This window comes from Falco cherrug, chromosome 11, assembly GCF_023634085.1.
Source record: "Falco cherrug isolate bFalChe1 chromosome 11, bFalChe1.pri, whole genome shotgun sequence".
Lineage (NCBI taxonomy): Eukaryota > Metazoa > Chordata > Aves > Falconiformes > Falconidae > Falco > Falco cherrug.
Genome location: NC_073707.1, coordinates 27403758 through 27526662, shown reverse-complemented (window position 1 = coordinate 27526662; position 122905 = coordinate 27403758). Strand labels below are relative to the sequence as shown.

At 40.9% G+C, this 122905-nt stretch overlaps 1 protein-coding gene across 1 annotated transcript; it reads right to left on the bottom strand.

Moving 5' to 3' along the window:
* Positions 1 to 3283: 3283 nt before the first annotated feature.
* On the bottom strand, positions 3284 to 90511 carry SPATA16 (spermatogenesis associated 16). The gene is made up of 11 exons (XM_055723861.1): positions 90497 to 90511; positions 88116 to 88757; positions 73978 to 74123; positions 62370 to 62459; positions 50497 to 50581; positions 36740 to 36884; positions 33093 to 33239; positions 32741 to 32853; positions 25515 to 25679; positions 20932 to 21015; positions 3284 to 7633 (listed from the first exon to the last, which is right to left on the bottom strand). The coding sequence occupies exons 1-11, from the start codon at positions 90509 to 90511 to the stop codon at positions 7472 to 7474; spliced, it is 1794 nt and encodes a 597-aa protein (XP_055579836.1). The 3' UTR covers positions 3284 to 7471.
* Positions 90512 to 122905: the final 32394 nt, after the last annotated feature.

Sequence of the window (122905 nt, the reverse complement as noted above, 5' to 3'; positions counted from 1 at the left end):
GCACCTCAGTTCCTCTGAGGAAGAAGGAAGCAGCTTTTGGCCTGATGCTGGAGAGCCCGGCTTTGCTGCTGAGCTTACCAGGAGAGCCGTAGAGCAGGTAAAGGATGACTTTGTGCATTTCTCTTCTGCCACCTCCTTTTCCATCCAGAGATGAAGGAAAGCACGACAGCCCGGTAAGCATGCTGTTGATTTATTAATGGATTCTTTAAAATGGGATTGACTGCAATATAAATTGTACTAGCGGAGCTTTTGGTGATTTTGTTTTGTGTACAGTTTAAAAAGGTGATGTTTATTTGTTGGTCTTTGGAGCTACTAACTACCTTAACTTCTGTCTTTACCCAAACTGTCAGTAATTCGTTGGCTAGGTTGGGTCATAAGCTCCTACATGTTTGTGATGGCAAAGGTGATGTTTCAGTCATTTCTCCAATGTTTCAGCCTGGAGGGAATGTAAATATAAGCATAAATGATTTTGAAAATATGCCTTTCTTTCTGTGTTTCAATGGCTTGTGCATTAGAGTTGGTATGGCTGACAAATCAGCACTGATTACTAATTAAAAAGCTGAATATATTAAGGAGTTTCACACTTCCATTTCTTCCTCGGATTGAAACCCTAGCTGTATGAGTGAGTGCTAGTGAAGCTCTAATGGATACAGTCTAATTACTTGCCATTTTTGCTTTGACTTAACAGTTCATGAATTACAGTAACTCTGACTGACAGATCATTGCTGATTACTAATTAAATGGCAGAATTTGGTTTTATGCACCTCCAGCTTTTACCCTCACAAAAAGCGACACTCCGTATCTTACCCAAAAAAGCTTTCTCTCTGCTTGTTTGTTGATGTATAAAAGCTGATGGTCTCATCCCTCTGGAATACAAAAGTCCCTACAGCACTTTTCAAGAACAGTAGTGGAGAAATATATTTCAAAAATAGAGTTCTGCTGTATTGCTTATAAAGGAGACTTTTGGAGAGAAACTGTTCAAGGCGGTTGTGCTGCTGTTGGCTGGGGTGGAGTTAATTTTCTTCAGAGCAGCTGGTACGGGGCTGCGTTCTGGATTTGTGCTGGAAACAGCGCTGATAATCCAGGGATGTTTCAGTTCCTGCTGAGCAGCGCTTACACAGCGCCAAGGCTTTCTCAGCTCCTCGCCCTGCCCCACCAGCCAGCCGGCTGGGGGGCACCAGGAGCTGCGAGGGGACGAGGCCGGCACAGCTGCCCCCAGCTGACCCCGGGGGTCTCCCACACCGTATGATGTCACGCTCAGCACGCAAAGCTGGGGGAGGAAGGGGGGGACATCTGGAGCTACAGCCTTTGCCTTCCCAAGTCACCGCTGGGCGTGATGGAGCCCAGCTCCCCTGGGGGTGGCCCTGAACACCTGCCGGCGGTGGGCAGTGGGCACTGAATGCCTGGTTCCGCTCGGCTCCTGTGCGTGGCTTTTGCTTTACCAGTTAAACTGTCTTCACCTCAACCCACCGGTTTTCCCACTTTTACTCTTCCCATTCTGTCGCCCATCCCACTGGAGGGGAGCGAGCGAGCGGCTGTGCGGGGCTGAGCTGCCGGCTGGGGTTAAGCCGCGGCAGCAGCGTAACAGCTCAGCACGTTCATTCCCTTACGGATCAGCCCTCATTTCGTGAGCACAAAGAACAATCAGATTCTTATTCCTTAACCTGCGAGAGGGGACAATTCATCCCCTGCCACAGGTACTCCCTGGGCCACCCAGACATGAGAACAAATGCAGGAACGGATTGGCTTTCTTTTTCTCTCTCTTCGTTTGCCTTTTCTATTCAACATACTCAGAATTTAATCTAGTTCTTGACAGGGTTACTACTCTACTAATGCGTGATATGTTCTAATTTGTGATAGTGATCTGTAGAGATGAACTGTTGAGGCTGGGAGTTCTTCTCGCGGTGATGGCATCCCTCCAGCCCTGAGTGGCGGCGGGTGGAGCTACGGACAGCCAGCCACGGCACAGCTGCTAGCCCTCTTCTCACTAAATGCCCAGAAATACGCACTTCTGTTCTGGACTTTAAATCAGGAATAAGGGCTCGTTAAAATTGCTACAGATCCTTTCAAATCAACAATATCGCAACATGATAAACTTTTGTGTGTGCTGATTTCACTGAAATTGTTACAAAAACACAGCAAAACTTTTTTCCTAAGAATGACTTCCTCTGAAGGGAAATTATGCCTCTCAAATCTCTTTCAGTTTGTGAGCATGCCCCGAAGTGTATGAATATTTCAACACGTAGTTTGTGAAAATCCATCAGAGATAATGGTCAAGATCAAGGGTCAAAAGAAATGGTATGTTACTTGAGATCCCATATATCAAAAAGCACAGTGTAAGAATCCTTGGCATATAGGTGATCTTAATGGTCCCTTCTGGACTTAAAATGTATTACAGAGAGAAACCATGAAATCGTTTTTATAATTTAAAGCTTTATCTTTGTTAGTAATTCTTCCTGTCTGAATATCACTGTTCACCTTAAGCAAAATAGAGATTATATTATTACTGTGAGATAATAAAAAGGACTCTGCATTACTGCGGTCAATACCCATAACAAATGTAAAATTCGGCATTCTCACGGGTAGCGGAAAGGTCCCTTTCTCGTTGCCCCCACTCCTTCCGTCTGAAGTTAAGTGTTTCATATCACTGCTATTAATAGCAACTCGGAGTAACAAATCTGTACAAAGACATGAATATGGCAGTGCCTGAAAAACAAGTCGTCCCATGTCATCGTAACTGAACCACCAGAGTAATGTTTAGAAAATCTTTATGAGCAAAAGAAGCTCATGTGAAGTCTTGAAACTAGGCCTTTTGACTGCAAGGCTTCAGGAAACAACTTCTGGTACTTGCCTATAGAATTCTGTCTTGTTTATGACTTTAAACGAGAAATAAATTGGAAGGCTTTACAAAGATGTATGGAAACCCAGGGAAATGGGGCAGCTGCTGTCGCCAGGCACTTCGGAGACCTACTGTGCCTCATTTTCTACATGTGCCTGGGACACGTGAGATCCGCAGCAGCAGCCTTGGTGAGTACCGAGATAGAGCTGGCGGCAGCTGACAGCCCGCGGGATGCAGAGGAGCCACCACGTCCTCCCTTTGACGAGGAAAAGACTCTGATGACTCAGCCCACGCAGTCAGTGCAGCAAGTGTGACCTTTCTAAAGGCGGCTGCCGTATGGGGCTGTTTCGCCTCTACTTTCTCCAATTTTCCCTTACTCAACAATGACCAGCTTCAAAGAAAAAGTTCACCGCTCTAATTGAATATTCTCCATATTGAGAAGGGTAAAAATAAACATTCTTCTCAGTTTATTCACGCATAAACTAGAATCATCCAAGTGTGACATCTGAAAGGAACTACATGATTATAATCTGAAATGAGAACAAAGTTCATCTTGTGCGATTTCTCTTTTTTTTTTTTTTTTTTTTTTCACTGGAGACCTTGAAAGAGGAAAAAGATTGCAGAATCTTAATACTCATTGAAGCTCAAGAAAGCCAGGGCTCTGCGCTCCTTCATTAACCTTTTTAGTATTCTGCTGGCTAATTGTCTGTCTGTTCCACCTTCTCCTCCCAGGTTAATGGGGTGGCTAACAGGAGAGGACAGGACGGTTGGCCAGTCACACCACAAAGCAAACTGAAAAGGTCAAAGTAATGCGCTGTATTATTCAGGGACTGCGCCTCGCCAGGTATCTTAGATCTTGTGTCTTCTCATGATGAATTGCAACAAGAACAGGAAACAGCCCAACGTGAAATTGGCTTTTGTGACAATGATTGTAGTTCAAATGGAAAAATGTAAAACTGTGGCCTGCTGTTGTTCTGGCTTTGGAGATTAGAGATGTGTGATCACATCTAGCCGCTGAATAAGCAACACGTTGCATTTGTACCACTTCTCAGCTGTGTTGTAAATATAATACAGTGTATGTAGTTTCTTCTAATTTTATCCATGGACTTTATTTTGGAAGTACTGTGTGGTGCCTAAGAGCCCTCCTGTGTCGTTGGTGTCAATAAGCTCACGATTAGTTTCTAGATTACTTAATATAAGACTCAACTTTTTAAGCGGTGGTTTGTTTAGAAGTATTAATGCCAACTCCTAGGAGGCCACCCAGAGTGGATTGTCCCCTGGTGTTTGCCACCTGTGTGGTCAAATGTGAAGGAACACTGGATGTGACCACTCTTTTCTTGTCCTTTAACATAAAGCAGAGGTAGAGGGAGATACTTGCAGAGGGCAGGAGTGTGGCTGAGGTGCTCCAAATTATTTTCTAAGTACTGTCTCTCTCGTTGACCACAGATGGAGGTTAGCGACAGCAGCCTACTGCTCAGTCCCTAGCAGTGGGTGCCGCTACCACGTGCCCTCATGTAGTCCCTACCACTGGATGTCACAAGCGCATCTTGTCTTCTGCCTCTGGCAATGCGTTATTTAATATTTCAGCTCTAGACCCATTCTCCATCACTTTGAATCACAACCTTGTGTTTTTACTGTACCCTTCTGATGGAAGAGACTCCACAAACAGCAAAAGTGAAAAACGTTTTTTTGAGACCAGCCGCTGTCTGGTCTGCCTTCTCTGAGTTGTAACTACATTGTAATCCAGTGGTAAACATACACCCAGCACCTGAAGGAGCTGACTGCTTGTGCTTGTTGTCCCTTCCAGGGCTTAGTACAGAAGTTCTGGCATTTGCAAGGAAGCAAGGATTGAAATAGCCAGCAGAAAAATTATGAGGCAGTCTGAGGGGAGAGGTTATTTATACCTCCCTCCCCCCTTTCTTTAAATTGGTGTAGTGTTCCTTGCTTTTCTTCGAGTGGTTTCGACTGACATCAGTTGCCTGGGGCCAGAGAACCTAGCTGTCAACTGATAAGTCACTTTTTGTGACAAAAAAAATCTGTGATGGAGGGAAACAAACAGCCATCATTCATTTGGAAACTAGTCTTTGAAAGAAAAGCGACCTGAAAGTGGAACTCCTGGGGAGTGGTGTGAGGTGTGCCCTTGTGTACGGGACCGCGATAGCCCCAGCAGCCACGGGCCAGGCTGGTTTTAATGGGCCTTTAACGAAGACCAGGATCAGGAATGAAGGCCAGCTTGTGGTAATATTTCCTGGATGGGAGGAGCCACGGTATATGTCATCACCCTATAGAAACTGCCAGCTAAGAAGCCAGAGGATCATTGTAACACTTTCTGCCATTTCTTCAAAAGGCAAGTTAAACATTATTATGTGGTTTAATTTTTGCGGGTGATCCTAGTGAATCTCATGCTTTAGAAACCATATTGCATGCAGCAAGCATCAGAAATTCACACACACCCGCCCCAGCCCCCCACTTCTTCCCCATTGTCCAGCCAAAACGTGGTATATTCATGGAGTAAAGGCTGACTCTGAGTCCTGAATAAAATACAGTGCAGATTTGGGAATCTGTGCATTGCAGTGGGTATTTGTAGAAAATGGCAATGCCCCTCCCCATGGCAGAGGCTCCTTTCATGTTTGCTTTGGGTTGTTTCGCAGCTGACTTCACCTCCCAACAAGTGCTTTAGGCTGTGGTGTTCTGGAGGCTAAAGGGCGCTGCAGCCTGGGCTTGGCTGAGATGTTTCCGACACCTTACAAATTGATTTGGGCTGTGGCCTCTCTCTCTCTCTCTCTCTAAGTGACGTATTGATCTGCGGCGTAAGACAGGTTTTCCGCCCTACTTGATATCTGAAAAGTGAAATGTCACATCTTGTCTCGGGTCCAGGTCTCTCGCGAAGCTCCGTGACGAGGCTGGTACATCTTTCTCAGTGCGCTTGGATCAACTCACTCATGTCGCGCAGGCAACTGTTTTTCATCAGCAATGTTGCTTTTTTGCTTCCAACAATCACCTGTTTTCAGTGCGCTTTATTCTTTCTCATCATTTTGGGCAAAAAGAACTGATTTTTGCGTTAAATATTGCAGAATTGTAAGCCAGCTTGCATCAAGTTAAGAGTATTTGTTTAAGAGCCTCATGATTTACCAAACTGTGTGTTGTGACTTGATGATCCGTGGGGAGCACTCTTTCTGATTTAGTGTGTGCCTGCTCATCAAAGATGGATGATTGCCACTACGTGTCATAAAACTTCATCTGACAAAACCAACTCCATAGCAAAATAATGCCATCTCCAAAGGGCAATAATTCTTTGTTTCTCTGTCCCACATGTTTAAGGAGCTCAGGCTAGCTCAGATTTTCTCAAAAATATTTCTTTACACTTATTCTGTTAACAATGAACAAAGGACCATCAAAGCTTTTGCTAGTTCTTTCTGAGTTTTCAAAACTCTTTTATGAGAGCCTAGGAGGATGGTTTCTAGCACCTAAAAATCTGTAGGGTTTAGACTCCTTTCTGTGATAAATAGATAACGGGACTTTAGCAGCTAAATACCTTTTGAGGTCCTGGATTTTTAATTGAATCTTAGGACTGGGGGGTTGCATTTTTCCTTTCTTTCTATGTTTTTATTTAAAAATCACCCTTGAAGGAGAAAATGGAATGATCTGAATGCTGTTTTTATAGGGTGAGGTTATTTTCTTACAAAATAAACACAGTCAAGGAAAAGCAATGCCAGCCTTAAAACAGCCCACGCACGTCAGCCAGGGGCACCTGCCAAACGCCAGCTGATAAGGTGATCTCTGTTGAAAAGTAGGTGCGTGGCTTTGCTCACTGATGACAGGGCTTAGGGGATTTGGGATGTGCTTCCTTGAAGACCAAAGTGATGTAAGATGTGCCTACGTGACAGACTGCTGCCATGGGAGTGCCAGATGTATGGCCGGTCCTTAACCAAGAGATTTACACTGGGGAAGGTGGGTGTGGTTATTTTCATCTCTGGAGTGCTTGTGCATATATATATATATATATATATATTTTTTTTTTTTAAACAGCAGTTACCATCTAATGGGGGGTGGGGTGGGGGTGGAAAAATCACCCTTAGGGCACAGACAAGAACGAAGGACTTTCCATTCTTAACCACATTGAACAGCTGAGCTCCTTTCTTTATTTTTTCCTTTTTGTAGTGTCGTTTGTCTTGCACTTGTTGCTGCAGCCGTAAGGTGCAGGATGCCACTTTTCACCTATAGATTGTATCAATATCTGTAGTGTAAGGCGTTAACCTGGGAAGAAAGCGATGTGAGGCTGAATTCTTCTTAGCTGAGGATGGAGGGATCCCTGTTTTCGGTGCCTCTTGGGTGATAATCAAGCCAGCAGGATTTTGTAGAGTTTGGATGCAGAATATTCTCAGAGCACAAAATACAAGTGATTTTTTTTGGCTGGGTGTTACTATTTAGATAAACAAGATGATTATAAATAAGCCTTTCACAGACATTTAGTCAAGCTAGTCAACACCAATGAAGTATGGGTGTGTCTTGGTAAAGGAACCCTATAGTGTGGGGGAGGCTCATGAAGTGGAAACGTGTCTTTTGCTGACCTGTCTATCAAATACCTACAGTGTTAATTTTCTTGTTTGCTGTGCGGCCATGTTTTCAGGGTCAGTAAGGGAAAGTTCTGCATTTCCTCATCCTCCAGTATCCCCAGTATGGGTGCTGTGTAAATTGAGTCCTCTTCATTTTTTCTGCTCTAGCTCTTTTCAGCCTTTTGTTCTCTAAATAATTGTCTTCTAATTGGTATAAGTAGTCTTCAATTAGTCCAATCTGCAGTTATAAAAAAGAAGTGTTAGAAGCATGTCCCTTCCCCTCTATAAAAACTTTAAAAGTTTGTGCACTTAGCTTATTTCAAAAGTAATTGTCATTAGAAAGAAAAATATGTGAAGGCACCTCTCGTACAATTGGCTGGAGTAGTGATACCCGATTTCCTAATTTTTTTTTTTTGGGGGGGTCCTTTTCTATTTGGTTTCAATTACTTTACTGCTGTGGAATAGACACTTTCATTGAAATCTGTACATCTAAACCAGGAATTTATCACAACTCTGTCTTTAAATGGCATTGAAAAACAGCCACTTTAAAAGGAAGGGATGATGAGGAAATTAATCTTGGGCAAGTTTTTCTTGATAAAGAAAGAGAACAGACGCTTCTGGCATTTATATGCCAAAAATCAACACATGGAGACAAATGAGTATTCCACATTGCTGTGGTGAGAACCATTTTTCTATTAAATCAAAATGAAGTTCTGAATAAATATGTTTCCCTATGAATATAATACACTAGAGAATATAGTTAAAAGAATGGGTGACATCAGTGTCACTCCACACCTCCCCCTCCACCCCACCCCCCCCCAAAAAAAAAAAAAAGTAATTATTTTACTGAAGAATGCATTCAGATAGACACATCTTCCTTGCAGGGGTGATTTCAAAACAACCAAAAATGTAGATTAATTGTACTGTGTACAGGTATGCTGTAAATACCAGGCATTCATAATTTCATGGCTATCTCTCCCCACACCTTACTTTTATTCATACCCTTTGTCAGCTTTTGCGATATGCAGCCTTTCTGTAAGGTGAAGATGAGAGCCATCTCCCTTCACACTGAGTTATACTCAAGACCTAGACCCTATATAATGTGAGGATCTAAAGAATCAATCTTCCAATTGCATTTTAAGCTGAATTAAAAAAAAAAAAAAGTCTGAATCTATCATCCTGACACACATTCAGTGGAGTGTGGCTTCTTTAGGCACAACACAGAAGAGCTGACTGTGAATTAATCTGAGCGTGGCTTCCTATTGTATTTATTCATATATTGAGCTGTTACTGAAGTGCTCCTCAGCCCTGAACGTGAAGCCGTGCCGTGTGCTCTGGCCATGGTTGGTGTCGAGGAGGGGTGCGCGTGTGTGACATAGATAGAAAATGAGGCGAGCAGAAAAGTTTATGGACCATATATCTGCCTCCCCGGGGTGCCGAAGGCACAAGGATGCATCTGGGAGAGGACCTCTGCTGCCTCCTCCCCACGATGCTTGCAGGAGTGACATTTTCAGTGGATCAGCTTTGCATAGCACCATGCATGATGCCATGGAAGAGTTCTCAACGGCGCTGGTGAACCTTGATGGACACTTGCTCATGGGCTTATACTCCTCTGTTTCCAAGAGATCCATTGCAACAGGAGCGTGGCGTGGTTGGGGCTCCCTGAAGACAGCCTCACGGGCTGGCTGTGCCGTGATGTGCTCACCGTATAAACATACAGAGGATTAGGGAAAAGAATCACTATGCTAGCCTCATTTTAAAGAAGCTGAATTAAAAGCTTAGGAAATCATTGATCTGGCCAAAACCACATGGGAAGTCTCGGAAAGACTCATCACTTAGTGCCAAGCTCCAGCTCGGGGCCTTAGCCATATTAAAAACAACCAGCAAACCCCCAAGACTCTTCTTCAACAGACCAAACAAAAATGTCTACGACACCTTCTCCCATGGTTAAAAGCTATCTTTTCTGTTTTGGGGGTAGTGCTTGCCTTTGGGTGAGCACAAAGGGTGGTAATAGGAAGGGAACTGGGTCTCGGGTGATGGGTAGGGTGTGGGGTGAGGGCTAAGGGGGCACCAGAAAAACAAGTTTTACAGCAGCTACTTTAGGACCACCCAGCAGTGCCCACGCTGCTGGCGATGCCACCAGACGACCCCTGTCGGATGATGTTCCTACCTCAAACCATGGCTTGGCTGCTGTTGTGTGCTTTTCATATTTATAGAATACCTGTCAGCTCCAGCCCCCCAAATAAGTTCTAATACAGCATATCAGGGGTTGAAATAATAGTTGCTTACATAATTACAATGTTACTGACACAGCTGATGAGCTGATGATGTTATTTGCACAGCAGTGATGGCATTCAAACCCTTGCCGACTCACAATGACACTGTATGCTTTAAGCCCTAGCATGATTTAAATTACCATACGAACACAATGAAAATACAATCTCTTGACAAGATAAAGGAGGCGTGGGGGGGGAATGGCTTAAAAATCCCTTTTTGGTGGCTGCGGTGTTCAGTAGTGCTTATTTATGGCTTTTTAGCTTGCACATTTCATTTTAAGAAGGTAAATTGGAAGCATTATGTTCTGCCTTTTTGCCTTGATTTAGAACCTTCTTGTGCCTGCTCTTCTGCTGTCTGACTGCAGTGAGCCACCTTTGGGGCTCTCGTTGGGAAATGCAGATTTTTAAAATCAATAGCTTTACTTTTTTTTTCTATATTCTTTTTTCTCTCCCCACCCTCTAACTCTTTAAATAAGAATCTGTGTGGTTGGGAGTAGGTAGAAGGACATAGCTCGTAGCCAGCCCAAGCGTGATTAGCCTTAGAGCAACAGCTGTTGTAGGGAAATGGATTTTCGAAAAGGCTTGTGACTTATTCCCGATAGAGCAATAGCCGGCCACAGGCTGCCGCTGGGACCGACCCCCAGGGTTCTGTAGCTGAACTTCGCAGCTACTCTAAGGCTGAAGCAGTGAAGAGCTCTGCGGGACGTGGTTCCTGCAGAGCATTTGCTGCTGGTGGGTGTCCCCAGTGATTCACGTCGGGCTCATTTCGGGCACGATCCCGAAAGCCGCCCAGAGCCCAGCACTGCTGGGCCAGTGCCCCGTGCTGCCTGTGCTTGGGTTGTTCCCCCAGCTCTGACCCCTGCACCGCACAGCATCCCTGCGTGCCGCAGCCTCTGCTTGGGAGCTGGTCAGCAGCAGCGTGTCCCACCCGTGGGGGCCGTGCTCGGCTCTCCATAGCTGAACTTGCTGCTTGACATCCTTGGAGCCAAGTCTCTTAAATACTCTCCTGAAGATACGAAACCCCACTTCTTCCACCTGCCCAGCTGTACAGTGTCTTTACAGTCTTTTTCTCAAATGCCTGCTGACCTGAGAACTTCTGAAACCAAATTGGGCTTCAACCTACATTTAATCCTCTGCTGCTATGATGTCTTACTTTTGGCATATGCTGTGTATTTCCACCCCCCCCCACCCCCCCCACCCCCCAGTTACTCCCAGTAGCACAGTGGCAGCATTTCTACTTTGGATCAATGGGTACAGCCTTGGCCCAGCTAGAGGCTCCTCAGTGCATGATTGCCCATCTATTGAAGTTCCTTCCATTGCTTCCTCATTAGCTTCTGATTTCAGGCTGCTCCTGACCCTATTTCTTTCACTGGATTTTCCTCTCTGTCTTTAGTCTGGCTGTTGTTATCAGCTGGAAGGAAAAAAGGGGAATGAATGAAATGAAGATCAATTGGAGAGAAGGAAGAAATAGAAACAAAAGGTGCCTTTAACAAAATACATGCTTGGTCCACAGCACATCTGCGTGGTACCTGTAGGTGCTTTGGGATCAAGCTAAGCAGAGAAGCGTGGGGATCTGGGGACAGAAGTCTGCAAATGAGCCAGGTACTCAGCAGAGTATTTTGTGCTCTTTATGTTAATACTGAATTTATTTCGCATTGCCCCAAATTCTCCTTTTTACTTCAAATCCTTGCATTGATAATATGCTATGGAAGATATCAGTGGTGGAAATTGTTGATTTGGGGAGGGGCAGAAGAAAAAGCAAGGGAATTAACACCGAGAAAACAACTGGGCTTCTGCAAGAGTACAGATATATAGTGTTGGTGTTTCAGCTGTCTGCCTTTAGTTTTATACCCGTGAATCCACAAAGGTACCTGGGGAATTGAAGCAGTGGGCTAACGCTGGGTCTGCATGCCTAATGCTGAGGGGAAATCAAGTTAGGATAAAGAGATCTCTAGCGGCTGAATGAAAATGTGAAGCAGGACAAGAAAAGCCAGCTTATCTGGCCCACTTGAAGGCAATGATACTATTTTTTCAGCCAGAGGAATGAATGGGAAGGACGAAAGCTGCATGTGTGCCCTCAGACCAAGAAGCTGCTGGCCTCGGCAGTACAGCCTTTGCTGTGTTGCCGAGACACCAGCGCAGAGCTGCAGCAGTGACAGGCTACATCTCAAAAGTATTTCTGTTCTTTTATTCTCGGGGAAAATCAGCTGAATGAGCAAGGTTGTGCCTGCCTTTTCCTCAGTGCCACACATCAATGCATTTTTATACTGACATGGAGTGAGAAGGTGAAAAGCATAACAATTAGTGCACCAGAAGTACCTGGATGGACTGTAAGTGAATTAGTCTGCTTTGAATTCCAGTTCAGAGTTTACTGGGAGAAGAAAATGATCTGTGGTCTGTGCAAATACTGAGGCGACTAGCTCGTTCTTAACTGAAATGGTTTTACATCATTCTCTAAGCTTGGGCAGAATCTGTGAATGCTTATGTCTTTGGGACACTGGGGTAAGTTCATGTCCGCAGTGAAAGCGCAGAGCTCTTTGGGAAAGGCAATGCACCAGCATTAGCTGCTGCGATGAACTGTGGAGGGGCTAATCAGGCGAGGCAATATATGGTTTCCCTTTGGCTTAGGATTTGATTCGGACCTACAGGAGTTTCTGAAAATGACATTGTATAGATCCACACAAAGATAAGGAGAATACAGGCCTTGTTTGGAGCATATAAAAATATTTCTAATCCTGCCCTTTGGTACATGTTGTTCGGTGACGGATAAAGGGGAGAGGCTTGCCACTGTGAGCGTTCAGCCCTGCTCTCTGGATGCCATCCTGATTGATTTGCTCGCGGTGTGGAGGGATAAGTAAGCAGCTCTTGCTGGCTGCAGCTGAATTACAATCATTGAAAGATTTTGGTGTAAGGGACCTCTGGAGGTCACCTAGATCAACCTCTTCAAAGCAGGGCTTTATAGGCAGTTTGCGTCTCCTTTTCTGAAAATCTTACCGCATTTCTGGTAGTGCCCTGTCAGTCACTTCTGAACTTGCCTGGACGCATCTGCTTTTGCCCCGAAATACCACAAGGCAAGTATATACTTTGCCCTTCCTATGCACTCATAGGGATAAGGTTTCCCACATATGCTTCCTAGTTCTGTGATGTGTACCAGCTCTGATGAGGGAACACTGTGATACTATCCATCATTCAGCGTCGTTTAGTCCAAGTCCTGATGCGCCACAGATGTCATGAAACTTGTCAACCTTTGTGGCAAGGGGGCTGTTCCAAGGAACAGATGTCCATGTTTGATGGCTTACTGACTGTCCAAGGGAAGCTTCGTGGCTTGTCCAAAAATGGAGGAGCTTTTAAAAGAGCGGCATGAATTTGAATGCAAAGGCAAAATATCAGCTATTGTACCTGCTAAAGAGTTTAGAATGAAATGAGAAAGAGCCAGGATCCCACAAGGACAAACTCCTGTAGGAAAATAAATCTGTTTACAAAAATATTTAGATGGATAAGCAGCAAGCTGGCTCCATAAACTGTAAAACAGTAAAAGTTTGCCTTGCATGGATGCATCCGTACACGTTATCTATAACACCTAAACATCCAAACTTCCTAAATCCCAATACAAACTGTGGGAGTCACTCTCAAATAAGAAACAGGTACTTTTGAAAATATATGCAGGAGCTATAAATAACACATAATGGCAAAAATGTTCTTCTGGCATACAGAATCTATTTTTATTACTTAGGAGTTATTAGTAATAGAAGGCAAATGAGCTGCCTTCAAACATGAAGTACCTCTAAACGTTTTCCTTTGTCTCCCAGAGCAACTTGCTAAAGCACTCTTTGGAGTGAATATAACCGGAGGAACAGTACTTGAAGGGCCTATGGGAAGTAGGGATGGCTGTACAGGGTGTGGAGGAAAAGCTACTGATATGTTGATAAAAGTTAAATCCCAATCTGTACCTTCCATTAAGGTCAGTTAGGACCTTAAAGGTTGCTCAGTATCTGGAAAAAATAATATCATGATTTCACTGTTTGTGTGTGAAGCGAAGCACGTTGGAGCGGCTACGGTCGCCTTTGGAAGGGAGCGGGTTTGCAGAGCAGCGCGTGATCTGGGCTGCTGCGGGCAGGGGGGTCATTTCCTCATGTTTTGGCGCTGTAACCCAACCGACTGCACAACCCTTGCCTTGGACCTGCTTCTAGAAACGTACATAGCTTCAAATGCTGATGCCAAAGATAAATATGTTGTCCCTCATGCTCCGTTCCTGTATTTTCACATGCCTCATTTGTATGCGCTGCCTTTCTTTAAGGAAAGGAGTCTGACAGACAGCTCTGCTGCACGTTTCCATCGCAAAGGAATGAGTTCAGTTAAACACCAGAAACCAGTGTTTGCCAGTAGGTTCTCAACGCACTGGTGAAGCTCCAGTGCTAAAAGCAGATGGAGGAAAGAATGTTTGTTGCTGAGGAACTGAATAAAATTATTGTTGATGCTGGTAATGAATTACACTTATTAACTACCTTACAACTCAGATGGTCCTTTTGTACTTGACAAGCTCTCCTGAGATCACTGCCCAGTGCGGTATTTACTATGAGCAGTCTTGTTGACTCGTACTGTTTTTCACAGCAGTAACAATGCCGGTAGCAAGCGTTTATAGGGCTGGAGACCTTCTCTGGTAGAGGGCAGCAGGTGAGCAGACTGCTCGTTTATAACTGCCAGCATGATTAGCAAGGGTTGGGGAAATGTTTATCTAAATCCTTACGTGGGGATTGTTAATGCCCAGCACTGCCTGTGATTTAACTGCCAGGCAGCTACAACCAGCTACATTATTCCAGTGTTTAGGACATTTACTGCTCAGTTGCTGGATTTGCTGCTATTTAAAATTATGCCGGTGACTTATCACACCCTATAGCTTGGTGGAACAGACCAAAGCTCATCACAAAACACTCCTTCCCAACAGCATTAGCAGTTGCTGTTGCTGTGATGGCCTAAGCATTATGGGTATAGATGATATCTGTTATTAGACCAGCTGATTCAGCTGGAAAACCCCATGCTTTTATGTACAGAAACTTTCCTTCGGATGTGGAACAGCAAACCTGAAGCTTCCCACATCTCTTCAGACTTGAATAAAGCCTTGTATAACCCAAACCTCGTAGTCAAGGCCTCTGTTTTGATGGTGCAGTGCTGGTCCAGCAGCGATCAGGAGGTATAGCTGTTTGGTGTGTGGTCACTAAATAGCCCGGCTTTATATTAGATACTGGTGTCTGCAGGGTGGGAAATGGGCAGGATGCAATTGCTTCTTCCAGTGTAGCTGAGGGCCATGTAGGCATCTTGCAGGTGCAGCTTTTCTTCTCTTGTATGCAAGGCAAAGAATCAGAGACTCCCAAGGGCAGGAATTTATTTTAGGGACCAGGAGTGTTGATAATGGCTGAAATCCCATTGTCACCTGTCTCTTACTCAGAGCTCTGCAAATGCTGCCACACTTTTATTGCCCCTGCAATGGGGCTGAAGTTATTACTGGGACTCTGGTTGCCTATATTTCTTCTGTGTTGCCTCAGCTTCAATGGGGCAGATCTCATTTTCTGCTCAGGCACCCTCCTAACTTCCTCTGCCTGGTCTGAAAACTCCACTCGGTGCCAGGTTAGAAACCTCTGCCACAGCTGCTGCTTGTTCCTCTCGAGGCTGTTGCTGATTTTGAGTTAATCCTTTCCAGGATATCTTAATGTGTTTTCTGTAATCTTAGCACAAAGTTGATCTTTGGTCAACTCAACAAAAATTTCTGCATTTCTACCTGGTTGCTCTGTTATTAGTTTCCTTCATTCTCAGTCTACTTGAATCAGTAGCACTAATGTTATTTTCCTTTTGCATTTGCACTTTCTGACTTTGTTACACATTAGACTAGCACTCCTGCTCCAGAAAATGTGCTTTTCCCATCCTTTTTTTCCCTTTTCACAATGGGTCCATGCGTTCATGAAACACCTGGCTGTATCACAGCCCCAAAAGAGAACAAACCAGGAACCAGTTTCCTCCTATTAATTCAGGAACAGTCAAGCTTAAGTCAAGAAAATGCACCAAAACGCAACAGCTTCTGAAGCCTGCCTGCTCTCAGAGCAAGCACAGTTCCCGGTGGCTGTGGCATGGGCTTGGACGACTTTACAAGACATTACAAAGTCATATACATCAAATAACTGTCGTAGTGGCCAGTACAATGCTATTCAGCATCACGTCTACTTTCCATCAACGTACTATGAATCTCTCTCCTTGCTCCTCTGGCTGACCGAAAGACTAGCAAGCCTATGGCCCTTTTCCATGGCTTGATTTTCAATTAAGAGATAATGTCAGTGGAAGAGCACAGTTCATCAGATAGTGTTCCCCTGCTGTTGCAGAAGGCAGACATGCAGTAAGCAGAGGTCAACTGCTCAAAATCTATGTGCCTGGCTAAAAGATTATATAATATGTTAGGCTAATTTCACTTCATTTCATATTCACATATATTAGTGCAGCATTTGTTGTATAGTTATCCTTATGTAAGTTACATCTGTTCTTTTATTCACTCATCCATGTTTGTTCTGCTTTCAGATTTATGAAACAGGCATTCCACTGAGCTCAGCAAATGATGGGCATAATAACTTATCTAAATTGCAAAGTATGTGATGCCCTTGAGGTAAACTCAGATGTGAAGGTTTTATGAAGTGTCTCACATGTGGAAGTGTAGGAATGTTTATTTGCCAACTTCTGTCTCTCCTTTGGCTGTTCATATGATGTTAAGAGGATCCTGTGAAAGTGCTACGAAAGCCTAGGGGCTAAACGGAGAAGTAGAACTACGTTATCTTCATAGGGGAAGCAGAGCCATACGGGCACCTGCGCTTATGGCTCTCGTCTCTTTGGACATCAAAAGTTTCCTGGTTGATAGGCTCTAAAGTACTGGTTGAATGAAATGCCTCTCAGTGTAACAATATTGTGAGGCTAATCCCTTTATATTTCTTTATATTTTCTCTTACAAGACCGCCGAGAAGCAAAGGCCCTATAGAGAAAAGCGGGAGCCTTCCTGCCGTGTTATGAACCTGAGGTACTCTAAGCCCTTCTGCCTGTCCACAGCTGCTAGAAAGTCCTGCAATGGACATGCAGAGACCTGGTTCCCTGAGTTACTCAGGGCAAAGCGTTACTGCTAATCCCAGCATTCCGGTTCACATCAGGTGTCGCTTACATTGTATGTAACCCTGTCAGCAAAGCAGCTAGTCAGTAACGGCCGGAGCTGGCTGCTGTGGTAGTGTCCCCAGTTGCTTAAGACCCTCTGGCTGGACCAAGTTTTGTGGGACTGAGCTGCATTACCACCAAGTTAGCTCTCCTCAACCTCTCTTGGAAGTTTCCCGTTCATTGCTGTGGAGCCATGGGCGTCAGAGGTTATTGCTTAAGCCACTGGGCTAAATCAGTCTTGTTAAAATAATAAATTCAAATGTAATTTGAATGAAGAAAAGAATTTACACTTTTAAATCCAGTAAACAAAATTACATTTCTACCCCTGTTCACTGGTGAAGACTTAAGCCTCTTTGAAAGAGAGGGTTTGATGCTCTTTCCCATAGTGTTTCCTATTGACTATTTTCAGAGGGCTTCCCATTGGTAAGGGTGGCTCTAGGGAAGGCCGTTCTTGTGTAATGCCGACAGTGTGATATTTAAGTACCTTTGTAACTCAAACTAGAACACAATTTGGACACAGCCAGTAACTAAAAATAAATTCCAAAGCCCTAGTATGGTGCCTTGAATCCTCTGTAAACCCAGCAGTCTGGCCACCAGCAAGTTCAGTTTGGGAATTTGTGACAACTATAAAAAGAAAGAAGGCGATAATTTTTTTTTTTTTTTCAGAATGCCCATGTTCCTGAAGTAGACTGGGACTCAGTCCCTCCATTAATTGCTTGAAAGGTCTTAGACCCAGGTGTCTATTTCCCCAAACTGCTAATACAAAGCTCAGACTCTTATCCAGGGGACCACAAGGAAAACTAAAATCCTGGAGAAGAGGGATCTGGGGAGACTGACCTGACCCATTTTTCCTGCCTCTGAGGTATTCTTCAGGGATATCTAGTATGTGGGTAAAGCCTTTGTAGGAGGATGTTTCTTAATCTCCCAAGGTAACCTAGGGTCTCCTGGGCCAGCTCTCCACGTGGCTGGAGAGTCCCTAGCTTGGTAATACTGAGAAAGGCGTCTTCTGTGCAGCGATGGTCTCTTTTTCTCTGGCTAATTACAAGGTCATTTCTCACATCTTTGTATTTAAAGCTTCCAAAAATAATTAACCCATTTAATAAATTAGTTCATTTAAAAACATAAATTTGTCAGTGAATGGGATGAGCAGTGCAGCACCCAAAACACTTGAAGGTACACATATATTACTACTTTGTCAGCCCTGTAAATTCAAAATTGTCCAGATTAATTTCAGACTAATTTGATAAACTCTCCATTGTGACAAAAGGAGAAGTATTTGGGTGTCAGGCTTTGTGCCCTTCTATGTCAGATTTCAGCCTGAATGAATTTTTATGGCTGACTCTAGAATATAAAACTCTGAAAACAGTGGTTTGTAACGGCAATTCTGACAGACCCTTTAACCATTTGGAAAATAGGCACTGCTATAATTCTGCTGCATTAGAGAAAAATTTTGAGTGCTTTCATTAGGTGCAACAGCTGTTTCTATTGCAAAAGCCAAACTTCATTGGTGGTAGCGTAGCTGTCGGCTTTCCAGAGCTTTGCATTTATAGCTGATTGTATAAACTCCTTTATGTTCTTTTCCACTTTCCAATGTATGTAAATTAATTCAATAGCAAAAATACAAATAACTACCTTGTAACTATATCTGTGTGAAGGTTCTTTGTAGGCTCCTACAATCAGTGTCATGTGATGAGTGAACTGAGAAATACTGAACTTTTCCAAATGGTTCTAGCATGAGTGACATGTGGTAATCCACACCACATCAATTTTTAATCATCATATTTAATCCTCCTTCCTAGTAATGTGTTGGAGTTCTTTAGCCTAGCGTAACGTTCTTAATTAGAGCTGATTTAAAAAAAAAAACCCCCAACAAAAAATCCAAGAAAAAAACCCAAGCTCCCTGTGTGTTTTCTTGTCTCCTCTACTTAAAGCAAATTTTTTCCTAAGCACATGCTGAATATGCTGAAATGAAAATTTGGAAAAAGGTAAAGTAGAAAAAAAGAGTATTTGATGATGCCTTTCATTTCTTTGTTCTGATAGAATATAGAAAAATACTTTTGTATTATGAAAAAGTGAGTTCTACTTGGAAAAGGATACTTCAAATCAAATAGTTACCCAAGCTGTCAAAGATGAAATGCAAAACTATGTTCTGAATGCAAACAAATTTTGAATCACCAAATTTTAAAATGGCAGAGAGCAGATTTTCATGGATTCACTAAATTATATTCCTGAATATTGAATTATGCACAGATTCATGTGGCATAATATGGGATACCGGCCCATTTTAAAATGTTAGCTCTATTTTCATTGAGATTATACTGAAAGTAAAAGTATAGGGGGAAATATAGAGGAGGTACATACGTATACACATATAAATACAATGAAAGAAAACACTTTGATTTACAGAATTTATAATGAAATATTAACCACTCTCTATTGAAACATGTGGGAATCTTTTTACCACTAACAAACTTTCAATGAGCCTTTAATAAATATTTAGGTACCTGTGTACTTGGTCTTACTTTCAGGTGTGACCCTTTCTCAACACTCTCTCAACTGTGGTTGTTCAAAGTTGTGCAAATCGGGCTGGTTATTCAAACACCTGAAGTTGGGCTGGTTATTAAAAAAATCTGATTTTTGAAATGCTTTGGAAAATGTCTTTGATATTTAAGTCTGTGTTTATTATATATGGCAGGCAATATGTATGTAGCTGTATAGATACATATAATTCATATCATATGTAATGTATGTCTTGCAAAAAATTCTCATACGATCTGTAGGCAGGTGTGAGAGATTTAGAGACTATCCTGGTGCAATGTAAGAGTGGTATGAATATTTATCCTTTGCTTTGCCTCACGAGCATTTGAAAGAGATGAAACCCAGCCTGACTACAGTTTTGGGCATTTAGCTTTTGGTTACTTTCTGAAAACATTCTGTACCTGGAAAACTTTATTAAAAGCCACTGATCTGACAGCTTACTGAGGCAATACACCTACTCAGACTTTCTTTCAGAGGAGATGCCTTCTGAAATTTTAATTCGAATTGCCTGGAAATACAGACTTTGAAAATACCTTGACCCTCCACCCCTGTGAATTCTTTCAGACATCTGTCTTATTTGCTTCTCCTGGTTACACCGACTTGGTGCAGCCAGGGTTTGGGTTTTCAGTATCTTCCCTGAGATCTGTCTATAAACCCAAAATTCCAAAGAGGGACAATTTCATGTCCTGCCAGTGCCGAAATTCAACCCCTCTGTCCTCCAGCCTCCTGCCAAAACCTGGAACATGTGTGTATCTGTCTCGGATCTGACAGAGACCGAAGGTGTAGGGTACAACCAATGCTTTGAACCATTAGTAATGTTTTCCTTTCCTGGTGATGTGTTGCTATCCTTTTTTTTCAGAAGTGGCTGCATGTCAATGGTCTTGAATTCCCAACAGAGATGTGATTTGCTCTGGTTTAAAGACTTTGTAAAAACATAAGACAATTACATCCTAGCTTGACCTGTTATTCATTACATCGGGTCAGGTGCAGCTGTACAGATGTTGTGTACCAACACGAGACACCCCGCATTTCACAAATCCTTTAAGAATTACATTGTCTGGTTACTGTGCAGAGACTCCAGAAAGGCAGTAACATGTCTTTTACCTCTCGCATCACCGAAGCCTCATCTGAGCTCCGCTGGTGGACCTAATTTGTTGGGCTGAATTTTATTCCTGAACCACCCCACCCCCCATTAGCACAGTACCCCATATGACAAAGGTGGAAGAGAAGTATAATTATCAGTATAATTATCAGCCAAAAATAAGCTGTTCAGTTGTTGTTTTGTGGTTGTTTTTTTTTTGTTTGGCATTAGATAACCACATGAGACCATTAACATGGACAAAGTTCAACCATAGGGGCTAAAGGAAATAAGAAACCTGTGTTTGTGGTTAGTGCCTGAGCCCTAACAGAGTTCATAGTATGCAGCCAGGTTTCAAATGGCACCTACTTTCTTTTCTACCTTTTAAGCAGGTATGTCTCAGGTGGACATTTACTCCCCAAGGAACAATATACTCTCCTGCCCTTTGCTGCAGGTTTTTACCTTCTGAATTTTATTCCACACACGTCCTTTATCACTGCTTCTTCCTTCAAGGGTGTCCATGGCATCTGCCATTAGCAACCGCAGCTGTGGCACCAAGATAAAAATTATCAGTGTGGAATTCACACAGAAATAACTTCTCTAAATACACAGATTAAAACCTAATTAAAAAATCATTTGTACGCTGATGATTTTATTACTCATCTTTCACACAATAAGCACTGCCACCTCATCTTTGCTTTAGCCATTACACTGTATTATTGTGGATATAAAATACTTGACAATGGGTAAAAATCCTCTGGAAAATTTGTATTTAAGCCCATACGTTTTAATGCAGTAAATGTTTATACTTAGTAAAGGAAGACTTGGGTTGTAAAGAATAAAGGCTCCATATTTCATTCTTTAGCTGTCTGGGTTATTCTGTGTTGTACATGAATGCTTTTTAGTATTTTCTCCCAAGGCTAATGTATCATAATTTAAAGCAGCATGTAAAACCTCACAAGAGGACAACACTAAAGCTGAGATGCTTTTACTGTAGCTGGAAGTATCTAGCTCATTTCCCTGCTTTTACTATCCTTTTTTCTTTGGCAAACCTTCCCTTCTCCCCATCATTCAGCATAACAGAACATAAAAACAAGGCTGACAATTTCTAGTGTAAACTGTAAAAAGAAGCTGCAGGAAAATACTTGCTAATCAGTCCTTAGTGTTAGAGGGAAGGATAAAATTCAGGTTAGTTGTAGTACTGCCTCACTCCAATACCCTTCCAGGTTAGTCATAGCATCACCTTGCCCTGCACCCTTCCCAAACACTTAAAAATGTTTCAGTTGCTCTTAATTCAGTAAGGGAGAGATGAAGGTTGGATCCAGGGTGTCCTCCCGTGAGCAGCCATTGGCATTAGTGTTTAGGAACAAATTGGGAGAAACTTGTATTTAATACCTGTGATGTTGCTGTGTTCTGTTAGGTCTATTCCAAAATGTTTTTTTTTTTTTTGGTTAACGTGAACCCAAACAATAGTTTTTGGTGCCTCTTTCCAAATTTGTGACTCATAACAAGTAACAGTGCAGTGTAAGCGTAAGCATTCATTAATAATCTCCCCTCTCCGTACCTAGAAGGGCAGCAGTCCGGTGTGAGCATATAAGGTGATGAAACTTGAAACATCAGTGTTTAGGCTCATGTGCGCAGGATATAAAAATGCTGCCCTGAGATTCAAGGAGCAGATCTGGATTTCCTCAGGTTTACCTTTGCATTCAGGTTTTTGAAGTTAAAATTCTTTGTCTGTGTCCCAACACTGGGTAAAGGATGCAGGAAACCTCTTTTGAATCTCTAAATAAATTTGCTATGATTGGTTCCAGCCTGCTTTCTCTGTGCTTGTGCAGCCGTTAAGTTGAATCTTATTGGTTCAAACATTTGATGAAAACTTTTATTATTTTTATCTTTTTTTGGTCATGCATCAGTATTCATGAAAAACAAACCTGCAAATTTCTGCCTCTGACTTTAATGTGAAAAGAGTCAAGAACCTGTCAGAAATTTTCCATCACAATACTTTTATGACAGATAATCTCCTTCTATGAATCCAGAATAGACATGGCCTAGAGATTAAGGGTATTAAGGGCAGAATGGGCAAAGCACAGTTCCTGCGTTAAACCAGGCAGAGGAGGAATCGATCAGGGGAAGGGGAGGGTTTCTCCATTGCTTTTCTTGGAGTGATTGTCTCTGAAGAACTGATTGAACAGCACCCACCGGGGTAGGGACGAGGACGTTGGTCTGTCACCCCTAAGGGGATGCTCTGACAGCCCAACCTGGTTGGTGATTCCACTGCTTTGGGCAAGAAATTAAACCAAGAAACCTCTCCAATTGAGGTTTGATACATGCTAATGAAAAGTGCCCAGCGTGTGCTCTGGTTTTAATTTTTATCACATAAGCTCTATTGGCAGGCAAAATGTGCGTGCCGCAAGAGTGGGCAGTTGGCAACCCACAGCAATTCTCCCAAAGCTGATCTGTTTTGGAAGATCCCCTCCAAGGAAAAATGCTACATTAATTAAAAAAAAATAAATCTTATCCTCATTTGATTTTAAATTGAAATAATTTCTGCTTTTTTAACAGGCTTTCATCTTGATTTGTGATGTACAAATATGTTGACACTGAAATCATAAACCTTGGAAAAATTTTCTTCAGGGTTTTTCTCCACTTATATTCAACTGTTCAAGCTAACTGAAATCTTTATTTTTCCAGGGTCTATGAATAAATACTGATCTAAAAACGCCTCAGTTGAAGCTCTCCGTGCCATAGATTAGGACTCTATTTATTTAGTTACAGGAAGACATTTACACAGAAGAGTTTATAACTGAAATGCCTTTGGGATCCTTTCTGTATCAGTGCAAATTACACTGTTATAAATTCAGTGTGTTTGAAACTTTATACAACTTATGCTGTATGTGATAATAAACATTTGGCATCTTTAGCATTTTCTAACTCACAATTTCACTGCCTTGCTTGGTCATAAACTCTTATCTCAGTTTTACCAATGTAAAGTCAGAATGACCTCAGAGGAATTACTTTAAATTTTTATTAGTACAAGTGAGATTAGAATTTGGCCAGTTCAGTTTTCTTCACGGTAAAATTTAGATAGAAATGTTGCTGAGCATGAGAAGCACACGGAGTCAGCATGGATGCTGTGGTTCTTACCCCATGGATGTGGAGGGGCTGCCCCTGTATCACCCATTGAGAGCTGCTGAATCACACCAGTACAGCCCAGTCACACGAGTGTTTCATCCTGCCTGGCCCCCAGTGAAATGAGGCGGATGGCAGGTAGGCTGAGCGAGCTAGGATCTTTTGCTCGCTCTCTGGCTGGTTTGGGCGTGCAGACCCAACGATGGGCAGCAATGTTCTGTGCTTGATGCAGTTGTGATGTGGTAGGGAAATGGTCCCTGCTGGCATGACAGGAGCCTGTGCCATGCAGGCTGGTGCCACCAAGAAAGGTAAAGCCCATTAGTCACTCCCTGGTGAAGTCACTCTGCAAGTTCTTGCTTGCAGTCTTGTGCCTTAACACTGTGGTGCCTGAAGTTTACTAAAATATTCTAGCTACAAAGCATCTGAGCCTCCATTTGCACACACAGACTAAAGAGGTATTTTATGGCAGGATGACAGGACAAAGAAAAATAAATGAATGCTGAATTAATACATTTTAATGCTCTGGATGGGGTAGCTGCTAGAGATTTTCTGCCTTTATTCTTTTAAAAAACATTTTTACCTTGGGCTCAGTAAACAAATCATATGTGTTTCGTTGAAAGATTTACAATCTGTCACTTAAATCTGCCAGCGCAGACCCTTGTTCTGCCCAGTCCTACCCTAAAAGACTGAAGACCTATGTCTTGGGTGGCCTAGAGCCTCCCCCAAAAAGCTTTTCAGGGAGGTCAGGCTTATGATTACTACATGACAGGATACAGGCAAGAGCGTAATAGCCTGTGCCTAACGTGTGATGTACTGAAAATATTGTACCCTGGAGAAAAACATATCACTGAAATATGTACCAATAACTCAAGACCCTTTAGTCAGCCTTGAAATGTGGGCCTGCTGAAGTTTAATCTAGAAAACTTGCATCAAAAGGAGAATGTCTTCTAATAACACAGTTTCTTTGCAATGTCGTTTCCCCTTATCTCGAGCCCAGACTTCAAAGCCTGGCAACCACCTCCTGCAGTTGCAGGCCGCTGCTCGTCTTCCCTAAAGCAAGCTGCTGTGAAGCTTTAATTCTACAGAGCTTAGGAGCTTTGCAGGGCTGCAAACAAATGTCAAGGGATGGGCTTTGGGAAAACCAAGAGTTTGTAGTGAACCGAAATTGGATCATCAAAATTGGACTGCATTTAAATGCAGGGAGCGTGGGCGGACTCTTGTTGTTTTTTTGTGGTGTGCGTTTTTGGGGTTTTTTTCCCCCCCTAGAATGAAATGCTTAAAATTTCCATGTAAGCGAGCTCTCTCTCTCCCCTCCTCAGGAAACCTGACAGTCTCATTGAAGAATAACCGTATGGTACTTTCTGATTGCAGCTTATTGATATACTATCAAGCTATTAATGAGACTAGTCTTGCAACAGCCCTGCTAGCATCACTGCCCTCGTTTTACAAAGGGAAAACAAAAGCATAGCAGGTAGACAGGTTTATTCAGAGAGAGGGAGCAAGTCATACATGGAGCCAGGAAAGAAAATATTTTCTCCCCTTTCCTCCCTCTCCTCAGCTTCACCTAGCTTCGGCCTGTTTTGCTGCAGGTGGCTCCTGATGTTAGATATCTCAAAGTAGCACAATCTGAATAATTGCAATCATTTTCCCAGACTGATTTGGGGAGGTTTGGGGGAAAAGAAGAGGTTTTAAAAATATGCCTACAGATGAGTCATGCTGTTTCTATAAAAGTCATCTTTGCAGGTGATTAGCACCTCCTCTGACAAGGCACTGCAGTAGGATTTTAAAACTACTTTGGGTCTGCACATTCAAAAAATGACTTCCAGAGTCATGCAATGCAGCGCTCTGCCCCAGCCCTTCCCTCCCTGGCTTACTGCCTCTAAAGGCCAAAACAAGTATTAGAAATGAATACTTACCAGTTCGGTATCCTGCTGACTGATGTCCTGCAGGTAGGGAACGGTTGCTAGCTCAGCCATTGCTTGATTAATCACTTGGTACTGTTCCTTGTCTCTGTGCAAACGGCCGAGGAGGCTGGCGTAATGCAACTTCTCTATCCCACGTGAACACGGGCAGAGATTGTCCTGTTTTCGCAGCAAAAGCAAGTAGGTTAGAGGAGAGTCTCAGAAAACACGCTCATCCTTTGAGTCCTGTGCCTTGAGGCTTATCATCATATGTATTTGTGCTGGTAATGCTATAAGCAATATGGTATCCAGTACCTTTACGATAATGCTGCTGACAATCTTTAATAGAGGGGAAAACCCAACAACTTCCTTGCCACAATCTCTCTCATAGTACTAGAAAAAATAAATATGTGGTCATAATACATGCAAAGGGGAGACAGCAGATAACAAACATGAATGCAGTTTTCTCATTTGGGAATGGCTTTTCCATAATCTTCTCTGTTAAATATTACCTTACTTTTATGGATCGCTCTTAAAGTTTCAGTGAAGAGGTTGAGGAAACCGTGCAGCGTGTCAGCTTACGGTTTGTTTGCAGACTAGGCAAATCCATAGTTTTCAAATATATAACCTTGAGGGACTAAAACCTGCAGAGGTGGTCTCTGATCTTCCAGGAAGCTAGGCACTTGGTAAATTTTAAGTGTGTGAATACGGAAACTCAGCCAAGTGCTTGCATAAAATCTCAGCACCTGCTGAAGTGTTTGATGGATGGCAGCCTTACCACCATATTTTCAAAAGTATTCTGATGCCAAAAATGCAAATAAGCACCCTACTGAGATTTTCAAAAGCAATTTGGCCTAGATTCCCGACGAGATGTAGCCATTGCGTATCTGAGTGCTCAGCCCTTCAGAGTGAAATTTCCATTCATCTAATCAGGGGTTTGAATGTATTTAAGTGCCTGAAATTCCAAGAACTGGCATAAATTTTCAAAACCACTTCCAGTATTTTTAGCAGACCTTTGTTCTGGCTGTTACATATGGTGGCATGCTGATGCTGCCACTTACACACGCTTCCAGGTAGGCGATTCTAGGTCCAATCACATATTGAAGAGGGAAGTTCCGAATGACATTAATTTTTCAATAAATGGCATCCCATTTTAAAAATTAACTTAGCTTGGCAAAGAATCTTGATGCTGGTTTTGCAGAAATTTGCACTAGGCAAGTCTCGAGTGTTATCAGAATGACTGTCAACATAGTTCCTGTATCAAGTCTAAAAATTTAATAACAGTATTATTCTTGCTTTCTATACATCTTACAAGAATAATAATGGAAAAAAGCTTAGTTTTAACTGTAGAAAATTATGGATAAATTTCACCCCTTTTAGTATGATACCTAAAATAATTGTAAAATAGTATGAAACAAAAGACCATGCACTGGAGACCAGTGGTAGGAATGCAGCTGTAACCTGGGAGCTCCAGATCTGAAAGCAATTGGAAAAGAAAGAGCTGAGCCAATGAACTGGTATTTCCATTAGCTGAAGGAGAGAATAAGGCACTGCACAGGGAAAAGAAGCTCTGGTCAGCAGTTCTCTGGAGTATTGCAGATAGCTCCAGTCAGCTGTGTTTGGAGAGGTTAATTTAGACCCAAGCATCATGGAGCAGAGAAGCCAGCATGCTAGGAGATATCTCTTTTCAGAGAAGTGTGGTTTGATTAGTCTATTAATGAAAATGCCAAGAGCTTATTACTCTTCTCAATAAACATAATGCAGGGCTAAATTCCAAAGAGAGCAAACAACTGAAAAGGGAAGGAGAGATAAAAGACAGTGATAACAGAAGGGCCATTGTGTATAAATAGGTACAAATAAGACTGGGGTGGCAATTAAGCTTCTAATAATTCAGGTTAAAGGTCTGCGATGTGTTTCACCAAGAGCAGAAAAGGCAGAAAGCCTGACTAGTTCCGAGATGGATTTTACTCAATTTGTGAATAAGATATTTGGTGACACAAAGGTGTATAATAACACGTCATTTGACTTGAGGAGCCAGAAAAGCCCTTCCAGGCCTACCTTCTCATGAACTTCTGTTGACCCACCTCTAAGAAGGGAGACCAGGACAGCCTTCTTACACTTGAAGAGTCCTTTTCGAAGCACCTGACCTAGTATTAGTAGGAGACATCAGCAAGAAAAAAGATTTCTCCGGTCTCTGATATGTGAAATTGTAGTCTGACACACTCTAGTTAGCATGGCTCTAAAGCAAGGAGGAAAATGAAGCCCCATCTCCACCTAATCACCGGTCTTTGAAAGCCAGATAGCTGTGTCCCCAGGTAGAGCTGTGTGCATTAATATAAGGAGAAGCAATTAGTTAATGAGAGAAAAAGAGCTGTTATCAACATGAAATAGTCACACAACATTTTAGTTGCAGCAAAAGGTTTTTCCCTGTTATTCTTGAAATCCACCCAAAACCTTTTTGTGTAAGCACTAAGAAATGAATATATTGAGTCATCAGCTAAGCAAGCAGGTAAAAATCCTTTCTTATCATGCTGTGTCTGTTGGGGGCTTCTCCAATGATTAAGAAAGTAAAGGCAAAAAGAAAACAAGTTTTTCTCTGCTTGACTCTCCAGAAAAATATGAGAGCATGCCATGTAGCTATGGGAAACAAATTGGGCACCTGTGCCAACATGCACTCTGTGGACGTGGCAATGCTATTTAAGTTTACAGTAGGTTGGAAGTAAATAAATAAATAACTGACAGTGGGGGTTTTTCTTGAAGGGATTAGAGGAGGTTGAACATTGTCAGAGGTGGCGTTTCAGTGACAATGAAAAATGCAGAAAGAGAAAGTAAATAACTGCTGCTGGCAGGAGAAAAAATTCCACGGGGAGCTGAACCACATGATGAGAATTACATGAACTATAGCAGAATTCAAGGGGCTACTAAGCTGCAGTAAAGAAACATAATAAAGTGGCCAAGCAATCAGATGAAGATGAAACCAGCTCAGGTAGGCACAGTGAAGGTTAAGTAAAGAGCAAACTTAAATGGAGACCTCAGTGGAAAAGAGTTGGCTCCTTTAACAAAGAAAAGAGATACACGTTTGAGAAATCAGGTAGCAAAGGAACCAACAAATGCAGTATATGAAGTTGCAGTTGCATCCTGGTTAGAAATGCAGTATTAATGCAATATTAAGACAATAAATGATTGAATGATGATGCTGTTACTTTATGTCACTTTATGGATGAGCTTCACCCCTCTTGTCTGGTATTCCAGGGAGAATTTAAAGAAAAAGGTAAAAAAGAGCAATTGATGGACTTTCTTTTGAGGACTTTATTCATAATGGGCAGTTTTGTCTGAGGCAGGGGTCCTCCCAGGAGAGAGCATTCCCCAGAAAACTTTTTGCTGAATGAATTCCCTTTAAATTTAAACTTTAAAAAATAATAATAATAAAAAAAAAGACTCGAAAGGGTGTTTATCCCCAGAGGCATCTTTAAAGACCTTCGTTCTAGGAGAAAAATAAGGTCCCAGTGCCTGAGGATCGGCTCTGAGACATCCTCATTCTTCTGACTTTGGGATGAAAAAGCAGATAAGCCTGTTCTGGATGGAGTTTACCTGCTATTGCTAAATAACCAGCACTAACAACCAGACCAAAGCTAGGACAGGCTTTCATTGCAAGAAGGAGCTGGAGAGCATGTGAGAGGAGTGAATCATGTGTCCTTTCATGTATTGAGAATTTTGGGATGACAGCCCCATTTTTTGCTTTTCTCTATACTCAAGAAAGGAGTCATCCGCTATGCTGCTTCTATTTATAAATAAAGTTTAATTGCTGAGAGCTAAAGACAAGGAAAAGCAAAGTGGCTGGTCAGTCTGGATTTAAAACACAATCTATCATATCCAATACATGTGGCATGTTTAACTATCAGCTTTAAGAGCACCACTTTGCAAAAGTTGAATGCCCCCCAGCAGTTCTTCTGTGGAGTCGTTACCACTATTTTTCAGCTCAAACTCTGAATGAAGTTATGTCTTGCAAGCACCTTTGTAGTGTATTGAAATAACAAGCAGAAAAAAATCCATCATAATGTTTCTTCAATGCCCTTGGTATCCTCCAGAAAGTGTGTGCGCTGAAATCTGTATGTAGTAAACACTTTCCCTCTACTTAAAACATAGACAACAAAACAGTGAGATCTGTAAATGTAGGTATCATGCTGTGAATCATGTGGTAGGTTTTGTTCACCTTTATAATATGAGCAGTCTAATAAGTCCCTCTGGCCACTGTTTCTCCTGTTAAGTACCATCATGTGCCATCAACGGGGGACTACAGCAGGAGAAAGGCAAACTCGGTGTGGAGAAAGCAGCAGGAATTAGCCCAGTGAAATCACTTGACAGAACAACCACTTGTCAGTGCTGGTAATCTTGACTGGGACAGGAGTAGCTGAACGTCTGACTGATATATATATATATTTTTTTTTTTTTTAAAGGCAAATAAAATAACCTTTGTGACATGCTATGTGTTTCTGGGTAGATGAGGTTTATGACATTTCCCCAGCAGCAGCAGCAGTTGATGCTGCACGGGGACCAGAGGGGACCAGACTGTGACATTCTTTCTCAAATGCTTCTTGCTTTACAGTACACAAATGTCCCCTTGATTGAAACGGGACTGGCTGTTCTTTATGAAGTGTGTGTGTGTGTGTGGGGGGGCAATAGAAAATGCTTTGCTTTTTTAACCTTTAACTTCACATCTTACCAACAGTGGTGTGTGTATAAATCATATAATTAACTCTAGGTTGTGTAGCTGCAAAACTGAGGTGGCAAAATAGACTTATATTAAGGGTTGCCATGGCTTAATAAACTCCGCTTTAGCACAGAGATGTTTTTGTCAAAAAAACCTGTTTAGGACAGCAATTTGGATTGTAGGTTTGCATTTGCAAATGAAGTAGAGGGCAGAAAGTTTGTTCTATTACAAACCAAATATATTTGTTTCTCTTCTCAAAGTAAGTTGTAAAGCTAGTGTCTGTATCTGAATTTGTCTTGCAGATTTTTTTAATTTAGTTTGTGTGTGATGGAAATATGATGGAATCTTTTTTTCTAGCTCTAAGAATTTTTTTCTCAAGGAAGCAAAAATGGCCAAATCTGTCAGGCCCATAAAAAGATTTTAATCACCAGTAGCAGAGCAGTTCTGGCCCTGTGCCTATCTGTATTATCAGGTATAATTGCCTTTGTCATTTGCTCTTTGGGTCAGAGGTTCTGCCTTGCCTGGATCATTCAACACTATGAAAATGGAAGGGAAAAGTGACTCTGTTTCCACCCATAACAGATGTGGATTTGGCAGCTGTTTGTTCAAACTCAGTGATAATTTCTTCTATCTTGGGGCTTTCCTCCCCTCCATTAAAGCTCCCACACTGACCCCTTGATGGCTGATTATAAATCTGTAGGACCGTGGTTCAAACCTGCTATCCCATTCTTGGCTGCTGCTGGAGGTGGCACTGGGGTTGACCTTGTTTGAACCATGGTGATGTTATGCTGACCTCCTCAAACAAAAGGCAAGTTTGCTGCTGACTTCAGTGGTGCTGGGACTTCACTCTGTATTTTTGGGAGCCTTCTTTTGTTTCAGCAAAAATATTTAAATGCATGAGGTGAGGTCTAGAGCTGGTAGAAAATATTACTGTGTAGGAGCAGTGTAAATTCATACAGCTAGTGGGGACTGGCTTGAGCAATCTTAGCACACCACTCTGCTCTTATCTCTTATGTGATGAGTTTCTTTTCCTTGTACTCTGGATACCAGATACCAAGTATGTCTGCTTGAACCATGTGATCCTGTTCCTCCAAATTAATTTACAGAATAGGGTGGTTATGGGGAATCCAAAAGATACCCAGTTTCAAGGGTTTTTTCTCTTTCTCATACTCATTAGAGACTGAATAACCGCAGTAGAGGATTCTCACCTCTAAAAGCTCTATGTTTTATCCAAATAGAGAATTGTGGGGTTATTATTTTTTTTTTTAAATTGGAGCTTTACTGCAGCTTTCAGAAAGACCAGGGTTTTATTCTGTATCCAGTACCCAACCCACTGTCTGTTTATACTTCTAGCTTAAATGTTCAAAGTCCAATGCACACAGCAGTAACAGATATTTCACTTTCCCAGAGATGCCACTTCTATTAGCCTGCACATCAATAACCTGGGCTTTTGGTCATCTGAAGCCAGTAGCACATGGCTTCGGGAAAGAACTGGAAAGCAGCAGCTGTGTGTTTCTTTGGGGGTGTTTGCCCTCAGCCTGTTCCACCTGCCTCACACCGATGCAGATGCTTTACGAGTGCCCATCTTGGTGAAACACGAAGCACCTTTACCTCCCACTAAGCATGCGAGTTCAAGCACTTACTGTTGTTCCAGCAGCTGCTCTCTGAGAGTAAAGGAGATATAGCTTCCCCAAATATCTAGCTAATGTTTCTTTTGCTAGGGGTTGCTAAGTAGCAGTTTTTGTCAACGTCCTATCTGGTATCAAAACCTAAGAATATAAATCCTGTGATTTGCTAAGACACCACTGATGAGGAAATGGTTGTGATTCCTTCAACACAGAGAAAACTAAAAAACTGTTATTGCTAGGGAAAAAGCGTTAACATTAGCATTTACAATCTGGGGAGGAGAGGCTTCTTCCACTTATTTTCAGGAGAATAATTTAAGAATTGCATTAAAACAGTCTAGTCTACATGCAAATTTGATTTTTGACCTTTTGTACTAATCAAAAGCCATGGTGCTAAAAAGCTGTGTACATTATTGCAGAAAGTATGGAGTAGAATTAACTAATATACCTTCAATATGGTTGTAACAGATTTGAAGGTTATTTCACATACTTCACTACGTAGGGATCAGGATCTAAAACACTAGAAACGCTTCAAGTAGCAATTATTAACTCTTGATGGAGATCCTGGTGATATGTGTAGTATACTATGGGTATTAAATAGGGCAAGTAGTTTTGGTGGTTATGTGAAAGTAGGGTTATAATATAATAGGCCATAAAGATTTGAGAAAATTGCATGCAAAGTGATTTTATATAAACTGGGTACACTGTTAAATAGTTAGGGCTACTTTTTAAAAGTATCTAAACCCCATTTGAACTCTGTTCCTAATGCAATTCACTGAGCATTTCCGGACACAGGAGGAACATGTGCGGAATGCATTACCCACCAAAAAGCACACGTCGTTCACACATGCACAGGCTTCTGCTGCCATACACACTACACACCAGCAAGTGAATTTTATACTCACAGTTAATTTGGTGCTTCTTATAAAATCCATTACTGGCACAATCTTTTTCCCGGTGTTAACCCAATATCTTACTGTTTCTTCTTCTGTGACAGGACTGAAAGGTGTTTCCCGGTCTAGGGAATGAAATCACAAAACCATATACTGTATTTATTTGTATACATTTTCCATAAAGGATCTAGCAGGATGATGGGTAAACTGGAGGAGGAAAGAAGAGGATGAGGAGAGCTGTCTGGACAGTCAGGGCTGCCGGCACAGAGAAATGGATCCCAAGAAACTCCCTGACCCCCCCGATTTAGCAAGGATCGTAGAGGTCACCCCTGAGCTATCCCAGCTATTAAGCAAGTTGACATACCTGAAAAGATTGGCAGTATTCTTGTTGACCACCTTTCCAGGATTTTTCCAATATGTTTGTTTCTAAAGCCCAGAGTCAATAAGTACTTCTGGGAAGGCAGAGATGGCCACCCAGCTGTCTGTGGCAGGATGTGAAATCCACGAGGATCTGGAATATGGAAATGAAAATGATTTCCACTGTCACATGTCTTTTCAGTTGTAAGAGACGTTACTTTTTTGGAGGGGAAAAAAAAGGAAGACTAAGGAGGAGTGAAAAGTAATCTAGAAAGCTTGCCAAAACAAAGGTGACAAAACCAACCCATCCAGCTATTTCAAAACTGGGTTTTGAAATTCCAACCTTTGCACCCTTTTGAATCAACAGCTTAAATTTTGCTGATGCATAAGATAAAAGACGTTCTTTCTGCTTATGCACTTTTCAATGCTGATCAGCCAAAGCATTAATAACTCAACACCTGGGTAACGTAACATCCTGATATTTTAACTGCAAAAGAAGCTGTTCTATTGCTCCCTGAATTTGTAAGGTTTTATTTCCTATAGGTTTGTGCTTTTACCATCACTACCACCATAGTCTCAGGCTTCCTGCATGTCCTTTCTGATCCACCCAGCTGGCATGTGACAGCCTGTGCTGTGGCTTGTCCAGAGTTTGTGACTGCCGCTGACAAAAAAACCTGTGTAGCACCTGAGTCCGTCTGCCCCGACCTCGGTGAGGACAGATGCTCAAAGCAATTGTATAAATCACCTTTGCTTAGGGAATCAGACCAACCCTTTCCTCCCTCCCTTCCCCCTGCGAAATATAAACCTAGATTGAATGTCAGTGTCACTTTTCACAAAGGAGTGCTCTGTTTTCAGTGAGCCCTGCTTTTAAGATGCCAGGCTGCACGGTCACAGTGACAAATGGAGAACCCCACTCAGAGCTCCCCGGACTTACCCCTACATAAATCAAAACGAGTGGACCGATATTCCCTTGCAGCATATTCTGCTTGTGATGGATTCTCAATTTTGCAACAAACTGCATTGTACACTTGGATGTAAATGTGTAGCTGTTCCTTTTCCTTGGCAGTAAGGGAAACTTGGAAATCAATTCAGTCCTTACACTCCAGCAGAACTTGGACTAAAATTGGGCAGATGATTGTTACAGAATAGGAAGGTTATTTAAAATAACATGTTCGTGAGACGTCTGGTATTTCACACCCACTGTTAAAATGGGCTCTGCTCATAGTTTTAATTTCTCCTATGTAAGATACAGACCTGCAGGTTGAATGCTCAGTGGTACTGCACCAACAATGAGCTAAACTTGTTGCCTGTGATGTTTTTTTGGTGAGCAGTGTGATTTTAGGTCAGATCCCAATAGGTAAGTTGAGTAACCCCTACTGCTCTGGTCGGCTTCACCTAACAGTATTGTGAGTTATCCCAGTATCAAGTCTAGCAAAAAGAGCTGCGCCTGCTCTGTCTGAGAGGGTCTCCAGCACAGGATGGAGGGAGGCTGGGAGAGGTCCCAGCTGTGTGAGATCTCTCACACCACTGTGTTCTCAAAACCCTGATACTGTTTGTTTTTTTCCTGGCTATCCATCCCATTTAATTCTTAGAAACGTCAGCAATCCCCAGATGTGCACTCAGAAAAACTTGTTTAAAATTGAAGCAATTCTTTTAATCAATAGGTTTTTGTAAACAAACACATTTGAAGGAAGAACTGGCTTTATTCAGTCTGTTTTATAACTAAACTTTGACTAAAGTGTAGGACTGGCATTTTTTACCCCCCCTCCCCCTTTTCCCCCCCCTCCCCCCCTCCCCTTCTTCCTTTTCCTTAATGAGAGGAGTAAAAAAGTGACTTGTGACACTTTCAAAGTCATCCAGCGATACATGAACACAAACCACAAACTTAGTTTCAGAAAACCTCACCCTTGCTGTACATTGAGGGGCTTATGTGAAATACGAAGTTATCTTTTTTAAAATTGGATCAGGGAGTTTTATTTTATACTCCTTTTAATGCCAAGACTTTTGTTCCAGGAAATTCTCCACAAAGTCACATAAGCAAGTAAACAGTAGACAGGGACTTTACAACCTCTGTGATTGATATGTCCTTATTTTCCCTCTTTGAACCGCCCTAAAGCTCCTGCCACAAACCCAGTACATGGGTGGTCTGCAACTTGCACAGCACAGTCTAGTTTCACGCTGGTTTCTTAAAGTGAAACAAACCCAAACAAGACAAGTTTACTTGTGTTAAATATTCGCATTGTTTTGTGGTAAACACTTGGTTTCCTAATTCCTATTTGTGTGTTTCAACTGGATTTTCTTTTCTTCCCCAAAGATGCAATGTGTATCCTTTTGGGAGCCTTATTTTGTCTGCTGAGCACTGGGGCTCAGCAATGCTGCAAGGACTAATCCGTCTGACCCGGGTGTAACTCTGGCAGGGTGCGGGAAGCACATCAGCCTTTTCGATGACCCTGCTGGAAGCAGCAGTGAGAGGTGTCTAAAACACACCTAGTTTGTCTGACGAAGACAGGGGCTTCCCAGAATTTGACCTGAAAAATGTACTTTTCCCTTTATGTTTCTCAATCACCAACTCAAAGGCAAGTGTTATCAGGGTCAGCTATGTTCCAAGTCACCAGGTTAATAATAATAAGAAATGCCTTTTATCCTCCTGCCTCTCTTTTGCCAAAATGTCATAGAACCATAGAATTGTTTAGATTGGAAAAGACCTTTAAGATTGTCGAGTTTAACTGTTACTCCAGCAGATCGTAAGGTATTCATATACATACTGTGGTGCTGCAAGAAATGTCCTTAAGGAGGTACTTCTAATTATTTCCTACTAATTATTTCAGCTCATCTACATTACTCACCTTGATTCACTGACAGATACTGAAGCAGCAGATACTAAATGATATACTGTAATATATGAACTCGAGTATGTTTCTCTGCAAAATGTATAGAATTGAACATGAACATCACGTTTCCAACTCGTGAGCTGTAATTAATTATACCAAAAGGAAAGGGGTTTTTATTAGCAGTGGAGCACTTGGCACTAAAATAGCCATTCCTCTTGAAATAAGGCTGTGGTCACCAGAATTTAAGCATCTGTTTACTTCAGGAGATGCTATTTGAGTTCACTCTGCCAGGAGATGGCTGCAAAAAGCCCTTGTTCACTCTGCATCCTACTTGCCTTCAACAGGCTGAAGTAAATGTGGCTATGCCCATCCCTGCAGCCGAGATGCTCTCAAAGGTGGCGGTCAGTCCATTAGTGCTTGTAGGAGGGAGGATACTTTTGGAAAGCGAAAGCTCTGCTGCAGGGTTGGCCATTGCTGACCGATGGAAATCCACGGAGATGGGAATGAACTTGAGCCTCACTGTCACTGAGATACACTGCAAATCTACCTCTGAAGAAAAGATTAGTTGCAATAATGAAATTCAAGGAAGCATGGGGCTGCATGGATAAAAATCAACTTTATGGGAATTTGCAGTATAAAGCCTGTACTTTGCCTAAGCATTGATTTGATTACCTAAATCATGTACAATCATAGAGCAAATCTCAGAAGTTCATTTCCATTGCCAGAAGTGCAGAAATGTCTGGAGCGCTCAGACTTTTTCAGCCAACTCCACACATGCACAAACCGTATACAGTTCTTAAGAGCATGTGAAATCTGCTGTTACCTGCATATATGTGCTCCGCGTAATCAGGGCGCTCTTTAGCAAACATGTCCTTTATCTTGCTTATTTTGTCAGCTTTGACTTCTGTCACAAATGGTGTATACATAACTGAAAATGATACTTCACTGATGGCTTCCTCAAACATAGCCTAAAAAAAGGCAAAGAAATTATACATTTCATGTTGGTTAATGGCTAGTTAAAAAAAAAAATAATTACTTTCACAGATGATATTTTCCCTTTAATAATTGCACAGTCATGCAAAGATAACATATTTTGGTCTTGAATATTAATTAGAGGGGAATTTAAATTAGTTCCAGAAAACACTGCCTATCTATACTCAGAAAATCAATTTAATGGAGAAAGAACATTTGTAAACAGTTTTCAGTGCAGCAAGCCTAATGTCTTCAATGAGGAGAAAAGTATTAGATAAATTATCTTTTAGATGAAAAGAAAAAGTGGTTCCATGCTCTCTGAAGGTCACATCTTTCATCTGAGGGTTTTATTCAGTCCTTGGGAGCTGGTTAAACAATACTAAGCATTCATATTACCCCTTGGGTTGGCATGAATCAGACACTGTGCCTGTATGGAATATTAGTCTTAAAATATTGCATTTAAACACCATTTACATTAAGAATGAAATTCACTCCTGTGCAGAGGGCAACACAAAGCTTATGAACCTTGTCATCCCTTAAAAATGACTCAAATGACGCATTGTGCTGGTCTGATGTTGAGAGGTGGATTTCACACTCAGTGGACCCCAATGAACTGGTGCTGGAGCTGCCAGGAGCAGCTACCAGCCTGGAAACAGCCTTGCTCAGTACTCTTATCGATCAGCGTGGGGGAGGCTGAGCTGCAGTTCCTCCTGGGTTGGGATCTGTGGAAGATCACATTCAGCACTGCTCAGGCTGCTACTGTTGCCCACAAAGATTTTGTTGTCTTGACGTGGGCAGTTCTTTTTGGAAACTGGGGGAACTGCAAGGCTTCATTAATCTATCTTGGCAGAAGCGTAAGCACGTTTAATAGCGACAATACTAACAGCAAGTTAATAGAGTTGGTTGGAAAAGCATGAGAGGAAAAGATATATTTTTTTAACGGGGTGTATGAATCTCCCAGATCATCTTGTACGCTGAAATGATTCACAGAAGATATCATTATGGGACTAGCCTGGTGTTTTATTGACAAGTCCTCAGTTTTGTTCCGCAGTTTATCCTCCACCTATGTAAAATTATCCAAGACATAGTGTGCCTCCATGAGTCATTTGTTTAGCTGATGACTGCTCCCACCAACCTAGAATGGAAGGCTGAGAGTGCCAATTAGTCAGGTATCTAGGTCCTTCTCTTTAACAGCTTTTGACAACAGGTCCTCTGATATGGTCTTATGTCAGTTTATTTCCATCCTGTTTATTGGTGTGGGGTGTGAAGAAATACCATAGAAATGCTAGAATAGTTTTGAGCAAAGATTGGGGTAGGTTGCCGTATGTGCACCCCAAATGCTCTTACACTGAACGCTCGACCTGGGTGTCAAGGGTATCACTGGGGATTCATTTGTATTTTGGATTACTATGTCTAGTCAGCCCATTATCCTTCGTTTACTGGAATGGAAGCAGTCTGGAGTGGCCAGTATTTAGCCCTGGAAAATTAACAAGCTTCAAATGTGTGTGATAGTATCATGACCACCCGGGGCAGTAATAACATTCCCTCCCCAGTGAGGAGGAGTTCCAGCTTTCCATGGGCACAGCTGTGTTATCCGTGGTTAATGCCACAGATCTAGAGGTATCAGACCAGAAAATAGCGAGTGTGTCCTCCTGCCAGGAGCTCAGGGGCCCATGAATGGATACGTGCCTGTTCCTCCCTATGGGAATACTTACTAGCCTGCACTGATTTGTAGCAAAGTGATTTTGGGATTTCATATTTCTATGGACTTTAATTATCTTGTCGTTCGGGGCCCTTAGAGGATCAGTAGCAAAACAATGGTACCGATCTAGCTTTCCAAGGTACATTTTTAAAAGAGCAAAGGCCTACTTGTTCAAGTTTTACTGAATTTCATGTGTAAATGTAGCCACAGAATTAGGTCAGCCTTATTTTGTGTGAGAGGTTGGGTGTTCTGCTTACTTTCTATAGTTTGGCAGCCATTTCCTAATCTGGGTTAATACGAGCATGTAACATGTTTTCGGGTGTATCTGTACACTTCAGGTTTAAAATACATGGAGCGAGGCAGTGAGATGAAACTGAGCAGTTGGACCAGACGAGCTCTGTATCCTGCCTGCAAAGTTCACTTTTGGCTTTATCATCCTCAAGAGCAGTTCAAAGTCACACCTATAATATAATAACAGCCATGTCCCCATGGCTGTTCTGCACAGCATGCAAATAGCGACTGGCTCAGAGGGCCATAACGGTAAAATGTCAGCCAATGGAGAAAAGAACAGAGCCATAGTTCCTGGTCAGTAGTGCTACTGAAGGTATTCTTATTACCCAAGAGCATTTTTTTTCCCCAAGCTACTGACCCTGGACATAGATGCTATTTGTTTTATTATCCTCTTGGATTTTTATGAGGTAAAGTCTTTAAGGATATAAAACTTCAGCCCATAAAAACTTTGGAGGAGAAAACTTTATACGATACCATCCCTAAGGATCTTTCTGCTTAAGACTTTATGCACTGAAGTCCATACCCGTGGATGAATATCTGGCAACGTGTCCAGGAAACAGGGATGCCTACAGAACATCATCTGTCATGCTGTACACTGTGCAGCTACTCAAGATACAGTCACACCGTGGAGAGGATTGTAATGGCTCCAAGAGACTCGCAGGAGAGTCCTTGCAGAGAGGGCAGGACAACTGTTTTTTCCAATCTGCATGTGTTTCGGTGTCTGCATCTGAAGGGTCCTTTCTGCAATGTCCTCATAGATACATCGGGGAGGGTGTTGCTGTTCTGGCCTTGGCATGGAAGAAGTGTCAGGCTTTTTCATGAGTATGGGGGTAGCTGCTAAACTGATAAAGAGGATAAAGAAAGATGATTTTTTTTTTTTTTGCATATCTTGCAAGTGAGCCCTGCAGCAATATCTCAGCACATGGTGCTACACCCCAGCCTTCAATTCAAGCAGAGTTAGAAAAATGGAGTCCTTGAGAGGAGTTTAAACCATGAGAAAGTGCTCCTCTAGCAAATCACAATAATGTAAACACTATGATTGACATGAGTCTGCTGAATTTGGTGGTTTACCTCAGCAGCAGACAAAATCTATTGCTTTAGCAAAGATGCAAGAACTTGCTCAAGAAGAGGGTGCAAAGTAGTCTGATGATAGGGAAGATTTCTTTTTGAAGTTATGGGACTGACTCATGCTCTGCTATGTCAGGAGGTTTATATGCCTGTTTTGGAAGTGTGGGGAATCGGAGAAAGTCTGCAGAGAAACCATCTGGAGACAAAATGTCTCAAGGAGTATTTATATTGTCAGCACTTCTATTGAAATACCAATTAATTCCTCCAAGAAACGCAAGTGTTCACAAAATCTGAGGGACATACATTGCTATCATGACAATTCAAAAGCCAAAAGAGGTTCCTAAACAACGAACTTTGTTTTGATCAAGTGTTTGAACTTGTATTTGACCCAAGACCACATATTCCCCTGAGCAGCTCGGCTCTGCAATATCCTTGCATTCTATCCTAGTAATGTTACATTTCACGGACCTTTTAGTAAAACTTAAACTTTAGCCTAAGCAATCTTATATTGTCCCTTCAACACCCACTAAAATTCTGTTAAGAGCTCATAAAACGGATAGGTAGATGCCTAAGAAACAAAGCCTTCCCATGCCAACTTTTGCTAGCAAATGATAGAGCTACTTCAATATTTTTATGAAGATCTTGCCATTTTGCCTGCTTAGAGCAGACATAGAAGAAGAAAAATGACACTGTGGCAAAAAATTCTTCATAACAGTGACAGCAGCTTTCCCTGCTACAGTCCCTAACCTTAATCCTCTTTAACTACAGAAAGGTTTAATTTGGAAAATCCAATTATCTTGACATCTAGAATTAGCCAAAAATTTAGATATCTTTCTAGTGCCTTATCTTGCAGCTGCAGTGCATACTCAGCCACTGTCTCATTTACAGTACAGCAGGAATTGATGCTTTTATTGATGATTTTTATTAATGCAATGATATCAGTCAGGGTAAAGCCATTAGCCTCTTCTATGAACTGCTTCCACTCAGGCTGGTAGTTAGAATTATGGGCACACTGCAGTGCAACCTATGCGCTTTTCTCTATATATTTGCAACCTTAAAGAAGTATCTGGCAGCCCTGCCACTAAGTCTGTTGCTGTTGTGATATGAATATCTTCTCAACAGCATGATCTTCTTACATCATTTTTATATATTTTTTTTTCTGCTGGAAAAATAAGTAGACAGAATGCCAGAGCATATCCTTTTCTCAATATGTTTATGGTAAGAATAAATCGTGTATTATACAATAGATGAGAACTTTCTGCTTATCTGCCATGTAATGCCTCCCCATTAATGTAGGTCACATCAAATATCAGCTTATTTAGGTTCTTAAGTTATTAACGTATTTAAGTCTCTGTGAGTTATTTTGTATGCAGTGTATTTTGAAAGCGGATTTGCAGAGTGCCACAGCGATAGATCTGTGTATTCTGCTGACTTCTGAAAGGCAGAGGTATTGCAAATAGGTTACCTTAGGCTTCAAGATCTGATTGATACTCTAGTAAGTGTCTCTTTATGTTTTGGAAGAAAAGAAATCCATGCTTTATGTTCTTCCAAAGAGATCACTATTCATTAAAGAAAAACCCTGGAATACATAGACTATGGGAAAGGCTGGAGGCTGCTCTGAAACCCCCTGTTCATGGTGGTGGCAGGTGGGAAAACAGCAGAAATGTGGGGATGCCACTCTGGTCCTGGGAAGCTCTCTGCACACCAGCCCCTGCTCTGCTCTTACAAACTCAGGTGCACAGAGTGCCACAGGAGTCCTCAGCTCTTCTACCACATGCTACCAGCTGAGGATCCTCCCCTTTCATCTCAGCACAGGGCTAAATGTGAAGGATTTCAGTGTTTCTCTGCTGCAGTGGAGCAACCCTGAGACCAATGACACAGAGGCTGTATTTGCTTTGCAAGGCTGATCCACAGCATTGACAAGGTGAGCCCCTGCTCCTGCTTGGGTTACGGTTTGTTGCCATCGGTAGCTACCGTGTGTATCTGTACAGGCAGGAGCTCTAGCTCCAAGCATCCCTGCAGAGGTGGCTCCTGGCCTGGGCTACCTACCCCTGCCCCAGCTGGGACCTCGCGGCTCCCCGAGATGCTGTGATGTGAGCAGAGCCGGTCCAGCAGGGTGAGCTGAGCTCCCGTGGACAGGCAGCGTGAGTGCCGTGCCATGCTGGCAGGCTCTCGCACCCAGCTAGCTGCAGTGCAGACACGCTTCCCTGGCGTGGTGATGGAGGCAGACATAAATCTGCAATGGGGCAGTGGGGTAGTGGGTGCAAACATCAAAGAACCACCCCCGTGAACAGGCCAGTTCTCTACGTGAAGCTATTGGCCAAACCCACAGCTTTTAACCAGTTTTGTTAATATTGCCCCTTTCTTAAAGATACGAGAGATTTCGTGGTGAGAAATACCCTAATTCCAATAAGGCAATTCACTGTGACTGCTCTGAGCAGCAGGACGGCCTTTCCAGTGCTGGGAGAAGCCTTTCTCCATCACAAGTCCTCAGCAGGTGCTGGGTCAGCTCCACATGGCTCCTGCTATGTCAGGAATGGGTCACGGTTTAAACAGCGGGGTTATTTTTATGTGAAAGGGGATTATAAACTGTGCTCAGCTGAGCAGCTTTGGTAGCCTGGGCTCAGACAGACATCTTAACTCAGACAGGCAGAGCTAAAGGTTGAGCATCGCTGAGTGCTGTACATGAATGTAGTCAGAACCCGCTGGCCAGCGCCTGGATGCTGCATCCATCTGGCGATTCATTGTCCTGGTTTTGGCTGGGGTGGTGTTAAATTCCATTGCAGTAGCTGGTACGATGCTGTATTTTGGATTTAGTATGAGAATAATGTTGGTAACACACTGATATTTGTAATTGTTGCTAAGCAATGTTTACACTAAGTCAAGGACTTTTTAGTTTCTCAGGCCCTGACAGTAAGAGGGCTGGAGGGGCATGAGAAACTGGGAGGGGACATGGCCGGGACAGCTGACCTGAACTAGCCAAAGGGTTTTTAGGGTATTCCATACCTTAGAATGTCATGCTGAATATATAAGCTGGGGGATGTTGACCAGGGCCTGCCTTTCACTGCTCGGGGACAGGTTGGGCATCGGTCAGTGGATGGTGAGTAAACAACTATATTGTGCATACTTGGGGTATTTTTCCCTTTTGGATTTTATTTCTCTCTGTCTTTCTAATTACAATTATTATTAATTATTTATTTATTATATTTTATTTCAATTTATTTATTATTTTTTTCTTATCTTAACCCATAAGTTTTACCTTTTTCCTATATCTCCTCCCCATACCTCTGGGGCAGGGAGTAAGCGAGCAGCTGTGTGGTACTTAGTTGGCAGTTAGGCTTAAACCATGAGGTTCAGGCAAGTGCTTGAGAGACAGGGAGTGACCCTGGTAAGGAAATACTTCTGGAAGAAAGGGGATACTTGCTGTAGGGGGTTTTCAGGACTTTTAGCCCAAAAAGGAAAAAAAAACCCCAAAACCAAAAACCAAAAGGAAACTAAAATGCAGAAACTAACTGAAGGAGATGTCAGTCCTTCCTAGCACTGAGCTCAACATCTTTTGGGAACTTGACTTAAATGTGAAGAGATGAACCAGCCAGCCAAAGACAGTGACTGATGTGGTTAGCCTGTAAAATGGACAGCACTGTTCAAAGGGGCAGCGAGAAATCATGCCCAAGTCATTGCAATAGCAAACTACTTTGTGTGGCTGAATGGCTGCTAGTTTAGTAGAAGACAAGTTGACTGTATGTAGAGGTGTTTCTGAAAAGTGGCTATATCTATTTTTGTGTGATGTCTCTGTAGTTCTTCAAGAGCAGATGTGCAAATGGAAGGCCACATAACCAGTAGCAATCTTGGGAATGGCGCAAATTCCTGCCTGTAGTTTCACCTCCCTAAAGAAAGGAGATGGTATACAAAAAAAGGGAAGAGGATAATGAATGTGTAACTTTTTAAGGACCTTTGCAACTCAAGGGAACAGTAAGGGCCTGAGAACTGCACAAAATATTTTTTTTACGCTGATTTCTCAGGTTTCTTTTGTAAATCTTAAAGCTCTGCTTTGCAACCCAGTAAAAGCCAGAATGAATTGAAAATTCTACTTGTGAAATATACACATTACTTTTGAGCTACCCTGTAGGTTTTTAAAATGGTCTGGAGCTTTGCTGGCCAGGTTGTTCATGTTGAGCATCTTTGAGACATGATTTATGGGCCTCTGTTAACAATTAAAATCCTAATTGGGTTGGTATTTTGTTTCATTTGGGGATTTCAACAGCTACAGCAAGGTATGTGTTGCCTGTTATATTAAGCTAGTATTAAATAAATCCATCTTTCCTGAAATTCGAGCAATTAATCCATCTGTTTTAATAATTGTGACGTTTAAACTAATAACTTCTCATAGCATGTAAATATAAGTACGATTCCAACAACAGTTATTGTACTATGAATGATCTGGTACCAGAAAAATAAAGTAGGTAGAAAACACATGGAGGTAGATATTATTAAAGGTGAAAGAACACAAGAAAAATGTTAATTCCTTAGTTCTGTACATGTAGAATTGTTTCTGGAATGGAAGTACCAGCAATAACAAGAGCAATAAGAAGCTCCCAAATCAGTATCAACATGATAGCAACTCTCTGTTATGTTATTTTATTTGCCTTCTCAATCCAGTTTGCAATTACTCCATATTTTTATTAGTGTACCTGAGAGCAGAATGAAGCTGATTTTTTGCAGCTGAGAATTATGTCTTATAAACAGTGCATTCCAAAACCAGACTGGTCTGAGTCCCTGAAATGGCATACATAGGAAGAGGCCCATTCTACACTGAAAAAATGTTAATAATTAAATAGCCATGAGGCAATGAGAACACAAGAAATCCATGCACTGGTCAGAAGCCATGCTGAGATAATCTAGATATCAGTGCATTGTCTTAAGAATGAACTGATCTCCCTGCTTATGGGCCAAAATCTTTTCGTTCTAATGTGTAGGATGAAGGAAAAGCATTACATCCCAATTTTCCACCAGAAAATTAAAAGCTGAGTGCTTCAAGGCAAGTGTCCTTCAAAATGGCCATAGATACAGAAGAGGGAGGATTGCCTATTGGTTTTTATGAAGAGGGATAAGAGAAATGTCACCTCTTTTCTGACACAAGAAAATTCAAAATTAATTCTTAAAGCAGAAACAATCTCCACAGACCTCTGAGACAATATAGGCTTACGCATATTAGACACTTACTTCTGCCTGTACACACAACAGTCATTGACCTCAATGGGATATTCCCCCAGATTTGATTAAAGAAGGGACTTTTCTGCAGTGAAGTGTGGCACAGCATGATCTGCTAAAATAGCCTCAAGAATTAATGAGAAATACATTTTCTCAGTGATATGATGGCCAGGCTGCCCTGAGAGGCTGCCTGTCAGCTCCTATCAGTCATTCCATTAGGAGGACTGCAAAACATCCCTGCCGTTGCCAGCTTGGAAACCTCACGCTCCATAGCAGGACACGGGTCAAACATGAGTGTGCAGGACTGCTGATGGGCCTCATCCCTGGCTGAGACTGTAGAGGAAGTTTTGGCTGCCGAGAGCTTTTTCCTTCTAACTTTCTTGCCTTGGCTCGTCACCCCACAGGGTGTGAGATAAAGCTGAGCTCTAAAGGAGTTGACAGCACTCATCGCTGCACACTAGGTGTTCAGCCACCTTGCAGGGCTGGGTTATCATTTGCTTTGTTGTGTGATATGTGTATTTCTCTGTGCTTGCAACAGCCCAGATTTTTGAAATGGAAGCACCTGATGTTCATAACAGCAATGAGAGAGCAAAACAAATGTCTGAATATCCAAACCTCTGTGTCAGCCAATGCATGTGCTACTGGAAGCTTTCTCTGTGATGTTGAGTTTAGCTGACAGAAATATTCTCAGAAACACAAGTTTGTGAGCTCCACACGCAGCAGTCAGAGCCAGTGTTTTCAACGTGCCAAGAGCAGCTCTGTGATGGCTGCAGTCTTGGCCAAAACACTGGGGTTGAACTGGAACTAAAGCTAAAAGCCCAGTTTACTCCAATGCAAATTAAAGGTCTCCATTTGAGCTGTAGCAAATACACATTAGCTACGTTATGGAATTAAGGCTTTTAGTACAGATGGTTACGGAAGCATACAGATATGAACCTACAAGCTTTGAAATGCCTTCCTGGGGTTCTGTTAGTTTCTGCAACGTATGCGTTTCTGCTGCAATGGCATTTAGTGTAAGACTTTGGCTAGATGGGATTGACTTTGGATATAAGCACATAATGAGCAGAAACTTTAGTATCAAATAGGCCACATGGTTTTCACAATGAAATAATAAAAGCAAATACATTTGTACTGTGCTAATGAGTTAAGCCTGAGATGCTTAAAATTAGGTAACAAAGGCACTTTATACAAAGATGTTCATGCCGGCAGATATTGGTGAACTCAGGCTGCTACTTTCAAGATGTTTGCAAAGTTCCTGTTTGATAACGTTGGCGTTGTTGACATTGTAGTATGGATGCGATATGTTTTTACTTGTGGAATGGAATACCCAGCTTATATAGCACAGTTTTTAGCTAGTGGAAATAATTTACAAAGGTGTGAGTAAAACTGAGCTGTTTGGAGAGGCACTCTTACTGTGGGATGAAATATCTCGAGTTCATTGTTTGTTTTGCTGTCGCCAGCTGAGAAATCACATTGCTGATGACAAATGCTAGCAAGCTTACCTGATTATAGTAATAAGTTAGTTTAAACTTTGTCTTGCTGCTACCACTTTGAAAATATCTACCATAATACATTTAATAACTTTCACGGTATTATTTATTGTGATGAACTCTATTTTACTCGCCTATCTTTAATCTAATGGCCAATACACAAATCATCCAATGCATATTCCGTAGTGGGTTACGAAAAAGAATGCATCCATTTGATTATATGTTAACTTGAAATTTTCAATCCACAGAATAAAATATTTGAACAAAGAAAAAGTCCCAACTTACTGAATGATATAATCCATTGCAAATTACTTTTTCACCTCTCATCAGCATTATACCTTTATCTCAGAGTGGAACGGAAGGTGGGTATTAATATTCAAAACCAACACAGGGCATTAGGTATTGCAGATCACTGTACAGAAGATCCAGAAATAGATGATTTACTTTAAAGGGGATAATCAAAGAAAGCTAATCAAAAAGCTAATCAAAAAGAATATTTAAAGTTGCCTTGATCATGATCCATAGGTACATATACAGGGAGAGGATAACAAGTACTAAAGGATCTTTAAGCTTTCAGAGATGAATGCATAATATAAATTGCTGGAAGTTTGGACTGGCCAAGATTCCAGTTTGTAAAGTGGGGGAGAAACAGGGGACAACCATGCAGCAAATCATCTGTTAAATGGGTTATGGTAAATTTTTTATTATTAAACTGTTTAAATGGGGATTGGTTAACTTTCTCAAGTTTCTCTGCTTTCCTCTTTTGGCACCAATGCAGGAAGGTAAGAGTGCAATTCTGTTGTGTTTTTATGCAGGAAGTCAGATAATTCCTCACTATAAACCCATCTGGCTTTAAAAACCTGTCAGCACAAACCTTGTAGTGTGCCTAAGAGGAGGTACACAGTCACATGGAACAGATCACTGCTGAAGAAGAAGGTATATGTAAAAGTTAGTAATGAGGAGGGGAGCGATGTGAGGATGTTTAAGATGAGTTTTGAAGAAAGAGGACACCTGGCAGCTGATGTCAGGGATAGCAGAAGTTCAAAGGAAAGTATAAAACCAAAATCAGGAGAAGAAAACCAAAGGAGATACAAGATAAAGACTGCTTTAACCATGAGAAATAGATCAGGAGGGGAAAACCCAGTGATTTAGAAGTAGGATAAATAATAAAGAGCTTGGCAGATGTGAATTAAGGGCCTGAATTTTTTGCAGTAAAGATGTCAGCTGAAGGATTCGAGTGGTCTGTACAATGTTTTGAAGCCATCAAAGAAGAAGAGGACAGTGAGGAGGAAAAGCCTTTTCCAGCACTTAAAAGAATCATGAAAAGAAGAAACAGAAGTAGTCGATGACACACCAGAAGATTATATACATGACCCACTGATCAAAGCAGAGGGTGACACATCTAATCTAAAAATCTTTCTTCACAGAAGTAAAAAACAAAGGGTCCTGTTCACCATCTATTCCCTTCCTCCTCAGAAAATTTTGCTCATGGTTGTGAGGCAATGCTAGCGTGTTCTGGGGCAGAGGAGTAGTTAGCAAGAGAAGCGTGCATCAATAGCTGTTGCTTTGGTTACAAAGGCACATGAGCATGTATAGTTGTGACAAGTTATTTTCAGCTTTACACTGTGAAATAGAGAGAATATTAATAAAAAAGATTATGTTACCTCTGCTTGGTGTCTCTGTGGTGGAAAGTCCCAGTGCAGTGTCACATGCTACATCATCCTGCATAATTGTTGCTGTGTGCTCTAATGACATTGAAGTCACCCCTGACGCCGAGTGCACAGAACTCATCAACTCGAGAAGGAAAAGGTTGTTACTGGTGCTGGGGATACGTCTTCATGAATAGCATTTCTTAAGTGCTAGCTATTAACTTGAGTGGGAGCGGTACTGGGCACCCAGCTGCCTCTACTGCGTGTGTGTCAGCACATAGATACCGCTGAATCCCTAGCCTAGCCCACGCTAAGGCATACGCACAAAAGGCACAAAATTGCAGAGCAATCTCTGTCTCCCAGTGAAAATCAAGCACGGTGGGGGATCAAACAAATGGTTAGATCTCTACTGACATTTCAGAGCTTCTGCAGACAGAGATGACAGCAACTCAGGTTTAGGAGAAAGGCAGAGAAGGAGTGGGAATGGGGTGCAAACAGCATGGTCGTGCCTCTTGGTACTACAGGGGTCCATGGAGGCCCAGGCATGAACTCTCCATCGGGAAGAGAAACGAGCTGTGAGCTCTGGAGTGAAGCAGAGAGAACCCAGGGTCCTACCACTGCGCTTACTATCTAGAAGATGATGGTAATGGCTGGAAGCGATTCAGTAGCCCCACTTCTGTGCTGTGTCCAACCACAGCTTCTGGTTTAGACTCCATGAGGAAGCACTGTGATGAATCTTGCCCTTCATGCCACTTTTTTCGGCCCTGTTACATAGCAGGACAGTCTGACCCCCTGGGGGAGAGGACAGCTATGACAGCTTCTCCTTTAAAAGTTTATTTTTTGAAGCTTCGTATCCATGACATCAAGAAGGGAAGTCAATGGATAGCAATGTTAAGAGACAAAAAAAGACATTCCATTTGAAGAAATGACCCCTTCGTAAAACCTGTTTGTGAACTCGAGATTTTAAATGAGTCTGACCCAGTGGGGAAAAAAATCAAACTGTTTTGTACAGAAGAACTTCTCTGCTGGAAAGCATATAAGAAAGTTCACAGGCACTGCAAACGCTAGCCCAGTGGGTAATTCTCTGAATGAGATGCACTTCGCACTCACAGCAGTGCTGAAATTCAGCAGCTCCCAGGACTGAGATTTATTCCATTCTACCAATAAGAATGCAACTAATAATAGTTTTAAAAAGGAATAATTTACCATGTGAGAGAAGATAAAAGACCAGATTCTCATCTTTATTACTCTGGCTAATGCAGACATATTTTGCACCAGTTCACATAAAGTACAGATGTCACAGATGTTTTCACAGAATAGACCCAAAATAAATGGGATCAGAATCAGACTTTGAAATTTTATCACAAGGGATTTACATTGTTCCTAGTATAATTAAATTCCCTGTGTACTCAAGGAAGACCTGAGGGCCAGGTCCACTGTAGGAGGCAGAAGGGTATTCCACTGCCTGAGGCCCGAACACTGCACTCCCTCTGAACTGCGCTTTGGTCGCACTGAAACAGGGAGGGTGAAGGCTGGGACACCACTGGCAGTGATAAGCTCCTGCAGCAATAAGCCTCTGCCAGCAAAGGCTTTAGCATCCCTTCACCTCCAAGTTTATGTGCGAGCTCTCCTCAGAGCAGAAAGGGGTACCCTTAAACTTAAATTTGTGCTGATGTGGCTGCTAAGTATCACTCAAGAGACAAGTCTCATTGAAGTCAATGGTCTACTCCCCACATAAGTAATCTTTGTAGGCTGGGGTCTTACTTAGCCATCCTTCACAGAGCACTTTAGGTTCCTCTGAGACCATTTGTTACAGTCATTTTTTCCTCCCCTTCCGGTTGAAGAGTTTGGAAAGGTGTCAGAGGATTAGTATCATGCAAATTGCAAAAGGAAAGTGTCACTGTGGAAGGAAGACTTCACAAAAAATAGCTTAGGGGACTCTACAATATCCAGAATTAAATTTTATAGCAGTCCATAAAATTGAAGTATGAGCCAAGGGTTAACAACCTTGAATTTTGCCCTTAAAATTAGTCCAAGAAAATCTACTTCATTATAAATACGGTAGTACTATATAGTGTCCTGTTGATTGATATGCCCAAGAGCTACCTTTGTCGGCAGTCTTTTAAGCGGTAATCCTTCATTTTGGTCTTAATAGTGAGATAGGCACCTCCTTCCTCATTGGGCTATCAATTTTTACCTGCCAATACAGTTTGATGAGCTTGCTTGTATGCTGCTCAGTGCCTCCTGTCAGCCAGTACATATAGTCAGCAATCATGGCGCTCCTGATGACAAAAGCAGAATAAATGAGTGTAAAGGGAGAGAAGGAAAGTATATAGCAATGTTTAAAGGAGGTAATATTAAAAGAGTGTAACGTGAGGCTTGTATCAAAAGAGTACACATAACTCTCAGCCTTTGCCCAACTTTAAGACAAGCATTAGTAAACATTTTTTAGCTAGCTAAACTATCTGCAAGCAAACAACCCTAGATTTTTTTTTTTAAATAGCTTTCAGTATTTTATTCTGAGCAAATATTTAGTGACTGCTATACAACATTTCAGTCTGGCTTTTCTTTTTTTGCTTTAAAGTATTTCTGGGTGAAATATCATATACATAAGTATATTTCTTCCAGGACAGCATCAACATGTATGACACTAGCTTGGCAGTCTGAGAATTTCACTTTTCTATGGCAAACTCAGACATAGTTCACCTTTGATTAAACTATATCTTAAAAAAACAACCCACCAAACTAAAAGTAATCAGCTATCTTGCTACCTAATTGAGTATGCTTTAGTACTCCCACTGTCTGTGACAATCATTGCATTACTCTTTCTAGACTGGAGGATATTAAAAAACTATTGTGCAATGGATATTAATGCAGAGTCTTAACAGACTTTAGAAAATCAGTTTGCTTTTATGGCTGCCTCTCCACACTGCTCTCCATTTCCTTTCCTCTAGAGATTCCGAATCCAATTAAATGTGACTAGATGTAATTCCAAATTGTCACTTTAGTCAATTAAACATATAATAATCTTGTGTACCTAATTACTAGCACCAAAAGTTTATTTGTTGATGTAGTGCTATCAGTGTGTACTTCTGCATGTTCCCCTTATCATTGCCTATATATTAATTGTGCTTTGACGTTACTGTAAATTGAATTTGAAATTTCCCCCTAGTTAAAAGTGTCTCACAAACAGTAATCCCAGTCCTGTTGTAATACCCTTTCAGAATGTACTTTCCAAGGCTGTATTATGTTCTTAATGAGATATAACCCAAAATACATGGATTTAACAATAAACATTTCAAAGCAGGCCCAGTATCAGGGGGTAACATATTGTTACAAACAGGAACAAAATCTTCCCTTAGATGTTCTCATACAGCTCCTGTTAATTTCACTGGGAGAAAAGTAATTCAGTAGGATCCATGGATTTCTGCATAAGGGCTGGATTTAACCATAAGCTTTATCCAATGCTCATTCAAATTGTTGGCAAAAATCCTCTTGACTGCACTAGAACAAAGAGCAGTTTCTAATTGAACATCGTTAGCCCAGCCGGCACAGGATGAACAAAGGATGAAATCCTCATTGCCTTGAAAATCACTGGCAATACTCTCATTGACTCCAAATGGTGCCAGAGTTTAATCCCAGGAACGACATATGGATCCTGTGGATGAAGCAGAGAAGGTGAGCAATGCATCCAGCTTTGCCTGCTTGACCTGGTGATGGTTTTGAGGAAAGACCTTCACTGCATCCTGAGGTGCAAAAGGGAAATAACCATGTGGCACAAAATTGATGGAAGACTTTGAATGAATCTGTCACATTAGAATCTATCATATTATTCTCTACCTTTTGTCTACTGGAGGCGGTCTACAAAGCTTCCAGCTACTGTAGCAATGACAATAGCTAATCCGTAGCAGTGTATGTGAGCGGTGGTGGCCTCCTGCGGCCACCTTGTCAGAAAGAAGGGAATTTCAATCTAAATTCAGAGCAATTCCCAAGCCCTAAAGCTACATTTGCAAGTGGTCATTTACAATTTGGGATATAGATATACCGGCCCCCAACTGCTGTCATTTCAAAGATTAAAACTGGCAAATCCTTAACCTTGAGCGTCACCGTATTGCTGCCTGCCGCTGCGGGAGCACTGCCACGGGTTGAATGCAATCAGCTGGTACAGAGCCACTTGCAGCCGCTCTGCCATCCCTACTGCAGGCTACGCACTGGCAAAGCCAGGATCTGTCCCACTGGCAGCACAACACGACATCCAATTCGTGACCTCTGGCTTCTCGGCGGTATCCAACACTTCTCCCGGGGTGGCACTGCTTTCAAAGGTGGAGATGTGCACAGAGCCCTGGACAAATCTGGAATCAATTCTCAGACAAGTCACTTTGTCTTTCTCTGTTTCTCAGCATCAGCTGTAAACTGCAGGCAATCGTATTTGACTGATTTAGTTGTTTGGTGTGCGAGTCCTCCTGGCGCAATCTTTTGCTAATTTTTCGCAGCGTGCTCAGCACAACACCACTCTGATCGTGGCAGAGGTCTCCAGGCATCACTGCAATCCAGACAAACACCTTTCCTCTTTATTCTTCCTTCTTAGTTGGTTCGTATTTAAATAATCAGAACACGCTTACATTTTCAGCATTCGTGTTTAGTTTTTCAACGTCTGCTTTTATCCCTGATAGATTTCTCCATTATATCAGGAATGGCGAGGCACACACGTAAAACCCCTCCCAGCCTTTCGAGTGCCTCCATCCCAATTTTACTTCTCGGTTCCTTAGCCATCAGAAAGCACCCACAGGTCAGAACTGACACTTGCTATTGTGACCTCAGGGCTTATGAGGGACTTAAAAAATTCCACTTTCAAAAGAAACACTAGCATTAATGCTCTCTATGTGTGTGGCCTGTGTCCAACACCAAATGTGCCCAAGTCAGAGAGTTTTCTTTGAAGGCCTCGAAGGCTGAGTTCACAGGGCCAGACTGACACACGCAATAAGGAACTGTGAATTTCCAGATGCAAGGACACACGTGGCGTTACACTGTCTGAATATGGTTACAGGGCTGGGCACTGAAAAATATTTAGGGACCTAAACACTCAGAAACCAAAGGTCCAGTTGGGATATTTAGGTAGGTTAAAAGCCTGGCTCCCACTGAAATACAGGAAGGCATGAAGCACTGAGCTGGGTTCCTAACTCCCTGTGAGCACCTACCCATATGGCCCATAGAAACCCAGGTAACAAAGACTTTCAGCAAGAGACTAATGAGCCCATGAAGCACTCTGAAATGAGACTTAAGCAAAATATTAAGGAAATACGGTTTGTGAAATTATTATTTAAGATCCTCAGCCAATGACCCAACTCATTAACATCATTTTCCCTCTCCATCAGAGTGAAAGCCTGTTGTGTGCACATATCTCAAGACACCATACTTGGTTTTATTTCTTTTTTGATAGCTACATGCCTAACAGCATTTCAGCAAAACTGACCAACCTTCCTTCAATGATACAGCTCTGGAGGTTTTCTCCTTTATTTGGAGGGCCCTTCTTTATTTTAAAATAGACTCATTGGCAATGTTTTTTTACACTGTACAATGCGATGCTTCCATTTCCTTCAATGTACTAGTGAAGACAGAAAATTTGCGTTCCCCAAACTGAGAGGAAAATATGAAAAAATGAGGAGTGGAATTCACACTTTCTGACTCTGAAGCTTCCCTTCTTATATCTGATAAAAATTTCCAGGGAAGAGGTAAAGAATATAGGTGAAATAGTTACTCTTACAGGTAATTCTGCAATTCAGATTATTCTGGTTGTATGTATACAATGATCTCTTCTTGGTCGGGTTAGTCCAGCGTTACACTTCCACCTCTGCTAAAGACATGCTGTATCTATTTTTAAAACAGTTTGAAAACTAGTTACAGAACAAGCTGCAACTGTCTTTTCTAGTTGCACATTGAAAACATTGGTCCAATCTGCAGACTGATAAAATACTAAATACAGATCAACGGGGGAATCTGTAATGACTAAAGTAGCCATCCATTGTGAATTATAGTCAATTTTATAGGTAAAATTATAGATGGAATGAAGCATGCAAAAGTCTAGAACATACTGTAGGATTGCATTTTTAATAAAGGTTTATGGAGATAATATATATCTTGAGAATGAAGCTGAGTTGCGTCATTGTTCACTGGTACTCCATAGATAAAAAAGCAGCTCTGTGGTGAGTACAGCTGAGACTGGCAGGATTAATTCCCCTCCCCAACAGGGGTTTGGGAAGAGCAGAAAACAGAAGTCCTTGAAAGAAGTAATTTCCTGATACATTAACTGATATTCCCAGAAACAGAATGAGGGACCAGTCCCTGCCTTGTTACAATACCAATAATGTATATTAAATGCTATGTGTAATGTTATCAGTTGGAATCAGCTGTTACATTATGTGGAGATTTTGGAGAAGTAATGCCAGCCAGCAACAGACCTCGCTTTGATTTGTACCTCTAGAGAGGCTACATAGGAGTTCAACTTTGAACCTTCCTGAGCGCAAGGAACTTCAGGTACAAAAGAACGGGAAAATAGCTCCTGTTTAGACCAAGTAATGCATTTTTCTGCATGAAATGCCATCTTTTTTTTCTTGGTTTTTTTTTTTTCTTTCTTTTCTTTCTGTTAGTGGGATCTTTCAGATAGTGGTATTAAACTATGTCTGTAAAGAACAAAGATACTTGCATTCTCTTTCTGCTTCTGACACGACGACTTAATTGATATTCAGAAATATTGGCCTCATATTTACAGAACCATCCAGCAGTTTTGAATTACTAATTAGAAATACTTAAAACATGCCTGAATTTCAGGTGTGCAGCCCACCAAATAGCTCTGTCTGAACCGAAGCAGTTCTGACAATACACCTTCAGGAACACCTTAGGGGATGTGGCAGAAAATGCAACACTTCCTTCTTTCAGAACATGAGGCTTTCTATTCAGATTTTTTTTCCCTTGTTGCTGCTTTGGGCCAGTAAGAAGTTCCATAACATAACCAAACCCATCTGGGTTAATGTAGTAAGTCTGGATCCAAAGGCATCTTGCAATATCTGCTCAGTGTGGCCACTTGGTGGTGCAGAATAATAAGATATATTTCTATACATGCAAGTGAAAAGCACACCACAGATCCTAAATTGTCTCCCTCAGCCCATCTCCAGACATGCATAGGACTTGTAATAAGTGTCAAAGGTAGCTTTTGCTGCATGGCAGCTGCTGACACTATCAGCCAGCATACAGCCAAAGTCTTTGCCGAAGCCATGCAAGCCTGTGACAAGAAAATGGATGGTATGGGTGTGAGAAATATGCAGAGTTTTCTGGAATGCACCAAAGTGTTACATTCCCAAAGATGACAAGAAATTAGCATTGTTGCTAAATACTTGTGTGTTCATTTACCAATGTAAACACTGGGGAAAAAAATGAGGGTAAGACTCAAGGTCAGCTTCTTAAGCCTTGACTGCTCCCCTTGAGCTGCACAAAAAGGAAAAAAAGCCCTGAAGGGGAGAGGGTGATTTCTTTGTAGGTGGCAGAGCCTTAGGAATAATTGCAGCCTATGCACATGGAAGTAACTTTCACTCTTCTATGCTATTCAGCCCCAATTGCTGCTAAGGTCAAGAGACTGATAAGTGGCAGAAAATTACCTTTGCTCTCTACCTCAAGTGATCTCACCTGGATCTGCACTAAGTGATACTAATAGGCAGCCTTGGCTACTGCTACCTGATGTTAGTTGTGTGCAGACCTAACTGCCTGGAAAGGGTAAGTGTATCTCTGTTTTTTCAGTTTAACAGAAACTTTAATATTCTTATTTAGATCAGCTCTGAAGGAGATACCTGGGTATTTGAGCTCTCTAATGTCAGAGTACTGAGTCTGAGATATAAGATGCTAAATAAACTACTGCTCTCTTCTGGGTGACCTTTCTCATTTTCTTCTGAGGTTAGAGAAGGAAAATAATGTTTATAACTGGAATAAGTAGGAAGTAGTAATTTTAATGCAATTATCTTGTTTGAAAAGTGAACAAAATAATAATGGTTAATTTTTAAACATCTCCATATATTCTAAATAAATGTAAGCTTATTACTTGGATGTTATGGAGACACTTAGAAATGATTACATGATGAGAGATAAACAGAACTCCAGAATACTAAGCAGGAATGAAATTAATAATGTCAGTATTTACCTATATACAGACTAGCCCCAAAATGGGGCCAAAAGTTTTGTTATCAATGCATAACACCTTGATGTTGCTAATTCCTGTTGAGAACTGGCTAAAACTTCCTTTGAAGCATGTCACCATTGGCCTTAAATGCATGGGGAAGCTGCGATAAAGCTCTCCTGTCCTGCCAAACCCTTCCAGGTTGGCGATGGGGTACGCTTGATGTCTTTGCTGAGGTTTCTGGGTCATTAGTCCATTGCTAGAAAGCAGAAGTAGGTTTCCTGCGAGGCAAATGGCACCTGTATTTAGAACACATATATTTATTATCATCTGTCCCATGGTTGCACGCAGGTAACAACTTCCTGTGTCGCATTGAGATTGCAATGCAGTGATAACTAATGTTTCTCATTTAATGGCAACTGTTACGTGAGGACACAGAAATTGCTTCACAAACGTGAGCTGAGCAACACATGGGGAAATGACAAGTCTTTTAAAATGACAGGGGATGCTCAAGCAACCAGGCTGCTAAGCCCAGCAGGATCTTGGGCTCTCCATGACGTGGTGTGAAACACGCACCGGTCAAAATGCACGTGCTGTGCAAATCTCTGGAGGCACAGGAGGCTGCAGGGCGTGCGCAAGCCTGACAGCTGGGGACTCAGACAGGGATGGGAGAGATGGGATGGAAATTTCAGAGGCCCATGGTCTGTTCTTATTCTGGGCCCTGGCTGGTGCTTGCTCTGCTCTCTGGTGTCTCGCCATGTCCCCTGCTCCCGGGGCTAGGCGGGTACATTGTGCTGTCAGTGTTTGGGTTCACTTCTGGAGTGGGGTGTGGAGAAACGAGCATCAAAGGCTGCCTCTTCCCTCTGAGGGGGCCCTGTCCCAGTGACCTGATTGACGCTTGGACAATCTCAAGTGATAAGGAATAATGTGCGTGGTGGAGTAGTGGCTGGTGATCGCAGACACAGATTAACGTGTTGTGTTGGTGTCAAATGAAGTAACAGGCCATGTGGCCGTTCCTCTGGGCTTTGCTCCCAGCACTTGTCTGAGCTCCTTCCCTAGACCCAGTTTATGAAGCACTGCTTTTGAGGGATTGCTCTGGGGAGGATGGAGGACACCTAGCCGGCAGGAGCCCTTCCCATCTGAGGGAAAAACATCCGCTTTCTTCTCTCACCTTGGGCACCATGCCCACCTGCCTGTGCAGCGGGGGCCCTGCTCCCCAAGCAGCCCGCTGGGCCCGTGGCCCTGCGTGGGGGACAGCCTGCAGGTGGTGGGAGCAATGCGGCCCTGCGGCCACAGCAGCCCCTGGCATGGGCTGAGGGCAGGCTGCCATGCTGCGGCCCTGGGACAGCCGCTGGGCCCCAGCCCTGACAACTCCCAAAATACTGGACAGAGGTAACCCTGCCCGGCTGCTAGGGCTGCCTCCGGCGTGGTGACGCGCAGGCCCCGGCGGGACCCCCGTGTTCACGTGTGGTGTAAGGAGCTGTTGCTATGACAACAGGTGTGTCTATATATTTTTTTTTCTTCTTATAAATTGGATTTTTTTATTTTGGGTTAGGAAACCTGAAACAATTAGGCTGGAGAAGGAACATAAACTTTCCCCAGTTTTCCCTAGGGAGGGCCCCAGCAGGGTACCGAGGCCTGTGGCCGGTGTGTGCAGGAGGCAGCAGCTTCTGGGGTCCCCCGGGCTTGAACGCCCAGCCCCACTTAGTTAGATCCATTTAGATCCCTGTCTTTAGTACAGCTGTAAGGTTTGTGAAACAAACCTGGACATACAGGCTAACACAAACTATTCACCCAGCTTTCTTGTGCTACATTGTCAAGCCTGACTAAAAGGAGACGCAAACCTGAACTCTGACAGAGGGCTGAAGTTTACTGCTTGCAGACTTGGTTTGCTTTTCAGTGGATGGGATTACCTAGACTATTAACTTTTTTTTTTTTTTAAATAAGAATGTCAAAAAGCTGAGTCAGCCATACCACAGCTATTAAGATCCTAAAACTTCTTCCTCCTTAAAGATTGCTCACCCCTACTCTGTGCAGTCAGATGAATATGAGTTGTTTGTTCTGGCAGAGGGACAGACAGTCTGTTTTCCCCTACATGTATACAACAATTTCAAGTCACTAGTGTTCTAGCTGGTGATAAAAGAGCTATCTTAAGCTTTTCACAGAACACGGTGACACTGTTAAATCAGCACAGCATTTTGATTAGCAGAAAGATGAGAGCTATACAGCTTAATGAGAAAAAGGGGCTGAATCCCTTCTGTACTTAAAACCCCAGTTTCAGAGCAAATAGGTGGCTACATTTTTCTATAAGTTATGAATTTTCACCTTACTACTGATTCAAGGCTATTCAGTGTCAGCAACAGTCTGAACTATTTGAATAAAGAAGAAAAATTGCTTTCATGCCTTATTGCTCATCTGGTCAGGCCTTCTCCTGCAGATGCGTAACAGGCAGCTGTGGGGCCACAGCCCGTGGACTTAGTAACTTGAAGGACACAGAGGCTCTGGTAACTCTTTGTTCAGGAGCTTTGAGGTTCATCCTTGGGTGCATGTTCCTTTTCTAGCATTCCTGTCCTTGAAAGAAGGGGCCAGTGGTTTGCCTGTTCTGTCCTTGAAGATAACGTGGACCTCTGAGGTTTTTCTGTGGCTTACACATCCCCTTGCACATAGGTGTCCCTTATCTCCTTCTTCCCGAAGTAGCAGTCCTTATATTGCCAGGAAGGTTCATTTCTCCTTGGCCTCCTCCAAGAACATTTTCTCAGTTTTGGGACAGAATTGAGCCCAGGACTCTTTCCTGAACTTTCCATTCTGGTTATTAAGTGGTGTTTTGATCAGCTGTGACTGTGTGTCCTTTGGCTGGGTACTAGTAGTAGGTGCTGTTGGAGGCTGCTCCTAAGACTAAATGTCTTCTAACACCCAAAACTTCTTGGTAACTTCCGGACTAAATGTATATAAAATGCATTTATGTCCATTTGTTCAAGGGCCAAGATGGTCTTTCAACTGAAATAGGTTCTCTCCCTCTTGAGGTTTAAATCTTTACTCTGTTTGTCAAGAGCAGTCTTCTAACATCAGAGATACCAATAGAGGAGAAATATATTTACTAGCTGTCGTCTTAGTGAAAGTGGTTGCTGCACTTTGGAATTCATCATCTGTGACCCCACAGGGGTGTTTCTAGGATTGCTTTACAATGCCAAATGGCCTCAGGCTGCACTCCACATGGTGGCATCTTATCAGAGTGCTATCCCAAAGGAACCACTATGCAGCTGACAGAATTCAGAAGTGATGCAGATATGCCCATATCTAAGTCCTTACATTAATTCAGGCATCCTTGTATTTAGACTGCTTCATATATTTATCCTCCTGATACTGGGCTCTACTAGTAAAAATTACACACAGAGGAACTTAAGCTTAAATTACAGTTGACCCCACTCTAACCTATGACCTTCTCTGAACCAAAGAATTCTGTCTGGCATGTCCTCAGAGACGAAATCTTAGGGGATCTCGGCTTGACAGGTAGGCAGAGTTAAATGTCATTACCCGTGCTGCTTGTGCCGAGTAGAACTGTTCACAGCCAGCCACTCCTGCCTGCAAACCCATACAGTGTTTGGGGTGTATTTAATGAACTATGCGATAACTTAAAAATCACGTGAGGGGGTGGGAAGGCAAGGGATACTTAAAGGCAGAAAAAGGAGTAGTGTGACCTTGTTCTCATGCAAAAAGCAAGCAGCAATAAATGACAGCTTATGCTAGCAAAAACCAAGTTTGTATTTCCAGAAACTGCAACTGAATATCTGTATGCCATGGTTTGTCTGTAATGAGCAGAGTACATTATGCACCATTAGTGGGGTTTGACTAGGACCAGTGACTCCAGTGAGATGACGGAAGTAGTGCTAAGCTTAGTTTAACACAATCTGCAGAAGCAGCTCTGCACAGTTGCTATAACACTGTGTTAAACTAGGCTAAACTCTGAATACTGCTATAGTCACTGCTTTTGGAACCACTCTGGATTCAGTCTGTCAGAATGTTCCTCTCCTTTACAAAATACATAATCTCATTTAAAATCATCTAGTTTCCTGAAAGCTACTCAACGTGGGGAAAAAAGCTGACAGAGTTCCCTCTTGCCTGCTGATGTAGTAAACTTACTGATTGCTTATCTGCAGTAACACCAACTGCATTTATTTTTTACTTATTTTTTAAATCATATTTATGAATACCACCTTGGTTCATACTGTCTTCTCAAATATAGGCATTTATACGTATTGCTTCTTAGGAAAGTGTTGTGTTTTGTGTGTTGTGGTTTTTTTGGGTTTTTTTTTAGCTTTTATTGTTGTGTGTTATTTTAAAAAAATCTTTGACTTGACTTCAAGGAGAAAGCCCTCCTTCTCCCCCTGCCCCCTCAGCACTCCAAACAATTCCCTTTGTAATATTTCATCTGTTGGGATATTAGTGAATTTTTGGGTTTGAAAGTAGCCTGGGCAGGATTTTGCACCTGTCACAAGCAACATACTCTCCTAACACAGCTGTAAAATATCTGGCTGATCAGTGAACCTCAACTGTTGATGATTCAGTAGATGACAATTTCTCTCTGAATCAACACCCCAACAAGATTTTTTTAAGAAGAGACTGTTATCAGTGAGATATAACCGGAGATCTAGGAACTGTCACAACACTTCATTGTCTTTCAACAAAATGTTTCACTTTCATAATTTCAGAGTGTTTTGTTTGAAAAATAACCTGTGCTTGTTTTGTTTTGTTTTACAAAAAGGTGTCAGTGGGTTTACGGTCCAGTAAAGTATTCCAGGTTTATCTGAAATCCTGTTTCTAAAGAAACCGGGAAAAACTGTTTCCTCGTTTTGAGGAACAGATTTTTTCTCCTTTCCTGACGTGTGAAAGCTAGTGGAGATTACTTTGACATAATCAGAATGTGTGTCCCGAAGAAAGAAAAGTGCTTGTCCTGGTTTTTTTTGGCTGAAGTCAGCACAGAAAATTGAAGTTCATCTTCCCAAAATCCTCTCTGCAACTCTGCTTGTCTGCTTGGGTAAAGTAGTCTTCTACTCCCTGTACAAACAGCTTTGCTGCTATTTTAGTAGCTTCAGAGCTCTACCACTAACATCCATCTTAAATGATGAGCAAAGTGACCCTTTCAGTCTCTTGCCTAATTTGCACTGACTGTTCTGCCATTAGTTAGCTAATGATTTGTGAAATATTTTGTGATATACCTTGTGGTCTTCAGCTGAACAGTCCTCTGTAAGTGTCTAATGCTAGTAGTAATGGTGATACAAGCCAAGTCACCATTGCATTTCCTCATGCATTTCTTTCATTTAAGCATGTTAAGTGGTTAAAAACTTCTGCTGCACGTTGAAACTTTTATATTTTGGCAGTGTTAATGTAAGCATACGAGCAAAGCCTCCTCTTGCAGGCTTTCTTCCCACCAGCATTTCCCGTTCACACCAGCAATCTCATCAGCTGCATGCAGGCCAACTTTTGCAGCATACCACAGTGTACCCTGAGATCTTGACATTTTTTTTTTTCCCACCCCCCTCCACTCAGAGCACACCTGAGTTTCTGCCCAGTGTTATAGGGGAGCCAGGGACTGGAAGATGTTGTATGCATGTAGCTTTTGCTCCAGTGCAGCCTGGGACCTGATCAGTGCTCACCCCTGTGCCTGAGAATGAGTAAATGCTCCTACATGCATTAACCTAACTGCAACTAGTGACTTAATTGGTATTATTCATGTTACGTCAACTGGGAGGATTGGAGCTCTGCTGCATGTGAAATCATATACGCAAAGCCAATGCAAAGCTCTTGCTGATTTTGGAAAAGCCTGGGTATAAGATGATATCTCTACTACTGAGAGCTGGAATGAAAGATGTAGAGAAACCATTAGAGAGCCACGAGCAGCGGAGTACCTTGTAGCTTCAGAGTATCTCTTTAAGCACCTAAACACAGCAGCTTGGCGCAGGTGATTCCGGAAATAAGCTGGGTTCAGGGTAATACTCCTTTAAAAAATAAGAGGGACAGACAAGTTAGATTTCTATTTCTTAAATCTTTAAAGGCTGCTAATAACCAAACTGTAAGACACATACTGTATATGTCTATTCTATACAACTCAACACTGTATGTCTCAATCGTAATATGAACTCTCACTTTTTCTCTCCTGATAGCTGTGAAATATGAACAACCATTATTAAAATTTTTATTGAGGCTATATCATAAAGGCAGTTTCATTAGGGTTTTGTGTGTTGTTCTAGAAAAATGTTCCTGTGATAATATTGCATATTGCCATTAGCTTGTAGATAATATAAGCAATAATGGTACAGTACTTCCTGTTTACCTCTAGCTCCACAAACATGCGTGTCACTTGTCTGACCCATCTATGTGGAAAAACTGTGCATCTAGAATGTATTTTAATGTTAAACTTGGAAGATTTTGAAATACTTCTGTACAAGTGATAGGTTCTATGCAGACATTGGCACGGGTTTTTTTGACCCTTGCAATTCCAGGTGTAATAAATTATAGGCTGTCAGTCAATATCAGAAAAAGATGGAAGGGTAAAAATAGCGTAAGCTAAGCAGTTAGATTGGCAGGGTGGCCTTCTGATGTGAGCAGGGGGAGGACAAGAGTGAGAGCTCTTTCTACATCCAATTACTTTCCACTTGTGAAATCTCCAACAAGTGACTGTTTTCTCTGGTCAGCACCTCTCCCAGTGCTTGGAGAAAAGGTACATATAGTGTGTTCTAGGATGAAAAGTTTAATACCTATCACTACGTACATGTTTTATAAAGTGTTTAATGGTAGCTTATGACATCAAAGAAGAGATTTAACACTGTGTTCTATTACAAAGAAAACTTGTAAACTGGCTTTTGGTTTCCTCATTGAAAACTTTGAATATCATGTTAGCGTTAAAAACTACTGCTTTTGTGATTTCAGTCTACTAAAACCCACAGAACTAATCCTCTTCATAACCAAATAATTTATTAAAGTTAATTAACTGTCTTGAAACTATGACATAAATATATATCTAAGCATATATAAATTCACACTTATGGAAACACCCAGTGCACTTTTAGACCAATAACCAATCATATCAATAACTGTCTTTTCTGTATGTCTGTGGTCTTCAGAAGGAGCTTTCAAAAGAAGTTAAAAACTGAAAGTATCTCCAAGATGCTGTAGACTTGTGAATCAAGTTAGCTGTGTGGACACTTTCTCCAGGGTGTACAGAAGAAGACCTAAATATCTGAATGTTTACATGTACGCTTGCAAGTAATTAGATATGTAAGGAGTGGACCAGTAGATCAGAGAAGCTAATGTTGATATTGTAGGCCATTGGGGCTTTTATTTCAGACTAGGCTTAGCCTGTCCCCTTAAACAAGATGTCCCTATGCATGTTGCCCAAAGCTATCTAAGGTCAGCTGTTGGTTTGGATTCCAGTGCTTTCATTAGGTGCTACTTGTATTTTGTGCACACCTTGTGCAGAAGATGTGGGTAGCTTTCTCTGGCAATCTAGTTTGTGAGTGCCAAAACTGGTCTGTGAACAACCTAGGCGCAGAAAAAGGAAAAAAAAAAATAATGTGTAAAGTGCATCATAAGCTTACTGTTGTGCTAAACCAAAATGCTAAGGTAGATGCAGCCAGAGACATTTCTGTTCTGGCACAGTAAAGCTTTACTCTGTATGATCGGAGTCGCTCTGTGCTCTGGAAGTGCAGCTCTGCTGAAGTCCTTCCTAAGGTGGCATAGGAACTAGGAAGCATCTCAGAACTATGCTTTCCCAGTCCAACATTTGAAAAAATGCTCATAAAACTGCACTGAGAGAAAACGTTACCCTGCAGGAGCTACCTCTCTGGGAAGGTATGGAGGGAAAATCAGTGACAAATGATACCATGGGACTTAAGGCATTACTGGAGGAATTGCAGACCTTAGAGACTGGGGGCACATCTAAATACTGAGCTAAAATACAATGCACAAAACAGCACAGGATGTTAAAATTTAGCTGCTTTTAATGAGGGGAATGAATAACCTCTATCAGTAACGAAATCAGAATGCCAACAGCAAACACTGCAGTTCTCAGCCAAACTCAGATCAGAAGTTTAGGCGATAGCAATTTTCACCAAAACTTAATTTAACCAAAACAGAATCATCAAAATACCAAATAATATCAGCATTTGATGATTTGACCAAAACATTAATACCTTAAGTAGATGACAACTGCTACTTCTGCAAGCTGTTTTAAAGGAGATTATTGCTGCTGTAAACTGTAGTCAACAGTCGATAATAGTAATATTGATTCCACCCCCCCCCCAAGTTATTGCTGCTACTGCAGCCAAGCAATAGCACTATGAGGGGAAAAGAATTAAAAAATCAATAATTCCCTGATAGTTAGCAACACGTTTTCTGTAAATCTTTGAGCGGGATGTGCTGTGATCAGCTTATAATAAATATAGAACTGTGGCAGTTTTTCACAGAATTAGATATCAGCTCTCCATTTTCCGCCTTGGTGTGTGGTTTTTTTTTTTTTTTTTTGCTAGTCTCAAAAAGATCAACTGCTGCTCTCGATCTATATACTGAAAAAATATTATATCACACCCTAGTACCTTGAGCAAACATCAGAAAGCTACCTTTGACTCCTGACAGTTTGGTTTGATGTTGCTAGGCTCTCTGTAGCCTATACAGCAGAAATTATTTCTAGTGTATTACTACTCTACCCAAAAGTAGCCCTTTGCTAGCAGCTCCAGTTTAGTAGTCTTTGTGCAGAACAGTGCTAATTTAATACCAGTTGTGCACAAAAATTGTGCAGAGCTACCCCTTCGGCTTTTAAATCTGACTCGGATGTGTTTCAGGTGCTTTTAGTGAAAAGGAAAAAACTACTGAATGAAAATAGGAAGCAAAGGAATCATGCACACAAAGGTTAAGAGGAAAACCCTAATTCCAGGAAGTTCTTCAAATTGGAGCAGATGGGGGACCCATCTGGCCAGGCAGAAATGTGCCAGGCTATGCATACTGAGAACAAGTCCATGCTCCAAGATACACCTCTAGCCATGAGCAGTCTTGATACTAGGCTGGTTAATCCAGTAATTAATTAGGAGGGATGCATTTCAAGAGGGAAGCTCGAAAGAAGAGTTAGCAAAGGAAGAAGGTGGTGGACACACTGGCTGTGGCACGGTCAGGACAATTGCTGTATGTGGTGATTTGTGCCATGAACAGAAGCATCGGTCCTTTGGTCTTTTTACTCTTATGCCTCTCATGGGAGCTTCAGGTAGCAAAGTACTTTCGACAGGAAATGTCTGAAAATGGATAGCTCTTATTTCGCACAGAGAGAACTTCTAATCCGCAAAACTGCAAATAAAGTCACTACATCTGAAGATTAAAACTTGTGTTCTTGCCAGGTTTTGCCCTCATCTGTCAAATGACTAGGCTAAAGTAAACTTGAAATAGATTTTCATTTATTTTTCATCTTCGCTGTAATCCAAAGACTGCCCTGTTAAAAGCCTTTCGTAAATCATTTGGTCAGTTTTTCTCAACAAAACAGTCCTTAAGTAATGCTGTATATCAGCCTCTTTTTTGACATTTTCATTTTTTCATCTTGACATCTTCTCTTAAAAATAATTCAGTGTTTGTCGTATTATCTTTTTTCAAACCATGAGGAGGAGAGAAGGCGGCATCAACTCTCTCCCCATCATAGCAGTTGGAGTATGCAAATCAAAGACTCATGCATTGGTCTGTGGTTTGCTCAGCAAGTTTTTCCTTCGGTCTTACTGCCTGGTGTTAAGAAAACAGGTGTGGCAAGGAACTTGGATTGCTACATCAAAACTGGCTGCTAGAAATCACATTGCTTCTTCTCGAAGGTGCATATTATCTATCAAATTCCTCCCCAAATGCAACTGGGGTTTAACTCTAATCTGACTGACATGAAAAAGTGCCTCTGCTGCTATCCACCACATCATTCGTGTTTGGTTTTTATAGGCCAAGAAAAAGTCAATGAGATGATTCTATAGATGAAACAAGTGAAAAAATACACTTTGTGTCTAAAATAAATGAACTAATTTTCCTTGCTAGTACTGTTGAGTAAAAGCAAGTTTGTAGAGGTGCATGCAGTTATTTCTTTAGAGTAGCAGAAGCTTGGTTTTTTCTTAGTTGTCTGTGCTTTCCTGCAATAAATACACTGTGGTCTACTGGACAAATGCATTTTAATAGTAAATGATAATTGACTTTTGGAGAGGAATTTGTTGTTTATCAGCAGTAAAATTTCAGTGCTAAAGCAGTATGTGTCTCTATAAAGAGTAATGTAAAGCTAGCATGGGTCGGTATGGCAGAGTGCTGTGCTGGCATATCCAGGTGTTGCTGATACTGAGCAGTGACTGTCTGAATGTAGTCACTGAGGTGTTTTTCACCACTGTATTAAATACAATGTCATTGCAAGTAATGTGTCAACTAGCATTCAACAGAGCCGTGAATTCACTTGCTGTAGACTAATACAGTACTTTTATCTTCGGTGAATACTGTCAGTCAGTGCAGCTGATGACCCAGCCCTAATATGCTTGCAGATGAACCTGACAAATCCTGTACAATTACAATGAACCTCAACTTTCTTCTTTTTCCTTGTTTCATCTCTATGGCAGGTAGCTTATTATCTGCAGTGTCGTCCTGGTCTTACACCTGTTTGAGTCTGCTGCGTTCTGTTCTGCGATCCCAAGGACTAGTTTAAGAGTTCAGGTCTATTATAGGCAGTCAGATTCCTGAAACTCAAGTGCCCTGTGGTAGCCAGGAATCCACCCTATCGTATTTTCCTGCAATTTGCATGTGCAGCTATGTTATGATTTTAAGTTTTATTTGAGAAGCTCATGGCGGTACGTTTAATTGCAGCCAACTTTGTATTCTAAACCACTTCTCCTCCTGGTGCTGTTGTCGGGAACTAAGAGGGATGTGTCTTCGACACACAAAAGCTTGCAGGCTTCCTTGCACTGTGTGAGAGTTTACCAAAGCTGATATCCTGAAGAGGAAAAAAACCCTTCCTGTTGCAACAAGCCGGTGGAAATATTTGGTAGGCTTGTGAAAGCAGGAATGCAGAAGTACTTTCTCCCAGAGGACAAGAGTGTGATGGTTTCAGTGCTAGTGAACATTACTAATTAAAAGGAAAAAGGGAGTGTCTGTGGTGAGGAGAGCCACCTAAAGGGACAGGTGAGGGAGGTAAGGCCTTTCTCCTGAGCATGGTTCTAGTCTCTTGGTGGCTGGGCAGGTTCAGACCCATCAGTTCATGGGAACTTTTCCTTCTAGTGTCACCAAATGCCTGGATGTGGCTGTGCCCACCTGCCCTGTGCTTGGGTACCTTTTTCCCCTGCATAAGTGCTCTGGTCGCTGAGGGAAGGAGCACCCTTCCCTCTCTACCCTGGCTAGTCCTTTCAAAGAAGCGACATGCAAAATTTGATAATGGCTGTGTTAGAGAAAAAAGCTGGAGGATGAAGAGGCCAGCACCACTTGGAAGCTGTAGCTAGAAGAGCAGTCATACCCAATACTACTTATCAAGGTAAATTTGGCAGACTCCAGGATGGGTCTTTCTGGTATCTGATAAATGTTAGGAATCCCTTCCAATATAGTAGTCATCACTGAACCAAACAAACAGCCACAAAGAAGGCAGAAGAGCTTCTACCAAGCTTAGATGCATCAAGGAACAGGACCATATCCTCTTACACTGAAGAACACCTGACTTGTCTTTGGACTGCTGTTGGACTTTTTGGACTTGCAGTTGGGCCACCAATCAGAAATAAATGTGGTTATGGCATCTATGGGCGAGGACCTTCAGTACACAGAAGAAGCCATCTCATGAGGCTTTCGTATCTAAACACACAGGAAAGGAGGGAAGAAATGTGTGTTCCCAAAAAAGGTTTCGCACAACGCCTTTTCTCTGTCAGTAAAGTGAAATATAACTGCCATGCTAAAAGGTTTTGCAGCAGCAATTTGCTTTGAATTGCAAGCATAAGATAAATGTGCTATACAGGTCTTGATTCCTCAGCTGTGAAGGTGGTAAAAAGGAGAATGTTCTCCCGTCCAGAACAAAAAGATATTTAGAAAGATCTTGTTTCAAAGCTTCCAAAACATCTTAACACAAATGGAGATACTCTGCATTCCCTGTCTTGTCTGCATAATGTAGTGCCCCCTCACTTTCCAGCTGTACAAGCATCACTTTCTTGACCACCAAGTTTTCTGATGCCATTAGGACTGCTGTCATGTATCTCAGCTCTAATAAAACAGTTCAGTGTTGCTAGACTTCTCCTTCTACAAGGAACTATACTTCTTCCAGGGCTTCGCTCCCCCTGCCCTCCCCTCCAAAATAAGCCTTTCCTTAATAGGATCCCACCACACATTGCGTAGATAAATGTTTTTGCAATATAGCATCTTCAAAGTAGCTTTTGACCTCAGTGGAGGGAGTCTCAGCCCATAAAGTAGGAACTATGTCACTGATACACAAATCTGGAAATAACGTATGATTCAGAGTTGAGAATCAGAATCCAGAGAAAATGTTTCTCGTTTAAAAAGTAATAAAAAGTTGTAGTACATAAAAATATTTGAAATGCTGTGTGAGAAGGAATCATTTTTTAAGAGTACTTCTGGTTTATATTATGCAGAGCATCTCAATGGAATTGCTTTGTATTAATAATATCTCATCTATTATGTATATTGCAATGTGCCTAACAATTGCTGAAGTAATTAGGTGCTGCTAATTTTTCTTTTTCTTTTTCTCTCCTTTTCTGAGGAGGTAAAGAGATTAGAAGAGTAGTTAGAGCCAAGTATACATTACACTACAGACTTCCCACAGATTAGCAGCATCAGCCATTATGTTGTTTTTCTACTTCTACCTAAAAATCTATGCTCTTGAGCTCTTCTTCTGTTCTGTCCCCATTTTAATGCCCACTGACTGCACTGTATCATAGCATCATTGCATTATTTATTTTTGATTATTTAATATTTAATTAGAACCCCATTCTTCAACTTACTTTAATATAGTCCTGTTTTAAAGGTGCAAAATCAGGAAGCTAGGGAATGGAGAAGTAGCTGAATATTGAATTTTTAGTTTGAAAGTTCTGAATTAATCTGGATTAAAGAGTTCTGATTTACCCTGTCTATAATACGCTGTTTTGAGATACATTTTTTTCTGGCAGATATTGCATAAAGCTTGATCATTAATAATTATTTTAGGCCTTTGGTAAGTGTTTGAAAAGTCACTGGGAAAATGCAGAGAATTTAGAAGTAAATCTCTGAAGCTTCAGCTGTTTTGGATTTTTTTTCCCCCCACTATGTCTCCATAAGAGATTCCCTCTGTTAAGTAGTACACGATTGCTTTAGTGATGACTTAACAGAGGTGCTATTTTCTACTTCGTGTGTCTCCCTATGAATTGTGCAAGAGGCATTAGAGAGCCCTGCCTTCCACGGAACACATAAAAAGGCATAGCAGAAAAAGCTTTACAGATTTATTACATTCTCTATGCATTGCCTTTCTGGGAGGGAGGGAGGGAGTTGGCAGCAGGTCATGCTGCAGAGCGGAGTCTGCAAGGACACAGGAAAATCTTTGCTAACCCCAAAGATTTTGAATAGCTCTGTACGGCATTCTTCGTTATCATGAACAAATTTTTCAGGCATTACTTAGAGATAATGTTAAAGAAGCATGCCACGATGTCTGATTCCTCTTCCTGCCCTCAGGTCTACAATTTTCACATTGTGAGAAGGAGGGCAGGGATGCTGTGGGAGGAGGCAGGTTGCAAACATCCCTCCAGATGGCACTTCCCAACACACCCGCCACCACCAGCTGTGGTCTTCCTATGGCATGACAGCAATCCCATTGGGAAGGGGTGTGACTGTTCATGGGTGGTGGGCAGGCGTGTTCCCCTGCTGAGGAGCTTATTTCCAGAGGAGTCTTAAGGCACCAGCAGCCATACTACCCCTGGGCAGGGAGTGATCAAAAGTAGGCAGAAATGAAAGAAAATGCTTTTTGTTGCTTGCTGCCAGGTAGGTGACATTAACTTCTACCATGTTTTCTAGTGCTTGATCCATGTACAGGATCTTTATGAATGGCAGTCCATGTTTAGGCAAGTGAATCAAGCCATGTGTCTGTCATTCTTCAACTCGTGTGTGCCATGAGGATCACAGCAGCTGAGGAAGTGTAAATACAGCAGTAAAAAGTGTATTTCCGGTAAAAAGGTTCTTTGTTGTTTTCCCATGTGCAAACAGCAAGTCACATGGTGTCAATGCAGATTTATTTTAGCTTGCTTGGATGAAAAAAGCAAAATAACAAAGAAATTGTAAGGGGACATAGTCTTATCCAGAAAGTAGTGCATATTATGTTTTGAAGGATCCTCCATTTTCAATTGTCAGGGAGTTCACCATTGCTCGCTCTGATTTCAAACAAGATTGAATCTTACCAGTTGCCAAGCTGTGTATGTGATACACTGTGGGTTGTCTTTCCACACACAACTGCAGCTTTATGGATTGCTCTGTTGAGCCTGGCCCTCTGAAGAGCAGGCTTAAGTGGGGGACTGCTCTGCTGATATGCTATGCTTTGCTTCAAGATTATTTTCTTCTGGGGCAAAAATTTAACCACTGACATTATTAGGCTGAGCAACATAAGGCCTAAATACTAATCTGAGGTTTCTTAGTCAGTTCTTGACTTCTCAGACCTTCACTGTTTTGCCATCTGCTATAATTGAAAATTGCCTTCTGCAACCAAAGGGAAAATCTAATTTCTCAGCAAGCCATATGGGGTTATTAAGATCATTAAACCCTGGTATGCCATAATGCCTGGGCCAAAAGGACCACAGGGCATGTAAATATTGTGTGATTCATTTTATAGCTTCAGACTGCAAGTTAGGAATTATTTTGATGGCTATCTTACGATGAAAAGTGGTGGTCAAGTAGGTTACTGCAGATGTTGCTTGGTGAGGTCGATCCATGGCACGTTTGTTCAGAGCTGTGATGGATGAGAAGTGGTTTTAATAGCGCTTGATCGCAAAGGGTAAATCTTTTGTATCAGTCTGACAAATGATCAGAACCCAGCCAGTGTCCTCAATTGTGCCAGTAACGCTAAAGGCAGCCTTAAATTTTGGTATTAAAAAATCCCAGAGAATACAATTTGCACTTTTCAGGAGGACCCAGACTTGGCTTCTCATACAGGATCTAAAGCTGATGGTATAAATTGTACTCTCTTTCCTTTCTTAAGAATGGGATAGCTATTCCCCTGCAGACGCCTGTTCTGGAACGCTTTAAAACTGAGCTGCTGGAATTTTTCTCTATTTCTCTCGTTGTGATATTTTGTAAGACTTCTTCCTAGCAAAACCCACTTTTATATATTTGATACAACTATCTGTGAGAATATTAAAGCTGATTTTTGGCTAATAAGGCTCAGAAATGAATGCAGAAGCTGTGAAATTTACATGAAATTAAAGAAAGTATAGTTCAGTAAATGCAAATAAATGCAGAAATGAATATTTTAATTTGGATTCACAATTAATGCCAAAGGATTACCAGCAAACCATTACAATGTGGTGATGACATAAAAACTCAGTGGGAATAAAAATTCTACATGCATTAGTTAACTGATGGCAGTAAGCTATTTTTAGTGGGAGAGCTCAGAGTAATTTATTTGTTCTTTTTGAAAAAATATAGCTATTAATTGTATTTCATGTTTTGTCTTTATGTTAATTATGTCTCAGAATATTTTTTTTGCTGGTATACTGTTGTATTAGTTCCTGCATTTTACAATGTGACAACGATGGTCAGTAGATTTATTACCATTTGGGAAGTTACTAAACAGGCATTACTGATTGCCACTTTTCTTCGTGCTATGTAACTAGAGAAGTTAAGAACAAATTGTTAAAATTATACACAAGAAAGAAAAATGAAGAATTTTTCCCTCCTTTGGTTTTCCATTGATATCAGTCTGCATTTATTTTCTTTGTAGGTCATGGGTTTCTGTTTTAAGACACTTGAAACCAAAGTATGTCTGAATAGGTTTAAGTTTCTGTAGCACCTGAGTCAATATATCTTACTATGTTGAAATCAGGATAATTTAAAGGAGATAAACAAAAGTATTTCCCGTTCTAGTTGTCTTTGTACTGCCCAAATAGCTTCCTTTATTTTAGCGTTCTCAGAAATCACAGAATAAAAGAGCAATCATTAACATTTTTCCAAAAGTTGGGAGTCTAGTTAAACTTTATATATATATATTTTTTTTCCCATTTCTAACATGGTCCTAAAGAAGCCATGAAAAAATGTGGTTGGTTTTTAGTTTGCATGAGGAGTGCATTTTGTTGTTTTTTGTTTGTTTGTTTGGCTGTTGTTCAGGGTTTTTTTTTTTGGGGGGGGGGGGGGGTTTAACAGGAATTGCACAGTCTTCACCACCTCTTATGCTTTGGCTTACCTACCAGAATACTCCACCTGAAAGGAATACGGATTGTGTCCCTGCTAAATGTGCCCTGGGAGTGCACCTAATGTCCTCTAACCTCTCATGGGCATTTAGGCTGTCCACCCAGCATGGTACTTGGAACTGGTCTGAAGGATGCACCCTTCCAGTGTGTGTAGGCTCCAGGCAGGCATAGCTTTACAGACACAAAATACTTGGGAAAGGGGTGGGGATGAGTAGGGATGGGAGATGAAGACATCATTAAGCCAGGATTCTCAGTTTCTGTGCCTCTGTGTGTAGCTAAATGAACCTGCTGCCATGATGGCATTGCATTTCAATACCCACACATTATTCTTCAGCACTGTCTCCTGTGCATTAGGCATAAGCATGTGCTGCCTCTTTTGTTGTAACTACTTTTTTTGTAGTTATGTTCATTTGAGATGATTGTATGAAAAAATCCTCACCCTGCACTAATTGCAGTGTCTATCTTAATGCATCTCATACAAGGGAAAAAATGAACTGAGACCTCAATAATGAAGTGTTTCTGGCAGGATGTGCATGCGCTTAACAGAAACTATCATTATGCCTGAACACTAATTAAAGGCAGCACAAACCCAGCAAAATCCTAACTCATCTGAAACTAGTGGGAACTTCGTTTCCACTATGTACAAGTTTTGTTTCTGGCTTCTCTGCTGGTGGTACTGGTCTTTGACGTGCGCTCACGAGGAATTATGTAATGAAAATAATTTGAAGCAATCCCTGACCTAATCTGGCTTGGAAAAGGTCAAGAACTCACAATATCGTTACTGTCATATAAGGATGAGCTTGTTTATATTTGTCTAGCTTCAGTCCTAAGGGTGCCCTGAACTATGTATGTGACTCGTCTGCAGTATCCTTACTTACTGCATTGTCAAAGCAGCAAATGTACACATGCCTATTGTGGCTTCATGTCACAAATTTTGCCAAATTAGTCCAACCTAAACATCACTGCCATGTATAAGTTGTGTTTTATTGATTCATCTTTTCTCTTTCTTAGACCGATTCTTCCTGAGCAGGATTTATCATAGTCTTTGTTTAATATTTTTGTTTCAGTGTTAGCAGTGTGTCTAATCAATATTTATTTTTACCTGTGTGAATGGTTCAGAGCATCATCAGGTTTCCTCAGTTTTAAGTAGCAGATTACAAGCTTTGTCTCAATGAAACTGGCAATACTGGAAATATCTTCAAAAGATGACTCAAAGGGATTGTCTGTAGCACCACCTTCACTGCAAATCTGTAGAAGAAACAAAAATATTATTTACTGATGTTATAATACACCTTTTGTTAGGTAGAAATGCTTTTTGTGATGGATAGAAGGAGAAAACTGACTTCTAAGTAAAATATATTCTGACTTTAGTTAAAGTTAGCACTAAAAATAATGAGTACAAATACATGTGAACATAATATAAAATGCTGTGTCATCTTCCCAAATGGGATAGCCAGGGGAGCAGATAATAAGCTAATAACTAAAAAACACTGTTAGGAAAGAAACTGTATTTCCCTCCATTTTCAAAAATAAAGGTTTAACTTTAGGCTCCCAAAATCCGTGGCTGTCTGAAGACTGAGGTTGAAGGAGGAGTCTCAGACAGCTATTTACTTATTTCAGTCAGCCAGTGGTGACCTCTGCCTTAGGCTCTGCTGCCTTTGTCCCATGGCTAGGAAAGCAGAGAGTGATACAAGGCAAGGAAACCAGAAATTCTCCTCCTTGTTTAATGGGAGGACTTGTCCTTCCAGAAAACTGCTATAGAAAGTAAAAAGAATGAGATCAACCCTCTTTCCCATCTTCTTGAGCTGTATAGAATTTAGCAGAAAGATCATATTTTCTGTTTTTTTAAAAAAGTACTCTTTTCTGGATAGATGAGCTGCCTGCTGTTCATCGCAGCCAGTGACTTTCTCATTAAATAATGTTCTGTTTAATAATGTGCATCATTAGAATTATATAACCCACAACTCCTTAAAGTTTCAAAGAGTCCTCAGCACTGGCTGATCTGTGATACTGGGCAGGACCACCTCCAGTCCTCAAATCTTTGTTTTATTAATCTACAGGCAACCTCATTTTGTAATGCCCAAGAGCAGTAAAAATTGGCTTTTAGTTCTTAAGAAAATTCAACTGTAACAAATAGATTAAGTCTAAGAGCCTTGTCTTTAAGGACAATAACTGTATGGTGCTACTAATGAAAATGCAATTGAATGTCCTTTGCTTGGATAAACATCCCTAACAGGATTGTTTAGTGTGCAGTGATTTCATCTGACTACGTTACTTCACTGCGAATCAGCTTTAAAAGTAGATTTCCAATGAAGATTAACAAATTAATATTTATCTAGGCTGTGTGCTTAAACTCTTGGATCACCTTGAGATGAGTGCCAAGGACCTTAAGTCACTGATCTGCAACTGCAGCCTCACGTGGATGAAAGCAGCCTCTGCTTTAAATGGGTTATAACCCAGGGACTCTCACTTGAGTCCAGTTTTGCCAGTTGCCAAAACTTTGAAATGGAGGGAGGAGGATCTGGACTGTTGTCTAGCTCCTTATCGCTAATGGGTTTAGTTATGTTAATTAGTTTCTTGTGCCTACGTGGTTAAAATCCGGTGGTTGATCTTTAGGAGATGCAATGTCAACTCAGCAGTTTGAGATCTCTTTAGAAGATTAAATCTGTCAAGAAAAAAGCTCTTCTATATATGCATCTTTCTTCCGGAGTGTGATACTTAAAAGTAAGGATTATAGACCCGCATCCGCACTTAGCACCTGCAAAGCTAACCCTATCTTTAAGATTTTTGTGCATTGGTTAGAGATCAGTTCAATTCTTTACAGACAACAAGAGTCATTCAAGGAAGTGTCCCCCTAGTTCAGGTATGATAAACACTTTTTTTCTTTCACATCCTTTCTCTGCTGAGCGAAGCTACACGGTGTATATAATAACAGGCATAGATTTAGGAATTTCTATCATCCTGTTATCAGTACAAGTTATAAATCAGAGAATTCATCACTTTTAACTTTGCTCATGGTACCGTATATATCTGCTGAAGTGTCTCTATGGATAAGACATACTATATGTAGCTAAAAGACCCAGAGAATTATGTTCACATCAGTGAACATAAAAGTATCATCAAGTTTTTCTGTAATAACACTTTTCAGCTGAATTGGCCATGCTGTGACCTCTGTTAAATTTATAGGAATGAGAGATTTGAGGCCACTCCCTGGACTTTCAAGTTCTTGAATGATTGTGAGAAGAAAAGAATCTTAGAGGGATCCCTTCAGTATAAAGTGCTGCAATTCAGAGTTTCCTCGAGTCTTACTGCTGATGTGGAGTTATGTTTAGACCTGTGTAACCCATCAGTTATCTTTGACAAAAACCAGGACACGAGTCTCTGTAAACCATATTTGAACAGATAAGGATTCAGAAAACACGTTTAAATGCAGTGAAGATTGGATTCTGCCAGGTCTTCTCTAAGACATCTTGGAGTGAGAGTTCAAAGAAACAAATAACACTATCTTTAATCTCACAAAATCAGAGTAATATTTTAAAGGAATGTGCCTGTGTTTCAGACCATCTAGGCTGTACAATTCTTGTATTCAAACTCTTGCCTCGTTTTTGTGCAGTGTTTCTGCAGTGGATCAATTCCTTTGAGATAGACCCCTCCACACCAGTTCCATACAAACAGCAGCAATATGCACCGAAAATAAGATTCAACTTAAGTTTACAGAAATGGCTCCTTCTATACTAAACAGAAAAATGATGAATATACAAAATAAGCCCTAATGTCTCGTATTAGTGAGATGCATAATTAAAGGTACTCACTGGTGTAAGGGACTTTTTTGGTAGCAATATGGACACCACCGGGAAAGGTTTCTATTGGGTGAACCATGTCAGCACAGCCTGAAAAGCACATCGTTGTTTCCCAAGCTGCGATGATGATAACCTTTTGTGGGTGTGTTTCAATACTCTTTTGTGTATTTTGCTGGCCTTTCCAATAAAAGGATTTGGCTATGCAGCAGGAGAAGGGCTTGCGTTGCTCTGTCTGCCACTGAATACTGAGTCTGAGCATTTCTGGGGGGTGAGGTGAAGACAGTGCCAGAAAGCACCTGAGAAACCTCATCTGGGAAAGTTCCCCGGGGGAGTTGTTAGGCAGGAAGGAGAGAGCAAGCTGGGATTTTACAGCACAGGTGGGGATGTGGAGAAGAGTTGCAGAAAGACTCACATCTGAGTTTCAAAGGGGAACAGAAAAAGGAGAATTTCCTAGGGATCCAAAGGAGCTTCTGTAGCTACAGATTGTTGTAACTTTGGGAAGCCCTGCTGGACTGAGAGCAAGGGAGGAAGAAAGGCTGTGCCATACAAAGACATAATAAGCAGGGAGGAGATTTGTTTGCAATTTTCATGTTTCACCTGCAGAACTGAGTTATCTTTATCTTGCTGTAGTCTGCAGTCCAATAACACTACCTTTGAAGGTCAAAAGAGCTGTTGATGTTTTTGGAGTGCTTTAAGTAAAAGGTAAGCACAGCTCCATCTCACTCCTCTGCATACCTGATGGTCTTGTCACAACAACATTCAAATATGGATGTGGGCTGAGGCAGTTAGGTTTTGTGTCATTGAGGGTTTCCTTTCCCAGAGCTACGTTACAGAATTTTACTTTAATTCCAAACTGGGAAATTTGGGGGTACACCTTATCTAAGACTTTGGTGACCTTTTGGTCTGCAGAAATATTGTCAATATCTTAAAGGTTATAGAGGCTATGAAACTGAAGCAAACAACTTAAACATTTGAAGCTTTACAGCCAATCTGGGGTTAAAAACCTGCAATGTACCATTTTATGTCCCTTACTATAGCTAGCAAATCTAACAGTATTTTTTACTTTCAGACCTAGTCTACCTGAGAGTACTTTTGTCATACATAAGATTTTTTTTTCCCAGAGATAATATTTATTTAAGAAAATCCTGCCAAAGGATATTTATATTTTCACAGGGGCCCTTGTTGCAACTGGAGGCCATCATGCAGGTTTTGTGTACGTGCATCCTTAGAACACTGCTGAGTTATCTCATTCAAAGAGTTACCAAGCACGTAAAGGAAATGTAAGGAACAAAAGCATTACCTGCAATTTTTGTGTTAGTGGTGAACTGACACTGATTATATTATACTTCCACTGATAAGGGAGGTTTCTCTTGCAACGTGTAGAACCCTATAAATATATTGCTGCACCCACAGTCATATAAATGCTTGTGATAAAGTATTTTGTCAAAGGTCACAGAACAAGTCTGTGACACTGTGAACTTAGCATAGATCTTGTTGTGGTATTAAGGCTTTAATTTTGGCAGTAGCATGCAAAGCAATTTTATGAATAGGACATCCCAGGCATTAGCTTATAAGAAAGAGAGGAAAAGAACCTCCCAGACCCACCATGGTTTTGGTAAAAGACCAGTGGAAATGCTGATCATTAAGATAGCTTCCTAGTTAGCATGTGTGTAATTTGGAAGAATAAAATTAGAGCTCTGGTGATCTGAAACATCAGAGATGTTGTCACTGAAAACAAGGTGAAAGGTTCAGATGCAAGAATCTGGCAATGGTAACAGTTTACTGATCACCAGTATAGGTTTGGTACGTGTTAAATTCAGGAAAGTGAATTTAAAGAAGGTGATGCCCAATAGATATCCATCTACGTGTGTGTATATATATACATATTTGATAGCAAATTTAGATTGGGAAAACAAGTAAATTTGGTCAAATGGCATGTAGCAATGAGATCTTTTGGAAACTTCCACGAGATCACTTGTGCTTTCCTCTAACAGCCTGAAAGGGGTAAGAGTTAGTCTGAATATAGCAATAACCTGCTACCCTGCTGGAGCCGATTGCTTTGCTTTCTCTCTCTCTCTCTCTTTGTTTTGTTTTGGCACTTGTTGTTGTTAGCAGAGGAATGTCTGTTTTAAAGATAACTTTGTGGTTTTCCCTGGAGTGATTTTTAGAGTGGCTAATCAGAGGAACAAACCTGAAAAGGCAAGGAATATTTAATTAGTGCCTTTTGTTCTGACTAGCCAACAGTCCTAACCAGATGCCTTCACTTCAGAGCCATCCAAGTAATCAGCCTGGTAATGTCACTGCATTGCACATCAGGCACCTGGCAGGTTGAACACTAACTGCATCCCAGAAAATGTCTGCTAAGGAAGGCTACGTCTGAAAATAACTTTCAAAACCTGATAGCGAGCCTCTTACAGGGCTGAAAACAAACTGCTTTTTATATATTGCACTGTAATCTAGTCCTTATAATGATTAGGCACTATCAAAAATACTGCAGGAAACCAGCATAACAAAGAAGCAGTTAATGGCGCTTTTGTCTCAGTGGGAAGGGGAAAAAAAAAGTCAGTATGAAGAATAAAAAGAGGATTTTTATCTCGATGATATGATTTCATGCAGCATAACTTTTCAGCTTCTCTTCAAAGTCATACTGACATCTTGGTATGCAATTTCAGTCAGCAGGGCAGGAATTGTATATAAAACCTCTGTCTTTATTGTTAATGAGATTTGTGTAAATAACTTGCTAGAAAACATATTGAAAATATATAATTCACCACTAAATATGAACGCAGATGTCAGGTAAGAACTAAATTTATGAGGCTTCCTGTGTTGTGCTCTGCAATGGATAATTCAAATAATGTGTACGTATGATTTTTTGGGCATATAGCTGCTCTGTGCAGAGTTAGCACTGAATTCTGTAATAGTAATGTGTGTGCAGGGCACATTTGCTGCCTTGGGCATATTACTGCATACACAGCTCTGGCCGAGAGCTAAATATACCTCAGATATGTGAATTTATGAGATATGATCCCTATTTCTGTTCGGAAAACCACTGTTTGCCAGAAAAGCATGGATCTGGTGAGTTTTTGACTTTACCAGATAAGCTTATAGACTGCTTGCCCTCACCATGTGGTCTGGTGTGGCATCCAGCCTGCTCTCCTCACATTGCCATTGGGTCTGTCTTAAGCCTTGTCTATGTCTAGTTTTAAATTCCTTCAGCTACAACCAGCCTTTTTCTGCAGGAACCAGAGGTACTTGGAAGGGGGTTGGTGACCAGGTGGGGCAGATTGTTAGCCTAAGTTAAAAACTAAACTTTATGCTCCCCAGAGGCTTACAGATTTTGCCTATCTGTCACTGTTTTGCCTTTTTTTTTGGAGACGAGCTCTCTGCAAAAGTGAAAGTTCAAGTGGACACCAAATTCAGAGGATATAGCATTTTAGTTTGTGCTCATTTCGAGGTGGATGATGCTTTATAAAAATAAACTTGACGTGAATCTTTTCCCTCCCACAGAAGCTAATGATGTTTCCTGCAGCACTCGTAAGCCTAAGTCATTCCTATTTCTTGGCCCAACTTCAGATAAAGGCTTTACCTTCCCCCAGTGCAGACTTAGGGGTCTTTCTCATATTGTAAATAATTTGCTTTGGAAGCATTAAATCAGGAACAAAGGTTTTAGGAAAATATCAATTTGACTTCAGTTTAATCTGTGCTGCGCGTTAAATCTGTGCCTCTCATTACCAATCCTTATTTTACGGAGTGTTCCCGTTATCAGTACTGCCAGGGTGGGAGGAGTACTCACAGAAGCAAAAAAACCCCACCAGCCAACCCCAAAGCTCTCTAATGAAACATATATAGTGGAATCAATATACTACTATAGTTTCTGAGGAACTTCATATTCTGTACAGCATACTGAAATCTTCTTTATAGATTACCTTTGTAATACAAAAATTGTCAGTCCTTTACTGTGACTCCATCCAGGATCAAACCGAGGATGGTGTAAATGTGAAAACCAAACAATCAGTCCAAAGTCAAAACCAATACCGGTATCTTTTCTGGATAGGATTGTAATTCAAACTGCCTATTGGACTTTGAAGCAGGAGCATCAGTCTGTTGGTAGTGCTCGCAGGAGGAGATGGCCAAAATGAATGTTTTTTTGGAGGCAACTGTCAGCTGGTGTGATGTGACTATATTGTAGCAAGATTTTGAGAGCTGTCATGATTGCTTGGAAAAAGCAATATAATTCCAGGCCAACTAATTTAATCCCTTTGATGCCAAGAGATTTGCTACTGCTAAGTCCAAACACAGAGATATTCACTTGCACTTTTATTAAGGCAAAGTATGTGAAAGGTTCACTCCATTTTGATGGACAAGATTATTATGGAGAAAGCAATAATTTGCTGAAGCCTTATTTCCATGCCATTTCTGGATATGACATTAAAGTTAGCTGCAAGGCCCATTCTCCCCTCTCTTCCGACCTCAGGATGGTGCTGATTTAGTAAACTCCACCCAGACTAGTCTCAACAGTATTGTCAGCATTAGAAACGCAGCACATATCCATGCCTCAGGTATAAACAGAAATAAAGCTCTTCCCTAAAGTAACCTAACTAGAATTCATTCCCCCTCTACTTTTTATTGTTTGGTTCACCTCTGTAAAGCTTTTCAGCATTTATATTCATTTTACACTGTCAAAAGCTGAACAGGAGTAAGATAACAAATGGTTCTGGTAGCAGCTGTCACCACCTACTGTCTGTGTATGCCTGTGTGAATCTCTAAATGGAAATAAAGCACTTTAATAACACATTTTCTCTGAACTGTCCTCATGGATAAAGTTCCTCTCAAATCAGTCCATGAACAGTTTCCAATTCGGTGCCCACTTCAGCCTGCATCTCTGTCTCTCCTCTGCAGAGTCTGTGTAGGTATGCAGCAGTATGATTTAAAGACATTTCAGATAGAAAATACTTGAACAGCACACCTTCTGTGGCTGCCGCACACCTGCATTAGATGCTTTTGGTGTTTGAGCCTTCTTCTAGCTTGCCTAGTTTTCTTGCTAGAAATTAAGCTGATTGCCCATTGCATTTTTGTACTGTGTTGGTTCTAGTCAGGAAGTGCCTGGAGCCACAAATTAAACATGAATTGCTCTGCCCTCCCTGTTCCTGTGTGATACCTTCCAGGAGCAGATGGTAGCTGGGAGGATAAATGCCTCCAATCTCTTAAGGCCCTGAACGTAAAAGAAATTCCACTTTGAGATGAGCTCCAAGGCGCTGCTTTACATTGAGAGGGGTGAGGTAGCATCGTGCCTTTGTGTCTATCTGTCGCTGGGTATCACAGTGCCTGCCATACATGTGGGGAGCTGTGGGTTCAGGCACCTAAAGATTTTTAGCTGCCCAGCTGGATCCAGCCAGCAGTGACGTGCCCTGAGCTATGTATCATGTTGAGCAGAAGTCTGAGCCCATGTCTTTCAAGACAGGCTACTGTCTTCTCCAAGGCTGTCCTGAGTTCCCCCCCTCTAGCCCCTGCCTTTTTTTTCCCCTGTACCTACTGAGGAATCTACTACACGAACCTTACAATCACTGAGAAACAGGCAAAACAAAATGTGGTTTGCATGTGTTTAGGGCAGTGAGACTTTTGATTACAAGTGACAAGTGGTGGGTGATTATTTTTAATCAAATAGACTACTTATCATTTACAAAGTATGGAGAAAATATTTGGTGCTTTTAAGCACCTGTCACCTCCAGGTAAATAATTCAATAGCATTTGATAAAGCCAATTAGAGTTAATTAGAAAATGATTGATCTGCTTTGGCACCAGAATGATTGGAAAATATGGCCTGTCCTTTCCAGAATGGGGATTTTGCTCTTGTACACACATGAGAGGAAATATATTGTTTTATGGTCAACACGTGGTATTCCTTTGAGGAAAAAAGTACTTTATAAGCGAGATATGTAACAGCAGTTCAGGCAAGAAGAACAGGGGCACGAATCCTTGTAGACAAATAGCTGTGCAGTTTCTCAGCTTTATTTCTTGGTGATGGGCATGCTGGAAATGTCTAGAAGATTAATAGATTCAAATTCAGTGATCAAAAAATGGGAGTATGTCCAAATGGATCATTATAACAGATTCCCACTCTATCCCACAAGCCAGATTTGAGCCATCTGTAAGCTTCATATTCCTGGTCTAAAATCTTCTGCAGCCATAAAAGACAATAAGTATCAGTAGGAAAAAAAAAAATCAATTTCTTGGCTTTGCAGACTAAAAATATAGTGATGGGACTATAGGGAAAGAAAAACTGCTGATTATCAGGGCTTTTTTTTTTTTTTAAAGCAAGTTAAATGAGTAGGCTGTATTTAGGAAACTACTTTGTTGTTAGAAGTTAAAAGAATATTTCTAGAAAGTAAAGTCAGCATCTCACACTCAGGCTTTGGGGGATCATTGACTGTCACCTCTGATGTTCTCTGTCCGAGACCCAGTGCACTCCTAGGAAGTTTCTAGAGGACCTGTGCTGATGATAAGGATAGATAATTTATGAATCTGAATTTTAGCTCCAGAAAGGTGGTGCGGAAAATGAATATTTAGCCTTTCATATGCTCTCCCTTGAGGAATTTCATAATGTTAAACTGTGTCTAGTCCTTGTGCAGCTCTTCTTGGTGAGAGGGTACAGGGAAAATGCTATAAAATCCTGCTTCCTAGCCCTTTCATTCCAGTGGATGACCAGGACTCCATGCTCCATAAAGCAAAGGATTACACGTTGTTATACCTTGATGACTTCTTGGATCTTAAGACCCACCTGCAAAAAGAGAATGTTGGGGGAGGAAGGGTGGGCAGAAACGTGGCTGTGCCCTAGTCTTCCTGCAGCAGCTAGCACTGTTCCAATGGTCACAGCAGGGAGCACATCCAAAGATCTCAATCCCTCAGTGCTTCCAGGACCGCCTTGCAGCAGTGCCCCTAAGACAGCTGCCTGTGCTTTTCTAATGTGCTTTACCTGTGGAAGGACTACTTAAGATGGACCTCTTCACACGGGTATTTATATAGGAAATGCTAGGTATTCTGCTTCTTGTGTTATGAAATCGATGGAAGCTTGGTTGAACCATGCTGCCTAACTATATGGGTATGTAATTATATCCACAGGGCACCGGTGCCACAGCCACTTTCGAAATGCTAGCTTTCTGCAGATATTGTTGCCTGGAAGAGGCGTGTGGTCTTGACAAAGCCTTCTCTGCAAGCAGTGAATCACAAGGCAATGAGCCACAGGAAAGGTTAATGTAAAAACTCAAGGTGCGCAAAAAAAGATGGCACTAATGTTTATCTCCCTGCCATAGGAATGGTGCCCATAATAGCCATCTGTGGAACATGGAGATATTCCAGCTTGTGGAAGGCACCACAACAGCACTCTGGTGAATTAATCACATGCTGTTTGAGGCCTTCACCTTACACGTGGGATGCATTTCGTGTCTCTCAGATGTTCTATGCCGAAAGCTGTGTGCCGAGATACTGTGGACTTCTTTCTGTGCACAGCAGTCATGAACCTTTCTCATTTATTTTTTAATCACAGGGGAGGATTATTTTCAGAACAACAGGGTCTGAAATTTAAATTTATGCAAGTTTTAAACAGGCTGATGTTTCTGAAGTCTTTTATGCTGTCTGATATTAGGAGATTAGTTTGAGACAAGATCTTTTGATCCTCATAAAGGTTTAATGTTATTTTGTAACTAAGCTGTTAATAATTGGCTAGAGATTTTATAGATATACGTGTATGGTTTCCACTGAGGTTTTTAGCTAAAGAGTGATTTCTCATACTTTTCATATCTCAGTCCAGATGTTCAAGTCCTATTTCCCTACATTCCAACAGATGGATGCCAAAAATTTAGGGAAATTTACAGTGTTTCTCAGTGTACTATATATAATATACTGAGCTAGGAGATAGAAGAGTAAAGACTATTGCCCCAATTTCTGCAGCTATTTCCCTCACTACCAACAGAAAGTACTTAATTCTTAAGCTCTAATGGTGAGAGTTCTCCAAGGAAACATTATTTTTTCCTCTCCCAGGCCCACTATAACACAGCTGACTAATGTTAAGTCCCTCCTGGTTAATTTAATGGTAGCTAAATAGTGCAGAAATAGTGAGAAGCCACTGATTCTTCTGAAAACATTGCCTTCCTGATGTCTGCAGTAATCAGCAGTATGCTGTCCAACATGTAAAAGTCTCCAAATTAAACACGCATTTCCATTTTCCTTTATGACTAAAATTTTCCTTTTAAAAAAAAATGCAAGAATTTCAGCGTTAAACTTTCAGAACTGCCTGTTGTTTGCATATCTGAAAAACAGCATGATCTAATGAATGATAATATAGCGCAGACATACAGGTGGATCTAGAAAATACGTTTTGGCTTAAATAAGAGCCAAGAAATGTATAATATTTGCAATACATAAGGTAGCACTAACATTAGTGATACTACTCAAATTCAGCACTATGCACACACTTTTCTGGATCAGAATCTCTAGCTCAAAATGCTGCAATGTCAGACTAAAGCCTTAATTTCTTTAAATCAGAAAAATGACTGTAAACATTTTGCACCAGAAACCACAACTTTGAATTTTCTGACCTTTGAGCTTATTGCATATCACGTCTCAGCACCCAAGTGAAATGCAGACAAATTTTTATTTCCTCAAAAAGCAATGGGCAAACCAGCCGCAGTTCCCATCTCAGCAGTTTAAGCTTGCCAGTTTTCTCTGCACCATCTCCAAACAGTCTGTATCCAAACAAATAGGCAAATTTGAGATGACTCAAAGAAACCCAGCAAAAGTGATACAGAAGTTTAGAAAACATGACTAGGGAGGAAATACTAAGAGGACTGAATTTATTTAATGTAGAGAAGACTAAAAAAGAGGTATACTAAGAGACTGCAAATACAGGGTGGTTAGTTGCTCTTCATGTCAAATAAAGATACAAAAAGCATTATGGGCTATTTTGCAGCATAGAAGATGTGGAAAAATTTTCTATGGCTTGCTGTTATAGATAAATCTGTCTTACTGGACATTGTTAGAAACAGAGTACAGAAGTATCTTTTAGGGATATTTGGGGTTTGCTTCTGAGGAAAGCTGGATTAAGAGACTGACGAGAAGCCCCAACCTACAATACTGTGATGTCCCAATCACTCTGTCCACAATCCCAGGAAGGAATTTTTTAATCTCTACTTATTATTTCACCAGGATGTCTATTAGCTAGCCTTTCCATTTACTCCTAGGAGGACACAAGTACTCCTTTCTTCTCAAGTGACAAGTGTTTTTGTCTGCATCACAGCTCATTTCTGAAGGGGGGGGGAGGGGGGGGGGAAGGCTGAAAAGAATGGCACTTTCTAAATCTACTCACTCACTGTTACAATATTTATTGTTTTAAAATTAAATGCCTTCAGTATTGTAGAAAAAAGGTAAGAATAGGATATTTGCTTGTCAGCTGCAAACCTCTAATGTTTTACAAATGCTTTTGAATTAAGTTTGGCAGCACGGCACTGAAACAAGTACTGCTGGACCCTTTTTCGGGATGTCAAGTGCATAGCTGAAGTGATTGGGGTCAGCGTGGAGATAAAACATTAGTGAGAGTCCAGAGAGTCCAGCTTGCAACAAGTCCTCTATTCTAATCACCAGCCATATTCCTGTGAAGTAGAAAATGTCTTTTTTTTTTTTTTTTTTTTTTTTTTTTTTTTGATTTTGAGAAGCAGACACTGGCCTTTAAAATCCTTACAGCTACTAGGAGTGGCTTTTTGCATCGTGTATCATGGAAAAAGTCAAGCTCTCATCTGCACAGTAAATGTTAGTAGCTGGGTTAATTATGAGGATATAGGACATGTTTTAAGGTTTATAAGACAGCTATGCTTTTGGAGATAGCATTTTAAAAATGCTCTAATGCTACCTCTTTGAAAGCAGCCTTTGGCTGCAGAGTGCTACTATTTAACAGGTTTAACATTACTAAAAATTGAGACGCTGATGCCATTATTAAATCTCATTCTGCACACAAGCAAACAGTTTATCATAGTCTGTTCCCAGCAATTGTAATCCAATTTTTGTTATCTTACATTGTTTAAAAAAGAGAGAGAGAGAGAGAAAGATACTGTACATCAATCTGATAAAAATGTTTAAATAACTGGTGCTTTTTTGTGATTATGTCGGTTTTATAGCACCATTATGGAAACATGACAGGGTAACTAAAATCTGATTACGTCTAAGTCCTTGCCCATTATGTGATTATTATGAACCATGACTTCTACTGGCACATTATGAATTACATGGTCATAATACAACGGATTTCCAATATAATTAACTGAGATTAGCAGCACTAGAGAAATCTGGGAATAATGATACAACTTTGAACATTCAGTTTTACTGTAAATGCTGCAAGCTCTGGCTTCCAGGAAACAGGAGGCTGGTGGATGCAACCCTGACCTACTGCTGGGGTTTCCTACACCTCCTTTCTCTTCCCTCCCCCCATGAAATTAATTGCAACCTTGCCAGCGTGTTAGGAACTCCTTCTGTTTTCTTCTCATATTATACTTATAAATCTCAGGGCTGACTAAGATTTTCAGAAATGCCAAAGGTCTTTAGGTACCTCCTTTTGCGGGGCTCAGCCTGAAAGTAGAAAGGTCTCTGCTTTTGAAAACATAGAAATAACTACTTATTGAAGAACAGATCCATTTAAAACAGCTCAAGTTTGAGCACTTAAAGGCAGAAAGTCATGAAAATCACAGATTAGTTTCAAAGATCATAGCCAAGGTCATATCATTTCTTTAGTATCTCAGGAAGGCAAGAAGTCTTTTCTTTCCACAAAAAAACAGCTTTTGGACTCTTAGCTGCTGAAGAGAAAGCCATCTGTGTTCAGAGGGAGTTGCTCACTACTGGACCTGTCCTTTCTCATGCAGAAAGAAAAGGATTTTTGCACAGATCCAGTGGCCATCTGGCTTTAGCAAAAAAAGGGAGAGTGCATGATGGAAATACTGTTGGGGGAAAAAGCGACTACAACGGACTGTTTAACCAAAGGATTAAGCATTTCACCCAGTAGCGCATGGACAGCTGGGGTGGTGTGGGAACTCCCCTGATTACTGAGCTATCATTTGTCCCTGATAAGAGCTGGGATTAAAGAGAGGAGCATTTTTTTTTTTTTTTTCACTCTATAGGACTTAAATTTCCTCTGCACATAAATAGAGTTGAAGACTTAGGGGAAAATACAAAATCACTTGAGATTTTTTGGTTTAGTCCCATGCCCCCCTACTCCTATGATTTATTTATATCTCTTAATTTTCCGGTTTCACATGAAATTGTATCTCGGGATTTTTATTAAACCATATACATCCCAGGTTTGCGCTCCTTGTTCACTTTGATATTATTACACCCAGTTAGTACAATGACAACCTTTCATTTACTTTGCTATGCCGATTGTACTACTTTAACCTCATACCTGCAGTGCTTTTGAGAACTGCTCCACTGCTGCTGTGTAGTTCTTCTGCCTGTAGCAAGTGCTAGCTTGCTGGAGGGTCATCTGAAGGTGTTTGTTGATGTGGGGTGAAGGGTGGATTTTAGGTGTACTTGGAGCACCTGCTTTTTCAGAATCACGATGCACTGATTGTGTTTGGGTAGACACCACAGGCTGAGCAAACTCGAAGGAGATGTCCGTCTCATCAGTGTAGACCAACTCCATTTCTACGTCCATTAGGCTTTTCAGAGGACCATTCAGAGATTGAGGGGTTGGGATTAACTGATTGCCAGTCTCCGATGCTGTTTCTCCTTTTTTTGCAGCTAGTTCTTCATTGTTTTCTGATTTCCATTTACAGCTTGCTCTGTCTACATCATAACTTTGTTTTCCCTCCTTTTTCTCTTCCATTTTTATTTGCTCCATTATATTTTCTGCTGCTCCATTCCCATGGTGGTTTTTGAACTCTTGCAGTGCTTCTGGAATATTGCTCAACTTTTCTAATGTTACAGTTACCACCTTACTACTATGCATTTGCTGAAAGGTTTCGTTCTTGCCGTCCATGCTTAAGAGATAAGTTTGGAAAGCAAAGTTCCTTTGTGATGCCATAAATTGAGCAAAGAAGGAGTCCTAGGAGAAAATGTAGAGAAGTTAAGAATACTTAAACATTGCAAAGCCAAAAAAAGCATGCTTTCTGCACTGGGCATATTGTATGCGTTATGGCACTATTATGAGAGAAAACTCTTCAACAGTTAGTACATAGAATACCAGACTCACTGTAATTACTTTCTCTTTCCTGTTTAAAAGTTTAAGGCCCCTTAAATATTTTTGATAGCTTTTTAAAGGATGCTTTTCACGTAAGGTAATGCCAGTCTACCAGTTTGTTACATCTGCAACAACAAGGGAAAATCTGGCTTTTAATCAAAAGAAAAACAACCCAAACTCTGTGGCTGATTGACTCATGTGTATGTTGTTATGGGACAAAAAAAATCACTGTGACCTGATTTTTGATAGCTGGTGAGCATAGTGGCTGAGGTCAGAGAGGCGCATTCAAAAATCAAGCAGAGTGGATATATTCCAGAGGGACACGAGCTCCAAGTGGGGTCCCAGCTTCAGCTGCGTTTGAGCCAGATTCAGATCTGGATTTGGGTTTCAAAGCCATTCCTTGTTGAACTCTCTGCAAAGGATGCTGGAGTGTTGCTGCTAAGCAGCAGCCCTCCCCTAGCAGTTAACAGCTTAATTATCAGTTCAGGGAACCAGCGGTGGATTCAAACTGGTGTAACAAAGTGCAGAATAGAATTCATAAGCCTTTTCTCAACACCAGTTCCTGTGCAATAGGAAAGGTGACTTGATCTGCGTTGTAAACTCATAATTGTGCTCAGGTTCAAAGGAAATGTTGATTTTCATCACAGATCTTTGCTGACTTCAGAGTTAAAAGGGTAGAAGACACAAGTATTTCTCTTCTCAGTTTTCCCATCAATTATGAAAAGCTTAACTGTAAATAGCTTTAATGATGATAGTCTTTCAGAATGGTTTGTTAAACATAAGCACTCAGCCTTTAACCTTGTGATATTGTTCAACAGACCTCTGTATGTTGAGCACCAATTTAATGTACTGAACTACAGGTACACATCGTACAAAGGAACGATACATAATAAATGCATTTCTGTTCAACCAGAAATGGATTTTAAACAATAAGCAACTTGTTGAGGTTTAGTGAGGACCCTACAGTATGTACTACTGCACTGGTAAAAGCTCCCGGAATGTGTCTTGAATGCAGTGGTGCGGTGAACTTCTGCTGTTTAGGGCAATGGGCATTAGGCAAAAGGCAGAAACTTATAGGAAGGGGTAAAGGGAGGAGGAGGAGGCATTTTAGGCCATATGAGAAGCTGGTAATGAATTTTGGTATAAGCAGGGTTTCAAATCTTTGTCATGTTTCCCCCCCGCCCACCCCCACCTCCCCTGGCTAAGGTAGATTGCAGCCAGGACCATCACCAGCCCTGAAGCTGGGAATTTGTCGATTTTGACATTTGTTCACAATCTCCAGGCTTAAAAGTTTTACTGCAGCAGAACTGCCTGTGGAGAAACGTATTCCTCCTTCCATGACTGCAAGAGAAGGAGAGAGAGGTGAGGGGATAATTGTGTGATTTAAGGTAATTTCAGCAGACTTTTTTTTTCAGCAATGTGCTGAGCAATCACAACTCCTACTGGGTTCAATAGGGATGGAAAACCACTGGCCCTTCCCAGATAGTGCTCTGCACTTGTCAGAATAGAGCTCAAAGGAATCATATTTATAGCAAGCTATTTTGAATGGCAGCAGTAAAGCAGCTGGAAAAGGCTAATGTACTTGCATCTGGCAGCAATTTTACCTGTTTGTAAGACATTCAATCCCTTTTTAAAACAAACCATAGCATAGCCTAAAGATTGGAAGCCACGTTTTTCAGTGCTGGCTTCAGCACTAGGTAATTTAGGAAATTATGATTTATCTTCACCATGCAGCAGAGAAGAGATATTGCAGCCAGTCTCAGCACCAGCTGAGGGGATGAGCCTGATGATCTTGGTGCCATGTCAAGCCAACATAACGGTCACATATGTGACAGACCTCCACGTGGCCCTGCAGTATAAGACTGTACCATGTTTTGGAGAAGGAGCCCAGGACTTTCACAGCCTTTTTGGCTGGCTCTTCCCTGAAAGTCCTATAGAACTCCAGAAAATGAGATTTAATTGTCTACATGAAATAGAATTTTGCAGAAATTTTCCTCTCAGCAGCCGTATAGTACTGAGGAGCCCTCAAGGAGAGTTAGTGGACTCCTCTCCTGACCAGAAAGCTAACAAAAGCAAAGCCCTATATCTGATGAGGGTTGATATTGGTGTGAATGGGAAATTGGCTGGACCCAAACTGTTTGCTGTGAGACTGTCTTAAGAATTTTAAAATAATTTACCATGGAGTAAAAAAACAGCAGAGCATAAACTGTGAAATATGGACCAATAATTCTTTAATTGCTTATGGACACTTCCCTTGTGGACCGGCACCTGAAATGAACTTTGCTGTATCAAGTGGATTTATACTGCTTCTATTGTATTTTTAGGTATTCAAGCTGATTAACATGAGTTTGAGTTGTGCAATGGAAGCATGTTATAACTCAGGCAGGCTCACTTTAATCACTGCCTCAATAAAAAAAAAACAACCAAAAACAACAAAAAAAACCCCAACAAAAAAAACTTGTAGGGAAAAGCTTTTACAAAATCATTATCTTTGTCAGTTAAGTATTTTCCTGAGACTTTGGTTAAAATGTCCGTTTTTTATTTTGGAAGCGTTTACTGTAAAATGCTTCTAATGAATCACTATGCTGGGGAATATAGATAGACAATTTAGTGCTGTAGTCAGAAGGAAACTACTCTAAATTTGTAAGCTCTCAGGAATGATCTTCCTGATCAGTCATAAACAAGTTCAGCTTTCTGCATATTTGAGGGTTAATCTTTGCTAAGAGATGTCTGTCCAAGGCACTAGCAGCTACTACATCTAAGTATTGTGCTGGGTCTATTAGTAAGGAAACCACATCTCTTCAAATGGAGAGGCTTGCCTGGAAAAAAATATGCGAAAGGAACATAGGATCATTTATCTTTTAAAATCTTCTCGTTTTGTCTGTTGATTTCCCAGTATAGCTAAGAAAACTTTCTTGGGGAGAGTGGCCTGCCTACTAGATAACATAAACTTCCTTATGTGCATAATCTTATGAACCCTATTACTCATGCTTTTTGTTCTGTATCCAGTCTGATTCTGCTTTCAACACCTTCTCCTATTATCTCACATCAGATTAGAGAAGAACCTGCTGATAAATCACACTGGCATTTCAGCTGGCACCTAGTTGTTAAATTCTTTGCCAGTTCTTTGATGAGCCCTTTTTTCTTCAAAATTTAAACTTTGATTTCAACCAAAAAAAGCTTTTGCCCTTACGTTTGTGAAGTAAAAGATTTCTAAACACCAAAGAATGCAGTGCTGTCTTCCTGAATCTATGTATATCAAGGCGGAACCACTGGCCTACATTCAGCATTGATTTAAGTGGAGGGACAGGAGGGAGGAATTTCTTCTAGTAGTTCTCAGGAGGGATTAAGGTGGCTTGAAACTGAACCATTACATTGCTGTTACTGGCTCTTTGTGACATGAATTCTGTGGGGCTGTGCTTCAGAAAAAGGTCTGTTTCCCAGTTTTGGTAAAATATGTCAGTAGCAGCACAAGTAGCTGTTTCTGAGGACCACGGTTGCCCTTTATGGCAGAGGCTATGGAGGAAGAAGCAAATTCAAGGAGACGTTCCTCAGTGTTGGCCTGCTGGGCCATACCCTTGCATGGCTTGGAGGTCTAGGATGACGGTACAGCAGCTAGGAAGCAGAAAAGGGGACTCGATGATTACATTTCTTACTCTGAAGCAGATTCCTTATGCTGACCATTTGACAGCAGTCCAAGTGGACCCATGCTTTGACATTAAACTTGCCCTATCAATGCCTTGCTAAAACTCAGAGCGAAGTTAGGCATCAGATCTGTAGACGGTGATAATTCTTCCCTTGCCCCTACCCCTAACAGAACTGGCAGAGATTTCTGTTGTCACTGTTTTGTTTTGTTTTCACTTCCTCTGCAGCATAAGGTACAAGCTGCCTCATTCAGGATGGTCTGGCTGTACCTCATCTGCTGTCCCAGAAGCTCTAGTCATTAGCAGTCCATCTGTCTTTTGTGCTCTCTGTTGTGAGTGCTTAGTGCTGCACACTTTCTAGAGGATAACATCACAACATTTTTCAGCTAGAGCATGACTGTATCTGCAATTCACGTGCATTTTGTGCAAAGATACCCCATCTGTCTTTCAGTGAGTTCATTTCTGTACCAGCAACCGTATAGTTGTGTTAGTCTGATACCCCACCCTGCTAGAAGATACATCTCATGACAACTACTGTATTGGTATACTACTTAGACAGTGATGGGACTTTTCCAGAAAGTTGTAGGAACCAAACTTTTTCATCTATAATAGTCTTTTTCTCCCAGAAGGCCATTTGAAATCGCAGGGCAGTCATCTGCTATAGTTCATTTCAGTGCAAATGTTGGAACAGGCAAAACTGCATCCAAAACTATGGAGCAAGTATAAGAAAATTATACCATTGGTACTTGTACAAGTGTTATCCCACTCCTTCAATGTCCTTTAGTACAGACAGAGAAATATAGTGCTATAACAAAACACGTCCAAAGCCCCACAACAGATAGGTCATTAGCTGCCCTCCTCTATAATAATTTCACTTATATTGAAATCCAGATATCCTGATCCATCTCTAAGGTGAGGATGCTCCAGTTTAATCACTTACAGATAAATCTTGCTTCATTTTTATTAGATTTACAGACAGACTTTCTGAATGAGCATGTGCACCAACAACAGCTATGCTGAGATCTGAACTGGAGATTTTTCCAGTCCATCTTTCAGCGGGATGACTTTTTAAGCACTTCCTTTACTGCTGAATACCACAAAGGCTCAGACAATCTATTGATGACGAAGGTCAGCACCTTCTTAGCAGCCCATAAAGTGAGTCTCTCACAATCAGGTTTCAGACTTTTTAAGATTCTAGCCATTTCTTTAGGCAATGAAGCAACCTAGTTCTTTTATCTTGCTATTTTTATTGTTTGAAAGCCCGAGTCACATCTGATCTTTTTTTATTTTTAGTTTTCTTTTGGGGGAAAAAAACCCCCACCCTTAATGTATCTTTTTTTTGTTCAGTACTCTTATTTCTTTGTGATAGACATAAGTAATGGCTCATTCAGTGCAAATTCAGAACTCCTTACATTTTTCTTGCTGTGATAAGGGCACACTTGCCATTATTATAGCTGCATTGTCCACATTGCTGCAGTAAAGGTTTTGTCAGCACTTCCACCCTAAACACTATTTTCACTCCCTGTATTTAACCTGTTTATAAAAATAATAATAATTATAGATTGAGCTCTGGGCTGAAATTGGCAAGGTTAATAACTTTTTTTAATAGTAGTTTGCAGGGATTTAAGCATATTATCCTAATTGCTCTTTGAGGCTGAAACTCACATGTTAATTGTTTATGTGGTGCTGATTACAACAAAGCACTAACCTCATTAGGCTATAGACATAAAAGAAATATTAAACTGCATTAATAATTGTGCTTCACAGCTATCAGGTAACTAGTTTACTAGGCATTCTTATGCAAAGACAGTAAGCTTAGGCTTACTGATGTTCAAAGTAACACAACTCAAATTCCTTCTATTACTCACAATAGCCTATGGAAGCTGATTCCAGTTGAAGGTAAATATGACAGAAATAGAATGTAAAAAAGAAATCCTGGTTAAAATACTTAATGTGTCTTTTAGGATAATGTCGGGGAAAAAAAAAACAGGGAATACAATTAAAATCAAGAGAAGTTTTCACAAGGTACGTCAGTAACTCGGTTGTCATTGCCTTCTTGAACAGCACTTAAATACAGAAAGGAAAGGGTAGCACCAAGGTCACTGTTGTGTGCCCAGGAATCAAGCAGTCTTCTATGAAATACCTGGGCATTGATTGGGCAAAAAAAGGAGAAAATAGATAAATCCCTATTCCTGCCAACTTTGGATAGTCTTGAATAGCAATGGGATCTGCTTCCTCTCCCTCCTGAATCTTTTCCTTTCTTCACTCTATGTTTTGTCTGTCTTACTGCTCCCACTTGCCTTTCTTGAAGTAAAGATATAGACAGCCATGGCCCTGTAGAGCTAGCCTCAGTGATTTAAGAGGCTGCTTCTCCCAGCTGGTCAATACTACCCTTCTCTTCTAGTGTGTTTCTGTGCAAATTAAAACAGCTCAGGGTAAACAGATTCACCGAAGTACCTGGGATCTGAGCTAATCCATTTCATTAGGCACTGAAGCAGGTAGAAATATATACCGTGAGCTAGGAGTACCTAATGTTTCAAGCATGGGAGAGGGGAGAAAGAAAGGGGATAGGCAGATCTAAGAAATCTCTGCTTTTTCTGTCTTCTCCAGCAAAAGCTCATCGTATGTATTTATTTGGTTTGTTGGCTTAGACCAGACTGCATGCTTCGGCACATGGCTGCCAATATGGAACCAGCATTAAAGCAAATTTTTTAAGCTTTAAGGCAGCATCTTAAAAGTTTATAGTACTCGCTGGAAAGGGTGAACCAATCTCACAAGACAGCTAAAACAAAGCTCTTAATGTTTTCCATTTCTTAGGGGCTTCTCCCCTTCCACGTATTCTTTAAAGTATTATTTAAAAAGTTTATACTATTGAGTATCACAGCAAAAGCTAACTGCCAACAATGTAACACAAAATTAGGCACCTCAATTAGCTATTTATTGCTGTAGAGATGCACAAGGATCTTATTAACAAGTTGTTTGAATAAAATTAGAGCTGTAAAAGGACAGTAGGCTAACAACTACAATTACAATTCAAAATCAAGAAGGAACCAGAATCTCCCCAGCAACACATCTCAGAACAGTGAGGCAAATACAGAAAAGGAGCATCAGCTATCATAACCTAGAAGAAGGAAAAGGAAGATTCGGTACATAGTGAGGGCTCAGCATGTGTGGTTGATAACTAGTGTGACTGAGGAAAAATGCAGAGACAGAAATTCAGGAGGTTTTCTGCATATGTGTTTTAGGCACTGAGTAACTGCCTTCCTTACACTCCCTCCCAGTGAAATACTTCCTCTAAACGTGTGAAAGAAAAATACTGAGAGACAAAAGAGACAGCAGGGAAAGCATTTCAGCTCTGCGTAATGATGTCATCCTATTAGCACAAAGCCTTGCATTGTCCATTAGGAAAAAAAGGTCAACACTGTGTCTGATGGGGATGTGAAGCCTGGCCAGCCTTCCTCGATTGGATTCAGCAGCTCAGCACTGCGGGAGCAGAGCAGTTCATTTTCATAGCTAAAGGGCCACTGAGAGGAAAGAGGGATAGAAAACGGAAATTTTAAAATAGTAAAGGTTTCTACAGCAGGCTCCTGAAAAGTGGAGTTGTGAGAACAAATAATTCCTCTGTGTGAGGAACAAGGATGTATGTGTGCCTAAGGTATAAACAGACCAGTGATCTTAGGGTAATCCCTAAATGAAAAGGAATGCAAAGATTGGTCCTACAACTGAGACGTTGTGCTGAAAAAGCTTTAGGGTTTTTGGTGGTGTGGTGTTCTTTTTTTTTTTTTTTTTTTTTTTGGTACTGCAATATTTCCTTATTCTGTTGGGAAGACAAGAAAGCAATTTTTGAAGAGATTACAAAGCAGACGTCCAAGTGTCCTACTTGCTCTCATTCTGAAGGAGATGAAGAACTATTGATTTTCTGAAAAGATTGCTTTGAAATGGTGGGAGCAGAGTACTTGTAAAGAACGAGTGCAGAGGGGCAAAGTTTGGTTTAGGACGGTTGCTGCAGACTGTGCTGTGGGCTTGATTAGATCTGCCAACATGCTATTAAGAGGTCTGCATCTCAGAACTGCTCTGGGCAGCCCTGCCCCCAGGATGAGGCAGGAATTCAATGAGAGCTCACAGTACAGAGAGCACTCTCTTTCACTTCACAAAATCATCACATTCCCATGGGACCAGGCCCTAGGAAAGCCCAAACCTAAAGGAGACGTTAGCAGATCTATGATGACTTCCATTACTTATTGTGCTGTACACAAAAAATATCTGTCTCAGATCCACAACAAAGAAGGTGCCTGACACCTTGCACTTAGATCTAACACACAGCAAGAGAGATGTGGCTGAAGTGTTAGATCCTTTTCTTGCTCTAGCTATACCAGACAAAGAGGTTATGGTGATCAAACCCAATCCTAGTTGCTGCTCACCACCCCAGGATGGGTGTCCCCTTACAGTCCCCTCAGTTCTGCTCATTAACTCTTGTTAATCGAGATGTGTTAGATGAGAGCTACCATTTCAGCTGTTGGTGTTGCAAAGCTCCACCACTACTTCTTGTAGTGTTGTATGTGGTGAAAAGTTAGCTGCAACATCCAAGCCCCTAACTAGGACCACCCTCTCTGAGCAAAGACCTAACTTGGGCAGCAATCCTTCCTTTTGGTTACACAATGTAGCCAGAATGAAGCTGGGGTGTACAGAAACTTGGTAAATCAGTGCTAGAGCTTCATAAGTCATTAATTTTTCTGGATTCTTAGTAAAAAATCTGATATCTTTCTCTGTGTGCTTAATTCTTTGCCCTAGTAATAACACAAAAAACCCTTCCCAAATCAAAGCCAACCAAAATGAACAACAGGGAAAAAAAGAAGGCATGAGAATGGGAAGAAGAAGAAAAGGAAGTCAGCAAGCTGGGCTCTGAGAAACTGAGGAAAGGTTTTATAAGGCCCTCATATCAAGATGCAAAGTGAATTTTAGTGAACTGAGGGGCTATCTTCCTTCTGAATGTCCTGTGTTGCTCCACTTCCCAACAGAGGGAATCTCCCTAGACAGATGTCATTAACTGGAATTCCTTTTTCTTGTCTTTCATTGCTGTGGCTTTTATTTCTTTGGTGCTGTCGTTCTTTATGACTGTTGTATCTGATTTCCAATGTAAGAGCAATAAATGGAAGAAAAAGTGTAAAAACAGAGTACAAAGCAGGGCTAGGAAACCAGGGAGCAGACGGTGGGCGCTGGCAAGTCCCTCCTGCCCTTTGTGTAATAGGGATGCTTTTGCAGCAGGGGTCCATGGAGACCACAGCCAACATGAGAAACAGAAAAACTTAAAGACCTAGTCCAGATCTTCTACTGCTGTAAATTAACACTAATCTGTCCTGAAGATTTTAGCAAGTCTGGAAAGATGGAAGCTGATGATCATTTTGATTATAAATGGGTTCCTGTGATCAGAAATTAATCTTTGCAAAGATGACCATGCAAATAATACACCTCTATACTTCAGCAAACAAAACTAAGTCCTCTTTTGCTGAGTTAGCTACCAAATTTCTATGACCCCAGCAGTACAATTTGTCTTGAAGCTTCTGCTCAAGTGACCCTTAAAGGCAGTATTGAAATTCTTCTGCTTGGGTTATGGAGGCTAATAAAGAGTCTGATAACCAGTGGGAGGGCGCTGAAGCATTCATGCATAAGAAATCGTATGCACATCTATAACCTGAGATTGTTCTGATGCCATGTAAAGAAATACAGAACTACTGGCACTTAGTTTTCTCAAACTTTCAGAGCTATTTCTAGTCTCAGGTATCCTTGTGGTGAGTGGTGGTTGAACAGGATAAGAAACCCAAATCAAAGAAGGTGGAGAGGTTTGTTTCCAAACCAAAAAGGCTTTTTATTTACATTCAACAAGCTGTCTTAATAATTACTGTTCACTGAAGGTAAGGGCTAACCTGAGACTTAGAGCTGGCTTCATGGAGTGGATTATATCGACAGCAGTGAAAACTGTGGGGTGCGCAGGAGAAAAAAGAGGGAGAAGCTCTTCTGGTGGCAATAAAACCCATTGGAATAGCCAGAACATCATCATCAGGGACTAACCAGGCTTGGAGTCTGCTTGATTAAAAATCAGAGACAATAATTTTCTTATGGCTCCATAATTTAATTGAATAACTTGGTTTGTTATCTAATACTACTTTGTCATACAGAATGATCTGTATGTTGAAAGCCCTGTTCAGGCATAAACTAATTAATTTTCATGGCAGGACCAGTCCTGTGAAGTGCTGTGCTTCTACAATGTAAGAGAAATCGAGGAAGCACAATAACTCACAGGGTGAGGCTGAATTTCCCATTAGATATGTAATTAAATATTATGAGTCCCACTGGGATACAGAGATGTTAAGCAGAGATATGAAATGAGTTAGCCATAGCTGTGCATCCGTCCCTCTTTGGCTGCTGATTCAGAGCACAATGGTGGCAGCTATCATTGACCCGTCCTCTAGATGGTTCTTCACACCACCACTACAGTTGCCTCATATTAATGGTACACCTCTGAGGGGTTTCACCTTGGGTACTGTTCTACAGTGATGCTAGCCAGAATGAATCAAAATTCAGTGGTCGGAATATATGATAAAGCATTTTGATAGTGTATCTATCCACCTCCTTATTTCACTACCTGCTTTAGCAAATACTCAAGTTATGCTTATTCCGTTTCTCACAGTGTGGAATAATGAACTTTAAATATTCCTAGGCAAAAAAGCCTGGGAGGAAGAAAAAAGAGAAAAGTGGAAAGATAAAAAAACCCTATGTAACACCAGGTGAAGCACATGTCAGTAATTTGGAGATTATATTAATTAAAAAGATATTTTAATATGTTCCAAAATTGTCATTACAAATTCAGAAAATTCAGAGTTAGGGTTTCTGGAGTTTTTTTAACCTGTGTATTATAACTATGCATTTCACCCTAATTGCTTTTTAATTTGACATGCAATGGTTTAATAGTGGCACCTGAAGCAAATTCACTAACAACTGAGAGCTAAAGCACACACAGATGAGAGCTCCTGACAGGCAGAGCTTCAATTCAGGAACTTTGTACAGCCAATAGAGCTATAACATAAAAGTTACCAGGAAAGAAAAGGTTGTGAAAAAGGACTGGCTGAAATAGCTCAGATTAACATTCAAGGCAGTTCTTTTACTTTAACAGCATTTAGTTTCTTAGTATGGCTTCTGGTTTTAATTTCTTCTTTTAGCTTGGTGTCTTCCAGTGTAGAAATTGCCTTTTGTGCAATTATTTTAATCTCTGTGAATGTTTATTACCTCTGCTGCATTATTTTTGTCAATATGAATTTTAACCTTGAAGTGCTATGAGAACAGTAGGGAAACGTTTCTTCCCTCCCTTGATGAACAGAGAGGTACATGGCACAAGTTCCATAGGTACAGATTTCCCATTCAGGATGTGCAAGCGAACCTGGTCTTTGACACACTTATGTGCAACGACACAGATCTGCAAGAGCAAGGGAAATCCAGTGGTGGCTGTGAGCCACTGAACAGCAAAGAAATCTGATCCAGCAGTTGATTCTAACATGTTTTTGTTCATTTTATTAAATGTGTGGTTGGTTCTTGCCTTTATTTCCCATAAACTACACTGGGACTGGAGCCAATGCTGTCACAGACTAACGCTGATTCTGTAGCCCATGCTTTTGTAACCTTTAAGTTATACTACTCTAATGTTTTATTTTATGACCTTCCTGAGAAAATTCTGCAAAGCTCCAATGGATGCAAGATATTGCAACCTGAATATTAACTTGTAATAAGGTGACCGAACACATTAGATTGGTTGAAAGAGAACTGTATCAGTTCCTTTTATCCAGTTGATTTTGCCAGGGGAAACTTGAAGTGTTTGGTATGGCTACACCTGGGATGCAAACACCATGTTATGAACTTTGCTATTACTAAAAGATCTTTCAAGGTGTTTTCTTAGCTCTGAAACTTGGGTTTAGAGAGGAGCAGGGGTTTATGTTTGCTTTTGTGTCCTGAGTACAGGTCATGTTTGACCAGTAACTGAATCTCTTGAATTAACAGGCTATTGTAGGTTCAGATCTGGGAGGAGAATGAGGATGCATTGCTGCTTTATCATCTGTCACGGTCAATCTCCCTGGGAACTATTCTTCTGAAAATCTTACAAGGTGGCTATGAAAGACTGAGCGATGTGACTTATTCTTGTTGGTTTTAAGTTATATGGAAAGCTTTGTTTCAAAATTACGTAAAACTGGTTTTACCTAATTTCGACCTGTCCATGGAAGAACCGATAAAAAACAAGGTGTCAGGTAGCCTCCCTAGACTCGAGGGTTAAGAAATAGGGTGAGAATAGTGGCAAATCCCTTTGGGATTACCAAAATTTTGGTTTATCCGGGGTTTAGCACTCTGCTGCTGCAGTTCACTCCTGTCACCCTCTGTATGTCATAAGAAAGGAAGCATAAGGGTGGGTGCTGGACCTGCACCTCCCTCCAAACCTGCCTGCAAGCCACGTGGCAGGCAAACATTTTGAGGTGGCAACCCATGGGTTCACCAGCTCCTGCCCAGGGACATAAATGCCTTTTTTAATACCAGAAGCATAAAGATGTCCTTGTATATCTGTATACAAAACTTGAAGTATCTCTCCTTTTTGATGCTGTTTTCTTCTTGACTTTTACTGTCTTAATGTTGACCAGCCTTGAACTGTTCATTTTGAAAAAAAAAACAACCCACAGCATTTGCTGCTGTCAGAGGGACTCTGGATTGCAGAAGACAGTAAATTCCAGGTTTTTCATTTCTGAGGGTAAGTAAAGCCATTAAAGCTTTAATCCTCAGTTATTCCCAGCAAGGCATCATTTCAGAGATGCTGGAATTAAGCTAATAAATAAGGAAGACACACACACACACACATACACCCCCAACTCCCCCAGAAGGCTAAAGGCAGGGACTCTGAGCAGGGCCTGCTTTGCATCCTGGCTTCTGTGAGTTCTTGCTGCAGCTGCTTTTGCAGCTGCATTATTTTCAACATCAATCTGAGCAATGCTATGTAATAGCCTCGTTACAGAGGGACTAAAGAGCTAACTGAGTCCTAAAATCCTCAGACTTTTTATAAAATTTACATTCTGAAATACCATATTTAAGCTATTTTTCAATGTTTGAATTTAAATGGGCACAATTAGAGTTGATTTTTATTTTGTTTTCCAACCGGTAGTTATTATATTGAGCAAGTATTCCTCACGGTCACGGTCCTGCAAACACACACATGCAGCATCTTAATTTTATAGGAGTGAGTAGTCTCTCAGAGTCTCATAACGTTAGACATGCAAACAAGCAGTTACAGAGCTAGGGCTTATATTTATAATGAAGAAATGTGGACTGCAGTAAAAAAATTTCACATTGAATTTTCTGCATATTCTTTCAAAACAGCAATGATACGTGGAGTTTCCTCACTGTTGGACTGACATAATTTCAATCAGTTGGTAAAAGACCTAATGATTTTGTTGAAACAAGGTAAACCAATGCAAAGCACTCTGAAGGACTCACTTTTACATGTGTCTGGAGATTGCCAATACAAATCTGTCAGTGGTCACATTTAAATACTATTACCACAGTATTTAATCTATATTTCCTAAATAGTTTTGCAAGCTTAGGTATGGATGTCCTGGCAATACCACTGACTTTGCACAGATATAACTAATAACTTCTTAAGGAGTAGGCACCATAAAGGGAACCTATCTAATAACATAGATAATTTATTGTTTCTAAATGTAATGCGTGACAATATTTTAATTCCTGAAAACAGCAAAAGTACAAAACGAGCAGTACGGCCACCCTGAAATACAACAGACCTCATCTTATTTAGCAGGCTTCTTACAGCTTGGCTTCTAGAATGTATGCCATTAGGTGACAATCTCAGTGTTATTTTAAAATAATTTCTCTAGACCTCATGGCTGCAGGAAAAAAGCTTGGAAATACAACTCAAGTATCGTATAAAGGCTCAGGAAATAAAGGGAAAGAAATGAAAGAACATATTTGTGAAAAAAAAATAAATCATTTTTATCGAGTTAGATGTTCCTGGTTGCCTTCCTGAGTATATTTAATGTCTAAAGCTAGCAATACTGAATGACAGAGGGAGGTATTTATTAGTTAGGTTAGGTTATTGGTTGTAATGAGGGCAACTTTTTTTTTTTTTTCTTCTTTCATTCTAATTATACTTTATATGCATCTTTCTGGTAAGTGTTGGCAGGTCATGTGATTTCTGTGCCTCATGGAGCTAATATGACTTCACTTCTTTTTAGTGCCGCATGGATCAACTTACTAATATCTGTGAAACACAAAGGAATTGGAATGATGAACGTCCTATAAATAAATAAATGTATCTCCATTCATTAGCCAGGAAAGCTCTGTTTTGTTTCCAAAGTGATTACTGAAAACGCTTTACCATGCATTTTATCAGCAAACAAGATGACATTAAGTGGCAATATGTTAAAATTAGTTGCCTTCCATTCTTTTAACTTTACTGGAAAAAAGTTACATTTTCTTTTCAGATTGTATTTCCCCCAGTATAAAACAGATGCATTTGGATAAATAGATTTGGAACATATTATTAAATTAAATGAAGAAAAGGCAACATAATGAAATAAAATCCAAGCATCTAAAAAAAAAATAATCTTTTCACAGGCCTAGAGTGGAAATCTAATGTTCCTTCTCTACTTTACCCTGGTATAAGGATGACAGGTATTCTATCATCTGAGATGCCTCTTCTGATGTGAACAAGAATGGTTGTCCATTCATGGACAGTCTCAAAATCCAGTTTAATGTATTAAATCTATTTCTACACTGAGCACATTGTTTGTGCTTAGTACATTTATTACTATTTTTACAATAAAATTAAATGGTGCCATCTGAGATCAAGTTCCTATTATACTTCTACATATTTATTGTAAAAGACGTTTTTAAATAGACCAAGCAGAGGAATGAAGTACCCTTTGCACTTAAATGTGGATACAGAAAAGAGGCACAGAGAAACGAATCCTTCTCAAAGACATGCAGGAGACCCATAGCAGATCAGCTTCTCGCTTTCAGTGTTCCTGCAGTTGTCTTCCCTAAGGCCCATTTAAAAATGGAACTGAGGCAGCTCAGCACAATTTACTTGCTTCGGGGCTCCTGAGGATCATCCCTCTTGGGGAAGTGCTTGGGAAGTGCAACACTGGCTCAGTCCAAGCCTTGAGCTTGCTCAAGCACACTGGTACGGGCGCAGGAAGGGGCTGCATGGCTGCCCCTGATTCAGTAGGCCCTAAAGACATGCCCCAACTTCATAATTCCAGCTCGGCTCCTCCTCACCTCCTTGCAAAATTTTCAGCCCAGTATTTTGAAATAGAAGAAATAGAACCTGCTGGAAGGTGTCTTACTTATAGGTTTCACTTCTGATATTATTATATACATCTTCACAACCTTTCTTCTACCCCTTGCATCTCAGACCATTGAGTGTAAGCAGAGGTTTCTCCCCACCTTGGGCCACTGGAGGAGGTCTATTCATGGTCGTCAGGACCTGAGCTCCACTAGTGTACATGCATGTACAGTTCTAAAATAGGTTTAGAAAAGGGTTTCAAGTAAGGTCCTTATTCACTTGTCAAGACACTAAATTGCTGAACTCGCTTGAATCAGAGCAACTTGTTAACCTGACTTTCTAAAGAAATTCTGCAAATGCTTTTAAAAAATGCAGTAAAATATGAAATCTCTGCTGCTTCTAACCCAGACAAATAAACCTTGTAACTGCAGGCCACAAAACAGCTGACGGAGGAAGACGCAGGGAGTTATGTTCACAACTTGGGACACTGCAAGGGTTCAACAAGCATTTCAGAATAGGGTAGAAAATGGCATAAACCTCATAGACAACAGTCCCGTCCCAGTGCCTATCCTCTTAGGTGCCGAGGACCAAAAAGTCCCACGATCAGAGGGAGACAAGTGAATAAGAAACACAAAGCAAAACCAGCACAATAATCAAGTAACCAAGATGCAAAATCACAAAACAGAACAAATACATCATATTGCTAAAAAATATTTTACAGATAAATTAAGAAATATAATTTCAGGCCAGGATATTGTTGGTTGTTTTTTTTTTTCTCCCCAGTAGCTTCAGCCCTTTTGCTTCCTCTGCATATTTGCTTCCCCAGGTACAACTTAGATATGGCATCTACATTTCCCTACTTTAACTGCGCAGTTGAGGTGAGCCCTGGGCGAATGGATCGTTGGATCCTATCCACACTTACTGATCTGCTGGCTCAAAAGTGCCGAGCAGAGCAAAACAGTTATGGGGGAACGTGCAGCAGGGCTAAAACAACAAAAGGGGGAAAGAAATACAAATGGAAATGTCTCGGGTTTCAGTAAGAGGGGAGAAGCACTGAAGATCGAGGAGGGAAGAGAGAAATAAGGAAAGATGTAGGAGTGTGAAAGGTGTAGTGGGATGATGAGTAGAGCTAATGAAACGGAGTTTCCTGGACTTCTGTAGCTGGGCTCTCTGGTGTCTAACAGTGTGCAAGCTCTGATCCAAGCTTCCCCTGCAGTTGGAGTATTCACAGTGTCTGTCCTTTGTGTGAATTTTCCTAGTGTCTGTTTAGGGGGTTGTTGATGATGCAGTAAATTGGAGATAAGATCCAGGGAGATCCAGATAAATAACAATTAAGCCTTTTTCCTCAAAAGAAATAATAATAATCATAAAAAATAAAAACTTTTAAAATCTGTAGGCAGAATGAAATGGGACTGGAAGGAAGATGCAAAATAGAAACAAACTTGAGGTAAAAAAAGCAGAAGATCTTTCTCCACCAGACTCTTCAAGGCTGATATTTTTTAAAATTAAATGAGCAGTTGGTGAGGAAAAATCTTTAGATGGAGAAAGAGTGGTTGAGATGAGTGCCTAAAGAGATCCATACTGCCCGATGAGATCCCTGAGCAGAGGCGGCTGAGGTGTAAAGTGGTTGATTTTAGGTGCTGGAAAGAAACAAGGGATTTCAGGTAGGCGAGAGAGGAGGTGATTGGAAGACACCCGTTGCAGACCCTGGAAAGTGCTGAGGCTGGACTGCAAATTTGGGTGAGGTGAAGAAAATGAAAAGCTGCTCTCTTGTTAGTTCCTACCTCCTTAAGCGTGCAGGTAATAGAGGAGGAGATGTGGGTTTCCTCTGTGATGGCCAGGAGCCCTCTGCTCCCTCACAGGACTGTCCACACTGCAAGCGCCAAGCCTACAGCCAGTTCAGGAAAGGCAAACTATGAATACCCTGCTGTTCCTCAAGGGAAACATCCCACGTGATGTCCCAGCCCCACCTAGACCCCTTCTGTGCGAGGCAGAGGCAAGCGGCTCTCCCCCTCCAGCCAGGTCTGCCTGCCGGCCAATACGGCGTGGCACAGTCCAAAGGCAACACTCCCAGTGTTGCTGGGAGCCAGCCGCCTGGCATCCCACAATTCGCCTCGCTCTAACTGCCTGCTCGCTCTCCCACTGCTGCATTTTCACCACCCTATACCTCCCCGCACCCCTGATGTTCCCCACATCCTTACCACCTGATGTCCCACCTAGTGTCCCCTACACCCCCAGCACTCCCTCTGTTGCCGCCACCCAGTGTCCCCCATGCCCCCAGCACCTCCTAATGCCCACTACCCCTCGTCCCTAGCCACCGCCCCACCATCTGCATGGCAAGTCCCCAGGCTTGGCCATGACTCAGTGGCTGAAACCAAAGGTGGCAAATCTGTGCTGTCACTGGGTCCTCCCAGGCTAAGTGGCAAGTCCAACCCACCCACTTTGCATTTTTATGATGGGTGATGATTCTATACGGGGTAACAAATTGGAAGCTTGTGATAAATTTGGCCGAGCTAAACTTCCTAGCTGGTAATAAAGATCTGCTCAATTTTTTAAAACATTTTAACAATTTGCATCTTAGTACAACAGAAATAAGAACCAAAAGAGAAGCAAGAATTACAAAAGGTGAAGTAATCAGCAGGCTTATTACAGACACTGTCAGGCTGCTCATGTCCCCTGGTTTAAGTTAAAAAAAGAAAAAAAAAAAGTACTAGTGCAGATGGATTGCTCATAAGATGTATTCAAATTTGCTAGTCCAAACAGCATAATTTTTAAGGCTAAGCATTCCCTATACAGCAATGTTTGAACCGAATGCTTTTTATGGATGCGATTAGTTCACATAGTTGTGTGATTATGCACATGGGATCTGATTCACAGGATTGCTTCTTTCTTCCTTGACAAAGGATAGATGTAAGAAAAAGCCTAAAAAGGTTTGTGCTGGTTAAAAATATTCATGAAAAGTAAAACTTCAGGTTTAGAAAAGCCACAAAAGGAGAAAAAAATGGAGTTTCTAGATCTTTTGAAATTTCTACTGTGCAAAGAGTTGTAGTGTTTAAGCCTCATAAAACAGATTAAGAGTCCAGTGACATACAAGAGTGGATTTTTTCTCTGCTCTCTGTTTGGCTATATATCAATAGGTCTTCTAGGCAGAAGAGAAGTCTTGCTGACTACATCAAAGATTCCTTACTAGGAACAGACCTTAAAAAATAAAAAGTAGGCCTACTTGAAAAATGTTCATTGGGCACTTTTTAGTGGAGATTTAGTTTCTTCCCTAAAAATAGGCACCCCTACAAAAATATTATTTTTCTTTCCTCTGGAAAATAAACAAGCAATGAAAGTAGTTGTGCCTGATTAAAATTTGACTAGTCTCAGAAACAGACTGCAGTGGTCTCTGTAAGACATAGCCCAAGCAGGGAGTGCAAGTTAAACACAAGGACAGGAAGCGCTGAGACCACACCTTCCACGGGACACTGAAACAAAATTCTCAAATCCACGTGCTTTGCTTTTCATCTCCAAAATGGCTTGTCTTAAATACTTCCACAAAAAATTGCAGGCAGCCAAAGGCTGGCAGGGGAGGGCTTTGGAGAGTGGCAGGGACAAATGGCAAGGCATTGACCTCCAGCGTGGGCAGCCTTTGGATGGGAGCAGCCATGGCCCTTGGCGACATGACTCAGTCGCATTGCTGCTATGTCCCAGAGCAGTAGAGAAAGTAACATTGGCATCACTTGATGATCTATTGCAGATGTTTTCTGGTCAAAAGCTGGGCTGCTACATTATTTATTGAAAGCATGTATTTTGTAGTTCTGGGATGACTACATGGCTCTTCCACCTTTGAAGGGACACAACACGATGTTCTTATGTTCAAAGGTAAATCTACATATGGCCATAATTCATTTTGGCGGGGGGGTGGGGGGTCTGGAAAATGAATTGTAAAGGACCACAGGAGGAGTCAGTGCTTTGGGAACTAGAGATGTACTGGACAGGGAGGGTCACAGACTTTTCCTAACAATCTGTTGGTTCGCTTTACATTTATAACTCACAATTTCCCATTGCTTAACTTTCACTAGGCGATTTCCATGCAGGTACTTGTTAGCTACAGATCATACACTAATGGCAGCTTTTGTCTGGAATAGGAGCTGTCTGAAAAGCTGCTGTAAGAGGCCTAATGTTAGGATATTTTTTGGAGGTAAATCTCCTCTCTTACCAAGATTAATGAAGATGAGTAGAGGTTCATACTCAAGACACCATGGAATTACGCAGCTACTGTTAAATCCTCAGGGAGGCAGTTACCTCTCTGGTAGCTGTGCCCTTCATAAAGCACAGGCTCTTGCATTATTGGTAGATTTGCATGTTCCCATATCCAATAACTCTGAGTAAGTGGCGAATTTAGAGCATCTATCATAGCATTAAGAACAGGTTTCTGCCATGCTGTGGTGATGAAGAATATTTTCTGACACCCTGGAATTGAATTCCCCTATTCTGAACATACCCTCTGGCTTTGGATACCCCCACCCTTACTTCCTGCAAAACACATTAATTTTGGAGACCTATTTGTTTTAATGCCTTTAACTGCCTACGTCATTCCTGAGAAAGGATGAAGCCGTGATGTGTTGGCACATTAGTCTAAAAATCAGGATAATGCAGAACTGAGGTGAAAATGAGGAGTATCGCTAAAACTCAAGCCAGTGCTGGGGAAGGAGAAGCCAAAGGAAAACCAGAAACTTCTGTGTCTGCAACTGTTTAAAAAATAATAATTAAAAATAATGATAAAAAAGGCCAGCAGAAAGCTAGAGGAATTTAGTCCTTAATGCAGCTGGGCTCCTGCTCCTCCCCTTCCTGCTATTTTTAAACAAATTACTGTTAATATTACCTAGACATTAATGTTTTAGACTGGGTACTATTCATGCTCTATAACTGCTTTTTATAAATGTTTTAATGGGTCCAGGCCCAATTCCACTGAGGTCAATTAGAAGATTCCAAATAAATCCTTCCTTCCCCTCCTCTCATTAGTATGCAGCTTGTAAGAGGGCTGACATTGGTCTGTGCTTTTATCTTAAAATAATCCAAAAGATGATTTTCCTATGGGAAGAACTATCACTGTATAATTTGTGGGTGGTATTAAAGGGATGTTACCCAGGTAAAAACACTTATCTTTAATTTAGGGCCCAATTTTCAGACATGCTGAACACAATTCTACCTGAAGTTTAAATATAGGCTTTGGTGGTCAATACCTCTGAAAATCAGAACCATAATTTTTAACGTATCCTATTTTGTCTCTGGCTTGTATTGTCCAGAATTAGGTTTAAAGAAGTTTGGAACTGCATTTCAGTGTGTTCTTTCTGCAAATATTGCAGCAAAATGAAGAGGTATATGATGATGAAATATATTCTGTTTTATTTATGTCTTAACTTTGTGCCTGTGAGTATTTGACTATAATGAAATTCATTTTTAAATGGACCTCAAACTTTGAATAACTAAAAGCATCTTTCTTCACAACAAGAGTATAGTAGGTCTTTGGTCTGATGTGCCATAAAGAAAATGGAGGGTGAGCTGTAAAATACCTTGGGAAACATTGATTTTTTTGGTTTGTTCATATTATGGATGGCTAACTGGATAAATACTACTATGATTTGGTGCAAGAACCCAAGTACAAATTCCTGTTGTACCTCTGAACTTGAAGTATGATATGAGGCAAATAGTTTATTGAATGAGGCCCTGAGCCTTTGTGCTATACATGCCTAACTCTCTGAACCCCAAAGGTCTAGCTTTAATCATAACAACTTTGAGAATACTCCTTTAATGCTCTTTAAATGCAATTTTTGTAAGTACTTTGGGGCATAATTTAACTGCAGAGTTTCACATTTGTCTAGGATGTTTTAGAAAATCGGAAATGATTTCTGGTATTTGAAACCAAGCTTGAAATTGTGCTGAAAACACAGTTCTTGCAGAGACTTTTCAGCTGAATTAATTACAATATAATCAAGCTGTGGCATGTGGGACAAGAAACATCAGGAGATAACCTTGGCTAGTCGTACTGTAGATTGCATTCATGAGTCTGAATAGTTTTCTGGACATATTGATGCAGCCATTTTGCCCTTTTTTCAATTTATGTACTTGTGATGGTTTTGGCCATCTTGACAAAAAAATCCCATACTTAGGTCAAGGACCCTGGAACCGTTAGCTTTCAGTGAGAAATTACTTGTGGACTCATTATATGTTTATTGTCTAAGGCTCCTTGTAATAGGAAATCTGTTTTGTACATTAGCAACGTACATCATTAGCTTTGTGTATTCCAACTGAAACTATTAGAAACACATCTTCCTCTGAGAACTTGAAACAATTCAACAAAAGAAATAAGAAATCGAGCCGTGCTATTCTTTTCATTGTCTTCTAGTTATATTATCTGTGTATGCATATATGTACTGAGGAAATGTAACGGCTAAATAGCTTCAAGATAATTCTAGCATTTTAAAAGCAAATAGAAAGTGATCACTCTGTGAAGTGGTGATTTCCCAGCCATACAGAACTGGGAAAAAGACCCACATATGCCCAATATATAGCTATAATTTTTTTTATTGTCAGCTGCCCTATGCATAAGCAAAATGTCACCCCTGCTGTCTGGTAGCATCCTCTGTCCACTCTCATGAGGCCAAAGGATGGGAAAAGATGCGGGGGAAATGAAAGCCACACTGCTTTAGATGTTGATGTCTTCTAAGTGACAAAATACTTATGGTGTTTTAAATCTTATAAATTTATAGGTCTCAGGCTTAGATTGTCCAAAAATTGAAAAGAAAGGAGTAATCATATACAGATACTAAATCCCATTGAGCTTTCTAATAAAATAAAGAAACCTGGCATTTGCTGGAAGAAATATTTTCAGTTGGTGTAGCCTCTTGGACAGTAAGGGAGAGCGTCGCCATAATGCTCTTTTTTTCTGAAACTGTACCCTTGCGTCAGCTTCTCCTGAAGCAGGAAACCATCCTGACTCCAGTAGCTTCCAGCTGCAGCATCAACAGGCACTTTACAAAGGGGGAATTCTGTGAAATGGGTCCATTTGGGTCATATCTCTGACCTCTCTGCTTCCTCATGCATGGCCAGTTTATAACCCGGTGAAGTTATTCTATAGTGGTGGGAGCCCAGCTTCAGCCCTGCCATGATGGCTTCGTCCCCACGCCCCACTGCACAAGTCAGCGTAGAACTGATGCATTACGGGGCTGGTTTTACAGCTTATCTGCTGCACTTCTCTTTCTTCCCTGGTACAAAAAACAGCAGCTGGGGTTCTGCAGAGGCACCAATTTGGATAGAACAGGTTCTAAAAGACTATAACAAATATTACTACCTGTTTGCAATAGGTGGCACACATAATATTCTTTGTGCTTTCTAGAGGCAATTGGAAGGGGAGTGATCTTGGCTTTGTATAGAAAATCTATACGAATGTTGTGTCTTCTGCCAAAGAATTCTTTTTTCTTAGATCTTCAAGTCTTAAATTTCTGTATACACAGGTTTATGATGCTCTGCCATTGTATTTATTGCAAATTGTACAAGTTTTGCTTAGTTGCAGGTAGCTACAGGGTTTTAACAATCTGTAGAATTTGATCACTGAAGCACTGTTTAAATAAGGCAAAAAAGTCTATAAAATCCTTTTGACCTTCACAGTATCCACAAATACAGCAAACTAGTTTTACATTAGATTTTTAGAGATACCCAGGGCATATACAGTCTAAATTATGCAGTCAGGCCAGGACAAAACTGGTTTTCCCTGCCTATCAGATACATCCAGATATGTATTAAGCATCTTCTCAACCTATAAAGTAATATTTCTGTTCTAATTAATGATGGTGGGCCCGATTCTCTTACTTTCACTGGTGTAATTCCATTGACTACCACAGAACTACAGCTGCATCACGTCTATGAAAATGATAAAGCTAGCACTTTTGTTGATCACAGTATGTAGCCTAGAGATACAACGGAGGCTTTACTTAAAAGTCTCATGCCAGTTGCATTAAATCTTAGTGCAAACCTGAAAGTTAACATTTTAAGAAATGAGTATCATAAATAGTTTATGAAGAACATTTTTTTCTGTTTAAGCTACTGATATTCCAGACTTCATGTGATTTGTGAGATTCAACATAAAATTCCCAAATACGATGTTAATTTTTCCTGGGGTTTTTATGTATTTATGTATATGCAGCCTGTTTTCTTTAGCTGCATTTGAAAGCTATTTCACAGTACAACGAGGTCCTAATTTTTACAGCCAATCAAAGCTGTGCCTTCCGTGTAATCAACTGTTTGCTTGTATAGCAGAACAAAGCAATGCCCTATGAAAAATTAAGTTGTATTTATTTTTTAATATAGTACTCAGAATATTAGGTATATGAATCACATAAACCAGAATCTAATTAAATTATCAGTTCCCACAGCAAGGTCTGCATCTTCTACAAATACATCTGATATTCTATTTGTTGTGGTTTAACCCCAGCTGGCAACTAAGCATCATGCAGCTGCTGGCTCACTCCCCCTCCTCCCCTGGTGCGATGGGGAGGAGAACTGGGAAGAAGGTGAAAGTCATGGGTTGAGATAACACAATTTCAGAATTGAAATAAAGCAAAGTATACTACTACTAATAATAACAATTATAATAAGAATAGCGATAACAATTGTCATGAAAAGGAGACAGAGGGAAAGAGGAATAAAATCCAAAAGGAAAAAAAAACCAACCGAACAAGTGATGCACGATACAGTTGCTCACCACCCGCTGACCGATGCCCAGCCAGTCCCCGATCAGCAATCACTCGCCCAGCTAACCCCCCAGTTTATATACCCAGCATGACGTTCTAAGGTATGGAACATCCCCTTGGTTAGTTTGGGTCAGCTGTCCTGGCCGTGTCCCCTCCCAATTTCTTGTGCCCCTCCAGCCCTCTCCCTGGCAGGCCCTAAACAACTGAAAAGTCCTTGACTTAGTATAAACATTACTTAGCAACAGCTAGAAACACCAGTGTGTTATCAATGTTATTCTCATACTAAACCCAAAACACAGCATTGTACCAGCTACTAAGAAAATTAACTCTATCCCAGCTGAAACCAGGACAGTGTTAAATCACGCTTATGAACTCCCCAAGCTAAAGCTTTTGATGTTGCCTGCTAAATTCTTAGCAGAAATTACAGAAATCCAAAGACTAACAGGGCAACTGAAACCACCCTGTTGCTTAAACAACAGTATTTTTCAGTGAAAAGTTCTGACTCTTAAAGTCGTGCTCCTATTTGACTACCAACAGGTATTTGCCAACACGGCAGGATTTTCTGCTCTTACCGGGCTCCTGTCTGGCACAAAAATGTGCAGCAACAGGGAACAAACTCATCAAAAACCCATCCAGGCTTTTATGTGCGTTTGTCAGCCTGCATTTTTTTCCCCTAGGCCAGCGGGATTCAGTGTTAAAAAAGGTGTGTTTGGTAACTGAAGAGCTTGTTTTCCTGCCTCGTCAATCACAGCTGGCTGTGTAAGGGGTATCTCACACCACACCTCCTCCAGGCTGCTGCTAGCAAAGGAGATACAGGCTGTCTGCTGACCTGCTGCTCTGAGCTCGTAGGCAGTGTGTCCACTTGGACTTTCCTTCTGGAGCCCACCCATCATGCAGGAGAAATTAATGCATTCAAATAAAACCACCCATCTAGCAGTACTGCAGCACTGATTTTTAAGTCTAAATGGAGAGGAAAAATATCTTCTGAAGTGATCGTTCTCTTGTTTTCCTCCTGATAGACCTCACAGTGAAGTACAACAGTTTTCCTAGCTGGTTTAGATTTACTGTTCAGGTCTGGAATTTGCTTCCTTTTGTGGTGTTGAGCCAATGTCAGGAGAGGAGAGCTACAAGAGAAAAGAAGAAATTCTTCATGTGTTTCAAATACTTGAAGTCATTCCTTTTGTATTACAGATAAAATTTCTGTACAGAAAGTACATTCCAGTCATAGATACAACCTGAGCATAAAACTTGGTGAGTAAGAGCAGCAAATATCTCTTAGATAGACATGTAACTGCTGGTTATGCCTGTACCATAAATGATGCTGAGCCTCAGTATCCCATGCACACACCTAAAAGAGCATTTATAAAAATAGTTGCCTTACAAAATACAGCATATAAGTGTACTTGTCTTGTTGACCAAAAATTGCATAAAGATTTGGAGTGTTCATCCCTCTTCCCATTCACCTTAATGCAGCAAAAGTTAAGCTGCTGTTTAAGGAACTGTCTGCTTTGATGTGGCATTTGCATGTATCAGGGACCTTATGTACCTGCACGCAGAGGTTATGAGCAGCTGACAAACACTGTGGGGGACAAAATGCTACAGGTGAGAACCTGAAGCCCAAGCTGATTAAGGCTATGTTCAAGTTCTCATAAATGATATTGACATACTGAATTACTCATGTGTGGCCAAGACATAAAAACCAATGGCAGTTCTGCAAGTAATGGTAATTTGATTGCTCGTGATCACTCACCATCATTTGAACATACCCTCAAAGAGCCTTGTCTTGCTGCAAAGGGAGTTTGGGTTGTAATTCAAGGGTTGCCCCCAATAACGTTCTGTCTGCTGGCAAAACTTTGAATATGAGTATGCTGCGGCTGTTAATTTGATTTGGCTGGTTTCTCAGAGGGTGTGAACTAAAGCTGAACTTACTATTACTCATCAGTGGCTAACACAAGCACTTTACAACAAATAGACCAGCTCCATTTCAGTATATTTCAGGGATTTCCTTTGTGTGTTCAGAAAGGACAGGCAAATTATTTCAAAATTAAATGTGTAGAATGACCCAGTTTATTGCAGTTTAAATAACTGTGGAACACATCTTTGAGAAATCCCAGATCCATAGAAAAATACATTACCTGTAAGTGTGTAATAATGCTGAAGGGCTGGCTATTTTTCCTAAGCTAGGCTAATTCCAGGGAAGTGAGGGCAGCTCACTTGCATTATGTCTGTAGTATAACATAACCTCATCTGCCTGTGGTCACACAAAAACTCTGTGATGGGCCATGAAAGTAAATCTGTAGCTTAGTCCCTCTGTAGCATCATAACTGAAAAAGAGAAGCCAGCAAAAAAAACAGAGTAGAGAAAGCAAGTAGAGAAAAAAGGGTGTTCCTCCCTAGTTATCTCCTTGCTTTATATTTTTACGTCTTTAATGTTTTGAAGTCCTTGCAAAAATTTTTCCTTGTAGCATAGTTATCTGTGACACAAAATAATCCGATATCCCACTTATCTGCAATTTTAGAAGGCTTCATGCACCACATTCACATCTAGCAATTGTTTGAATGATGATTTTACCAGTTGCCAATATTTGTTCATTCAATATGCAACAGAAAATAATCTTAGCTCAAAGAGTTTTTAAAAATATTTTCCATAGAAGTTAATGCCTGAAATACATGAAATAAAGTTCAGTATAATTAATATAGTAAAAGTCTCAGTCACCAAAAGGAAATTGCAGAATGTGGGTGTCGTGCTGCTACCTGTTGCCTAGCAATGTTGCATACGTGTGGCACAAGATTGATAGATATCACCCACTCAGATCGCTGGATTCAGACCTTCACCACCGAGTTGTCAGCTGGAAAAACTGCCAAGAATCCGAGGGAGAAATAACAGATGGGAAGAGAAGCATCACAGAGTAACTTTGTCTCAGTGTCCAGCAGTATACTACCCAAAAGATTGTGGATGTGAGATTTTATTGAGTTTGTTTTTCCAAAGGTCTATGTAAACATATACATGTATGTAAATATACATATATATGAAAGAAAACCTGCTTCCTAGCTAGGTATATCTGGGTCGTGCAAGTTGAGGTAATGATATCCTGAAATTAAAACAGCAATTCAGTTTCATAATTTTTAGTGACTCACACTGCATTACCTTTAAGTAGGATGAACAGAAAATTCTCTGATATTATAGGTAATTATAATGTTATTATAGCGTTCCTGATAGCAAATTCTAAAGTTAAGATTAAGATGCAACACAGCGTTTTAAGCAACTCATACCTTCTCAAAATATACTTTTTGCTAAAATTTTCCATGATCCACTTGGCTTCAAAGTCAGCTTTTTCTGAGAAATCTTTCTATGGAATTAGTTCTGCCATTTTTGAACCGAGTCGAGGAGCCTCCATATGTTCTATTTTAAATTCTGGACTTGCATAATTCCAAAAAATGACTAAAGATAGAAGCCTCAGACCTGACAGGTTTTATAATTCTCATCAGAGGAAGAAAATAATCTTGGTTTGAAGAAAATTAATTAAGTGTTTAAAAATAATGGCAACAAAAACAATTTCCTGCACATGCATAAGGACAGTCTGAAGATGGTTTGTCAGGCCAAAACGGTTTTAACTACTGTTGTATAAGAAGGCATGCTATTAACTGTTTGAAGTCATTACACTTGAGGAAAGCCTTATTTGCTTAGCCCCATCCATTAATAAGGATTCATTAAAATAATACAAAGCACCAGAAAAATCTAATTATTAAAAGACCAATCAATCCAATAGAGCATGAACTGAACAGCCATCTGTTGATCAGTCCCATTTGCAAGGAATTCAACATCCATCTTAGTCATGGAAAACAGAAGAACTAACAGCACAGAAGCCAAGGAAGGCACAGTAAATAATAATAGGTAAGAAAAGTAATATGAATGGGAATTACAGTTGATCCTAAGGCCCATGAAGTGTGTGGATTGCTTTTTTTTGGGAACACAACAGCGGACTGTTGGTGGATGCTGAAAAGAATGAGGGTACCAGCCCAGACGAACAAAATGCACCAGATAATACGGAGAGGGATGCGATGGCACGCTGCACGTAGGGCTTCTGTCCTCAGCAAGCTCCTTTGGAGCCTGTGGTGTCAGAGCTGCACTAGCTCCAGTACTCAGCCTGGGCTCCGCGATAGGACTGTACAATACCCGCTCTGCAGCTGCTTTTAAGGTGGAAACACTTCCCTAATGACCCACTCAGGAAGGGGCTTTTTGTGTTCAGAGGGAGCATCTAAACTGCATTCTGGTTTTGCTGACATTTGGTGTTGTTCGAAGCACTTAGATAAGATTTTCAGAAGTATCAAATGACTTTAAAAATTCTCGTTAAGAACTCTGCTGCCTCCCAGTCAGTTCCTGCGACACCCACACAGCAGTTGCTGCTTACTACAGCCAACTCCCACGCTGAGTTTGGGACTCGGGGTCTCTCACATAGAGCCTAAGACCCAAGCACGGCAGGTGCATGAAAAGCTATTTAGAGCTAATTAACAGTAAATGCCAAAAGGAGAGGTGGTTTGGGCCTCTGCCCACCCTCAAGGTTGGGCACTTCCAGCCAGCTGGGGTGGTGGGCTGGCAGCGCTCCTCGTGAGAATCAGAAGCCCAGCTCTGCTGCTGCAGGTAGGTCCCTACTCTTCACTTTTTAAGAGAAATGAATAGATATCTCTTTATTATTAAAATATAACAAGGGGAAGGAGTCATGGGGTTATTCCCTTTCGTGTAATCTTCCAGAGGCAGAGCAGCTGAACAATGAAAGTTTTCAGTTGTTTGCACGTGTCTTAAGTGGTTCAAAACTGTACCTGTGAGTGTGTGTTTTGGGAAAATGAGGAGGGTCTGTCCTCCTTGAGATGCACAAACTTTGTGGCAGGGAGCAAAAATTCACGGGCTTGCAGAGAGAGCACGCAGGAGAGCTAGGACTCTAGAAAGTAAGAGGGTTTGTTGTATCCCTGACCCTATTTTTAGCTAACAGCGGTGTAATGCAAAATGTTTTAAACAGTCTTGAGAGTGGGTTTAGAAACAGTAAAACACAGAAGTACAAAATGATGAGAAAGAGGACTTGGGGCTCTAATGAGGGGATTTTGCTGACTTTTCTGCACTGTTTCTTGACCTCAGTGTGACATTTGTCTTTTGTTATCATTAATATGCATCTTCTTGGCAGCTGGTGATACAAAATGATGGCTTTTTTCCATGTAACAAAGGAGAAAGTATTTCTTTTCATTTATAGCTAAGGGAGCAAGGCAGGAAGCCTAGTTTTCTTCCCACAGCGATGTGGGTATCCTGAGAAAGACGTGAGCTGGGAGGCTCTGTAAGAGCGTGTGCTATTACTCTTAATCTTCTTGTGGGTCTTCTAGCATTACTAGGCTGAATTCCAGTTTGGCATTAATATTCCACTCAAATGTTGTGATAACATTTACTTTGAAAAGAACCGCAGTAAGGTAATGGACCAGTTCAATGCTTAAGCCTATTTAAAGATGCACACCTTTCCAGCTTGAGGAATGTAACATTTTAGCTCCGTTCTGACTATGAGGAAGTCTTTTCTCAACTAAGAGGGTGGAAGGGTGCCAACAGCAGCCCTATTATTTGGCAGGCGGGAGGTAACCTTACAGTAAACAGCTGTCAACTTCACAGTCTAGCTGAATTTTAATGGCTTGAAGACTAAAGAGACTTACGGTTTTGCCTGAACCCTTGGGGTCTGGGCTGAATTACTCAGGCCTGCATTTAAGCTATCACGTTAAGGTCATATGACTTGTCTATATAAACTCCTCAAACATGCCATTAAAATGTCAGTCCTTAACTTAGCTAGAACTATAAACTACTTCAGCACAATTTAAATCCCTGATGTAGTGTAAAACAATCAAAATAAAATAAAAGGACTGTTGTGTGGTTGGAGGCACTGTCCCTTTCAACGATGTGCAGGTGTATGCCATTGCTCCCCGTCATTTTGGGTTGGTCTTGCTCTGCATGGCAATGGAGAGTGGGGCTTAGCCCAGGTGAAGCCAGTAGCATTATTTACCAGGAAACAGAGGGAATCTGGCCTTCTAACTTAACTTCAGTGTGTCAATGGCAATCCTAGACCTCATTCTTGGATGGATGTCCATCAAAACATAAAAAAGTTTCCCAGACGCTTATAATATGGACAACTGCTTAAAAAGTCCCTCCATTTTAAGAGAAATACTTATTGTGAATATTAGCAGTGTCAGAATATTGATAGGGATTGGAAAACAGAAAGGACTATAACTTTTAAATTAGGCCAGTGACAAGTAAAAGTGCAAATCACAACTTGGAAAAAAATAATAAAAAAATCCTCACTATTTGGAGCTGACTGTGCTGAAGCGGTGATTTATGACCATTTCTTATGCATAAGGAAAGAACATTTAAACCTAATTCCACACTAAGGCAAGTACTCTTGGTTGCTGCTGTAGACTAGGCACATGCACTTACCTATCTGTCAGTGACAGCAGACAATTAAAGCAGTAATTTCATTGGGGATTCTGAAGCAGAGAGTGCTGGGATGAATATTGATACCTTAATGAAGGATCAAGCTGTGGTAATGGGTCCTAGTGGTAATGTGCAGTATGATGAGCTGGGGTTTTGATTTGAGGAAAGTTAAATAGAGATGCAAAACTAAAAGTCAGTGAAAAACTATAAATTACAGGTGACTAGCTACACACAGATTCAGAATCAAGCATATTTGCCTGCACTTGGTATGCCTCATGAACACGCACCTGCATGATACTGGTATTTTTCTTACAGATTTGGGTAAGGCTATGCATTTTTCTAACAGTGCGGCTGTATACTAAAGTGTTGTCTATTACAGAAGGCGAGGGCAAATATACTCTGCTGTACTTACGTTTTAAACTGTAATCTTTATATTATTCTGTTACTCCTACTCCATAGGAGTCAGAAATCCTGCAGCACTGCTCGAAAAAATTATACTGCAGTGCTGATGAGTGTATCTTCAAAATGGACGTTGTTTGGAAGATAAACTTGTGCCCTGCAGAGAAGATAAAATGTAGATTTATTGAAGCAAACAACAACAAAAAGCTGTGTATTGGATTTTGAGTCCTTTTTATATTTTAGGGTCTATAAAATCAGCCTTCTTGCCCTTTATATTGCAAGTCAAGCAGGAACAACCGCTGAAAGTTTTTTTGATCACCTATCTTTTATGTCCCCTGTAACGAAGCATATACCAAATTCCAGAGTGATTTGAAGAGAGATACCATATTTCTTTACTAAAAACAAAGCAGAGTGATAAAATGGCTCCTAATGCCTTATCAATAACAGTTTTCTTTTGATATCAATGGAAGTTCATTTTCTAAGTATCTCACCGAAGGCATGGAGGCACTTTCAGTACATTCAAGTTTATTTCCAAAGACTTGTGCCTCTTTACTTAGGGCTGGATTTATTGCCTCTGCAAAATTCAGGTAAAACAGGCTTTATGCTGAAGAAAAAGGCAAAGCAGGAGGATTGAGTAGAGATGTCCATGGAAAGAACACAGAGCAACTCCTTCATATCCACCCCTCGGTCCCCCGGCTGAAAGCAGAAGCTATAATGGCTGTGTGCCTGTATATTGAAGTATAGCATGGCTGCTTTCAAGAAATTACTTCCACTTCTTGTGTCCTTGTTCCTTTCCCAGCTGGATTCAAATTCCCCCACTATGCTGCCCTGTGTGGAGCCATGATGAACCTCAGTGTTGCGTGGTGTTGGTTGTGTTAAAGTGGTTGTAATAAATAAATCGGAGTTAGTGCACAACATTGAACTGTCAGGCATGAGCTGGAAGTTATATATTGAGAGCGTAGCTTACTTATTGCCATGGCAATCACTATTAAAATATTTTTAGCTTATACTAAAGGTACAAAAAAAAAGAAAAAGCAAAAAAGCTTTTGAAATGTGAAGTACAAAGACTGTAATTTTTGTAAAAAACATTCCATACCTTTTCAGTGAAGGGACCTTTCATAAGGGAACCCTGGCTTTGACAATCTTGGATGATTAAACTTGGTATTAAGTGTCTTCTCAGGGACAAAAAAAGGTAAGGGCAGCTAGGCTGGTGCTGCTGCTGTTCATAGTTTGATCGTGTTTTTACGAAGCAACTGATCATGTCCTGGGCATCACACAATATCTCTGCCTTGGATAACTTTCTTAGCCTCTTGCTGCCACCTCCTATCTCTAAAATACAGGAGTTAGCGACAGATACTTTAACTCACTGCAGTGCTTTGGGGTTTAATTAATAGTTCTTTATAGAGAAGTCTCACAGTATTTGTCAATGTTTTTGCTACTAGGCATTGCATTTTCTCATTCAAAGTTCATAAAAGGAAGATGACCCGCCATAAAGTATTAGGTAATAATTTATTTCAAAATGTAACGATTAAGAAAAAAAGTTCCTTCATTCCCTGTTACAATGTCTGTGAAAGATACTGTCTAAGAGACATGATAAAGGAGAAAACTCTTAGGGATGTCACAGGGGATAGTGAATAGATGCAGGTAATTGCTATTTCAAATGTCTAATGAACTTATCACTAAAGCACAATGAACCTCTATCATGCTCTGTTGCTTTTGGTAGAATGTGATTTTCATGCATATGGATGCACAAAAAAAACTTAGTTGATTTTCTATTAGTGATGCAATTCAAGAATTTGCATTGTAGTTACTACTTTTTCCAGATGTTGGAGTGTGAAGTTTGAGAAAAAAATGGTTTAAGTTTGTATGACTCAGATTGTATCCAGAATTTGGAATGTGTGGTGTTTCTATGTCACCTGGCACGAACAGAGTGAGAATTGATGGATGCCAGCATAAACTGTAAAGAAGGCATGGATGATAAGAAGCAGATCAACAGGGACATTTGCACCAATGCAAATCTCTGTTCTTGTGTGGAGGCACACAAAGCAATGACAGGTGCAGCATCTGCACAATTGAGGAGTTTGTAGTGTGGCAGCCAGGAGTACACCTCGGTTTGCTCAACAGAAAGCATTTAAATAGTAGTAAAAAAAAGTGGCATTCAAAAGAAGATCAGAAATACTTCATTACCATTCAAACAATAAGCTATGATGCTGAAATGTTTATAAAATGAACAATAGGACTTTTGAGTTCAGGTACAACCCAGAGAATCTGGAGTTCTGAGGCAGAAAATCAAACTTATCAAGGAGTTTTTTTCTGCAGTTGTAGCGGAAATGACAGTGCTGATTGTTGCTGTCTGCATTGTGAAGAAGTAAGTCTGTTGATTAGGAGGCACCAGCCCCTGCCAAAAAATATTTGAGCACTTTCTTACACAGAAATATCAGAACTACTCAAATGGCTCTGACTAGACTATTTCTCTTTGCGTTCAGGTCTGGGGTAACTGGAAAAAAGTATAGGTGGAGTCAAAATATCGTGGCTGAGAAGAACAATTTTGCTTGCCACTTACATTAATTACAATATATTTAGGCTAAACAGCTTGACCGTGACTCAAGTGTGTGGGAGAATTTCTTAGAATTGCATAAGACCAGTATGTAGTTCCTTCGTTCTGGTTAGTGCTATATTCATGCTGGAATACGCAGCAACAGTATGATGTTGTTCATAAAAAATACCTCTGACTGCCATAGTTCAGTGTTTAGAAAGCATGAGGGGGGGAAAGCCCAAAGGATTTCACACCTACTTGGAATTTGCTGTTTAGGTTTTGATTCTTGCATCATGCAGTGGGAACCTGAAAAATCTCAACAGAAATCATTTTATGGTATATGTAGAAGTGCAGCTGTTTTAAATACTAAGAATGGTTCCAATTTGGTTTCATATATTTGTATCAAGACTAGGAAGGCAAAAGGTGTCTTGGCTGAATGGTTCCCATTTAGCCCTCTGTGTTGGAGAACTATTTATAAAGACTCTCTAAGGTGGTGATTTCTGGACAAAAGAATGAATGGAGTTAATCTGAACAGTGAGGTAAAGAGTAGTTTACAGTCATAGCTAGTGTGAAAGCCCTGTTGTTTCTTTAACTAAGGTATTGACTGAAGCTGGACTGCTATAAATCTTCCTGCAAGAAATCTGTATGTGTACAAGCTTGAAAATTAAGTCTACCCTGTTGTGATTGAGACGGAAAAAGACCTGACTCTCAGAACTTCACTGGTCTGTAAAATAACTGAAACATTTGCCAGGAAGGAGAAAGAAGTGTGATTTGATACATGTTTTTAAAAAGAATATTGAAGTTATACTTCCATTTAATTGAGACATTAATCCTAGAAAATTGACTCCTACACATAACCTGAAACCTATATCACATTCTTCTACTTGTTTTCTGATATCACCAAT

Excerpts from the sequence above, each read along its gene's own strand:
- SPATA16 (XM_055723861.1), bottom strand. Across the intron at positions 32,854-33,092 it reads AATACTGCCAATCTTTTCAG|ACCGGGAAACACCTTTCAGT; the intron begins GTATGTCAACTT and ends TTCATTCCCTAG. Across the intron at positions 7,634-20,931 it reads TGTGGAATAAAATTCAGAAG|ATTGGACTAATTGAAGACTA; the intron begins GTAAAAACCTGC and ends TTATAACTGCAG.